At 47.3% G+C, this 123,661-nt stretch overlaps 2 protein-coding genes and 1 long non-coding RNA gene across 5 annotated transcripts; 1 reads left to right on the forward strand and 2 right to left on the reverse strand.

Moving 5' to 3' along the window:
- Positions 1 to 21,923: 21,923 nt before the first annotated feature.
- RWDD3 (RWD domain containing 3) lies at positions 21,924 to 38,127 on the reverse strand. 3 transcript variants are annotated; one of them, XM_075321046.1, is made up of 4 exons: positions 38,032 to 38,127; positions 34,129 to 34,598; positions 27,099 to 27,214; positions 21,924 to 23,798 (listed from the first exon to the last, which is right to left on the reverse strand). In XM_075321046.1, the coding sequence occupies exons 1-4, from the start codon at positions 38,114 to 38,116 to the stop codon at positions 23,687 to 23,689; spliced, it is 783 nt and encodes a 260-aa protein (XP_075177161.1). In that variant the 5' UTR covers positions 38,117 to 38,127; the 3' UTR covers positions 21,924 to 23,686. The 3 variants fall into 3 exon arrangements, with proteins under 3 accessions (XP_075177161.1, XP_075177163.1, XP_075177162.1); XM_075321048.1 differs by having other exon boundaries at positions 34,129 to 34,594; positions 38,032 to 38,095; XM_075321047.1 differs by having other exon boundaries at positions 37,946 to 38,037.
- A 13,078-nt stretch (positions 38,128 to 51,205) lies between these two features.
- HCCS (holocytochrome c synthase) lies at positions 51,206 to 70,340 on the reverse strand. The gene is made up of 7 exons (XM_075320078.1): positions 70,234 to 70,340; positions 57,797 to 57,919; positions 54,965 to 55,104; positions 53,604 to 53,752; positions 53,166 to 53,285; positions 51,687 to 51,773; positions 51,206 to 51,599 (listed from the first exon to the last, which is right to left on the reverse strand). Exons 2-7 carry the CDS (start codon positions 57,912 to 57,914, stop codon positions 51,401 to 51,403), a joined length of 813 nt encoding a protein of 270 aa, XP_075176193.1. The 5' UTR covers positions 57,915 to 57,919; positions 70,234 to 70,340; the 3' UTR covers positions 51,206 to 51,400.
- Positions 70,341 to 70,538: 198 nt separating this feature from the next.
- On the forward strand, positions 70,539 to 113,618 carry LOC142248779 (uncharacterized). Its single transcript, XR_012724942.1, has 3 exons — positions 70,539 to 70,607; positions 85,429 to 85,517; positions 113,378 to 113,618. It is a non-coding gene; the product is annotated as an uncharacterized LOC142248779 (long non-coding RNA).
- The last annotated feature ends 10,043 nt before the right edge of the window (positions 113,619 to 123,661 follow it).

Raw genomic sequence — 123,661 nt, forward strand, 5'->3', positions numbered from 1 at the left:
CTCAGACTGGGTCCCAGCTTCCACAATATTAACCCAGTGTGCCGTCAACGAGATGTAGCGGCCTTGCCCACAAGCACTTGTCCACGTGTCTGTGGTTAGGTGGACCTTGGGTGAAACAGCGTTGTTCAGGGCACGTGTGATGTTTTGTGACACGTGGTTATGCAACGCGGGGACGGCACACCGGGAGAAATAGTGGCGGCTGGGGACCGAGTAACGTGGGACAGCTGCCGCCATCAGGTCGCGGAATGCTTCTGTCTCCACCAGCCTAAAAGGCAACATTTCCAGCGCAAGCAGTCGCGAAATGTTAGCATTTAGAACTGTGGCATGTGGGGTGTTGGCAGTGTATTTGCGCCTGCGTTCAAAGGTTTGCTGAATGGATAACTGAACGCTGCGCTGGGACAAGGACGTGCTTCATTATGGTGTTCTTTCTGCGTAGGCAACTGCAGGTGCAGGAGTGGAGGAGGCTTGTTCGCAGGCAGCATGGACAGGGGATTGGCTCGCATGCACAACCAGCGAAGACGTAGCAGTGACATCAGCAAGCACTGCTCCTCGACTCTGTTGTACTTCCCACAAAGTCGGGTGCTTGGCTGACATGTGCCTGATAATGCTGGTGGTGGTCAGGCTGCTAGTTTTGGTACCCCTGCTGATGCTGGCACGGCAGGTGTTGCAAATGGCCTTTTTAGAATCATCTGGAGCCAACTTAAAAAACTGCCAGACTTGGGAAGACCTAACATTTGTACAGGCACCTTGTGTCGTCGTGTTGTTCCGGGGAACGGTTGCCTGACTTCTGCCTGGGGCCACCACCCTGCTTCTTACTGCCTGTTGTGATGCTACGCCTCCCTCCCCCTGTGCACTGCTGTCCTCGCTCTGCATATCCTCCTGCCAGGTTGGGTCAGTTACTGGATCATCCACCACGTCGTCTTCCTCTTCCGCACCCTGCTCCTCCTGACTTCCTGACAATTGTGTCTCATCATCGTCCACCACTTGTTGAGACACGTTGCCAACTTCGTGAGAACGTGGCTGCTCAAATATTTGGCCATCTGTACAGACGATCTCCTCATGACCCACTTCAATATGAGCTGGCGAGAGGCCAGAATGTGTGAATGGAAACGTGAACAGCTCTTCCGAGTGTCCAAGTGTGGGATCATTAATGTCCGAGGAGGAAGTGTACTCAGCCTGGTGGTAGGAAGGAGGATCAGGTTCAGAAATGTGCGGTGCAGTATCACGGCTACTGACACTTGACCGTGTGGAAGACAGAGTGTTTGTGGTGGTGCCAATCTGACTGGAAGCATTATCTGCTATCCAACTAACAACCTGTTGACACTGGTCTTGGTTCAAGAGCGGTGTACTGCTGCGGTCCCCAAGAATTTGGGACAGGACGTGCGAGCGACTAGATGTGGCCCTTTGTTGTGGCGAAATTAGAGCTTGCCCACGACCTCGGCCTCTGCCTGCACCACCATCACGTCCACTTCCTTGTTCCTTGCCAATGCCCTTGCGCATTTTGCAATGCTGTGCTGACGTGTATTCACTACTTGTGCGTTATATCAAAGTTTGTGGAAATTGCACACAAGTGCACCTGTACGCTGCCACCGACAGGCACACACGTGCGGTTTTAAAAACCAAGCACGGACGCACTAAGAACCTAACAGGTTTTTTTGGGGAGCGACAATTACAGACAAGTCAGACACTATCTGGACTGTTTTAGACTGTGTACACCAGCCCCAGATATGATGAAGGCTGGTATACGATCACCACTAGGAATGGCTATATATACCCTGCCTGCCTGCCTGCCTGTATACTGGTACAATAGTCCTGACAAGGACTCTTCTGGTCACTAGCCTGTATTCAGGCCTGGCTATACCCTGCCTGTATATAGCAACAATAGTCCTGAGAAGGACTCTGCTACTGTACTCCGACCTGGCTATACCCTGCCTGCCTGTATACAACTAGAATAGTCCTGAGAAGGACTTTTGGTCACACTGTTTGCAGCCCTGCAACTGAAAAAGCTATAAAGGGCCGCAAAGCTTTCCCTGAATCAGCGACACTCTCCCTGCACTGACTGTCTGGATAGCTGTGAGCAGAGCACAGCGCGCCGGCCGGTATAAAGGCTCGGTCACGCTGTGCAGGCCGGCCAATCACTGCAATTCCACAACTAACAGGGCTGTGGCATTGCAGTGGTCTGCCAGCCAATCCCTGCATGAGGGCTGGCTCTCAAAAGAGCGCCAACATGCAGGGATGAAGACCACGAGTACAGCACGAGTATCGCGAGATTACTCGGTCCCCGCCGAGCAGCCCGAGTACAGCGATACTCGTGCGAGTACCGAGTAGTTACAAGCATGCTCGCTCATCACTATTCAGCAGTGTTAACCACATAAACCAGCATCGGGACCAATCCAGTATTTCAAGTAGGTGAATTGAATACTTGCAATAAGGAAATTTAGTAAAACAAAAAAATAAAAAAACAGCAAATCCCTAACTTTCAGTTTATGGATTTTCCTCATCTGAAAAAAAAATAAATAAAAAAAGTGTCAGATGTGCAAACACAAAGAAGATATTGCTGGGGAGGACTCACATATTTTGCAGCTTTCTTTTTTTGTCCTTTAAAATTAAAAATGCTATACGGTAGCACGGCTCCGTTCCTGCACATTGACAATAAATGACCCCTCATTTGATCAATGGTTATTACTAGCTGAAGCCTGAGGAACAGTCCCTCATAATCCAGAATGAATGGTGGACGTTTCCGTTTTTCTTGGCTGGATAAGCAGCAGGGCTTCATATTCTAAACACTAATAGGTACAAATGTGCATAGAAATGAGGTTCTCGGTGCAGAAATATATATGTCCATATGTTATACTAACATTGCCAGAAAATAAACTGGAAAGAAAATTTTGCTCACATAAATATCAGCAGAATTTACAGTAATCTGTATTACAAATCTAAAGGGCAATTCCACCTATGACAATCATGTATATTACGCATCTAAGCTGCAATATTTCTTAACTTATAGCATAAAAAGCACTCACAATTAGTGATGAGTGACCCAAACTGTAAAATTTGGGATCCGTGCCAGATACCTTGTATCCGTGCTCCGACTTCAGGGAACGCCGTGTAACTACCCAGAAATAAAGAAAATAGGAAATAAAGCAGGAGCGTTCTACTTACAGAGTCCCCCGCATTGATGTAACACTACTTCCAGGGCCGCTCATTAACCTCATATATATTCACTGCTTCCCCCGCCCACCAGCAGCCCCGGCGTCTCTGATTGGTTGCAGTCACACCGCGCCCCCACCCTGTGTGACAGCATGTCTGTTTGGAATCACGCAAGCTGTCTGGTGTAAAAATAATTAAATACAAAAATTGGCGTAGGGCCCCCCCATATTATGATATCCAGCACAGATAAAACATACGGCTACAGGCTGCAGCCCCTAGCCATGCGCTTAACTTGGCTGTGTATCAAAATTAGAGAAACCACGTGGCTTTTTTAAATTATTTAAATAAATTATTTTAAAAAATTACATGCGGTCACCCCCCCAATCTTGATATCCAGCCATGATAAAGTTGATAGTTGAGAACTAGTATTCTCAGGCTTGGGAAATCCATAGTTATTTGGCCCACTAGCCTAAAAATAGCAACCTGCAGCTGCAAAGAATTCTCACATCTCTAAGGTTCAACAATCCTGGCTCATCCCAATTGCACTGCTGTGGTGGCAATTGGGGTAATATAAGGGGTTAATGACAGCTTACTACTGCCACTAAGCCCTAGATTAGTAATGAGAGGCATCCATGAGTCCCCCCCATTACTAATCTGTATGTGAAAAAAACTAAGCACAAACACCGAAAAAAAATCATTTATTTGAAATAAAATACAAGAAAAAGATAGTCTTTATCCAATTTATTAACCCCAAACACCCAGTTCCAACTTAATCCACATGAGGTCCCACAACAATTCTGGCTCCTCTAGATACTGAAGTCACAGCACATGGGCAGAAAACTGTCTGCACGCTGTGGCTTCAGGCACTGACTGACTGAGCTTTGAGTGGTAATGTCACTTAGTTTATCTGCGGTCACAGCTGCAGGTTCCCATGGTACCCCACCTGTGACTGCAGGTAAAATGACCTCAGGTGACCTCCTTGAACTCAGTGACCTCACCTCAGGTGAACTACTGTCACAGACATGCATCTCCTGGCAGAAAAACACATTTTTTTATCATGAGATGCAGATTTGGTGCTGAAATTTATACACCATATTCCTGCACCAAAACTGCATGTTCTGGCAAAAAAACATCAAAACACAATGCGGTTTTGATGCAATTTTTTGCAAGGAGATGCAGATTTGGTGCAGGACTATGGTGTATAAATTTCAGCATCAAATCTGCATCTCTTGGCAAAAAAAATGCACAAAAACAGTTTTGATGCTTCTTCAGTCAGGAGGTGCAAATTTGATGCAGTAATCTGGTGCAGACATTTTAGCACCAAATTTGCATTTCCTGGCAGAAATCCACACCAAAACAGTGTTGAAACCGTTTTGTTTGTGCATTTCTTGCAAACACCCCAAAACACGTGATTTCCAAATAGCGTGCCTGGTTTGACTTCGTATCTCAAGTCAGGTGGCAAATCTCATTAAAGGGTCAACGGTGATTTCCAGGATTACTTGCTGAATAGATGGTGCAAGAGTTCACATACTCTTCTTCCTTGGAGAGGCAATTTGCACATAATATGATAAAAATTTTCATTTCCCAAGCCAACATGGGGCTCTCAGCAGTCAATGCATAGTATTAGTACAGTCCGACACGGTCTTATCAGTACTGACAGTGATAGTCTATGAAGGAGAAAGCCAAGCACTGTACTCCAATTTCTATAGCACTCCAATGAGTACCTCCGCGCCATTCAAGATGGGAATAATGAGCACCGATTTCAGGAAGACTTAGGGTCCCGGAGGTCAGGCCCCCAGTAAACTATAGGTTGTTCATTATCCTGATATTAACTTGTTTCTTTTTGGGTGGAGGGTGGTGAGAGATAATCATTGCAGACTTATAATCGTCCTATATTAGGATATTCGAGGGGCTGGTGATAAGTCTTTGGCTTTACCCAGAAAGAAATGAGAAAGGATGATGAAACTTTACATTTATTCCACATACTACCCACTGTTGTCAACACACTTCTTACATCAGTATTTCAAGTTCTGTAAGCCTAGCAAAAAGAATGATTTTGGTTATGCCTCAAACCAGACATCCATAGCTGCCATGGCATCAGAAATGGTGTGAAATTTGATACCATTGAGGTGTTTCTTCAGGTTTGGAAACAGATGATTGTTGTAGGGAGCTAGATCTGGTGAATAAGGTGGGTGGTCAACCAGCTGAAAGCCCAGCTCTGCCAGCTTTGCCATGGTCGCTTGTGCAGTGTGAGCAGAGGCATTGTCTTGCAGGACAAAGATTCCTTTGGACAGCTTGCCATACCTTTTGGCCTTCAATTGGTCAAAAAGTTCAATGTAATACCTTGCATTGATGGTGGAACCCTTTTGAAGGTAGTCCACTAACAGCATGCCCTCCTTATCCCAGAACACAGGCGCCATCACCTTAGTGGCTGATTTTTGCACCCTGAACTTCTTTGGACGAGTAGAACCACTGTGCCTCCAGTCTTTTGACTGCTCCTTGTTTTCAGGGTCATACAAATAAAGGCAGGTCTCATCCTTAGTGACCAGTTGATCAAGGAACTTCTTATCAGTCCAGAAACGCTGACAAATGGACCAGGAAGTTTTCACTCGCATGCTTCTCTGATCGGTTATCAAACATTTGGGGACCTACTTTGCAGATTGCTTCCTCATGTCCAAATGTTCATGGATAATGACACAAACACGTTCACTGGAAATCCCCATGATGTCTGCTGTTGCTTTAGCTGAAATTCGTGGATTCTCCAGTATGAGGTTGTGCACAGCATCGACGCTCTCCGGAACAACAACCACTCTCGGTCGTCCAGGACGCTCCTCATCATTGGTGCTGAAGTGGCCCGTTTTAAATTTGCCAACCCAGTTCTTAACTGTGGAATACGAAGGGCATTGATCCCCCAAGGTCTGCGACATATCACCATGAATATCCTTTGCGGACTTTCCTTGCAGAAACAAGAATTTTATCACTCCTTTGCTCTCAGTTGCTGTGAATATCACATTAGACTCCGCCATTTTTGTTTTCCTGCATGCGTAGAACACTGTTGCCATAAGCAACAAACACAAAATTTTGAAAACCTATATTAGACACATAAAGCCTGCTTTACATGTTATGATTTCGCATACGATATTGTATGCGATCGTAACCGCCCCCGTCGTATGTGCGGCACGTTCAATTTTGTTGAATGTGCCGCACAAACGATTAATCCCCGTCACACGTACTTACCCGTCCATACGACCTCGATGTGGGCGGCGAACGTCCACTTCCTGGAGTGGGAGGGACGTTCAGCGTCGTCACATCAACGTCATGCGGCAGCCGGCCAATAGAAGCGGAGGGGCGGAGATGAGCGGGACGTAAACATCCCGCCCACCTTCCGCATTACTGGCCGGGAACTGCAGGCCGCAGGTAAGATCTGTTCATCGTTCCCGGGGTGTCACACACTGCGATGTGTGCTACCCCGGGTATGATGAACAACCTGACGTTCAATTCATGAGGAATGACGAACCGTTCATTCGCAATCGCACGTAGCTGTTACATGCTACAATGTACCTTACGATGCCGGATGTGCGTCACTTACGACGTGACCCCGCCAACACATCGTAAGATATATTGTAGTGTGTAAAGCGGGCTTAAGGCTTTCATGTGGTGTAAAATTTGTTACCATAGAAACAAAAAAGATCACAAAGCCAAAGAGTTATCAGCAGCTCCTCGTACATGCAGGGCCCATGTACAAACCGAAATGCGTCAGTACACAACATATCCCATAATGTTATTCTTTCCAGGCTGTTCTGAGTACTCCAACGTGCATTTTAATAAAATAATAGGATAGTCGCTCTCCACCTTCACACAAGATTGCTTCTTCGTTCCTGTCATCCGCAGAAGATTGACTGGAAGGTTAAAACACTATCTTTGATAGCATAAAAGAAGGACATTCACTTTTATGTTCTTTTTCAACAGCCGACAAGCTGTACTCATATCACCTGCCAGTATAAGGTTATTAAAGTATGCCAGATTAAGCAGAAAATCTATAGTCAGTCCTGGAGTTGTAGCTGTCACCCGCACAGAACTTTCCCATTTGAGAAAAATTGTAAATATGGCTTTTCTTAAACAAACTGACAGTTATTCAGTTACGAAAACAATGTAGGAGGAAACCTGTTAGGAAGCATGAAAGATTAAAGCGGGTATTATTTCAGACACTCACAAATTGATTAAAGGAAACTCACTGACCTGTCTGGCTGACAATTTCCTCAGCATATACTCGATAAAACATATCCCCTATAAAGACGCAATTACATTACCGAAAAGTGTTTGAGAGTCTGCCAAACCGGACCCACCAATCTGCCACGAACAGTATCCTACAGAGCAGGCACCTAAATAGCCGGACCGTATAGAAGCCCATGTCTCCGGAGTTAAAGGGTAACCGTCATTTTAATCTTTATTTCCTAAATCAATAGTACACATGAAAATAAGAAACCTTGTAATACCGTATTTTTCGGATTATAAGATGCACTTTTCCTCCCAAAAATTTAGCTAGAAAAACAAAAGCGCTGATAGGGTCTTACGAAATAAATAAACAAGGTAATATATGATATAATACACTCACCAGATGTGGTCACAACCACCATAGATAGCATGAGATAATGGCGGCTGCCGCGGCCCCACGTGGAGATGTCTTCAAAGCAGGAGGAGAAAAAAAGCTAATCCCGCGCAATCCGCCAGAATAAGATGTGGAAATATTGATAGATTAATAACTCTTTTATTCCATAGGTCTACGCATGTCAAGGTATGAAGACCTCTTCCTCAGGACCAGAATATCAACAATGCATGAACAATGGACTAACACTTTTTCTCCTCCTGCTTTGAAGACCCTCCCAAAAATTTGGGAGGAAAATGAGGGGTGCGTCTTATAGCCCAAATGCAGCTTAGTGGGGGGCAGTGGAAAACGGTCACAGGAGGCAGTCGCAATGCTGCAGGCGGTGCGCCATGCTGCGGGTGGTGCACCATGCTGTGGGCGGTGCGCCATGCTACAGGCGGTGTACTGTGCTGCACTGTGCTGCAGGTGGTGCACTGCAGTGCGCTGTGCTGCAGGCAGTAAGGCAGGGGCCGCCATCCTGAAAATATTGGCAGTGCAGGCTTCAAGTAACAGCGCCCAGAGTTGGCACGTGCGCAGATGGAGCTCTCGGCTCAAGATCTCATCTGCGCACGTGCCGTCTCCCAGAAGCAGTCATATGGAAAATGGCACCCAGAGGTGGCGTGTACGCAGATGTTGTCTCGGTTTGACATTGAGCTGATAGCTCAATCAGCACACGAGCCAACCCCGTGCGCCATTTTTTTTTTAAGCTTGCACCGCCAACCGTTTCTAGATGTTCCTATTGCCTCACAGCACTTGCATCGAGCATCTGGGACACCCGCTGCACCACCCGCAGCATCGCCCTACTCCACCACTGCCCCTGCCTCTTATGAGGCCGCTGCCCCCCCCTCCCATGGTAAGACACCACTGGATTATAAGTTGGACCCGATACTTTTTTTTTAACTTTTTTCTCTAAATTTGGGGGGCATCTTATAAAACAAAAAATACAATATATCTTATCAGAGACAACTGCTTCTTTCTCCTCCTGGCTTGGACTTACACTATCAATTCACAGGTAAAATCTGTGTTCAGTGACGATAGATTTTCTCATTACTGAGACAGATGAAGATAGCTGGCTCTTTTACAATTCTATGGAGAGGTGAGGAGGAGTAGCTGGAGGCAGAAACAGACCTTCTACTGCTAGGTTTGCATCCTAGGTCATGGGTCTTCCAGCAGGACAATGACCCCAAAAACATCAAGAAGCCCCCAGAATTAGATGGAAACAAGGCGCTGGAGAGTTCTGAAGTGGCAGCAATAGGTCCGTATCTTTGGAGAGAACTTAAAATTCTTGTTGGGAGAAGGCGCCTTCAAATATTAGAGAACTGGAGCCAGCTTCCTTCTCAAGAGGAAGGGAGTGCTACGGCTGCCTCTCACTTCCTGTTGATTGCTCATTTGGTCCGAAGGTGAAGAGACAGAAGCCAGCGCTGAATGGAGGCAGGGCTCGAGTGAAGTCACAACTACACATGAACCCAAATAAAGCAAACCACGGCACCTGAGGAACGGCGCCGGTACTGGAGGAGAGTATAGGCATTTTTATTTTACCTGTAGGAAACATGTGAAATTAGAAGGGGTTGTCCTAGTAGTGGACAACCCCTTTAACCACCCACCTGAAAATATTGTTTTGTCATTGGAAGATAGGCCCCTAAAATTAGTTCCAAACATGTGCTAAGAACCACGCATACTGTATAGATAGACAAAACAAAATGCCAAACAAGCATGGCTATGGTAAATGCCATGCAAAATAAATAATTTGGTGACCTCTGAGGAAGCCACGTGTTTGATTATTTTTAAGAAGCGAAACGTACGTTAGGTCTCCTGTCTTCTTTTGCTTTGGATAACCTTTGTCCTCTGACTACCAAACACTGAGTATATGGGTGATGAATATCTGATCATGAACTATTTTTTGTACACCGCACATATTTATACCTAATTGGTTAGCATGCACGGGGGTCTCCGCATTTTCTTCGTCATATGTGATTAATCACAGACAGTTATTTGGTCATATTGTCCGTTTGCTTGAACCTCCATGATGCTAGTTAAGGTTCGCTGCAGTAATGTTTTGGTGTACTTACAATAATTTTTTTTGACCTTTGATCAGATTGTCCTCCTTTTACTCTCTAAGTGGGGTATTAAGTCATTACCATCTGACTGTATTTCTGGTCCATTTATTTTATTGGCGTCCTTTGCCTTATCTATGTATTGCTATATACGGATCACCTACTGTTAACTATGGACATTGGTTGTTCTATGGTTGTGGATTCTCAATTTAATATTGTTATTAATAAAAATTTGTAATTTTCTATTGAACAGTTTACTGATGTGCATTTTTGACTCCACTTTCTCCTGCATTTCATGTAAAGATAGACAGACTGACATAGGTAGTGTGATGCTACCACTAGGGAGCGCTGGAACGCAGTGACGATGTAGAGCTTCAGAGTGCAGTTTAGAGTAAGCCCACTAGAGGTCACTAGCACCAGTGCAGGGAAGTAATAGAGTGGCCGATAAACCAAAGGTCAGTGCCGGGATGTCACGTCTGTACAGAAGCGTAAGCGAAGCCAAAGTCAGGTGAGAGCTGAGGGTCGTCAAAAGCCATAGTCCGAGCACAAATCGGGATCAGAACCCGATAGGCCAAGTACAGAGGAGGGAGCGGAGCGGAGAAAACAAGCGGTGAGAGGGTAGGGAAACAGGGAACTCAAACAAAACGGGACGGCTGGCAGTCAGGGGAAGTAGTACTGAGTAGCGGGACAAGATCAGACCAAACTCACGGGAACCAGGAAGCACAGACTGCAAAGCAGGAACTATTACTGGCGGTGTTCCGAGAGAAACAACTCCAAGATAAACCAGCGTGAGTCCTGGAACGAGGTAGAACAGAATAGGCTCCTCCCAAATGACCTAACCTGCAGAGGATACCGAGAGCAGGACAACAAACACATACATTTCCTACTCCACACTGATGAGGGGCAAATACCCCGAAACAGCTGTCTGTGGATGGAAACCATTTTTGGCGTAGGTGGTCTCCTTGACTGGAGACTGGCCTTCCCGTGGTTGTTTCTTCCCGGTGAAAGACCTGGCTAGTTTCCTGCCAGCATTGAGAAACATGTGATGGTGTCTCCGCAGGCTTTCTTGTTTTGAATATTTCCCAGGGGGCATTGCTCTAGAATCACTACGTTGAGAAACACGTGATGGTGTCTCCGTGGTGTTGGATGTTGATCTCCCGAAGGTCAACCATCCTTGCTTATGTAGTCTTCCACTTGACATTGCTCGCACTAGCCAGTTTCCTACTCCACACTGATGAGGGGCAAATACCCCGAAACAGCTGTCTGTGGATGGATATCATGTTTGGCATAGGCGGTTTCCTTGACTGGAGTCTGCCCTTCCCGTGGTTGTTCCTTCCCAGTGAAAGACCTGGCTAGTTTCCTGCCAGCGTTGAGAAACATGTGATGGTGTCTCCGCGGCATTCTTGTTTTGAACAAACACATACAGTCGCTCTGTGGGAGCAGACCCATGAGTGAGTCATGATAGATAGATAGATAGATAGATAGAAGGATAGATAGAATCCAAAATCAATATATACAGTATAGTAAGTTATTAATTCTTATCGCTGTTGTATTTTTTGTTTCTACTTGTAGACTCCACCTTCAAGCTTCTGAGAAAACGCAAAATTATTATTTTTTTTTTCTTTTATTAAACCACCATACGCTAAAAGCAGAAGATTCGAGGAAGGCATAGCAAATAAGTCTACTAATAAACACAGTCATCTTCAGCAAAGTATTAATTCTATACATGAAGCTAATCTTTGAAATAACCAGGGCCGCCGCTACAGATGGTATGTAAATTTCTGAAATAAATCACTTCTCAAAACTAAATGTAATTTTAATCAAAGATGACACATCTAAGAGTCTATGAGCAGTTCTGAGAACATGAATGGAGCAGACAACAAAGTCTATCCTGTCATGTACACTTAACCTCTGATGTGAATTTCTAATGTTAGCGAGCTTTCAAGTCGCAGAAGAACAAAAACCAAGAGAAATTTACTTTATGTAAAAAGAGACCAGACTGTAAGAATGTTGCTGTAAATTATTTGCTGTGTGTATTCTGCATTTCCACTTCAAAATGTAAACCATGCTGAGCTGAAAGCTCATGTACATGGATGAGCAAAAGGGTAACAATGTTTTTAACGTTTGACTTTCAGGCTCCATATCTCACCACCCACTATAGCTTCAAACATGAGCTTACCTTCATCTTATAGACAATCTTCTTGGCTATCTCACACATAAATTTGACTTGCAACTATTTAGCATATGAATAGTTATGCAGATTCTTATCATGCCACTGCATTGTTACTGTTTTGCTCCTGGTGGTGGAAAAATCTTTTTCTTCCTGTATACTACAAATTACAACCTGTTGTCACATTCCATAATAACTCAGTGTGTTATTAGGTTGATTTCCAAGTGAAAGTCACTGGATCATATTCAAAGCTGTAGTGGATGGTGAAATATGGAACCTGAAAATCAAAAGTTGAAAACATTGTTACCCTTTTGCTCGTCAGTGTATAGCCATATAGTTTTATTCAATTGCCTTAAAGGGAATCTGTAAGCGGGTTCTTGATACATAGGCCCTAATTCATCATTGCCTTTGCACTTGTTTTTTTGTCTAGTATTGTGTCTTTTTTGTTTGCACCCCATTCCCCAATTCGTTATACTATTTTCACCTTTTTTGAAGGTATATTTTACATATGCTCCTTTTTTATTGTTCTGCAAGAGACTGAAAAAAGTAAATGATGAAATGGGGTCTTAATCTGAGAGCAGCATAATGTATGGAAAAACAGATCCTGATTCCAATGCTGTGTCACTTACTGGGCTGCTTGCTCTAGTTTTTATAAAATCACATCCAGAAGTGGTCATGGAGCAATTTAGTTGTGTCAGCTCTTTGCTTCAACAATTATGTGGATGATCAGATCTCCAAAGCGCATAACTACAATATATTATTTATTTATAGAGGGGCAGTGTCACTTTAATTGTAACTTCATTATTAACGCATTTCGCGAAGGCAAAAACCACGTGCCGGGTTTGGGGATGTTTAAGCCATCTTACTGAGTTGGTATATAGAAATACATGGCATAAATATGGCCATATTTATGCGATGTGTTTCTATAGGAAATAAAGGGAATCTGTCAGCAGGTTTTTGCTTTGTAATCTGAAGACAGCATGCTGTATGGGTTAAGACACAGAATGCAGAGATCAAATCTAAAATAAAATCTTTATTTTTTATATAGCACTAACATATTCCACAGCGCTTTATATACATCAGGACCACTGTCCCCTCTTGGGGCTCACAATCTAAAGTCCCCATCTGTATGTCTTTGAAATGTGGGAGGAAACCAGAGAACCCGGAGGAAACCCACGCAAATACGGGGAAAACATAAAAACTCCTTGCAGATGGTGTCCTTGGTGGGATTTGAACCCAGGACCCCAGCGCTGCAAAACTGCTATGCTAACTACTGAGCCACAGTGCCGCCCAAGAGATGTGTCTCTTATAAAGCTCAGTGCTTTCGTTTTCCTGGAATGATTGTTTTAGCACCAGGACCTATTCCGGGTAGTCTGACACACCCCCTCCCTTGATAGGCAGATCACGATCTATAGACATTGTACACAGGGAGCCTGATGTGGGTGAGGTTAGCTTTCTGAGACCTGCTGCATTGCTAAATCTACAAACTTCGATTGTGTCACAACTGCTGCACCCAGTAATCTAAGTGATATAGCGTTGGAATCAGCAACTCTTTTCCTACATTATGCTGCTATCGATGAGCAAAAACCTGGTGACAGATTCCCTTTAACACTGCATCATGTACCGTAATTTGACTTTTCCTCCTGAGCGTTAAATGAGCACTTCAGTGTATTTTTTTTGTATATACTATGAAATCATATTAATTTATTAGCACTATGCTCTTTGCAATAATGTTATACATATAATAGATTTCCTACCAGGAAAGGATTTTGATTAATTTGCCTAATTATCTCCATTCTTGTCAATATGTCTAAAATTACTAAAAAACTAAATTTCTGTCTCTGAACTATACATACATAAATTATTGTTAGGCCTAAGCCACACGGCATGAAAATCGGTGCGAGTGGAGTGCGATAAAAAAAAAAAAAAAATTGCATTCCACTCGGACCAATATTAGCCTGTGTGTCAGCACACATGAGCGATTATTTTCTCAGCCCTAATCGGACCGAGAAAACAATCGCAGCACGCTGCGATTGTAATGTGAGACGCTTTCTCGCGCACCCATTCAAGTGAATGGGGCGAGAGAAAAATCGCACTGCACTCGCAGTACACTGGTGTACCGCCAGTGCAGTGCGAGAATGGCAATAGCTAGCTACGGAGGAGAGAGGAAGATAAATCCCTCCCTCCCCTCCGCAGCACTGGCCCGACCCCTGTTCAGAGTCGGCCCGCCCCCTGCAGCTGAGGTCCGCTTGCACGGTCGGACCTCAGTCTCAAGGACACTCACATTATACTCTGACTCGGCTCTGCTGTGCTGCCAGCGTGAGCCGAGTGTCATGCGAGGGGATCGCAGTAATCCCCGTGTGGCCCCAGCCTTACTAGTATTCTTTATGGTTTGGACCAACTCATCTGACACCCCCTTACAAATCATGGATGAATTAAAGTTGTGAAGGGCCTTAACATTGAGGATCTATTCTCAGGATAGGTCATCGATCTCTGGTTAGGCCGGTTTCCCACATCCGGCATTTCGCCGCCTTGCCGGATCCGTCACACTCCAGTACAGTGCAATACAGTAAAATGGCATCGCGGCAAGCTCCGGTCACATGACAGCATGTGACCGGAGCTTGCCGCGATGCCATTGTACTGTATTGCCTGTACTGTAGTGTGTACGGATCCGGCAAAGCGGCGAAATGCCGGATGTGTGAAACCGACCGGTACCGCTGCTGGCCAGAAGTACTACGTTATTGAGCTAAACAGCACAGTTCTGTCAAGTGTATTGTGGCCACGGATGCCTACTGCATATCCGCCCCATTCAATTCAATAGGGAGTAGATGTGCAGTAGATGGCTGAGGCCACTATACAGTCAACAGAGCTGTCCTGTGGAGCTCCACAACTGTGCAGTTCCGGCTGGCAGCGGCACCGGGGAACAGCTGATCGGCGGAGGTGTCGGGTGAGGTACTCCCACCAAACAGCCATTGATGACTTATCCTGAGAATAGATCCTCAATGTTAAAGTCCCGGACAAACCCCTCTAATAGTTTTTTTTAGCTTTTTAGTCTGTGCTGTTAATTATTATATGATTAAAGAAGGGAATTTTGTTACTTACCGTAAATTCCTTTTCTTCTAGCTCTTATTGGGAGACCCAGACGATTGGGGTATAGCTACTGCCCTCCGGAGGCCACACAAAGCACTACACTAAAAAGTGCAAGGCCCCTCCCCTTCTGGCTATACCCCCCCGTGGTATCACGGGTTCTCCAGTTTTAGTGCCAAAGCAAGAAGGAGGAAGCCAATAACTGGTTTAAACAAATTAACTCCGAATAACGTCGGAGAACTGAAAAACCGTTCAACATGAACAACATGTGTACCCGCAAACAACCAAGAAATCCCGAAGGACAACAGGGCGGGTGCTGGGTCTCCCAATAAGAGCTAGAAGAAAAGGAATTTACGGTAAGTAACAAAATTCCCTTCTTCTTCAGCGCTCTATTGGGAGACCCAGACGATTGGGACGTCCAAAAGCTGTCCCTGGGTGGGTAAAGAGATACCTCATGTTAGAGCTGCAAAACAGCCCTCCCCTACGGGGATGTCACTGCCGCCTGCAGGACTCTTCTACCTAAGCTGGCATCCGCCGAAGCATAGGTATGCACCTGATAATGTTTGGTGAAAGTGTGCAGACTCGACCAGGTAGCTGCCTGGCACACCTGTTGAGCCGAAGCCTGGTGTCGTAGCGCCCAGGACGCACCCACGGCTCTGGTTGAATGGGCTTTCAGCCCTGAGAGAACCGGAAGCCCTGCAGAACGGTAGGCTTCCAGAATTGGTTCTTTGATCCATCGAGCCAGGGTGACTTTAGAAGCCTGCAACCTCTTGCGCGTACCAGCGACAAGGGCATCGGAACGGCGTATGGGCGCCGTGCGGGAAATGTAGATTCTGAGTGCTCTCACCAGATCTAGCAAACGTAAACATTCTCATACCGGTGAACCGGATGAGTGCAAAAGGACGGTAAGGAGATATCCTGATTAAGATGAAACGAGGATACGACCTTAGGGAGAAACTCCGGAATGATGCGCAGCACTACCTTGTCCTGGGGAAAACACCAGGAAGGAAGCCTTGGATGACAGAGCTGCCAGCTCAGACACTCGCCGAAGCGATGTGATCGCAACGAGAAACGCCACCTTCTGTGACAGGCGAGAAAAGGAAACTTCCTTCAGAGGCTCGAAAGGCGGCTTCTGGAGAGCAACTAGAACCCTGTTCAGATCCCATGGATCTAACGGCCGCTTGTACGGGGGTACGATATGACAAACCCCCTGCGGGAACGTGCGCACCTTAGAAAGACGTGCTAGACGCTTCTGAAAAAACACGGATAGTGCTGAGACTTGCCCTTTGAGGGAGTCTAGCGACAAGCCCTTTTCTAACTCCTATTGTAGGAAGGAAAGAAAAGTAGGCAATGCAAATGGCCAGGGAGACACTCCCTGAGTAGAGCACCAGATTAAGAAAATCTTCCACGTTCTGTGGTAGATCTTAGCAGACGTGGGCTTCCTAGCCTGTCTCATGGTGGCAACGACCCCTTGGGATAATCCTGAAGACGCTAGGATCCAGGACACAAAGGCCACACAGTCAGGTTCAGGGCCGCAGAATTCCGATGGAGAAAACGGCCCTTGAGACAGTAAGTCTGGTCGGTCTGGTAGTGACCCCGGTCGGCCGACCGTGAGATGCCACAGATCCGGGTACCACGATCTCCTCGGCCAGTCTGGTGCGACGAGTATGACGCGGCTGCAATCGGATCTGATTTTTGCGCAGTACTCTGGGCAAGAGTGCCAGAGGTGGAAACACATATGTGAGCCGGAACTGCGACCAATCTTGCACTAAGGCGTCTGCCGCCAGAGCTCTGTGATCGCGCGATCGTGCCATAAATGCCGGGACCTTGTTGGTGTGCCGAGACGCCATTAGGTCGACGTCCGGCACCCCCCAGCGGCAACAGATTTCCTGAAACACGTCCGGGTGAAGGGACCATTCCCCCGCGTCCATGCCCTGGCGACTGAGGAAGTCTGCTTCCCAGTTTTCTACGCCCGGGATGTGAACTGCGGATATGGTGGATGCTGTGTCCTCCACCCACATGAGGATTCGCCGGACTTCCTGGAAGGCTGCTGACTGCGTGTCCCTCCTTGGTGGTTGATGTATGCCACCGCTGTGGAGATGTCCGACTGGATTCGGATCTGCTCTCTTTCTAGCCACTTCTGGAAAGCTAATAGGGTAAGATACCCTGCCCCGATTTCCAGAACATCGATCTGAAGGGTGGACTCCTGCTGAGTCCGCGTCCCCTGAGCCATGTGGCGGAGACAAACTGCTCCCCACCCTGACAGACTCGTATCTGTCGTGACCACTGCCCAGGATGGGGGCTATGACAATGAGGTGGGAATAAGCCACTATTGCAGAGAGTCCTCGGCCGTCAGGGAAAGGGAGACTTCCCGTCCAGGGAGGTTGACTGCCCATCCCATTGGCGGAGAATGTCCCATTGCCGTTGGCGCAGATGAAACTGCGCAAAGAGAACTGCCTCGATGGCTGCCACCATCTTCCTTAGGAAGTGCATGAGGCGCCTTAAGGGGTGCGACTGGCCTTGAAGGAGAGACTGCACCTCTGTCTGCAGTGAACGCTGCTGGTTCAGCGGAAGCTTCACTATGGCTGATAGAGTATGAAACTCCATGCCGAGATACGTTAGTGATTGAGTCGGAGACAGATTTGACCTTGCCAAATTGATGATCCACCCGAAAGTCTGGAGAGTCTCCAGCGTAACATTCAGGCTGCGTTGGCATGCCTCGAGGGAGGGTGCTTTGACGAGTAGATCGTCCAAGTACGGGATCACCGGGTGTCCCTGAGAGTGCAAGACCGCTACCACTGCTGCCATGACCTTGGTGAACACCCGTGGGGCTGTCGCCAGACTTAATGGCAGAGCTACGAACTGAAGATGTTCGTCTCCTATCACAAAACGTAGAAAACGTTGGTGCTCCGTAGCAATTGGCACGTGGAGATAGGCATCTTTGATGTCTGTTGAGGCAAGGAAGTCTCCTCGAGACATTGAAGCAATGACGGATCGGAAGGATCCCATCCGGAACCGCCTGGCGTTCGCATGCTCGTTGAGCAGTTTCAGGACCAGAACAGGACGGAAGGAACCGTCCATTTTTGGAGCCACAAAGAGATTGGAGTACAAACCCTCGCCCTCGTTCCTGAGGGGGGACAGGGATCACCACTCCTTCTGCTCTTAGCGCGTCCACCGCCTGCAGCAGGGCATCTGCTCGGTGGAGAGGTGGGGCCGTTCTGAAGAATGGAGTCGGAGGACGAGAACAGAACACTGTCCTGTGCACGTGAGCACAATGTCCGTCACCCACCGGTCTGTGACCTGTGGCAGCTAAATGTCGCCAAAGGCGGGGGAGTCTGCCATCAACCGCGGATGCGGAGAAAGAGAGAGAGAGAGCTGAGAGTCCTGAGGAGACCGCCTTGGTAGCGGTTCCTCCGACTGCCTTCCTTGGGCGAGATTGAGCCCGGCCGGAATCTGAGCCCGTCTGAGGTTTTGTAGCCCCTTTTGCACGAGGACAATTGGGACCTGCCGGAGCTTGGGAAGGACCGAAACCTCGACTGTACTTTTAGGACAGTATTAACAGGGTAAGTCGCAGTGCAGACATTGCGGGGTTACGGACGCCTCTGCGGTACAGATGTCCCTGCTCAAGGTCAGCTGCGCAAGAACAGCTGAAAAGGTTAGGTTGCCAATACGGCTGTGGATGCCGGAGCAACCGACACGCCGATAGCCTCCTAGACAGATTTCAACCAGAGTCCATCTGTCTGTGAATGGCATCTTTAAGTGAAGCCCCATCTCCAGTGCAACTATGGCTCTATATGCAAGCCTGGAGATTGGAGAATCCACCTTTGGACCCTGGGTCCAGCGCTGACCACGTCAGGGGAAAAGGGATAACGTGTATCCTAAAAACGTTTGGAGAAGACGCTTATCTGGTAAGCGTGGTGTTCCTGGACTGCTTCTCTGAAGTCAGCGTGGCCAGAAAAAAACTCAATATCTGCGTGAGATACTGAAAAGGAACTTTTCCTGTTCGTCTCCTATCTCCACTGGGGGAGCTGAGGGAGAAAGATCCAACCTTCCATTGATGGACGGTATAGGATCATTCCGTATGGCGTTACCACCCGGTGTATCCGGATTGAGAGCGATGTCAGTATCAAAGCCCTGAAGAGCTGCCTTTTGGTCAAGTAGATTGCCCATGGGTGCAAGTCTCTATATTATGACTACTCCGTCCCTGTCCATGGACAGGGTTGACAGGAGGTTTCTTTGGCCACAACTAGTAGAGCCCCGGCAGACGAAGTGCTAGAGACCCCGGCAGACGACGTGCTACAGGGGAGCATGCACACAATGGGACGGTGTCATGAACAGCATCCCATGTAGTAAAAACAGCACTGAAATCTGTGTTGCTTTTTTGCCGCTGCCGACTAGCTATCTAGAAGTATATAGCCAAGATTGGTGACCGTACATTGCAATGTATAGCATACAGGCATAAAGTACAAAAGACCACTGCAGCACAAGCAATACAAGCAGCATAGAAGCCTGTGCCCTGGCACCCCTGCTCTTCTGCTGCTGTATACTAGTCATCTAGGGGAATATAGCCCAGAAGAGTGACCCTACAGTGCAATGTATAGCATACAAGCACAAGTACAAATGAACACTGCAGCACATGCAATACAAGCAGCATAGAAGCCTGTGCCCTGGCACCCCAGCTCTTCTGCTGCTGTAGACTAGTCATCTCGGGGAATATGGCCCAGAAGAGTGACCATACAGTGCTATGTATAGCATACAAGCACAAGTACAAATGCACACTGCAGCCCATGCAATACAAGCAGCATAGAAAAAAACCTGTGCCCCAGCACCCTTGGTTTTCTGCTGCTGTAGTCTAGCCATTCCAGGAGAATATAGCTAAGACTAGCGACTGTACAGTGCAATGTATAGCATATAAGCATAAACACAAATGAACACCTCAGTCGTGCAATACAAGCAGCCTAGAAAGCCTGTGCCTTAGCACACCTGCTTTCCTGCTGCTGATGTGTCGCTCCCCAAGCGGGCATATAGCGACCTATGCAGTAAAAAACAACACATGTACACACTGCAGTTATATCGTGGTCAGCACTATGTGTGCCTCTTACCGCCCGCCTATAAGCGGGTGTATGATCGCCACCGTCCTGCCTTGGTGCCGAAAGTCCGAGCTCGGACTGCAGTAATGGCTGCCGGCTTCTTCCCCAGCTCATGTGAGGAGGGGCGGGCCGTGGGCGTGCCCCCAAGGCAGAGCGGGAATCCGGCGTCCGACAGTGTGCAGTGAGAGGGCTGGAGCATGTAAAAAGGCTCCAGCCCTCGGCGCTGCTGATTGCTCAGCGCCTGTCCCCTTCCCTGAGTGACAGGGAGGGGGCGGGAACGAAGCGGCACTAGGCCGCAGAAGCCGGGGACTGGATTTATAAGCGCCGCCGCCGTAAAAGCGCGGTCGGCGCCCAGTCCCCGGCGAACTACAAGTCCCAGCCGCGCCGCCGCTCCCGGAGCGTCCGGCGCGGTAGTTCCCAAAACACAAAGTCACTCAGCAAAGCTGCAGTGACTGTAACCCTTTACTGTCCCCGGCGCACTAGCACACCCAGCAAGTCTGGAGTGTGCTGTGCCTGTGTGTACGGGGACACAGAGTACCTGTAATGGTGCAGGGCCATGTCCCTGAACGGTACTCCAGCTCCGTATCCAGCAGGTTCAAATGGGTCTGTGGATGGAGCCCGGCGTCAGAGCTTTGAGGCCGGCAGGATCCCACTTCCTCAGAGCCCCTCAGGGGGATGTGGAAGGAAAGCAGCATGTGGGCTCCAGCCTCCGTACCAGCAATAGGTACCTCAACCTTACAACACCATCAACGGGTGAGAAGGGAGCATGCTGGGGGCCCTATATGGGCCCTCTTTTCTTCCATCCGAAATAGTCAGCAGCTACTGCTGACTAAAATCTGTGGAGCTATGCGTGGATGTCTGACCTCCTTCGCACAAAGCTTGAAAACTGGAGAACCCGTGATACCACGGGGGGGTATAGCCAGAAGGGGAGGGGCCTTGCACTTTTTAGTGTAGTGCTTTGTGTGGCCTCCGGAGGGCAGTAGCTATACCCCAATCGTCTGGGTCTCCCAATAGAGCGCTGAAGAAGAAATATTTTTAGGATGATATTTACATTTGTAGTCATTAGTATATTGTATTTATGACAGCAATTACATATATTATATAATTACATGCAATTACATGTATATATAATTAAAAAAATATATTTTTGCATTTAATTTGGCCACGTGGCTTTTAGGCATTATAGGTTTATAGGACATAAGAAGCATAAAAGGTAGAGAGGAGTCCTACACATGCTTGGTCCACACATGGCCACTCACATTACGGAGATAGGTAGCAGATCTCAATGCTAGAATTGGCCTAGAAATGGTCGTTCCTAGTGTTGAGTGAGTAGTTAGTGAGTTCTGTCCCCTACTCGCATATTCATTACGAGTAGCGGACACAATATAAGTCAATGGGGAAATACCTGCTATGTAGCGAGTAACCCGAAAGCCGTACTATTCGGGCGAGTAGCGAATAGTACGGCTTTTGGGTTACTCGCTACTTAGCGAGTATTTCCCATTGACTTACATTGTGCCCGCTACTCGTAACGAATATATGAGTAGTGGACAGTACTCGCTAACAGCATAGCGAGTACAATAGTTAACTGGTCGCTCAACACTAGTTATTCCAATTTCCCTTCCCTCCGACGAGTTTTTTTTACTAAATCTGACAGTGTTGATCTATTGAATCTTGAAAATAAGAAATTTAAAAAAAAAAAAAAAGAAAAAACACAAAAAGACCCCACATTTAGTTTTCTAATATTTTATTTTTATTATACTAGCCTCGCCAGGTCAAAAAAAAAAATTCTGTATACGTTGTCAGGCAGCTTTTTTTTTTAAGGGACCGGACTGGGCATTTACTCTTTAGATAGAACCCGGAAGAGAAGACCAACAAAGATCAGATTAGCATCGGAAAAGAAGCTGCGAGGAAAGGGTGAGGGTGCTTATTATTTTTTGGCTACTTGTCCGAAATAGAGCAAAATACTCATAAAAAGACCCATAACTCCATAGGAGCACAATATAATTTCCATGTGTATAGTCCTTAAAAATGACTAGAACATATAAACATTACATAAAAAATAATCATTAATCTCCATGAGCTTCTTCAGTCTCCCGAAATAATCTTTTAGTAATCATTTAAAGAAACAAGTGAGGTGCTGTTGACATCTTGATTCCTTCCACAATTGTCCATAGCATCGGATATGTGGCATGTCTTTTTTTTTTTTTAGCAAGATTGACATTTTAGGAGGGAGACCACATTTATTCCACAAGTTGTATTGTACATGGAAACAATACAGGATGATGAAAGAAGAATGTGCTGGTAATTTATTTTTTGTTTCTTTAGCACAATATATAAAAGCAAATAAAATAAACATTCCAGTAATCAGTTCCTTTCAAAAATTACTAATTGTTTTTCTTGGACTAGTGTCTCTCCTTGTTTTCTTCTCAGTATCAATTCATTATTATATATATATATATATATATATATATATATATATATATATATATATAGATATATATAGATATATATACATATACACACACACACAGACACGGTACAGACCAAAAGTTTGGACACACCTTCTCATCTCTAGAACAACTGTTAAGAGGAGACTTTGTGCAGCAGGCCTTCATGGTAAAATAGCTGCTAGGAAACCACTGCTAAGGACGGGAAACAAGCAGAAGAGGCTTGTTTGGGCTAAAGAACACAAGGAATGGACATTAGACCAGTGGAAATCTGTGCTTTGGTCTGATGAGTCCAAATTTGAGATCTTTGGATCCAACCATCGTGTCTTTGTAGAAAAGGTGAACAGATAGACTCTACATGGCTGGTTCCCACCGTGAAGCATGGAGGAGGAGGTGTGATGGTGCGGTAGTGCTTTGCTGGTGACACTGTTGGGGATTTATTCAAAATTGAAGGCATACAGGACCAGCATGGCTACCACAGCATCTTGCAGCGGCATGCTATTCCATCCGGTTTGCGTTTAGTTGGACCATCATTTATTTTTCAACAGGACAATGACCTCAAACAGACGTCCAGGCTGTGTAAGGGCTATTTGACTAAGAAGGAGAGTGATGGGGTGCTACGCCAGATGACCTGGCCTCCACAGTCACCAGACCTGAACCCAATCGAGATGGTTTGGGGTGAGCTGGATCGCAGAGTGAAGGCAAAAGAGCCAACAAGTGCTGAGCATCTCTGGGAACTCCTTCAAGACTGTTGGAAAACCATTTCCGGTGACTACCTCTTGAAGCTCATCAAGAGAATGCCAAGAGTGTGCAAAGCAGTAATCAAAGCAAAAGGTGGCTACTTTGAAGAACCTAGAATATAAGACATTTTTTCAGTTGTTTCACACTTTTTTGTTAAGTATTTCATTCCACATGTGTTAATTCATAGTTTTGATGTCTTCAATGTGAATCTACAATTTTCAGAGTCATGAATATAAAGAAAACTCTTTGAATGAGAAGGTGTGTCCAAACTTTTGGTCTGTACTGTATATATATAACGGACATTAAAATAGACCAATTACAAACTCATTAAAAATATTGGAAAGTCCGGCCATGTTAAACTCTTTCTCTAATTCACTAATTGATGAATATTCTTTTGCTTCAAATGCTGGAAATCTGTAATATATCAAAATTCAATAGATTTTTACTCATTTAAAAAAATGTGTCATCAGAAATTGATATATCAGGTTTTTATGTTATTTAGCTGTGTTACTATACACATAGAAATGTATACACTCCAGTTGATATTTGGGTCACCAGAGCAGTCTGGTACTATCTACAGCTAATGTGTCGACTTTTCTGCATCAATTGGGACAGATTGAGCAGAGTCATCTCATTACAAATAATGGGTTACCGAGTTCTTACTGTTGTATCTTTGAAGATCCAGATACAACAGAAAGGTAAAGGCTCGTTTAGATGAGCAGATAATTGTGAAGTAGTATTTGTTAGAACATTTATTAACCAGTTATCAGCTTATGTAAATATACCGAAAATCACTAGAATGAGCAAAATGCTTATCTGTCAGCATTTGGGTTGGGTATGCCGGCAGTAAAATGATCATCTTGAAAGTGTAAACAAGACATGTTCTGTCAATAATAATGAAATTCTATGTGCACAGATTTCAATGATGTCTCTCTTATCACGTTCTGTGTTGTTGTTTAATTACAATGCTTGTTTTAGCACCAGAAACCTATCATTGCTCGGCCTACATCACCTAGTGCCTTGCAGTCAGTCACGCCCCCTCCTCTGATAGGCAACTAAAGGGGGTGTTACACGTAGCGATATCGCTGGCGCAAGTATCCGCCCCCGTCGTTTGTGCGTCACGGGCAAATCGCTGCCCGTGGAGTACAAAATTGTTTGAAGTGGTCACACGGGACTTACCTGAATAGCGACGTCGCTGATGCCGGCGATCCACCTCCTTTCTAAAGGGACGGTCCGTGCGGCGTCACAGCGGCATCACTAAGCGGCCACCCAATAGAAGTGGAGGGGCGGAGATGAGCGGGACGTAACATCCCGCCCACCTTCTTCCTTCCGCATTGCCAGCGGCCACAGGTAAGCTGTAGTTCGTCGTTCCCGAGGTGTCACACATAGTGATGTGTGCTGCCTCGGGAACGACGAACAACATGTGTCCTCTACAATCAACAATATTTTAAAAAGGAATGACGTGTCAACGATGGACGATAAGGTGAGTATTTTCCATCGTTAACGGACGTTCCTTGCTGTCACACGCAACGACGTCGCTAACGATGCCGGATGTGCGTCACGGAATCTGTGACCCCGGCGACATATCGTTAGATCCGTCGTGACGCCGTGTGACGCCGACTTTACTCTTTAAAGACATTGTCTACAGAGAGCCTAGCGTGGGAGGGGGCATCTATTTCAGCTCTACTGTATTGGTAAATCTAAAAACTCTGTGTCAGAACTGCTGCACCCAGTAACCTAAGTGATACGTCATTGGATTCAGGGTCTCTTTGTCTACATCATGCTGCTCTCAGATGAGGTAGCAAAAGCCTGCTGACAGATTCCTTTAAAGGGAAGCTTTGATCACAAAATAAATGACCTATTGTTTAAATCATAATTTTGTATCACATGTATTTTTTTTTTAAAAATATACATTTTTTTCCCCATATCACAATCTTTATTGAAATACAAAATTTAGTAATCTTGCATTTTTCACAATGGCCGGTGGTGCTTTTTTAGATTCATACTTTTTAGGAAGGGCTTAGGAGAGAGATTTGGAAGATAGCTAATAACACAGAATCTACCAATCACAATAGTCGATGTCACAGCTTACCTGCTCCCCCTCCCTTCACAATTACCTTTCAAGAACTAAGAATAGGAAGCGCAAAAGGGTCTTACCCGATAAACACATAACAGGTGATAAGGCATTGTGCTCACCTTGTATGGTTGTTAGACACGTAATCAGTTGTTGCAGAGCCCACATGCTCAAAAGCCAGGGAAAATCAGGAACCAAATAAAAGTGGAACTATATCAGTGAATCTCTTGATGAAGCAGTGAGGACACACTTCAAAACGCGTAGAATAAAACCATCTACAATTCAGCAGCTTTGGATTTATGTATTGCCTACAGCAGCGCAGAATAGTTCCACTTTTTTAGTTGGTTCTTCACAATTATCTTTGCACACGCTCATTAGATGCTTCAATACAAAACATAGGGTCAGAGTTTGTTCATGGCAGCTAATGTTCATGTGCATTGCCTGAAAATCACAGGAAATTGGAGTCTACAAAAGCGCCATTGGTCAATGTGAAAATTGCAAGATTTCAATATTTATTTTTAGCACAGATTGTGATATTAAAAAAAATGTAGTCAATTATTTTTCAGAAGTACATTAATACAAAAACCTGATTTAACACTAGAAGTCCCAGGAATTTCAAGCTCCATAGGGTTCCAATGGTAGAAATGTTAAATGACCCCTCTCTGGGACTTCTAGTGTTAAACCATAGGCCATTTTCTGTTGATATCTTCACTTTAAACTGGTTTTTCAAACTAATTAAAAAGATGGACACAGAGAGCCAACCACAGTCTCAATGTTACACATAACAAAACTGGTAAGACCAGTGATTGGCTGCAGCAGTCATGGAGGGAAACGGGATGGGACAGTTGCTGCCACGGTAACATGAAAACAAGGAGGATTGGGGATGTGGCACTGGAACCGCAGAGATAAAATGGACGCGTGTATATTACTAATTGTTTTAATTAAAAAGCTGCACAGTCAGAAATTCAGTTAAAGGGAACCTGTCACCAGATTTGGGGCTTATAAGCTGCGGTCACCACCACTGGGCTCTTATATACAGCATGTTAGAATACTGTATATAAGAGCACAGGCCGCTGTGTAGAACGTAAAAATCACTTTATAATACTCACCTAAATGGTCAGTTCGGTTCAGACTGGTCGAATGGGTGTCTCCGTTCTCCGGTGCCTCCTCTTTTGGCCATCTTTGTCCTCCTTCTTCTGAAGCCTGGGTGCATGACGCGTCCTACGTCATCCACACACACCAGCATTGAGGTCCCACTCATGCGCACTACAATACTTTGATCTGCGCTGCTCAGGGCAGATCAATGTGCGCCTGCGCAGGACCTCAATGCCGGCGAGTGTGGATGACGTAGGACGCGTCATGCACCCAGGCTTCAGAAGAAGGAGGACAAAGATGGCCGAAAGAGGAGGCGCCGACACCGGAGAACGGAGACACCCATCTGACCAGTCTGCACCGCCCCTTAGGTGAGTATTATAAAGTGATTTTTAGGTTCTGCACAGCGGCCTGGGCTCTTATATACAGCATGTTAGAATACTGTATACAAGAGCCCGGTGGTGGTGGCCGCAGCTTATAGGCCCCAAATCTGGTGACAGGTTCCCTTTAACTAGTGAAAGCCAACACAGATCTAGTACTTTACTCACCTTTTATGATCAGGAGGTAATTTAATTTCACACAAAACGCTGATCATTTTTTCTTTACATCTCTTTCCACTTGAATCAACATCAACTTTACAGGTTTTCTGGAGAACCATATATTCCTACAGAAGTAATAAAACAAAGATAGAAAGAAGATACAAGTATTATTCCCATTCACGAGGCTCCATAGGTCACTGGCGGTCGGAGGTGTGTTCCGTGCCTGCCGCTGAAAGTTCTCACAACGATGCTCCATAGGAATCTACGGACATTGTATGACATTACACCATTGGATTACGTCGGAACTTGCAGGATTTATTTTGACGTAATAAATTGGTGAACGAGGGCATATGTAGGAGTCTTTATCAAATGAACATTTTTTTCATGTGTCTGTCTCTTTTTTGTCTCATTTTTTAACTCTAGAATTCCGGGTTAGTAATGGGGGTTTTACAACCCAAAACACGTGTCTGCAAATGGAGTTTCTAGTTTAGCTGTTTATCCTAACTCTGAACTCATGTGGTAAGATTGATTAGGCTGAGACTACATGGGGATTAGAACAATTCCTTGCATGACATTTGGCATACGCTCGCAGCACAGCAGGAGCCAATTGTCATGCGAGTGTCACGTGACTGTGGTCCGATCGTGCAATCAGACCACAGCTGCGGAGGGGAGGGAGGGCCGCCGGTGCAGAGGAGAGGGAGGGATTTATCTCCCGATCTCCTCCATTGCCAGCTGATGGGAGAATCGCACTGCTCTCGCGTTACACTGGTGTAATGCGAGAGCACAGCGATGTTTCACTTGCCCCATAGACTTGAATGGGTGCGAGTGAAACAAGCTCGCATTGCACCCACAGCATGCTATGACTGTTTTCTTGGTCCAATTAGAGCTGAGAAAATAATCGCTCATGGAGCGGGCACACAGAGTAATATTGGTCCGAGTGGAGTGTGAATTTTTTATAGCATTTGACTCACTCCGTATTACTTGCCGTGTGTCCTGGGCCTTAAACGGTTGATAGTGACTTTTAGGATTGCTACATCCAATACGTGGATCAAGTCCTCTTAATTCTGAAGAAGCGACGTGCACCTCTAACGTTATCATCTTAAATGCATCACCTTTTGCCAATTCTCTTGGAGAAATTATTAAGGTTGTGTTCACATGCTGCAAATGAAAACCACATCTGACCTGAGACACAGCGGTCTTTGAACTGCTTCACGTAGCATCACTTAAAGGGGTCGTCCACTACCTTAACATTGATGGCTTATCCTTAGGATAAGTCATCTATTTCTGATTAGCCGGGGTCCTACACCGTACACCCCCGCCGATCAGCTGTTCTCGGTTGCTCAGTCCTGAAGTTGTCCCATCTTCTGATAGAGTCCACGGCCGGGTATTGCACATTCACCTCCCATTCTAATCAATAGGAGGCAGATGTGCAGTACCCGGCTGTAGCTGCTATCACGTGACAGAGCAGCTCCAGGACTGAGCATTTTCTGTTGCCGCCACCATGGACGGCTGATTGGTTGGGATGCAGAGTGTCGAACTCCGGCCAATCAGACACTGATGACCTATCCTAAGGATAAGCCATCAATGTTAAAGTAGTGGACAATCCCTTTAATTCTGCACGGAAACAGCGGTTTTATCTCTAAACCTGTGCTCTTTTCCCAGGAAAATTAAGTGATATTTCAACAAGATGTTCATGGACCGCAGTAGCTCGGACTCGCTGCAGTTTTTGACCACAAGTCCTGTGCCTGTGACCTCTTCCCCCTGCACTGGGGATGTGTACTCAATATGCCCTATAAAGCCTCATTCACACATCCATTTTTTTTCTTGCATGTGAAAATAAAAGGGACTATTCTCATCATTCTTCTGCAACCAGATTTTCACCATTTACTTAATATGGCAGCATTTACCAGCAGTGATTTTCTCGGATGCCAAAAATAAAATTTAAAAAAAAGCTTCTCATATCCATCGTAATGTTAAAAAACAGCACCCATGGTCTGTACACTGATGTCATGTGCACGCGGTCCGTGATTTTCACTGACTCAGACTTGTATTGCGGATGATACTCTAATATTTGGATCAAAAACGGGCGTCTCTGTAGCTTTATTTTTTTTGCACAAAAAAACAGACCTGTGAAAAGCGCATGCACCTATTATACCTATGTTCTATCAACAAAATCACAGACAGAAGTCTCACGTACCGTATTTTTCAGTTTATAAGACGCACTGGATTATAAGATGCTCCCCCAAATTCAGAGCAAAAAAGGATGAGAAAAAAAATGGAGTCCATGTTATAACCCGGTGGCGTCTTACCAGAGGGAGCGGTGTCACAGGAGGAAGGGGCGGTGGGTATCCCACAAGCTGTCGGCTGTGCTGGTGATGGGGCGGCTGTGCTGGGGTGGCTGCGGGCAGTGAGGGCTTCAAAGAAATTGCGCCCAGAGTCAGTGCATGTGCAGTGTGATCTGTCGTCTCACTGACAAGCCGAGATGTCATCTGCACAAGCACCACCTCCCGACGCCGGTTTCCTTAAGTCCGCTGCTGGGAGATCAATGAGGCGGCGTGTGTGCAGATAAGATCTTGAGCAGAGAGCTCCATCTAAGCACGCGCCAACTCCAGGCACCATTATTTAAAGTGCTCACCGCCCACCCCACAGTGCCAGCCCAGCCGCCGCAGCCCCAGCCCAGCCGCCACAGACCCCGCCCAGCCGCCACAGACCCCGCCCAGCCGCCACAGACCCCCGCACAGCCGCCACAGACCCCCGCACAGCCGCCACAGACCCCCGCACAGCCGCCACAGACCCCCGCACAGCCGCCACAGACCCCGCCCAGCCGCCACAGACCCCCGCACAGCCGCCACAGACCCCCGCACAGCCGCCACAGACCCCCGCACAGCCGCCACAGACCCCCGCACAGCCGCCACAGACCCAGCACAGCCGCCACAGACCCAGCACAGCTGCTGCAGCATTTCCCCGATCTCCTGCAACCCCTCTCCACCACCCCTGAGAAGCTACATTCAGATTATAAATTATCAAAATATTCCGTATAAAATCACCATTAAATATTCATAAATATCAAAAAGCCTTTAAAAGAGAAACCGTGAAGGATTCAAAATAAAGGGGATGGTGACCACTTTATGATAAAATAGTGTTTTTATTAAATTAATTAAAAATAACATATTAAATATTCATAGAAAATACAAGACTGGATCAAATTCCCAAAAATATTAGCAGCGGTTTATCAGGTTATAAAGTGCTTAGTGCAAAGACCAACCATGTATAAATATCAATTAATTATATATAGCAAAGTGCAAAATTAATATTAAAGTAATGATTAGTTATATATAAATTAGATATAAGGTATACTGAATAATGCCTAAAAAAATAAATATGAAGTGCTGTAATGTGCAAATCAATTAGGGATTAGTTTACCTTCAAATTGGTCAAAGAGGTCCTGCGTACCGTTATACCACGACGCGCGTTTCAAGCGATCTTTTCCACAGGGGGTGCTCTGCAGTATTTCCCTGATCTCCTGCAACCCCTCTCCACGACCCCTGATAAGCTACATTCAGATTATAAGACGCACCCTCACTTTCCTCCCAAATATTTTCGAGGAGACGTGCATCTTATATTCCGCAGAATATGTGATACGTCTAAGGCTATGGTCCCACAATGAGGTTTTGATTATTTTTTGAGTCAAAAACGCAGCATTTTACAGTTCCAGCAAATTGGATCGGAGTTATAGAAATCTCCTGCCCGTGGCACTTCTTTGTTACTCAGAGTAACCTGACCTGCCGTGCGTGTTTCACATCTGCAATATGGCAATTTCTCCTACGGATACGCTGAGTTTTATGTGCAGATTTTTTTCCATAGACTTTCATTAGAAAATCTACAGGTGAAAAACGCATATGCGTTTTTAGTGTATTTTCACAGCGGAAACTAATCAAAAATGCATGTAATCCATAAGTAAAAAAAAAAAAAAGCATCTTTGTGTGCAGGAGATTTCTGAAACTATGCTAAAAAAAAAAAAAAAAATGCAGCAAAAATGCAACGTGTGAACATAGCCTTAATGTAATGGATGCAGAATTGTAGGTAATATGAATTATTGGGGAATGGATATTGGCTCCTACATGAATATACACAGTATGAGTATTAGGAGTCCACAATAGGGATGATCGAATACCCTATTATTCGCTTTGCTAAATATCCGACGAATATCTTGCCGATATTCGAGTATTGCGAATATTTGACCCCAATGCAAGCCTATGGGAAACCAGAATAATTTCATGTTGGACCCGTCGGTGAGCTGTGGTGACTGAGTAAAGGCTGAAATGGATGGGAAAAGGCAGAAACAGTATGGGCACAGCCTGTAGAAGGTGCCTCACTGCATTTCTGCCCCCTCCCGATTCATCCAAGATGACAGGACGCACACTAACGCGCCGCCCGCATTCACCCTCTTCCTCTTATTTCTGTCGCATGTGCCATGACACATGCGACAGAAAACTCCTCCCCGGGTCCAGCTATGTCACCCCCCGTAACCCCCCTGGTGTTTTCCGGTGTTCCCCCAGTGTTTTTACTTTTTTGCAGCGTTTATCCCCCGCATCCCTCCTCCTTCACAATGAACGCGGCTGTCAGCTCAGCTTCCTGTGTTCAGTGAGAGCTGTGGAGCTGCACTGGCTGCACGCACTCTGCTGCTGTGACCCGGGGAGAGTGGGTGCAGATTCTTTGCACCCACACACGTCACATGGAGGGTCTGCACTCCTAGAAAATGGGGGACACGTTCCCTGAGCGTGCCCCACATATTCTAGAAGGTCCAGAGTCGTCGTGGGACTTCCAAAATGGATTACAGGGATTTATTTTTTTTTACAATAAATTGGTGTAAGAGGGAATGTTTTGGGGAGTGTTTTTTTCAAATATTTTTTTTTTGTCGTCTATTTTTTTTTTCTATTTTTATTACTGACAGTTGGTGATGTCAGGTATCTGACAGATGCCATGACATCACCAACTGCTGGGCTTGATGTCAGGTGACATTACACATCTGGTATCAAACCAATTTATTATCCCGTTTGTCACCGCACCAGGGCAACGGGATGAGCTGGGTCGAAGCGCCAGGACTGGCGCATCTAATGGATGCGCCACTTCTGGGGCAGCTGCGGCCTGCTATTTTTAGGCTGGGAAGGGCCAATAACTATGGACCTTCCCACCCTCAGAATAGCAGACCACAGCTGTCTGCTTGTGAACCAATTTGGGGGGAACCCAATTTTTTTTTTATTTATTTATAAATAATTATAAAAAAAAGAGCCTGGGGGGCCTCCAAATTGGATACCCAACCAAAGTAAAGCTGCCAGCTGTGGTCTACAGGCTGCAGCCATCTGCTTTACCCTAGCTGGCTATCAAAAACGTGGGGGACCCCACGTCGCTTTTTTTTTTTTTTTAATTATTTATTTTTTGGGCTAAATGCAAGGCTAGGCACCCTTTAGTGCAACATGAAAGTCACTAAAGAGTGCCAGCTTAGAATATGCAGGGAGGTGGAACATTACATACGTGTTTGACATCGGTCTGCCTGTCTATCTATCCTTTTTTATCCATCTATCTATCCCTATCTATCCCATAGAGGGATAGATGGATAGAGAGCGGGATAGAGAGCGGGATAGAGAGCGGGATAGAGAGCGGGATAGAGAGCGGGATAGAGAGCGGGATAGAGAGCGGGATAGAGAGCGGGATAGAGAGCGGAATAGATGATATTACAGCTTTTATTTGTGATGTATGTGTTTCCCTCCCAACAGTATGTGTGATGGAGCAGTGACCCTTCGGGAGCTTGGATCTGAGTTCTCGCAGGGTCACTGCCGGTCAGTGACGTCACTCTGAGTTGTGCTTTATGGCAGCACTGAAGTTCTTGCAAGCGGTAATGTGTTGACATCACCGACCGTGAGAAATTAGCTGGAGTTACCCCTGCAGCATCGCTCACGGAATGAGGCTGCATTGAGCACTCGCTCACAGACGTCGCTGAATTAGTGTGGATTACGCCGGACCTGGATATTTGAGGGGTTAATAAAGTAGTGACAGAGGGGCTTTTTGGTGTTTTATTTCAAATAAAGGATTTTTCGGTGTTGTGATTATTTACTTTACTTACAGATTAGTGATGACGTGTCATAGACGCCTGCCATTACTAATCTTGTACTTAGTGGCACTTATGTGTTGCTATTAACTCCTTATTACCCCGAATTGCCACCGCATCACGGCAATCGGAAAGGGCCGGTGACACGCCGGGACTGTCGCATCTAATGGATGCGACATTCTCAGGGCAGCAGCGGGCTGATATTCTCTGCTGTGAGAGGGGGGCCGTAACCATGGCCCTCGCCCACCCCAGCCTGAGAATACTGGCCCGCTGCTGTGTGCTTACCTCGGCTGGTATCATTTGGGGGGAACCGCATGTCGTTGTTTTAAATAATTTATTTATTTTACTACACGATATAGACCCGCCCACCAGCGGTTGTGATTGGTTGCAGTAAGACAGCTGTTACTCAGTGTGGGGGCGAGTCTGACTGCAACCAATCATAGGAGCCGGTGGGTGGGGGAAGCAGGGAATACGAGATGGAATAATGTGTGGCCGGCATTTTCAAAAGCTGGAGAACCCGCCACAGTGTGACAGCCGTGCAGCGCCGCGCCGGTGATCGGTGAGTAAGAAAAAGAGAGAGGGAGAGACTGACTGACCATAATGGCCGCTGGCTTATATAGCCCCTATGACGCCGTGTGGCCAAGCCAATCACAGTAACACCACAACAAAGATGGCTGCTGCGTTACAGTGAGGGCAAGCAACGTCAGATGTGTTTATTGGCTGGAAAAAGGCGCCAGGAAGTCCAGAAATGAAAATGAAAGTATCGGAGCAAACACCATATTAGCTGTCAGATACCGAATACCTCGAACACCCCATTATCCGTCGGATAGTCAATAGTGGCGAATACATTCGCTCATCCCTAGTCCATAATTAATGGCTCTATATAACATTGTACAGGTGAAGATATAAGGCACTTTCTTCCCCACTCACCTGGATGTTTCTTCTGTCCCCCTGCAGCAGGATCAGTATTATCTTACCAGTGAACATTAGTTTCCCGGTCAGTTCTAAATCTGACGTCCATTTTTCTACAGTTCTGACATATTTGTTCTTCGCTCTCATGTGATCTAAATGTAGAAGCGTCGTCCACGTCCCGTCGTCAGTCATCGCGGACGGAAGACGTTTCTCATCTCGGATGGAATTCCCAATTACACTGGTAAAATTCTGCTGCGTCCACAAGACCAAGTCATGAATCATGGGCTGAGAGCGCCGCTCCCCGGCCTGCTCCAGTAGTCTGTCTCTGAGCTCCTCACACTGGGCCCTGGTGAGGTCTCCGGAGCTGACGGAGATATTCGGGAGACCGGACGGATACGTAACGGGCAGATCAAATACAAGACGCAGCCGGACGTCAGGCTCCGATGTCCTCCGCACCTTGGTCTGTATCATTACTGTTATGCTGCTATCTACAAAACATGGACACCCAATCAGCCACAGTCAGAGGAAAATGCATTCACCAAAAGCTTTATCTTTGCTTAAGGGGCGACCAGACTCAAATATTAACAGTTATATAAAAAAAAATTATAACCTCTATTCTGTGATTATTTTTTTTGTTGTCCATCCCTCAATATGTTTATTTCTTAAAGGGGTTATCCACTACTAGGCCAAGCCCTTCTGATTCCCCTTGTTTCCCCCAGTTACAATTAAAGACCATGTACTCACCTGTTGTGCTGGAGCTGTTCCAGCGCTGTCCATTCAAGGCTCACATGACGTTATGACGTCACGGGAGCCCTGTGTCCAATCACTGCCGGCTTCTCACTCCCCACCTTCGGACCAAATGAGTAATCGACAGGAAGTGAATGACAGCCACAGTGTGCACTTCCTGTTGATTAGCTCATTTGGTCTGACGGCTGGGAGAAAGAAGTCGGCAGTGTTTGGACACGGGGCTCGCGTGACATCATAATGTCACGTGAGCCCCGCACCGACAATGCTGGAACAGCTCCAGAATAGGAGGTGAGTACAGGGTCTTTTATTTTAACTGGACGGAAACAAGGGGAATCAGAAGGGGTTTACCTAGTAGTGGATGACCCCTTTAGGAAATAAACTTTTTGAGGGCTAGGAGAATTGGTCAGAGGAAAAGGTGCATGGTGCGGTACATAGACTTTTCTTGAAGAATTATGTCCATCTTCATAGAGCACGCTTGTAAAAACAAGTACTTCTGCAATATACTGCTTATCAAAATTTGCAGCCGTTCTTCACATAATAAAGGCAACCTGACAGCAGGGTTTACCCCTATGGACTAAGTACAGCGCTGCAATTGTCATTAAATGCTTGTTTCAAGTAACCCCAATAATCAGGGAAAGTTGCTTGTATAAATGTAAGATCAGTATTTTAATCTTTTAATCTTTTGTTCCTGCATTGTATTGCATGTATGCATTGTATACAGCTCCGTCCTAGGGGCATTACTCTACATTTATCAACATTAAACCTCATTTGCAAAGTATCTGCCCATTCTGACATCTTATCCAGATCGTCTTGTAATATTTCACATGTACACACGATGTATGCCATACACTTGTATATATGTACACACGATGTATGCCGTACACTTGTATATATGTACACACGATGTATGCCGTACACTTGTATATATGTACACACGATGTATGCCGTACACTTGTATATATGTACACACGATGTATGCCGTACACTTGTATATATGTACACATGATGCATGCCGTACACTTGTATATATGTACACACGATGCATGCCGTACACTTGTATATATGTACACACGATGTATGCTGTACACTTGTATATATGTACACACGATGCATGCCGTACACTTGTATATATGTACACACGATGTATGCTGTACACTTGTATATATGTACACACGATGTATGCCGTACACTTGTATATATGTACACACGATGTATGCTCTACACTTGTATATATGTACACACGATGTATGCTCTACACTTGTATATATGTACACACGATGTATGCTCTACACTTGTATATATGTACACACGATGTATGCTGTACACTTGTATATATGTACACACGATGTATGCCGTACACTTGTATATATGTACACACGATGTATGCCGTACACTTGTATATATGTACACACGATGCATGCCGTACACTTGTATATATGTACACATGATGTATGCTGTACACTTGTACATATGTACACACGATGTATGCTCTACACTTGTATATATGTACACACGATGTATGCTCTACACTTGTATATATGTACACACGATGCATGCCGTACACTTGTATATATGTACACATGATGTATGCTCTACACTTGTATATATGTACACACGATGTATGCCATACACTTGTATATATGTACACACGATGCATGCCGTACACTTGTATATATGTACACATGATGTATGTACACATGATGTATGCCGTACACTTGTATATATGTACACATGATGTATGCTCTACACTTGTATATATGTACACACGATGTATGTCATACACTTGTATATATGTACACACGATGCATGCCGTACACTTGTATATATGTACACATGATGTATGTCATACACTTGTATATATGTACACACGATGTATGCCATACACTTGTATATATGTACACACGATGCATGCCGTACACTTGTATATATGTACACATGATGTATGTCGTGCACTTGTATATATGTACACATGATGTATGCTCTACACTTGTATATATGTACACACGATGTATGTCATACACTTGTATATATGTACACACGATGTATGCCGTACACTTGTATATATGTACACATGATGTATGCCATACACTTGTATATATGTACACATGATGTATGCTGTACACTTGTATATATGTACACACGATGTATGCCATACACTTGTATATATGTACACATGATGTATGCTGTACACTTGTATATATGTACACACGATGTATGCCATACACTTGTATATATGTACACACGATGCATGCCGTACACTTGTATATATGTACACATGATGTATGCTGTACACTTGTATATATGTACACATGATGTATGCCATACACTTGTATATATGTACACACGATGCATGCCGTACACTTGTATATATGTACACATGATGTATGTACACATGATGTATGCCGTACACTTGTATATATGTACACATGATGTATGCTGTACACTTGTATATATGTACACACGATGTATGCCATACACTTGTATATATGTACACATGATGTATGTACACATGATGTATGCCATACACTTGTATATATGTACACATGATGTATGTACACACGATGTATGCCATACACTTGTATATATGTACACATGATGTATGTACACACGATGTATGCCATACACTTGTATATATGTACACATGATGTATGTACACATGATGTATGCCATACACTTGTATATATGTACACATGATGTATGCTCTACACTTGTATATATGTACACACGATGTATGCTCTACACTTGTATATATGTACACACGATGTATGCTGTACACTTGTATATATGTACGCTGTGCACTTGTATATATGTACACATGATGTATGCTGTACACTTGTATATATGTACGCTGTGCACTTGTATATATGTACACATGATGTATGTCATGCACTTGTATATATGTACACATGATGTATGCTCTACACTTGTATATATGTACACACGATGTATGTCATACACTTGTATATATGTATACATGTACACGTGTGCCATACACTTGTATATACTTGTATATATAATGTACACATTATGTACACCATACAGTTGTATATATGTATACATGCACGCACAAGCTAATGCACACTATTACCTACAAACAGCACGTTCTCTTGTATCCTACAATGTATGAATGGATCTCTCTGGATCACTGGCAGGTAAGAGATCTAGTGCGGTCACCTGAAGATGAGAGGACTTCACATTCCCCCGGATCACAGTATATGGCAGCCAGCACCGAGCTCTCCTCCTGTGCTGCCTCTGACATCTCTGCACACAGCCTCACACTCAGGACTTCCCGCACTTCCCTTTCCGCCTCCAGTCTAATCACTGCTGTCATTCCGGCATTACCCACTAGAGGGCAGCATTTCCCCAAGATTGGACCTTGTTGAGCCTTTGTACGCCCAATGCTCAGTATAAGGCCTTATTCACATTTCTGATCAGTATTTCATCAGTTATTTGCCAAAATTTAGCAGACAAGGAGAAAAAAAGACGCTGTATAGTATATCCATAACAAATGCCATAAAATACGCTTTATGGCATTTCTTATGGATATACTATGCATTTCTTTTGTGAGACAACCCTTTTAATGCCCCCAAAAAATGGATAGCTGATCAATGTTGTACATGGAAGAGGAGGGTCCCCACTGATTATTATGGGGTCTGTCTGTTTCTAGATGTCAGTCTTTACAACAGTACAAAGCTCTCCGTGCTGCGCTTTTTCTTCCGTTCTATTATTTACATAAGTTATACAATACATCCATTATGGACATTAATTCTCTTTGCGGTCTTCGTTCCTTTTGCTGCTGCGTTCATTCAGTTTTAAAAACGCAGCATAAAGGCTATGTGTGATGAAGCCCACGGGTCACAATCACACGCCTCGTTCTGTTTCACGTCTGTCAAAAACGCTTTTTCTCTCGTTTCATCCATTTTTGAAAACAGAAGAAGGTACGGTGGACTATATGCGGTGGACTGTGTACGGTGGACTATATGCGGTGGACTGTGTACGGTGGACTATATGCGGTGGACTGTGTGCGGAGGACTGTGTACGGTCGACTGCATGGTGGACTGTGTGCGGTGGACTGTGTATGATGGATGGCGGTGGACTGTGTGCGGTTGACTGTGTATGATGGACGGTTTGCGGTGGACCGCGGATGATGGATGGATGGTGGTGGACTGTGTGCGGTGGACTGGGTATAGTGGACGGTTTGCGGTGGACTGTGTATGATGGATGGCGGTGGATTGTGTGCGGTGGACTGTGTATGATGGGCAGTGTGTGGTGAACTGTGTGCTGTGGGCTATATGCAGTGGACTGTGTACGGTCGACTGTATGGTGGACGGAGTGCAATGGACTGTGTTTGATGGATGGTTGGCGGTGAACTGTGTATGATGGATGGCGGTGGACTGTGTATGATGGACGGTTTGCGGTGGACTGTGTATGATGGACGGTTTGCAGTGGACTGTGTATGATGGACGGTTTGCAGTGGACTGACTGCGGTGGACTGTGCATGATGCGTGGTTTGCGGTAGACTGTGTGTGGTGGACTGTGTATGATGGGCGGCGTGCAGTGGACTGACTGCGGTGGACTATTTGCATTGGACTGTGTATGATGGATGGTTTGCAGTGTACTGTGTACAATAGACTGCATGGTGCACAGTGCGCGGTGGACTGTGTATGGCGGACTGTGCGCGGTGGTGGTGGACTGTGTATGATGCACGGTGTGCGGTGGACTGATTGTGGTGGACTGTGTATGATGGGCGCTTTGCAGTGGACTGTGTGCAATGGACTGTATGGTGTGCTGTAGTCTGTGTATGGCAGACTGTGTGTGCTGGTTTGTTGATGTCAGGACAAGGACATACTAATCTGCAGCCCCTCCATTACTTGCTGGAGAGGGTACGTGGCTGTCAGACCTGCTCCGTATGCTGCAGAGGAGCCTCACAATGCTGCCGCACTTACATGTTTTTTTTGTTGACCAATGCGCTCTTCACCCTCTCAGAATATTCACATTTACCTCTGTTCACACGCTGCAGATTTTGCTACAGCATTTCTGTAACTGAAAACCTCAGCTCAATTGCTTTAGCAGACACACATTTTCTGCAGGTATTAAAGGTGGAGTCACACATAGCGACGACGACAATGACGTCGCTGCTAAGTCACCATTTTCTGTGATGTAGCATCGACGTCTCATCGCTGTCGCTGTGTGTGACATCCAGCAACGACCTGGCCCCTGCTGTGAGGTCGCCGGTTGTTGCTGAATGTCCTGCTTCATTTTATGGACGTTGCTCTCCCGCTGTGAAGCACAGATCGCTGTGTGTGACAGCGAGAGAGCGACCAACTGAAGCGAGCAGGGAGACGGCGTCTGGTAGCCTGTGGTAAGCTGTAACCACGGTAAACATCGGGTAACCAAGAAGCCCTTTCCTTGGTTACCCGATATTTACCTTAGTTACTGCTTCCTGCACACGTAGCTGGAGTACACATCAGGTAATTAACCCGATGTGTCCTCTGGCTAGGAGTGCAGGGAACAGGGAGCCGGCACTGGCAGCGTGAGAGCGGCGAACGCTAGTAACTAAGGTAAATATCAGGTAACCAAGAGACGTGCTTTCCTTGGTTACCCAATATTTACCTTAGTTACGCTTCCACGCGTCGCTGCTGGCTGGGGGCTGGTCACTGGTCGCTGGTGAGATCTGCCTGTTTGACAGCTCACCAGCGACCATGTAACGATGCAGCAGCGATCCTGATAAGGTCAGATCGCTGGTCGTGATCGCTGCTGCGTCGCTATGTGTGACACCACTGGTAGTCAGTGCAGTGCAGGCGGATACCGGCTCCCAGCAGCGGTGTACTGTCTGACACTGATTGTGCTCGTCTGTAGCAGTCATGGCCCCTTTTCTCGGGTGCTCTGCGTTTTATACCTTTATGGCACATAACATGTTACATTGTGGGGCCTGTACTCATATATATAGGGTGTGCTCACACAAGTGTATGACTTGCATGAGGATTGCATCGCACTACCCAGACCAGCTGGCGTCTCTCATGGCAGGAGTTGGTCAGTTTTAGGGTGGAAACACATCTATGCGAGTAAAATCGGTCCGACTGGGCTGAAAAAAACTCGGCTGATTTTAGTTCACGTTAGGTGCGAGTGCAACGCAAGTGCGATGCTATTTCTGAATAAATTAATGATTTTACTAGCGTGTGTAATGCGTGTGTAATGCGTATTTTTTACTATGTCATCTGCCATTCAGCGCTGCTACATGGCCGCTGACAGCAGACACAGACAGCCATGTAGCAGAGCTGAATGGCAGATGACAGCAGACACAGACAGAGCCGCACTGTCAGAATGAACTCGGGTGAACTTAACCCGACTTCATTGTCATGCTGCGGCTCTGTCTGTGCCGCGTCCTGATTAGCGGTCACCAGTGAAGGACTCACCGGTGACCACTAATCCCCCGAGTGACTGAAGTTAGCAGCCCTCTCTCATACTCATCGATCCCCGGTGCCGCGCTGCACGGCGTTCACACTGCTCCGGCGGCTTTTACTATTTTGAAAAAGCCGGCCGCTCATTAAACAATCTCGTATTCCCTGCTTTCCCCGCCCACAGGCGCCTATGATTGGTTACAGTGAGACACGCCCCCACGCTGAGTGACAGGTGTCTCACTGCACCCAATCACAGCAGCCGGTGGGCGGGTCTATACTGTGCAGTGAAATAAATAAATAATTAAAAAAAATGGCGTGCGGTCCCCCCCAATTTTAATACCAGCCAGATAAAGCCATACGGCTGAAGGCTGGTATTCTCAGGATGGGGAGCTCCACGTTATGGGGAGCCCCCCAGCCTAACAATATCAGCCAGCAGCCGCCCAGAATTGCCACATACATTATATGCGACAGTTCTGGGACTGTACCCGGCTCTTCCCGATTTGCCCTGGTGCGTTGGCAAATCGGGGTAATAAGGAGTTAATCGCAGCCCATAGCTGCCACTAAATCCTAGATTAATCATGTCAGGCGTCTATGAGACACCCTCCATGATTAATCTGTAAGTTACAGTAAATAAACACACACACACACACATGAAAAAATCCTTTATTAGAAATAAAAAACACAAACACATTCCCTCATTACCAATTTAATAAGCCCCAAAAAGCCCTCCATATCCGGCATAATCCACGGACCTCCAGCGTCACTTCCAGCTTTGCTGCATGGAGGTGACCGGAGCTGCAGAATACACAGCCGCTCCGGTCACCTCCAAGCAGCAACTGAGGTGAGTAGCGCGATTAGCTGAGCTGTCACTGAGGTTACCTGCGGCCACCGCTGGATCCAGTGACAGCGGGTAACCTCAGTGACAGCTCAGCCGATCGCGCTACTCACCTCAGTTGCTGCTTGGAGGTGACCGGAGCGGCGGTGTCTTCTGCAGCTCCTGTCACCTCCATGCAGCAAAGCTGGAAGCGACGCTGGAGGTCCGTGGATTACGCCGGATATGGAGGGCTTTTTGGGGCTTATTAAATTGGTAATGAGGGAATGTTTTTGTGTTTTTTATTTCTAATAAAGGATTTTTTCATGTGTGTGTGTGTGTTTATTTACTGTAACTTACAGATTAATCATGGAGGGTGTCTCATAGACGCCTGACATGATTAATCTAGGATTTAGTGGCAGCTATGGGCTGCCATTAACTCCTTATTACCCCGATTTGCCAACGCACCAGGGCAAATCGGGAAGAGCCGGGTACAGTCCCAGAACTGTCGCATATAATGTATGCGGCAATTCTGGGCGGCTGCTGGCTGATATTGTTAGGCTGGGGGGCTCCCCATAACGTGGAGCTCCCCATCCTAAGAATACCAGCCTTCAGCCGTATGGCTTTATCTGGCTGGTATTAAAATTGGGGGGGACCGCACGCCATTTTTTTTAATTATTTATTTATTTATTTCACTGCACAGTATAGACCCGCCCACCGGCTGCTGTGATTGGGTGCAGTGTGACACCTGTCACTCAGTGTGGGGGGCGTGTCTCACTGCAACCAATCATAGGCGCCTGTGGGCGGGGAAAGCAGGGAATACGAGATTGTTTAATGAGCGGCCGGCTTTTTCAAAATAGTAAAAGCCACCGGAGCAGTGTGAACGCCGTGCAGAGCCGCGCCGGAGATCGGGGAACGGTGAGTATGAGAGAGGGGGGGAAAATGACCGACAGACTGTGAGAGAGGGACAGAGATAGTGACGGACCGACAGAGAGAGAATAGAGACCGAGAGGGAGAGACCGACTGACAGAGAATAGTGATTGACAGACATTGGGAGACATCGCTCGTTTCCAGTGTTTTAGGAAACATGCGAGAAATGTATTTAGAAAATCGGATGTCACTAGGATGGTGTGAGTGCCGTCCCGTGACATCCGATTTTTTACACGCTCCCATAGACTTGCATTGGAGAAACTCGCAGTAGAAACTCGCAAAAAAGCAGCATGCTGCGATTTTTTTCTCAGTCCGATTCGGACTGAGAAAAAAATCGCAGATGAGAGCTGAATCATTCACCAACATGTGTCCGATTCCAATGCGAGATTTTCTCGCATTGCTCTACTGCGAGAAACTCGCAAGTGAGAAGCAGCCCTTTTAGAGATACATGCAGCCGCCTGGATCTGTCAGGAGTGTGCGGCCGTGCTAGGTGATGCGATACTTGTGCGAGTCATACGCTTGTGTGAGCGTACCCTTAGTATTACACTTTTAGGCCGTGTCCGCATGAGTTGGATTTCGCCATATGGAATCTGCAGTAAAATCAGCAACATTTTTTTGTTGTGGATTTAATGCATTGTAAGGGCAGAGTCACACTTGTGTATCACTTCTGATGCAAGAGCATTGGGTGCGATCTGCTAATGACCCTCAGCTCCTGCTCTGCTGCGAGCATCATGAGACTGTGAGCCATTCCTAAGATCGGATCACAGCTGCGGAAGAGAGGGAGGGGTTAATCTCCCCATCTCCTCCATTGTCAGCCTGTGAGTATATCGCACTGCACTTTGATGACATCCGAGTGCAGTCCAATGTTTCTCTCACACCCATAGACTCGTATGGGTGCGAGTGATAGGAGACTCACAGTAAGGGCTGCTTCTCACTTGCGAGTTTCTCGCAGTAGAGCAATGCGAGAAAATCTCGCATTGGAATCGGACACATGTTAGTGAATGATTCAGCTCTCATCTGCGATTTTTTTCTCAGTCCGAATCGGACTGAGAAAAAAATCGCAGCATGCTGCTTTTTTGCGAGTTTCTACTGCGAGTTTCTCCAATGCAAGTCTATGGGAGCGTGTAAAAAATCGGATGTCACGGGACGGCACTCACACCATCCTAGTGGCATCCGATTTTCTAAATACATTTCTCGCATGTTTCCTAAAACACTGGAAACGAGCGATGTCTCCCAATGTCTGTCAATCACTATTCTCTGTCAGTCGGTCTCTCCCTCTCGGTCTCTATTCTCTCTCTGTCGGTCCGTCACTATCTCTGTCCCTCTCTCACAGTCTGTCGGTCATTTTCCCCCCCTCTCTCATACTCACCGTTCCCCGATCCCCCGGCGCGGCGCTGCACGGCTTTCTCATTGCTGCGGCGGCTTTTACTATTTTGAAAAAGCCGGCCGCTCATTAACCAATCTCGTATTCCCTGCTTTCCCCGCCCACAGGCGCCTATGATTGGTTGCAGTGAGACACGCCCCCACGCTGAGTGACAGGTGTCTCACTGCACCCAATCACAGCAGCCGGTGGGCGGGTCTATACTGTGCAGTGAAATAAATAAATAATTTAAAAAAATGGCGTGCGGTCCCCCCCAATTTTAATACCAGCCAGATAAAGCCATACGGCTGAAGGCTGGTATTCTCAGGATGGGGAGCTCCACGTTATGGGGAGCCCCCCAGCCTAACAATATCAGTCAGCAGCCGCCCAGAATTGCCGCATACATTATATGCGACAGTTCTGGGACTGTACCTGGCTCTTCCCGATTTGCCCTGGTGCGTTGGCAAATCGGGGTAATAAGGAGTTAATGGCAGCCCATAGCTGCCACTAAATCCTAGATTAATCATGTCTGGCGTCTCCCCGAGATACCTTCCATGATTAATCTGTAAGTTACAGTAAATAAACACACACACACCCGAAAAAATCCTTTATTAGAAATAAAAAACACAAACACATGCCCTCATTACCAATTTAATAAGCCCCAAAAAGCCCTCCATATCCGGCGTACTCCACAGACCTCCAGCGTCGCTTCCAGCATGAAGGTGACAGGAGCTGCAGAAGACACCGCCGCTCCGGTCACCTCCAAGCAGCAACTGAGGTGAGTAGCGCGATCGGCTGAGCTGTCACTGTTGGAGGATGCAGCGGTGGCCGCGATTAACCTCAGTGACAGCTCAGCTGATCGCGCTACTCACCTCAGTTGCTGCTTGGAGGTGACCGGAGCGGCAGTGTCTGCTGCAGCTCCTGTCACCTCCATGCTGGAAGCGACGCTGGAGGTCCGTGGAGTACGCCGGATATGGAGGGCTTTTTGGGGCTTATTAAATTGGTAATGAGGGAATGTGTTTGTGTTTTTTATTTCTAATAAAGGATTTTTTCATGTGTGTGTGTGTTTATTTACTGTAACTTACAGATTAATCATGGAGGGTGTCTCATAGACGCCTGACATGATTAATCTAGGATTTAGTGGCAGCTATGGGCTGCCATTAACTCCTTATTACCCCGATTTGCCAACGCACCAGGGCAAATCGGGAAGAGCCGGGTACAGTCCCAGAACTGTCGCATATAATGTATGCGGCAATTCTGGGCGGCTGCTGACTGATATTGTTAGGCTGGGGGGCTCCCCATAACGTGGAGCTCCCCATCCTGAGAATACCAGCCTTCAGCCGTATGGCTTTATCTGGCTGGTATTAAAATTGGGGGGGACCGCACGCCATTTTTTTTAATTATTTATTTATTTCACTGCACAGTATAGACCCGCCCACCGGCTGCTGTGATTGGGTGCAGTGAGACACCTGTCACTCAGCGTGAGGGCGTGTCTCACTGCAACCAATCATAGGCGCCTGTGGGCGGGGAAAGCAGGGAATACGAGATTGTTTAATGAGCGGCCGGCTTTTTCAAAATAGTAAAAGCCGCCGGAGCAGTGTGAACGCCGTGCAGCGCGGCGCCGGGGATCGGTGAGTATGAGAGAGGGCTGCTAACTTCAGTCACTCAGGAGATTAGCGGTCACCGGTGAGCCCTTCACTGGTGACCGCTAATCGGGACGCGGCACAGACAGAGCCGCAGCATGACAATGAAGTCGGGTTAAGTTCACCCGAGTTCATTCTGATTGTGCGGCTCTGTCTGTGTCTGCTGTCATCTGCCATTCAGCTCTGCTACATGGCTGTCTGTGTCTGCTGTCAGCGGCCATGTAGCAGAGCTGAATGGCAGATGACATAGTAAAAAATACGCATTACACACGCATTACACACGCTAGTAAAATCATTAATTTATTCAGAAATAGCATCGCACTTGCGTTGCACTCGCACCTAACGTGAACTAAAATCAGCCGAGTATTTTTCAGCCCAGTCGGACCGATTTTACTCGCATAGGTGTGTTTCCACCTTAAGGGCTCTTTTCCACTTGTGTATCGCTTCCGATATGAGAGCATCAGAAGCGATATGCTAATGATCCCCTGCTGCAGATGTCAGCCGAGTGTCATGCGACTGTGATGCGATTTGCGATTAGGTCACAGCCTCTGAGGAGGGAACATTTTCTCCCCATCTCCTCCGCTGCCTGTCTCTGCGTGCACCACACTGGAGTCGCATAACATGCGAGTGCAGTGCGATGATTCACACGCTCCCATAGGCATGTATGGGGGTGCGTGAGCCGAGACTCGCTGCAAAATGCAGCGATTGCACCAAGAACACAATTCGTGTCAAGAAATAACTGGAAAGAGGAAACTGCCTCATTGATTAACACTGATGCGAGTGCAATTTTTTATCGGACTGCACTCACACATGAAAATCACAGAAGGAAACGAGCCCTCAATCTCTGCATGCTGCGATTTTTACCTCAGTCCGTTTAGGGCAGAGGAAAATACCTCACAGATCTGAGCAGCAGCATTGTCTAAAATGGGTCTGATTGCAACGCCAGATTTTCTGACATTGCACTCGCGCAAGTCATATGCCACTGTGACTCCGGCCTAAAATCCGCAGTGAAACCCACAGAAATCTACTGACATACTGTAACGTGTGTGCCGCATGTCATGGTCAGGCAGATTTTAATTCCGCAGTGATTTGTCTAAATCTATTTGGATGACGCTGTTACAAAAGAAAAACATTTTCCTGTGACAAATCCGGAAAAAGAAAAAAAAAAACCTATAGGGTTTACACCCTGTACTCTGTGTGATCATTCCCTTGTCCTTTAAAAAACAAAAAAATTGTGAAAAATAATTCAAAAAGCATGACTATTCTGGTGTTATTACAGATATAACCCCTCAATGGAACATATGGGGCAGATTTGGGGCACCAGGACCTATATTTCCTTATAGCCTCTGTCATGAGACATTTTTTGGACCAATGTAGGCGCCTACCATTGACGTGAAACATTGAAGTCTGAGAAACAAACAGAGAAGTCCATGTTAGGCTCGGTTCGCACACTGCGTCTTTTTGACGCTGCGTTTTTGTGCGTTTTTGGCCGCTAAAAACGCACAAAAACGCACCTGCGTTTTTGCCGCGATTTGGTCCGTTTTTGGCTGCGTTTTGCTGCGTTTTTGATCTCTGCGTTTTGCTGCGTTTTTCAAATGCATTGCATGGGCGGAAAACACAGAAAAACGCAGGAAAGAACTGACATGTCCATTTTTTTTTTTAACTCAAAAACGCAGGTAAAAAAAACAGATGTGTGCGGACAGCGAAAATGAAAACTCATAGACTTTGCTGGGGAAGCAAAGTCCTGCAGTTTTGAGGCCAAAAACGCACCCGAAAAACGCGCAAAAACGCCGCGAAAAATGCACTGTGCGCACATAGCCTTAAAGGGAATGTCCACCACGTAGATACGGATGATGTGTCCTTAGGATACATCATCAGGTCAGTGGGAGACCAAAACCTGCCCAATCAAGCTATGAGCTGTTTGTAGGGAGCATTCTCCTATTCACGTCAATGGGAGCAGAGCTGTATTACCGGAGAATGGCACCGTACATCCAGCAGCTGTGGTGTGGGGTTGGATCTCGGACCCCCCATTGATCTTCTATTGATAACCCATGCATAGCCAAGTAGCAGAAAACACATTAGGACTTGTGTAAAAGAAACTTTACATCTTACCAGACTTAATACTGCTGGATAATTTCCAGGCAGTACCAATGTTCTGAATTTTCACATGGCCATAATAAATCGAAAAGCCAGAATCTCACCCGTGGTTGTAGCCTTGTATGTGTTACTCTGAAACACTGCGAAATTTGAGGGAAAACAAACTTTTAAATAAAGGTGGGGACTACATGGTCAAGACCTGCCCCAATACCCATGACTGACTGTCCACCTTATGTGTGCGCATGGGAAGAGACCCATCAGTCAAGGAGAAGCCTCTCCAGCTTTCTTTGACTGATGGGTCTCTCCCCATGTGCACACATATAAGGTGGACGGTCAGTCATAGCTATTGGAGCAGGTCCCAGCCGTGTGGTCCCCAACATTATTTATAGGCATGTCACAGTTTCAGAATATCGTCTTTTGGACCGGTCTTCTCATCATTGGCCGTCATTTTAAAAGAGGATCCTGCGGTTGCTTCATGCTGCCCAAACCAACAAGAAGAAGAAGAATCAGAGAGCGGCTCTTATCACAGACCTGTATGCTTCTCTGTGAAACGGTGTGGCAGGAAACAATGTGCCTACCAGGACTAGTCACAGAGGTTTGCTCCCGGCACCACTCACCTAGATTGACAGGTTTCTCCTTATCTATAGATATGGACCTGTAAATCAAGGTCAGCAAAGAGAGGAGAGGAGATGGTGGGAAATTACCCCAGACCCAGAAAGCGGTGTAACATTATCTTTGAAACACTGCAGGATTTGAGATTGAAGCATACACGGCTGCGATAATACAGCTGGTCTCTTTTTATGCTTCCCGTTATTCAGGAATCAGTGGACAGGTTTCCTTTAAAATGCCAACCAGGGATGAAGTGACGAATCCAAGAGGAGAGTTCCTAACTACTTCTCCCAAATGTTACACTGCAGTAGACCTTTGGAGAGATATATACGAGAGACATTATATTTATATATATATATATATATATATATATATACATATATATACAGTTAGGTCCAGAAATATTTGGACAGTGACACAATTTTGGCGAGTTGGGCTCTGCATGCCACCACATTGGATTTGAAATGAAACCTCTACAACAGAATTCAAGTGCAGATTGTAACGTTTAATTTGAAGGTTTGAACAAAAATATCTGATAGAAATTGTAGGAATTGTACATGTTTCTTTACAAACACTCCACATTTTAGGAGGTCAAAAGTAATTGGACAAATAAACCAAACCCAAACCAAATAATTTTATTTTCAATATTTTGTTGCGAATCCTTTGGAGGCAATCACTGCCTTAAGTCTGGAACCCATGGACATCACCAAACGCTGGGTTTCCTCCTTCTTAATGCTTTGCCAGTCCTTTACAGCCGCAGCCTTCAGGTCTTGCTTGTTTGTGGGTCTTTCCGTCTTAAGTCTGGATTTGAGCAAGTGAAATGCATGCTCAATTGGGTTAAGATCTGGTGATTGACTTGGCCATTGCAGAATGTTCCACTTTTTTGCACTCATGAACTCCTGGGTAGCTTTGGCTGTATGCTTGGGGTCATTGTCCATCTGTACTATGAAGCGCCGTCCGATCAACTTTGCGGCATTTGGCTGAATCTGAGCTGAAAGTATATCCCGGTACACTTCAGAATTCATCCGGCTACTCTTGTCTGCTGTTATGTCATCAATAAACACAAGTGACCCAGTGCCATTGAAAGCCATGCATGCCCATGCCATCACGTTGCCTCCACCATGTTTTACAGAGGATGTGGTGTGCCTTGGATCATGTGCCGTTCCCTTTCTTCTCCAAACTTTTTCTTCCCATCATTCTGGTACAGGTTGATCTTTGTCTCATCTGTCCATAGAATACTTTTCCAGAACTGAGCTGGCTTCATGAGGTGTTTTTCAGCAAATTTAACTCTGTCCTGTCTATTTTTGGAATTGATGAATGGTTTGCATCTAGATGTGAACCCTTTGTATTTACTTTCATGGAGTCTTCTCTTTACTGTTGACTTAGAGACAGATACACCTACTTCACTGAGAGTGTTCTGGACTTCAGTTGATGTTGTGAACGGGTTCTTCTTCACCAAAGAAAGTATGCAGCGATCATCCACCACTGTTGTCATCCATGGACGCTCAGGCCTTTTTGAGTTCCCAAGCTCACCAGTCAATTCCTTTTTTCTCAGAATGTACCCGACTGTTGATTTTGCTACTCCAAGCATGTCTGCTATCTCTCTGATGGATTTTTTCCTTTTTTTCAGCCTCAGGATGTTCTGCTTCACCTCAATTGAGAGTTCCTTAGACCGCATGTTGTCTGGTCACAGCAACAGCTTCCAAATGCAAAACTACACACCTGGAATCAACCCCAGACCTTTTAACTACTTCATTGATTACAGGTTAATGAGGGAGACGCCTTCAGAGTTAATTGCAGCCCTTAGAGTCCCTTGTCCAATTACTTTTGGTCCCTTTAAAAAGAGGAGGCTATGCATTACAGAGCTATGATTCCTAAACCCTTTCTCCGATTTGGATGTGAAAACTCTCATATTGCAGCTGGGAGTGTGCACTTTCAGCCCATATAATATATATAATTGTATTTCTGAACATGTTTTTGTAAACAGCTAAAATAACAAAACTTGTGTCACTGTCCAAATATTTCTGGACCTAACTGTATATATATACATATATATATGTATATATATATATATATATATATATATATATATATACACATACATATATATATATATATATATATATATATATCTATATATATATATATATATATATATATATATATATATATATATATATGCGGCATGGTGGCTCAGTGGTTGACATGGATGAGGCGGGGTGAGTGTTTGATGGTCTTCCAATGAAACTCCTCCCTACAGTCACACAGGGACAAGGAGCCCCTATTATAATGGCTGATACGGGTCCCAGCAGTCATAAGAAGGGAGACAAACTGTTGGCACATATCCCGTGCCCTTTAATAGGTTGATAGCTGCCATTTAACTGGTAGGGAATAATTAATGACTAATTGTACAGTCCCCGCGCAGCTGTATCCAGCACTATAGATGCCGGTTTCAGGCTAATGCTGCAGTATATACATGATTGTACGGACACGCTGCTGGTTTTTAATATATTTTCTTATATTTTTAAGAACAAATGAAAACAGCATTTTTTTAAAGATTTTTTTTTCTATGTACATAACGTTAAATACTGGACAAAATGTATAATGGCGATGGCAGTCTGGCAATGGATCACTGCAATAAAAGCTGTAAAGTACAGTTTTTAGAGGTCTGACAAGCAAGTCCTTAGATAGATTAGGATGTCCAGCGCCACCAGGCCACCTTCATCCTGTCCCAGACGGCAGTCATGGAGTCAAAAGCCGGGCGGACGTCCAAGATTGTGAACTGATAGTTTTTATCGACTTCTCCTCCATCATAATAGTCGATGACGTACCGGACCTCCTGCCCGCAGCGATTTACAATCCAATCGTGACGGTCAAAGGGAAGTTCATAGCTGTGGAAAACAAAAAGGATATGTGCAAATCAGAACTGCTCCGTGATACATGGAAAACAATCAACGGAAGGAGTCAAAATACCATACCCCATCCACGAGCGGATACGCGCTCGCGGGGAAAACTCTTTTGCTTTTCCACCAAAACGAACAAGACTTGGGCCACAGGGACACTCTCTGCAATGAAAGAGAAGAGATTAGTGGGAAATACTGATGAGGGTAATTCTTATCTTCAGTCTTCAAGAAGGATTTGTGTGTACTCACCGTAAATCTCTGAGTCTTGATTGGGGGACACAGGTCCGTGACATCTTCTTTCGACGACTGTCTCGAAAGCCTTCAGATCACCATCGACACGCTTTCTCGCCTAGGATGGCTGTGCCGATTGTTTAGCCATCCCAGGCGAGAAAGTATATTGATGGTGAGCCAAAGGCTTTCGAGACAGTTGTTGAAAGAAGAACCCACGGTCCTGTGTCCCCCAATGAAACGAGAAAGGAGGGTGCTCCCCTCATGATTGACAGCTTGGATCAGTGACGTGGACAACACCACTGGTATGACCCGTGGCCTCTCATTGCTCTGCCTCGGATGTATGGCAGCAACAAGTGTCTGGCAGCCTCGGAGCAACACTTGAAAACGCACGCGCCTTGCCTAAGACCCCTTTCACATTGCGCTTTTACTTACGTTCAGTGGTCCCGTCGGGGCATCCGTCCGAATCACCCCTCCCCCACCCTGCAAAGCGTGTTTCGAATGCATGCGCCAATAGGGCCATTGACTATAATGGAGCAGACTCCGGTAGCGTGTTCTCGGTCTTGCACCATTTTCGGGCATATACGTTTTCTGCAGGTAGACACCCGAACATAGTCGACTATGTACATGCCCGGAAATGGAGCAAGACAGAGCACACGCTACCGGAGTCTGCTCCATTATAGTCAATGGCCCTGTCGGCGCATGCGTCCGAAGCACGCTTTGCAGGGTAGGGCAGGGGCGGTTCGGACGGATGCCCTGACGGGACCACTGAACGTAAGTAAAAGCACAATGTGAAAGTCACCCAAGAAACCAGTCACCTCTGTTGCACAGTAGAGGTGGCCAATAACCTCGGTAACGAGCAGAAAACTAAAAGAAAAAAAAGAAAAACTTCTTCAGGACGTAGAAGATTTTTAATAAGATGCTCGCTTTTATGAGCACTTTCAAATTTGACCCAATTTTAAAAGTTGAAAAAAAAACTTATCTTTTTAGGACGCGCACAAATATTTATACCACCCGTAATAATTCTGTATTGTCTAGGTGCGATAGGTACCCATTACATACACAGAAAATTAGTCTGGTTTCCTTTTAGGAGAGTTCACTTTTACTCTGTGCTTATAACGTGTAAGTAGATGTCAGTGGGCCACTTTCACCGTAACCCCCCAAGGCAGATAGAGTGATACAATCCCAATCCTATCGTAATAAGATGTACCAGCAGAAAGAGCGAGAGAGAAGCTCAGTGATACAACAAACTATAATGAGAAAAGTGTAGAATAAAAGTAATAATGACTATGTGTAAATGATCCCACGACACACAGGCGTTCTTACCTGGCATGGAGAGCTTCCCACTTCAGGATCTCGGACCAGGCCTGTTCATTGTTCTGATTGTGAATCTTGATTATATTATTCATATCTTCAGGTTTAAGGTCATCGTCCTTCCATTTCCACCTTAAAGACATAAGGTTCATTAATCATTTTAAAATAATATTTATTTACATCTTGTATCGACCGCTGCGCTATACAATTTTCTTCATTGTTTTTTTGGTTTTAAAGGGGAATCTGCCAGCAGGTTTTTGCTATGTAATCTGAGAGCAGCATGATGAAGTGAGAGGTGCCAGATCTCCAGCCTTTCCTCACCCTTAGAGCCCTTAGAGAATCAACTGGTATGAATGAGCTGGTACTTGATCTGTGGTACTGCAACGGCCAGCCGGAGACCCTGCGCTGTGGAGCTGTGGCCATAAAACATGGAGGTCCCGAGCTACTTACCCCTTCCTGAGCATTGCATTCCAAAACATTTGCTCTGATGGATACACCCAATTTTTCTCGGTGTTGGAGCGAGGAATAGTAGATTCTTCTCTGTTCAATGAAAGGGAGAAAGGCTGATCTGGCGCTGGAGTCTGGTTCGGAGGTGGCATCTAAAGAAAAATATATATGTTTACTCACTGTCGCTTCATTCTTTATTTAAAAGGGTTGTCCAGTACTTGACAATTCAGGACCCTAAATAAAACAGTGAACTCTCCCCTCCCGCAGCGGTGCCGCTGTTCGCAGAGAGTGATGTGACTTCTTATCCCGGGCCGGCTGCACCCAAAGAGCGGCCGCTCGCCACCTGCAACCTTGAATATTTTATTTTATTGTGCGGAAAACTTGAATGGTCAACATGATCTCTAGGTCAGTACAAAAATAGCGATGTCAAACTTCTATATATTTTTTTGGGAAGGGGGTGAAAAAGATTGTGAAATTTTGTTAAAGGAAAAAAATTGGTTTGTGTCACCATCTTCAGACACTCAGAATTTTGTATTTCCATCAATTAAGCTGTGTGATGCCTCGCTTTTGCGTGGAGAGTTGGTGCTTTTATTGGTACATGCAATGTTGTGATCCTTTTCACTGTATCTTTTTGGGGGGGGGTTCACATGTCCAGTAATCATCCGTTAGACCGGATCAGTTTTCAAAAAAGATGCAAACACAACTTTGTCTGTATGGAAGAAAAATTGGTTTTTTTTTTGCAGGATCCGTTTTTTGTCCATGGAAAATGGGTCCGTTAACTGACTGCTATTTAGCCGTCCATTTTTCTTTCATTTGTAAAGGATCCGTTTTTTTTCTTACTGGATCCGCTTCAAATGGAAGATAAATAGCGATCTGTTAACGGATCCATTTTCCATAGACTCCAATGTTAAAAAAAACAGATCCTGCAAAAATCAATTTTTTCAAAACGGACAAGAAAGTTGTATTTGCAGAACTTTTTGGCCCACGGATTGCTGCTGGATCCATTCTAAGGGATGATTACTGGACATGTGAACATAGCCTAAGATGACAACCATGGGGTGGCCTCAGCTGCCTATCTGTCCCATGAGTTCACAATGCATGGAGAAGGGAGGCAATGTCAGAAATCAACTTCGAACTAAGACTGTTAAACAGCAAGAATCAGAGCTAGCTCTAGTCGCTGATGTCAGCGGTGTATCGTATCAGTCCTCTGCATGGGGTGTGTGTGGACCTCACATAGGATGTACTAATACGTCCTAGGTCACAAAGGGGTTAACCAGTCAACACCACCATAATATTCAATTGGGAAACACTTAATCTGGAAGACATTTTCCATCAGAAATACCTTTCATACAATCCCATCTTACCATATTGCTGGGGTCAATGTCCTCTTTACCGCTCGCTCTCATTGGACACTGGACATATTCATAGGCTCTCTCCTGATGACCGGGACCTGAGCAGTTCTCCGCAGTCTGTGAAACGTCTTTGTGCATCGGACATCCTGTCGCTTTAATGACATACAGATGACTGAATTAGAATGTGCACAGAGCATTAAATTCCCAATCATTAACGATGACCTTGAAAAGATGGCAGCGTAGGAAGTGAAAGGACAATCTGCATTTAGACACTAAGGGGTACTTTGCACGCTGCGACATTACTAGTCGATGCTTGCGATGCCGAGCGCGATAGTACCTGCCCCCGTCGCACATGCGATCTCTTGTGATAGCTGCCGTAGCGAACATTATCGCTACGGCAGCTTCACATGCACTCACCTGTCCTGCGACGTCGCTCTGGCTGGCGACCCGCCTCCTTCCTAAGGGGGCAGGTCGTGCGGCGTCACAGCAAGGTCACATGGCAGGCGACCAATAGAAGCGGAGGGGCGGAGATGAGGGGGACGTAAACATCCCGCCCACCTCCTTCCTTCCTCATAGCCGGTGGAGGCAGGTAAGGAGATGTTCCTCGCTACTGCGGCTTCATACACAGCGATGTGTGCTTCCGCAGGAACGATGAACAACATCGTATCTCATATTGGTGCAACATTATGGAAATGCCCGACACTACACAGATCACCGATTTACGACGTTTTTGCAATCGTTTATTGGTGCATCTAGGCTTTACACGTTGAGACATCGTTACCGGCACCGGATGTGCGTCACTTTCGATTTCACCCTGACGGTATCGCAGTAGCGATGTCACAACGTGCAAAGTACCCCTAAGTTATCATCATCATCCACAATAATGCTACTGTCCTATGGTAAGGATTTTCCAGAATAAAAGAAAAGATTATTGCAGATCTCACCCAATCCTGCTCCTCAGGGAGACCAGTCACAATCCATAAAGCAATGAACAGGGCCAGAAATCAGTTCGCACTCTTGCAAAAAAAATGATTAAATTGTCCCTGGTCATGCCCATGTAGTACTTCCGCCCTAACAAGGACAGCACCCAAGTGTGGAGTATGTCACCAAAATATTTTTTTCTCAGGGCCCATTTGATGCGTTTCTTCCTTTAGTGTAAAGGGTTCATCAGGGGAGATGCATAAATGTCATACTGCAGTGGCAGAATAAGGGCGCGCTCACACATCCGGCTTTTCGACGGTTTGACGGATCCGGCGCATGCCAGTACAGTGTATACAGTACAGTGGCAGCGCAACAAGCGCCGGTCACATGCTGTCATGTGACCGGAGCATGTGACCCGGAAGTTGCGGTGCTGCCACTGTACTGTATCATACTGTACTGGCGTGCGCCGCATCCGTCAAACCGGCGAAAAGCCGGATGTGTGAGCGCGCTCTAAGCATAAAGCATTTATGCATCTCGTCGGATTAATCCTTTACACTAAGGAAGAAACGCGTCAGGAGGGCCCTTTAAGAAAATTATTTTGGGGACAGACTCCACACTTGGGTGCTGCCCTTGTTAGGACAGAAGTACTACATGGGGCATGACAAGGGACAATTTAATAATATTTTTCCAAGGGTGCTGACTGACGTCCGGCCCTGTGAGATCTGCAATAATCTTTTCTTTTATTCTGCACTTTGCTTTTTGAGCACTGGCACTATGTGTGTTGTTTGTTAAATGATTTAAATACTATTTATATTAAAAGTTATATTTTAGTCTTTTGCTTTAGGGTACTTCTCTACATTGACTACTATACATCTCTAGCCCATATTATTAACATATTGGGGTATCAGCTTTTATATAAGGATTTTCCACCAGCAAACAAGCAGTGTGTTCACTATGCTGCCAAAGCTAATGTCATAAAGAATATACAGAAATGCTGGATACTTATAGGGAATGTTCACACAGGTAGAAATGCTGCAGATTTTTTTTGTCCAGATGTTGCAGGTAGAAGACTCACAATATATTACAAGCGGATGAGACTTTATCCAAACGTATCAACACATTGTGGAAAAGAACAGGGAGGATATAAAATCTGGATTTCCAAGTGTCCTTTGCTGGTGCCTGTATAACGCTTCGGATTCCTGCAGACAACCATATTTTTTGGTCCCATCGGTCACAATACGATCCGGCAAATGATTGGATCACAATCAGACCAATGTAATTCTATGGAAAAGTCCGATTCTTTTACTTGGACAGAGTCTGTCCAAAAAAAAAATAGAAAAAAAAAAAAAGTCAACATGCACGATTTCCCTCAGTAAACAGGATCGCACTCGGCCCAGCATGTTAATGGACTGGTGGAAAAAAAATTTAAAAAAATAAATAAATAAAAAAAACTGCACTCAGATGGCATCCATGTGTGATTCGTTTTTTTTCCCCCACCTTATCCACAGCCGGAAAAAAAAAAAAAAAAAAAAAAAAAGAAAAACGAAAAACGGATCCCACTCAGATTATCACATTGGACCCATTTTCTCAGATGAGAGAAAACACGGTGATGTGACTCTAGCCTTCCTATGACACCGCAGCTGTCCTATCCAGAGGTCATTACAGGAGGCTGGGTCACACAGATCGGCAGGAGACCAGACAAGGAGTAAAGGGATCAGCACTATTTAGGATGGAAGTCCTGCTGCAGACGCCCCTGCAGATTCCAGCAGACATTTTCTGCACCAAATCCATCCTTTGTGAACACAACTTTACTGCAATATTTTACACAAAAAGCAGATGAACAATCTTAAAATAATCTGGCAACAAATCAAATCTTCCATGAATAGAACTTCAATCAGAATATTAGAGAAAATTCACAAATACCTTCCATCTTTTTTTGATGCATTGGACATCCTGCAGGGGGCGACGTGGCCGAGTCTGCACTCACTGATACAGCAGGGGAAGGGTGCGGAGAAGATTGGGCTGATGTAGATGTGCCCATTTTTCCTGATGATAAAAAGAAATAAATACACGTACACTTACTATATGTTACATGGCATTGGACAGTTCAGAAATCTGTAAATGAAAGACAATTCAGTGTCCATTAGACATATGGAGAGCGATTTATTTTTTTCCACGTTAATGAGGAATGGGACTCCTGATAGGCGGAAACTTTTCAACAGCCATCCTGCTATTATTACCGGCATGATTGCAATGTAGGGTAACAAAAAAAAAAAAAAAAAAAAAGCTAAAATAAAATAATAATAATATATATAATATATATTTATATATATCTATATAGATAATTGCCTTATTCTGTCTGTCTGTCATGCTCCAAAATTGTGTCCTTACGGTGACACAAAGCTGATTGGCCGCTGGGCTCGCCATGGCCCCGCCCCCCCACACCGATTGGCCGCTCGCCCAGGCTGCGCCCCCACACGGATTGGCCAGCCGCTCGCCCAGGCTCCGCCCCCCCACAGATTGGCCTCTCGCCCCGGCACCCTGCAGGCATTGGCAATTCGGCCACGCCACGCCCCGCCCCCCTCACGCAATGCACGCTAGCTCTGGCCCCGCCCCCTCCCTCCCCCCGCGCATTCCCCGAACTGACACGGCTGTCACGGAGGTGAGTACTGTACTCCCCCCCCCCCCCGCGCATTCCCCGAACTGACACGGCTGTCACGGAGGTGAGTACTGTACTCCCCCCCACCCGGCCCCCGCTCGCACGGGAGTGGTGTGGATACGTTGGTAACCATGCTCACATGGTTACAAGCGCATCAAGGTCCTGCTGCGGCGGAAGATCCACACGCACACACATAACAGCACACACACAAACATACACACACATCAGATCACACTCACTCTCACACTCACTCTCACACTCACTCTCACACACACCTCACACACACCTCACACACACCTCACACACACCTCACACACACCTCACACACACCTCACACACACCTCACACACACCTCACACACACCTCACACACACCTCACAGCATCCGGCGATATCGCTTGCTTCTCGGCCTCGATACTGTGCTGTTGTGACCTTCCAGGACCTGACAGAGGATCACATGGCCAGAGGCATGTGGTATCTCCGGATGTTGTGAGTGTGAGCGCGTATGTGCGATATCGTCAGTGTCTGTGTGTGTGAGTGTATGCGATCGGGTGTGTGTGAGTGGATGCGATCGGGTGTGTGTGAGTGGATGCGATCGGGTGTGTGTGAGTGGATGCGATCGGGTGTGTGTGAGTGGATGCGATCGGGTGTGTGTGAGTGGATGCGATCGGGTGTGTGTGAGTGGATGCGATCGGGTGTGTGTGAGTGGATGCGATCGGGTGTGTGTGAGTGGATGCGATCGGGTGTGTGAGTGTCGGCAGAGGAGCACGGCGTGCTGGAGGAGGCTGGGAGCAGAGAGGCTGATCATGGGGAAGGCTGGGAGGGGGAGGCTGATGCTGGGGGAGACTGGGAGGGGGAGGCTGATGCTGGGGGAGACTGGGAGGGGAAAGCTGATGCTGAAGGAGGCTGGGAGGAAGGAGGCTGGGAGGAGAGAGGCTGATCCTGGGGAAGGCTGGGAAGGGGAGGCTGATGCTGAGGGAGGCTGGAAGGAGAGAGGCTGATGCTGGGGGAGGCTGGAAGGAGAGAGGCTGAGGCTGGGAGGAGAGAGGCTGATGCTGGGGAAGGCTGATGCTGAGGGAGGCTGGGAGGGGAAAGCTGATGCTGGGGAAGGCTGGGAGGACGGAGGCTGGGAGGAGAGAGGCTGATCCTGGGGAAGGCTGGGAGAGGGAGGCTGATGCTGGGGGAGGCTGGAAGGAGAGAGGCTGATGCTGGGGGAGGCTGGAAGAAGAGAGGCTGATGCTGGGGGAGGCTGGGAGGAGAGAGGCTGATGCTGGGGAAGGCTGGGAGGAGAGAGGCTGATGCTGGGGACAGAGAGGAGAGGCTGATGATGGGAGGAGAGAGGCTGATGCTGGGATGAGAGAGGCTGATGCTGGGAGGAGAGAGGCTGATGCTGGGGGAGGCTGGGAGGGGGAGGCTGATGCTGGGGGAGGCTGGGACGAGGGAGGCTGATGCTGGTGGAGGCTGATGCTTGGGGAGGCTGATGCTGGGGGAGGCTGGAAGGAGAGAGGCTAATGCTGGTGGAGGCTGATGCTTGGGGAGGCTGATGCTGGGGGAGACTGGGAGGGGAAGGCTGATGCTGAGGGAGGCTGGGAGGGGGAGGCTGGGAGGAAGGAGGCTGGGAGGAGAGAGGCTGATCCTGGGGAAGGCTGGGAACGGGAGGCTGATGCTGAGGGAGGCTGGAAGGAGAGAGGCTGATGCTGGGGGAGGCTGGAAGGAGAGAGGCTAATGCTGGTGGAGGCTGATGCTTGGGGAGGCTGATGCTGGGGGAGACTGGGAGCGGAAGGCTGATGCTGAGGGAGGCTGGGAGGGGGAGGCTGGGAGGAAGGAGGCTGGGAGGAGAGAGGCTGATCCTGGGGAAGGCTGGGAAGGGGAGGCTGATGCTGAGGGAGGCTGGAAGGAGAGAGGCTGATGCTGGGGGAGGCTGGAAGGAGAGAGGCTGAGGCTGGGAGGAGAGAGGCTGATGCTGGGGAAGGCTGATGCTGAGGGAGGCTGGGAGGGGAAAGCTGATGCTGGGGAAGGCTGGGAGGACGGAGGCTGGGAGGAGAGAGGCTGATCCTGGGAAAGGCTGGGAGAGGGAGGCTGATGCTGGAGGAGGCTGGAAGGAGAGAGGCTGATGCTGGCGGAGGCTGATGCTGGGGGAGGCTGGAAGGAGAGAGGCTGATGCTGGCGGAGGCTGATGCTGGGGGAGGCTGGAAGGAGAGAGGCTGATGCTGGTGGAGGCTGATGCTTGGGGAGGCTGGGAGAGGGAGGCTGATGCTGAGGGAGGCTGGGAGGAGGGAGGCTGGGAGAGGTAGGCTGAGAGAAGAGAGGCTGATGCACACACACACACACACACACACACGCGCGCACACTGCACAACACACCACACTGGGAACCACAAACAACTGCCCTACACAGACACCCACACACACAGACAACGCTGCACACACACAACACCCAACAAACAAACACCGCGGCACACACAAATATACGCACATACCGCACAACACACACATTGCACAAAACATACCTCCCCCCAAAACACACCACACACACACAAACCGCGCAACACACACACAACGCTACAGACACACAGCGCTCCACAAACAACGCAACACACGCAACACACATACAACACCGCTCTCACCCCCCGTCACACCCAGACAACACCCAGAACATGTACAGCGCCTACACAAACACTTGGTAACTACACACAACAACATCTATATATATATATATATATATATATAGAACAAAAATCATACATGAACTACACAATACGTAAATTCTAGAATACCCGATGCGTAGAATCGGGCCACCTTCTAGTATATATATATATATATATAATGTGTAAATATATATATATATATATATATATATATATATATATATATATATATACATACATACATATATAGTTTATATATACGGTATATATAATATATATATATATATACTTATTGCACATACATACATATATATATACATACAGACTTTATCTTATAAATTCCCCCCCCCCTCCCCCGCACACCATGCCAGTCCTCTAGCTGCTTGTGCTACTATGAGCAGCCTTCTTGCTTCCACAGCTGCAGCGTCACCAGAACTGTCTCCCATTGAGCACATCAGAGATATCATTAGTAAGCAATCGCAAAGGGAGCTGCCAGCAGCGGACCTTGATGATTTGCACAAGTGCATTCAGCGCAGCAGAACATTCCTCAGACAGCCATTAATAACCTCCATGATAGCAGCTGAGGTATTAAATGCAGGGATTCCTGCATGTGGCATGCATACTCCATACTGAATAAATTGAGATTTTTTTCCCCCACTATTTGCATATCAGTAATACATTACACTAATACATCTATCCATCCTGTGATTTAAATATTTCCACCTCTTCTTCTTTGTGTTGTAAATCTAATGTTTAAAGTCTTTATATAGGGCGTCTTCACACGTCCATGTTTCCAGTACGTGTGGTGTCCGTTTTCACTCGTGGAGACACGTCCACATGCATGCTCATTAAAATATCTGTTGATCTTTACATCTTCATGTTTTCACATGGATTGTGTGTACCTGTGATTCCTACGGGAACATGTCCATTTTCCCCGGCAACACAGATCACACAGACCCATACAAGTCAATGGGTCTGTGAAAAAAAACCCCTATGTACAGCACAGGGATGACATCCATGACATGTTTCATAATTAAATGCATCCAAGAAATTATTGATTTTATGTGTTAAAAATATGCAAAGATAATAGCTGGATGGATGGAAAGATAGTACATATATCAAATAAATAAATCATTTAATCATAAAAAAGACATGGGGTCCACCCCTATTTTTGATCACCATCAAAGATAAAGCAGACAGCTGGGGGCTGGTATTATCAGGATGAGAAGGTCCATGGTTAATTGGCCCTTCCCAGTCTAAAAATACCAGCCCACAGCCACATTTTGGAGCTTCGCCTCGACGCTTCCTGATGCCCTGGTGCAGTAGAAATCGGGATAATATATGGGGTTAATGTTAGGTATTTAATGTCAGTTGGTATTTTAATTTATTTATTTTTTTTATTTGTTTAATAAAGTGGGAATGTTTGTTTCAATAAAGTGTACGTGCATTTTTTTTTTTTTTAATTACTCAGTAATGGGGATATGTGATAGACATGTTTTTGGATGCTCCACTTCTGGGGCGGCTACGGGCTGCTATTTTTAGGCTGGGTAGGGCCCAATAACCATGGCTCTTCCCAGCCTTATAATATCACTAGAAGGTGGCCCGATTCTACGCATCGGGTATTCTAGAATTTACGTATTGTGTAGTTCATGTATGATTTTTGTTTATATATATATATATATATATATATATATATATATAGATGTTGTTATGTGTAGTTACCAAGTGTTTGTGTAGGCGCTGTACATGTTCTGGGTGTTGTCTGGGTGTGACGGGGGGTGAGAGCGGTGTTGTATGTGTGTTGCGTGTGTTGCGTTGTTTGTGGAGCGCTGTGTGTCTGTAGCGTTGTGTGTGTGTTGCGCGGTTTGTGTGTGTGTGGTGTGTTTTGGGGGAGGTATGTTTTGTGCAATGTGTGTGTTGTGCGGTATGTGCGTATATTTGTGTGTGCCGCGGTGTTTGTGTGTTGGGTGTTGTGTGTGTGCAGCGTTGTCTGTGTGTGTGGGTGTCTGTGTAGGGCAGTTGTTTGTGGTTCCCTGTGTGTGTGTGTGGTGTGTTGTGCAGTGCGCGCGCGCGTGTGTGTGTGTGTGTGTGTGTGTGTGTGTGTGTGTGCATCAGCCTCTCTTCTCTCAGCCTACCTCTCCCAGCCTCCCTCAGCATCAGCCTCCCTCTCCCAGCCTCCCCAAGCATCAGCCTCCACCAGCATCAGCCTCCACCAGCATCAGCCTCCACCAGCATCAGCCTCTCTCCTTCCAGCCTCCCCCAGCATCAGCCTCCGCCAGCATCAGCCTCTCTCCTTCCAGCCTCCTCCAGCATCAGCCTCCCTCTCCCAGCCTTTCCCAGGATCAGCCTCTCTCTTCCCAGCCTCCGTCCTCCCAGCCTTCCCCAGCATCAGCTTTCCCTTCCCAGCCTCCCTCAGCATCAGCCTTCCCCAGCATCAGCCTCTCTCCTCCCAGCCTCCCCCAGCATCAGCCTCTCTCCTTCCAGCCTCCCTCAGCATCAGCCTCCCCTTCCCAGCCTTCCCCAGGATCAGCCTCTCTCCTCCCAGCCTCCTTCCTCCCAGCCTCCCCCTCCCAGCCTCCCTCAGCATCAGCCTTCCGCTCCCAGTCTCCCCCAGCATCAGCCTCCCCAAGCATCAGCCTCCACCAGCATCAGCCTCTCTCCTTCCAGCCTCCCCCAGCATCAGCCTCTCTCCTTCCAGCCTCCCTCAGCATCAGCCTCCCGTTCCCAGCCTTCCCCAGGCTCAGCCTCTCTCCTCCCAGCCTCCTTCCTCCCAGCCTCCCCCTCCCAGCCTCCCCAAGCATCAGCCTCCACCAGCATTAGCCTCTCTCCTTCCAGCCTCCCCCAGCATCAGCCTCCCCAAGCATCAGCCTCCACCAGCATCAGCCTCCCTCGTCCCAGCCTCCCCCAGCATCAGCCTCCCCCTCCCAGCCTCCCCCAGCATCAGCCTCTCTCCTCCCAGCATCAGCCTCTGTCATCGCAGCATCTGCCTCTCTCCTCCCAGCATCAGCCTCTCCTCTCTGTCCCCAGCATCAGCCTCTCTCCTCCCAGCCTTCCCCAGCATCAGCCTCTCTCCTCCCAGCCTCCCCCAGCATCAGCCTCCCCCAGCATCAGCCTCTCTCCTCCCAGCCTCCCCCAGCATCAGCCTCCACCAGCATCAGCCTCCACCAGCATCAGCCTCCCCCAGCATCAGCCTCTCTCCTTCCAGCCTCCCCCAGCATCAGCCTCTCTCCTTCCAGCCTCCCCCAGCATCAGCCTCTCTCCTTCCAGCCTCCCCCAGCATCAGCCTCTCTCCTTCCAGCCTCCCCCAGCATCAGCCTCCCTCTCCCAGCCTTCCCCAGGATCAGCCTCTCTCCTCCCAGCCTCCGTCCTCCCAGCCTTCCCCAGCATCAGCTTTCCCCTCCCAGCCTCCCTCAGCATCAGCCTTCCCCAGCATCAGCCTCTCTCCTCCCAGCCTCAGCCTCTCTCCTCCCAGCCTCCCCCAGCATCAGCCTCTCTCCTTCCAGCCTCCCTCAGCATCAGCCTCCCCTTCCCAGCCTTCCCCAGGATCAGCCTCTCTCCTCCCAGCCTCCTTCCTCCCAGCCTCCTTCAGCATCAGCCTTCCCCTCCCAGTCTCCCCCAGCATCAGCCTCCCCCTCCCAGCCTTCCCCATGATCAGCCTCTCTGCTCCCAGCCTCCTCCAGCACGCCGTGCTCCTCTGCCTACACTCACACACCCGATCGCATCCACTCACACACACCCGATCGCATCCACTCACACACACCCGATCGCATCCACTCACACACACCCGATCGCATCCACTCACACACACCCGATCGCATCCACTCACACACACCCGATCGCATCCACTCACACACACAGACACTGACGATATCGCACATACGCGCTCACACTCACAACATCCGGAGATACCACATGCCTCTGGCCATGTGATCCTCCGTCAGGTCCTGGAAGGTCACAACAGCACAGTATCGAGGCCGAGAAGCAAGCGATATCGCCGGATGCTGTGAGTGTGTGGATGCGATGTGAGGTGTGTGTGAGGTGTGTGTGAGGTGTGTGTGAGGTGTGTGTGAGAGTGAGTGTGAGAGTGAGTGTGAGAGTGAGTGTGATCTGATGTATGTGTATGTTTGTGTGTGTGCTGTTATGTGTGTGCGTGTGGATCTTCCGCCGCAGCAGGACTTTGATGCGCTTGTAACCATGCGAGCATGGTTACCAACGTATCCACACCACTCCCGTGCGAGCGGGGGCCGGGGGGGTGGGGGTGGGGGGGGTTGTGGGGAGTACAGTACTCACCTCCGTGACAGCCGTGTCAGTTCGGGGAATGCGCGGGGGGGGGGGGGGGGGGTGTACAGTACTCACCTCCGTGACAGCCGTGTCAGTTCGGGGAATGCGCGGGGGGAGGGAGGGGGCGGGGCCAGAGCTAGCGTGCATTGCGTGAGGGGGCGGGGCGGGGCGTGGCCGAATTGCCAATGCCTGCAGGGTGCCGGGGCGAGAGGCCAATCTGTGGGGGGGGGGCGGAGCCTGGGCGAGCGGCTGGCCAATCCGTGTGGGGGCGCAGCCTGGGCGAGCGGCCAATCGGTGTGGGGGGGCGGGGCCATGGCGAGCCCAGCGGCCAATCAGCTTTGTGTCACCGTAAGGACACAATTTTGGAGCATGACAGACAGACAGATAGACAGACAGACAGACAGACAGAATAAGGTAATTATCTATATAGATAATATCCTCTCACAGAATTTTTTCTTCATTATTTATTTGGCTAATAGCTACACAATCAATCTATACAAATCTTTAACACACAAAAAAACATTTCAGTGTCATGTGTTTTTTCCAGTATGTTTCACACGGATGTCACATGGATGTCACACACGAATGGTCAAAACGGTACATGACACGTGCGTTTTTTTGTGCGCGTGTGTGAAGTGGGCCAAAAATGGGATCCACCATAGACAAATTAATTCAATTGATGTCAAAGCTCACCTTCTGCCCCTCACGGCACATAGACCTCTGCACAGGTCTCAGGGTATATCCACAAAACTGTGCAATACAAATCAAACAACATCTTCAGAATACAGGATTCTCTCGTTCATGTGACTGCTCATCTCTCAACACAGCTTAAGCAAGATGGCTGTCCCCATTCCCATAACCGCATTCTAGCTCATAAATGGGACCTCAATCAAGGCAGTGGCTAACAGCAAGGACATCATGACTAGTCTCCACTGCTCCACTGCACAGATGACTATCGATCAGCAACACAATGCAGTTTTATAGCTTGACTTTCTCATTCTCAGTAAACAGGCAATCTTCTACAAAGGTATTTACAAGCCCTATAGAAACATACTAGTAATTAACCACAACTCTGCAGACAGGTTCTCCGTAAAATGGACAATTTAAAGCTGCACCAATAGTATTTGTGCATGACATGAATTGAACCTCTTTCAGTTTAGTCAATTATTATTATTTTTATGCACATTAGCTCCAATGTCTCCAGAATTATTGGCATAGACGAGTTGTGAAATCTTGTGGCTTTTCCTGTAAACTGGGTACAGACTGGAACTATGCAAATACATAACCTTGTACACAAGGGAAGTTGGTGAAGACAGGTCCATTTATAACTTCCAGCAGCAGTGATGAAATAAGGGGTTCTACCCTTCTTCTTCTTCTTATGTGGGTAAGTTCAGAGTGTTTGTTAAATTAAACTTTTCAATTTGATTATTAGCATTTGCACCATATTCTCCAGATCTTTTTCCTTTTGTCTTTTATTGTCAAAGCCACCAGTCACCACTGCAGTCTAGGAGCGGGGGGCCAAACATGTGACGAATTTGAGGTTTTTTCCTACAGAGCCAAGCACAGCACTGAGGTTGGTCAAGACCTCCTGGGTGGGCAGCTCCTGATCCGGCCACCTATAACCTAACAGCATTTGTCGCTGCAGAGGTGAGGCAACCTCATACTGAAACATTGGGAGGGTCCACAATTCAGGCCATAATTGCAATGATGCTACAGCCCCAAGCTCAAGCAAAACCACATCAATCAGCAACCAAGAGGTCAGGAGCGGTGTATTTCTTCTTAAAGGACATCAAAGACCTGTTCACCAAGTAGGTTTGGATAAATGCTTCATCGCAATGGCACCCACTCATGTCAGCTCCATATATATTGAATAGAATGGAAGGGATGATAGGAGACCAGCACTCCATCCATTTAACTGCAGGTGAGGTTACACATAGGTTAGGGACCCCAAAAATAGAGATTACCTTGGCGTTGGTTTTGGGGCCCTTTTGCATTGATCAATACAATGGCTAAACATCTCTTATATTCCTATTATTCATAGCAGTTATGCATATTTCATTTTTCATTTTTTCATATAGTTCATTGTATTTTTCAGTCTAGTATTCCCATAGCAGTTCTGATTTTCATCATTCCCCTATACATTGTGACTAGTGTGCAACTCTTTATCCTATTGTATAGTTATATGTTTTTGAGTCTTGCACCTTGTACACACCATTGGTATTCCAGACGTACACTCTTTAATCAGCACTCCATCCAAACATATTATCCAAACCCCTTTAAATTTTAAATTACTGTGGAGGTTAATTATACGATAGAAAAGATATGCTGTCTGTAAGGTGTCCGCTCTTGCGCCCTCTGCAATATCTGGTTCTGTGTGGTGCCCGATCCCACGCCCTCTGAGGTGCCCGGTCCTGCGCCCTGTGAGGTGCCCGGTCCTGCGCTCTGTGAGGTGCCCGGTCCTGCGCCCTGTGAGGTGCCCGGTCCTGTGCCCTGTGAGGTGCCCGGTCCTGTGCCCTGTGAGGTGCCCGGTCTTGTGAAGTGTCTGGTTCTGTGCCCTGTGAGGTGCCCAGTCTTGTGAAGTGTCTGGTTCTGTGCCCTGTGAGGTGCCCGGTCTTGTGAAGTGTCTGGTTCTGTGCCCTGTGAGGTGCCCGGTCCTGCGCCCTGTGAGGTGCCTGGTCCCACGCCCTCTGAGGTGCCCGGTCCTGCGCCCTGTGAGGTGCCCGGTCCTGCGCCCTGTGAGGTGCCCGGTCCTGCGCCCTGTGAGGTGCCCGGTCCTGCGCCCTGTGAGGTGCCCGGTCCTGCGCCCTGTGAGGTGCCCGGTCTTGTGAAGTGTCTGGTTCTGTGCCCTGTGAGGTGCCCGGTCTTGTGAAGTGTCTGGTTCTGTGCCTTGTGAGGTGCCCGGTCTTGTGAAGTGTCTGGTTCTGTGCCCTGTGAGGTGCCCGGTCTTGTGAAGTGTCTGGTTCTGTGCCCTGTGAGGTGCCCGGTCCTGCGCCCTGTGAGGTACCCGGTCTTGTGAAGTGTCTGGTTCTGTTCCCTGTGAGTTGCCCGGTCTTGTGAAGTGTCTGGTTCTGTGCCCTGTGAGGTGCCCGGTCCTGGGCCGTGTGAGGTGCCCGGTCCTGGGCCCTGTGAGGTGCCCGGTCCTGGGCCCTGTGAGGTGCCCGGTCCTCCGCCCTGTGAGGTGCCCGGTCCTCCGCCCTGTGAGGTGCCCGGTCCTCCGCCCTGTGAGGTGCCCGGTCCTCCGCCCTGTGAGGTGCCCGGTCCTGCGCCCTGTGAGGTGCCCGGTGAGGTGCCCGGTCTTGTGACGTGTCTGGTTCTCTGCCCTGTGAGGTGCCCGGTCCTTCGCCCTGTGAGGTTCTCTGTGAGGTGCCCGGTCCTGCGCCCTGTGAGGTTCTCTGTGAGGTGCCCGGTCTAGTGAAGTGTCTGGTTCTGTGCCGTTCAATCCTGTGTCTTCTGAGGTGTCTGGTCCTTTGCCCTGTGTCCTGTGTCCTGCGCCCTGTGAGGTGCCCGGTCCTGTGCCCTGTGAGGTGCCCGGTCCTGTGCCCTGTGAGGTGCCCGGTCTTGTGAAGTGTCTGGTTCTGTGCCCTGTGAGGTGCCCAGTCTTGTGAATTGTCTGGTTCTGTGCCCTGTGAGGTGCCCGGTCTTGTGAAGTGTCTGGTTCTGTGCCCTGTGAGGTGCCCGGTCTTGTGAAGTGTCTGGTTCTGTGCCCTGTGAGGTGCCCGGTCTTGTGAAGTGTCTGGTTCTGTGCCCTGTGAGGTGCCCGGTCCTGCGCCCTGTGAGGTGCCTGGTCCCACGCCCTCTGAGGTGCCCGGTCCTGCGCCCTGTGAGGTGCCCGGTCCTGCGCCCTGTGAGGTCCCCGGTCCTGCGCCCTGTGAGGTGCCTGGTCTTGTGAAGTGTCTGGTTCTGTGCCCTGTGAGGTGCCCGGTCTTGTGAAGTGTCTGGTTCCGTGCCCTGTGAGGTGCCCGGTCTTGTGAAGTGTCTGGTTCTGTGCCCTGTGAGGTGCCCGGTCTTGTGAAGTGTCTGGTTCTGTGCCCTGTGAGGTGCCCGGTCTTGTGAAGTGTCTGGTTCTGTGCCCTGTGAGGTGCCCGGTCTTGTGAAGTGTCTGGTTCTGTGCCCTGTGAGGTGCCCGGTCCTGCGCCCTGTGAGGTACCCGGTCTTGTGAAGTGTCTGGTTCTGTGCCCTGTGAGTTGCCCGGTCTTGTGAAGTGTCTGGTTCTGTGCCCTGTGAGGTGCCCGGTCCTGCGCCCTGTGAGGTGCCCGGTCCTGGGCCCTGTGAGGTGCCCGGTCCTGGGCCCTGTGAGGTGCCCGGTCCTGGGCCCTGTGAGGTGCCCGGTCCTGCGCCCTGTGAGGTGCCCTGTGAGGTGCCCGGTCCTGCGCCCTGTGAGGTGCCCGGTCCTGCGCCCTGTGAGGTGCCCGGTCCTGCGCCCTGTGAGGTGCCCTGTGAGGTGCCCGGTCCTGCGCCCTGTGAGGTGCCCTGTGAGGTGCCCGGTCTTGTGACGTGTCTGGTTCTGTGCCCTGTGAGGTGCCCGGTCCTTCGCCCTGTGAGGTTCTCTGTGAGGTGCCCGGTCTAGTGAAGTGTCTGGTTCTGTGCCGTTCAATCCCGTGTCTTCTGAGGTGTCTGGTCCTTTGCCCTGTGCCCTGTGTCCTGTGTCCTGTGTCCTGTACACTGCAGAGGTCACGGTCACAGCTCAGTACTCGGCCTCCATACAGTGAGCTAAGCTCACCCCGCCATACTGGGGGCTCCACACTATCTCCCTCCTACCTCACACTGCTCTTACCGGATACCGGAGAGATGTCCTCTTCCTAGATCCTCCGGCTCGTCGGCACGAGGAGAGGTCGCCGGAAAATGACGTCACGATGAATTGCGCATGCGGTGTGTCAGGCTGTGGCTGTTGCCTAGGTAACAGGCGTGCGCACACGTCATTGGGGACTATAGGCGGTCATGTACATGTCATGATCAGGTGGCTCGTAGAGCCAAAATTCCCTGCGGCGCGGTGCATGCTGGGAGCTGTAGTTTGATAACGGCTTGGTGCGGGCTGAAGTGTGCCCGGTGTGCGGCTGCGCAGAATGCGGGCACTTCGTAGACTAGCCTCCACATACAGAGGACTTCTGCCAGTGAGAGCCCAGCAGGCAATATTGCGGAATACACAGTGTGAGCCTCCACAGTGCGGACCCTGCAGTTCTGGGCCGGGCTTTGTGCTGTTCTGCTCAAAATGTCGGAGACTGAAAAAAATGTTTTTGACAGTGTACGGCTTCTGTGATATTGGATCTTCATCAAATGTTGCTATGGTTACTGAGGGGCAGCCTCACACTGTTATTGACAGATGGGAAGACTCAATATTTACAGCGAGGTCTCTTATTTCCATGGCTTCTGCCCTTCACCCTGTGCGCTGGCTGCCAGCCCGAGCCTGACTAATGGGCACGGCACAGTCTCCCCTCATCAGCGCTCAGAGCACCGGACCGACCCTGACTGACGGGCACGGCACAGTCTCCCCTCAGCAGCGCTCAGAGCGCCGGACCGACCCTGACTGACGGGCACGGCACAGTCTCCCCTCATCAGCGCTCAGAGCGCCGGACCGACCCTGACTGACGGACACGGCACAGTCTCCCCTCATCAGCGCTCAGAGCACCGGACCGACCCTGACTGACGGGCACGGCACAGTCTCCCCTCATCAGCGCTCAGAGCACCGGACCGACCCTGACTGACGGGCACGGCACAGTCTCCCCTCAGCAGCGCTCAGAGCGCCGGACCGACCCTGACTGACGGGCACGGCACAGTCTCCCCTCATCAGCGCTCAGAGCGCCGGACCGACCCTGACTGACGGACACGGCACAGTCTCCCCTCATCAGCGCTCAGAGCACCGGACCGACCCTGACTGACGGGCACGGCACAGTCTCCCCTCATCAGCGCTCAGAGCACCGGACCGACCCTGACTGACGGGCACGGCACAGTCTCCCCTCAGCAGCGCTCAGAGCGCCGGACCGACCCTGACTGACGGGCACGGCACAGTCTCCCCTCATCAGCGCTCAGAGCACCGGACCGACCCTGACTGACGGGCACGGCACAGTCTCCCCTCATCAGCGCTCAGAGCACCGGACCGACCCTGACTGACGGGCACGGCACAGTCTCCCCTCAGCAGCGCTCAGAGCGCCGGACCGACCCTGACTGACGGGCACGGCACAGTCTCCCCTCATCAGCGCTCAGAGCGCCGGACCGACCCTGACTGACGGACACGGCACAGTCTCCCCTCATCAGCGCTCAGAGCACCGGACCGACCCTGACTGACGGGCACGGCACAGTCTCCCCTCATCAGCGCTCAGAGCGCCGGACCGACCCTGACTGACGAGCACGGCACAGTCTCCCCTCATCAGCGCTCAGAGCGCCGGACCGACCCTGACTGACGGGCACGGCACAGTCTCCCCTCAGCAGCGCTCAGAGCACCGGACCGACCCTGACTGACGGGCACGGCACAGTCTCCCCTCAGCAGCGCTCAGAGCACCGGACCGACCCTGACTGACGGGCACGGCACAGTCTCCCCTCATCAGCGCTCAGAGCACCGGACCAACCCTGACTGACGGGCACGGCACAGTCTCCCCTCATCAGCGCTCAGAGCACCGGACCAACCCTGACTGACGAGCACGGCACAGTCTCCCCTCATCAGCGCTCAGAGCGCCGGACCGACCCTGACTGACGGGCACGGCACAGTCTCCCCTCATCAGCGCTCAGAGCGCCGGACCGACCCTGACTGACGGGCACGGCACAGTCTCCCCTCATCAGCGCTCAGAGCGCCGGACCGACCCTGACTGACGGGCACGGCACAGTCTCCCCTCATCAGCGCTCAGAGCACCGGACCAACCCTGACTGACGGGCACGGCACAGTCTCCCCTCAGCAGCGCTCAGAGCACCGGACCGACCCTGACTGACGAACACAGCACAGTCTCCCCTCATCAGCGCTCAGAGCACCGGACCGACCCTGACTGACGGGCACGGCACAGTCTCCCCTCAGCAGCGCTCAGAGCACCGGACCGACCCTGACTGACGGGCACGGCACAGTCTCCCCTCAGCAGCGTTCAGAGCGCCGGACCGACCCTGACTGACGAACACAGCACAGTCTCCCCTCATCAGCGCTCAGAGCGCCGGACCGACCCTGACTGACGAACACAGCACAGTCTCCCCTCATCAGCGCTCAGAGCACCGGACCGACCCTGACTGACGGGCACGGCACAGTCTCCCCTCAGCAGCGCTCAGAGCACCGGACCGACCCTGACTGACGGGCACGGCACAGTCTCCCCTCAGCAGCGCTCAGAGCGCCGGACCGACCCTGACTGACGAACACAGCACAGTCTCCCCTCATCAGCGCTCAGAGCGCCGGACCGACCCTGACTGACGAACACAGCACAGTCTCCCCTCATCAGCGCTCAGAGCGCCGGATCGACCCTGACTGACGGGCACAGCACAGTCTCCCCTCATCAGCGCTCAGAGCGCCGGACCGACCCTGACTGACGGGCACGGCACAGTCTCCCCTCATCAGTGCTCAGAGCACCGGACCGACCCTGACTGACGGGCACGGCACAGTCTCCCCTCATCAGCGCTCGGAGCACCGGACCGACCCTGACTGATGGGCACGGCACAGACTCCCCTCAGCAGCGCTCAGAGCACCGGACCGACCCTGACTGACGGGCACGGCACAGTCTCCCCTCATCAGTGCTCAGAGCACCGGACCGACCCTGACTGACGGGCACGGCAGTGTCTCCCCTCATCAGCGCTCAGAGCACCGGACCGACCCTGACTGACGGGCACGGCACAGTCTCCCCTCATCAGCGCTCAGAGCACCGGACCGACCCTGACTGACGGGCACGGCACAGTCTCCCCTCAGCAGCGCTCAGAGCACCGGACCGACCCTGACTGACGGGCACGGCACAGTCTCCCCTCAGCAGCGCTCAGACCACCGGACCGACCCTGACTGACGGGCACGGCAGTGTCTCCCCTCATCAGCGCTCGGAGTTTATCACTTTCTGTGTTTTTGATGCTTTTTGAGGATTGAGATCTGGGAGTTTCCTGGTTATCGCCCAAAATGTCAGTGTATAGTTCACTAACGAAGCTGAAGTTGGTTTGTTATTTGTCCAGTTTCTTATTTGGCTAGTATTTTCTGTTTTTTACAGGTTTCTCAACAAAAATGAAACATCTCAAGTATATAATAACACGCAGTCAAGTGTCCTGTGTATAATACCATGCAGTCATGTGCCCTGTATATAATACCATGCAGTCATGTGCCCTGTATATAATACCATGCAGTCATGTGTCCTGTATATAATACCACGCAGTCATGTGCCCTGTATATAATACCACGCAGTCATGTGCCCTGTATATAATACCATGCAGTCATGTGCCCTGTATATAATACCACGCAGTCATGTGCCCTGTATATAATACCACGCAGTCATGTGCCCTGTACATAATACCATGCAGTCATGTGTCCTGTATATAATACCATGCAGTCATGTGCCCTGTATATAATACCACGCAGTCATGTGCCCTGTATAGAATACCATGCAGTCATGTGTTGTTAGGGCCAGGTGGACGGGCAGACCCAGGAGGTGGATCCACTGGGCTGAACACCTCAACGAGGGCAAGGTGCCCGGTAGCCGGAGCACTAGCAGGACAGTCCGTTTAGAGGAGTGGAGTAAAGAAGTCCCTGGGACCACGGGGTCTCTGATGGTAGTCCGGGTGACGGAGCTCAGGTTCGGAGGCCGAGATATCGTCAGGCAGAGTCCGGAACCAATGGAGCGAGAAGACGGGTCACCACAGGGATCGGAGATGGCAGGAGCTGACGGGATGGCAGGCCGTCACCGTTCGGGGTCGGGTATCGTCAGGACCGGTTGGCGAGGCAGGATCAGCTCTACGAGAGAGATAGGTGAGTATATCACAGACACAAGGAGACCTGACTCCTAGCTTAGAAAGCACAAAGAACAGGCCCCGCCCACTTGGAAAGGATCCCCCTATATACCCAGTACCTGATCCTTCAATATCCTGTTGGAGGACACTGGCCCTTTAAGAAAGGGTCAATGACCGCGCGCGCGCCCTAATGCACATGCGCGAGGCCTGGGTGCCAGAAGCCAGGGCAGGGAGCGGTGAACAGGAGGCAGGGGAGCCGGCCTGGAGCAGAGCTGCCGACGGGCGCCGGGAGCGGGGACCGAGCCGCCTGGGGAGCGCAGGTGATGGGGGCTGGAGGCTGTGGAGCGGGGGACGCCTGATAGAGGAGCCGGGGAGCGAGGCAGGGAAGCCGGGGAGCGTGGCAGGTGAGCCGGGGAGCGAGGCAGGGGAGCCGGGGAGCAAGGCAGGGGACCCGGGGAGGGTGACAGTACCCCCCTCCCCACGCCCCCCTCCCCGCAACCGGGACAGGAAGGCACGAATCAGAGGAGTACCCACATTCTCCCGAGGTTCCCAGGACCTATCCTCAGGACCATACCCTGCCCAGTCCACCAGGAAGAACTGTCGGCCTCGTACGGTTTTCATGGCCACGATATCCCTTACCGCATAGATGTCATCATCAGCAATAGGAGGAGGAGCAGAACTGGCAGCAGCGGAGAAGGGACCAAGGACAACCGGCTTGAGCAGGGAGACGTGGAAGGAGTTGGGTATTCTCATTGTGGCCGGGAGCTGCAGCTTGTAGGAGACCTCATTTATTTTGCTGATGACCTTAAACGGCCCGATGTAGCGAGGACCCAGCTTGTATGATGGTAGCTTCAATCGGACGTACTTGGAAGCAAGCCAGACCAGATCTCCTGGAGAGAAACACGGGGGATCCAGACGCCTCTTGTCTGCGTGTCTCTTCATCCGCAGGGAAGCACGTCCAAGGGACGTCTTGACAGAGTCCCAAATTGTAGAAAAGTCACGGACTACAGCATCAGCAGCAGGGACATCCGAGGAAGAGGATACAGGTAATGGGACGGAAGGCTGAAGACCGTAAACGACATGGAAGGGAGAGCTGGAGGAGGACTAACTGACGTGGTGGTTATGGGAGAATTCAGCCCAAGGAAGAAGCGTGGACCAGTCGTCGTGATGGGCGTTGACGTAGTGACGTAAGAAGGATGTCAAGATCTGATTGACTCGTTCCACTTGGCCATTCGACTGAGGATGGTAGGCTGAAGAAAAGTCCAGAGTCACTCCCAGATGTTTGCAGAGAGCCCTCCAGAAGCGGGAGGTAAACTGAGTTCCTCTGTCGGACACAATGTGTGATGGAAAGCCATGCAACCGGAAGATGTGCTGTATGTAAGCGTCAGCGAGTTCCTGGGCAGAGGGCAGTCCAGCCATAGGGACGAAATGAGCCATTTTGGAGAACCAATCCACCACGACCCATATGACTGTGTGTCCGGAGGACAGGGGCAAGTCCGTAATAAAGTCCATCGCAATGTGTTGCCACGGAACAGAGGGTATAGGCAGAGGCAGAAGACGACCATATGGCAGGTGTTCCTGGCACAAGAGGAGCAGGCTGAGACAAAAGAAGCGACGTCCGTGCGAAGGGATGGCCACCAGTAGTGACGTACGATTGTACTCCATGTTTTCTTCTGACCAGCATGGCCGGCTATTTTCGAGGCATGGCCCCAGTGCAACACTTTTCTCCTGTCAGTCACAGAGACATAGGTCTTCCCAGGTGGTATCTGGGCCAGGGTGACAGGAGCCACCGGAATGATCTTCCTAGGACAGATGATGGGCTGGGATGTCTCCTCCTCCTGCTCCATGGGCATGAATGACCTGGACAAGGCATCTGCTCTTACATTCTTGTTCGCGGGTCGAAAATGGAGCTGAAAAATCGAACCTGGCAAAGAACAAGGACCACCTGGCCTGCCGTGGGTTCAGTCGCTGAGCGGACCGCAGGTATTCCAGGTTCTTGTGGTCCGTGTAATTGATCACGGGGTACACTGCTCCCTCCAGAAGGTAGCGCCATTCCTCCAGAGCCAGTTTGACTGCCAATGGCTCTCGGTCACCGATGGTGTAGTTGCGTTCAGGCGCTGAGAAGCTCTTGGAGAAGAAACCGCAAGTAACCATTTTCCCGGAGGAGGACTTCTGCATCAGCACTGCTCCGGCTCCCGAGGAGGAGGCATCCACCTCCAAGGTAAACTGTCGGTTTAACTCAGGACGGTGGAGCACAGGGGAAGAAGCAAATGCCTGTTTCAGGGAGCCAAACGCGGCGTCGGCCGCAGGTGACCAGTCCTTTGGATTAGCCCCCTTCTTGGTCAAGGCGGAGAGAGGTGCAGTCAGAGCAGAGAAGTGAGGGATGAACTGACGATAATAGTTTGCGAATCCCAGAAAGCGTTGGATTGCCTTCAGTCCGGAAGGAGGGGGCCAGTTGAGAATGGAAGAGACCTTCTCCGGGTCCATCTGCAGACCGGTATCGGAGATTACGTAACCCAAGAAGGGAAGAGAAGACTGCTCGAATACACACTTTTCGTACTTGGCGTACAGGCGATTCTCTCTCAGTCTTTGTAGTACCAGCTGCACGTTCTCTCTGTGGGTCTGGAGGTCCGGAGAGAAGACCAGGATATCGTCAAGATACACCACCACACAGACGTAGAGAAGGTCCCGGAACACGTCGTTCACCAATTCCTGAAACACTGCTGGTGCGTTACAGAGGCCGAAGGGCATCACGCAGTATTCATAGTGCCCATCGCGAGTATTGAATGCGGTCTTCCATTCGTCCCCAGAGCGGATGCGGACCAGGTTGTAGGCACCCCGAAGATCCAACTTGGTAAACACACGAGCTCCTCTAAGCCGATCAAACAATTCGGGGATGAGCGGCAGGGAGTATTTATTTTTCACGGTGATTTGGTTCAATCCCCGGTAGTCAATGCATGGGCGTAGATCGCCCTCTTTCTTCTTAACGAAGAAGAAGCCTGCTCCAGCAGGAGAGGAGGACCTCCGAATGAATCCCCTTGCTAGGTTCTCCGTGATGTAGGCAGACATGGCCCTAGTTTCAGCAGGAGACAGCGGATATAGCCGTCCTCGAGGTGGTGTAGTTCCCGGGAGTAGGTCGATGGCACAGTCATAAGGATGATGTGGCGGAAGTACCTCTGATTCCTTTTTATAAAAGACGTCCGCGAAGGACCAATAGGCCGAGGGCAGTCCCGGTAGGGAGTCCGGAACCGGAGGTCGTCGGATGGGCTGTATAGTCTTTAGACAATTCTCGTGGCAAGAGGAGCCCCTTCGGGGGATTTCACCAGTACCCCAGCTGACTGATGGTTCGTGTGTCCGTAACCAGGGGAGTCCCAGCAGGATTTGATGGGACATGTGTGGGAGGACGTAGAGAGCGATGTTCTTGGTGTGCAGGGCACCGATACGTAGTTCCACCGGCTTGGTGATCCACGAGATGGTGTCAGAGAGGGGTCTCCCATCTACAGAGGCAATCACGAGGGGTTTGTCGAGTGGAGTAACAGGCACCTGGTACTTGTCCACCGTGGCCTGCTGGATGAAATTGCCTGCTGCCCCGGAATCGAGGTACGCCTCGGCCGTGAACCGCGTCTCTCCCGTTGTCACTTGAACAGTCCACGTAACCGGGTCTGAGAGAGTCCCAGCACCTAGGGTGGCCTCTCCTACCAACCCTAGGCTTTGGAGTTTCCCGGCCTCTCTGGACAGGAGCGTAGAAGGTGTGTGCCCTCTCCGCAGTAGAAGCAGAGACCCTTGGCGAGCCGTTCTGCTCGGCGTTGTTCGGACTGCCGCAAACGGTCAATCTGCATGGGCTCGTGGACAGAGACACCAGACGACGTTGACTGAAGTACGGCGGGCTTCTGCGGAGGAGAGGAATGCCGTATCGGACGTCTCTCACGGGACACCTCTTTGGATCGTTCCTGGAATCTGAGGTCCACGCGGGTGGCTAGTGCGATCAGGGCATCCAGGGTGGAAGGAACATCGCGGCCTGCCAGCTCGTCCTTAATACGGCTGGAGAGTCCTTCCCAGAAGGCGGCGGTGAGGGCTTCATTGTTCCACCCCAATTCTGAGGCCAAAGTGCGGAAGCGGATGGCATACTGCCCTACCGTCGTAGTCCCCTGACGTAGCCTGAGAAGTGATGAGGCGGATGCAGCGGCACGTCCAGGTTCGTCAAAGGTGTTTCTGAATGCCTGCAGGAAGTCCTGGATGTTGGTAGTCACAGGGTCCTCCTTTTCCCACAAGGGGTTCATCCAGGCCAGTGCCTCACCCTCTAGATGTGACATCACAAACGCCACCTTGGCTTGGTCGGAGGCAAACAAGTGCGGAAGCAGCTTGAAATGAAGGGAGCACTGGTTTAGGAATCCCCTGCAGGTCTTGGGATCTCCGGTGTACCGGGGTGGTGAAGCCAAACGAAGTCTGGAAGCATCCGAGGAGGCTGCCTCGGGAGCTGTGGCCGTGGAATGTACAGTGGAAACCTGAGATGCCAAGGATGTGGCCGTCGCTTGTAGCGTGTTCAGGCGGGTATCCACAGAAGACATGAAGTTCAGCATGCGGGTCTGGGTCTCGCGCTGGCGTGTGAGTTCCTACTGCAAGGCCGCTAGTGCTTCGGCGGGATCCATGGCCTGTTCTTACTGTTAGGGCCAGGTGGACGGGCAGACCCAGGAGGTGGATCCACTGGGCTGAACACCTCAACGAGGGCAAGGTGCCCGGTAGCCGGAGCACTAGCAGGACAGTCCATTTAGAGGAGTGGAGTAAAGAAGTCCCTGGGACCACGGGGTCTCTGAGGGTAGTCCGGGTGACGGAGCTCGGGTTCGGAGGCCGAGATGTCGTCAGGCAGAGTCCGGAACCAATGGAGCGAGAAGACGGGTCACCACAGGGATCGGAGATGGCAGGAGCTGACGGGATGGCAGGCCGTCACCGTTCGGGGTTCGGGTATCGTCAGGACCGGTTGGCGAGGCAGGATCGGCTCTACGAGAGAGATAGGTGAGTATATCACAGACACAAGGAGACCTGACTCCTAGCTTAGAAAACACGAAGAACAGGCCCCGCCCATTTGGAAAGGATCCCCCTATATACCCAGTACCTGATCCTTCAATATCCTGTTGGAGGACACTGGCCCTTTAAGAAAGGGTCAATGACCGCGCGCACGCCCTAATGCGCATGCGCGAGGCCCGGGTGCCAGAAGCCAGGGCAGGGAGCGGTGAACAGGAGGCAGGGGAGCCGGCCTGGAGCAGAGCTGCCGACGGGCGCCGGGAGCGGGGACCGAGCCGCCTGGGGAGCGCAGGTGATGGGGGCTGGAGGCTGTGGAGCTGGGGACGCCTGATAGAGGAGCTGGGGAGCGAGGCAGGGAAGCCGGGGAGCGTGGCAGGTGAGCCGGGGAGCGAGGCAGGGGAGCCGGGAAGCAAGGCAGGGGACCCGGGGAGCGTGACATGTGTCCTGTATATAATACCACGCAGTCATGTGTCCTGTATATAATACCACGCAGTCATGTGTCCTGTATATAATACCACGCAGTCATGTGTCCTCTATATAATACCATGCAGTCATGTGCCCTGTATATAATACCACGCAGTCATGTGCCCTGTATATAATACCATGCAGTCATGTGTCGTGTATATAATACCACGCAGTCATGTGCCCTGTATATAATACCACGCAGTCATGTGCCCTGTATATAATACCACGCAGTCATGTCCCCTGTATATAATACCATGCAGTCATGTGCCCTGTATATAATACCATGCAGTCATGTGTCCTGTATATAATACCATGCAGTCATGTGCCCTGTATATAATACCATGCAGTCATGTGCCCTGTATATAATACCATGCAGTCATGTGCCCTGTATATAATACCATGCAGTCATGTGCCCTGTATATAATACCATGCAGTCATGTGCCCTGTATATAATACCATGCAGTCATGTGCCCTGTATATAATACCATGCAGTCATGTGCCCTGTATATAATACCATGCAGTCATGTGCCCTGTATATAATACCATGCAGTCATGTGCCCTGTATATAATACCATGCAGTCATGTGCCCTGTATATAATACCATGCAGTCATGTATCCTGTATATAATACCATGCAGTCATGTGCCCTGTATATAATACCATGCAGTCATGTGCCTTGTATATAATACCATGCAGTCATGTGCCTTGTATATAATACCATGCAGTCATGTGCCCTGTATATAATACCATGCAGTCATGTGCCTTGTATATAATACCATGCAGTCATGTGCCCTGTATATAATACCATGCAGTCATGTGCCCTGTATATAATACCATGCAGTCATGTTCCCTGTATATAATACCATGCAGTCTTTGTGCTGTTACGAGGGGGACACGGGGAAGCGAGCCAAGATGGGAAATGGACAGCTTCCGCCGGTCAAGGTCCACTGTGCGGTGTAAGGGACCGCCGCTATGGTCAGGAAAGAGTGAGCGGGTTGCTACTAGTGATCGTCTGGAATGTCACAGACGATCTATGTACACCGATCTGCCCTAACCCGTGAGGGTTGTATGGCACAGATCTCACGGCTCGGTGTACCTGTTGCACGGGGAAGCACAGAGGTGCCCACGCACGTGTGCCAGTGGAAGTCACGAGAATATGGCACGAGGGTAGCACAGAGGTGCCCACGCACGTGTGCTTTCAATAACCAGGTGAGTCCAATGGAGACTTGAGGAGCTCACCTGGGACAGGAACACGGCCTGTTGACGGGGGTACTGCCGGAGCAGCAAGGCAGGAACACGGCCTGCAAACGAGGTACTGCCGGAGCAGCAAGGGCCAAGCCCACAAGAGACAGTAATGCCTGAGCAGTGGCGTGGCAGCACGCTGCCAGACATCCAAACATAGAAGGACGGTCGCGCACCGCCATGATGGCAGGGGGAGCTTTTAAGGAGGTGTAGCTCCACCCAAGGGCGGGCGCGAGACGGGCGTGACTCAATCAGGGTTCGTGACGTCCTGGCCCAGCCAGTCAGGATTCAGCACATCACCAGCCTCGTCATGGGGCCGTGTGATATCAGTGAGCGAATCAGAAGACGTCACGTGGAGCACATGCTCATCCTCCTGCCTCTGGGTCATAAAGGCGGGATCCCCGGTTTCACAATGTGCAGAGACATGGGAAGTCTTGCTGCTTCCCTGAGCATCTATTCTTTGCACACTGCGCAACTTCCCAGAGCCTCCATGATGCTGAGCAGGAGAGCTCGTGGCAGGCAAGGGATGGGAGACCGCTCCATTCCCTGCAAGGGGAGAACCACTAGGTGTCACCCTTCTGCTGTGTCTCAGAGAAGGCAACTCCTGCAGACTGCACAGTCTCCCAGACCTTTGGTGCTGCTGAGCAGTAGGGCTCGTGGCCGACAAGGAATGGGGGACCACCTCATTCCTTGCAACAAGAGAGCCACGACGTGTAACATTACCCCCCCGTCTAGGGCCCCTCCCTCGCCTGCGCCTGAAGGCCGCCACCAAACCTGGGGCGCGGACATGCTCCTCCAATTCCCAGGACCTATGCTCCGGGCCACGATCGACCCACTCCACGAGGAAGTACCTCTTGCCCTGTACAATTTTTGTTCTTACTAGCTTCGCTACTTCAGGGTCGTCGGATGAGAAGCCAACCTGGGACAGCAGAGACCCCGAGGTTTTAGGTCGTACGGGTTTCAGGAGAGATACATGAAAAGTATTAGAAATAGCCCAGCGCGGAGGGAGCTGGAGTCGATATGTTACCGTGGTTACCTGCTCTATTACTGTAAACGGGCCAAGGTACCTAGGAGCAAACTCGGCTGTCTGTACCGGAAGGTTAATATGTTTAGAAGACAGCCACACTAGGTCACCAGGTGCGAAAGATGGCACAGGATATGGAAGACCCGCAGGCCTCCGCCTGAACGGTATATTATACGCACACGACGTACGGACTCCCATATTCTTCTGTACATCCTGAGCTACCGCCGGCCCCCAATAATGCCTGACCGCAGGGTCTCTGGTCCTGTCGACCCTGAAGTGACCCCTGCTTTTGGAAGCACGATCCCATGACAGCACATCATTCCGTGGGTCAGGGGGAATGAGGGTCTTACCAGGTGGCCCCTGGTCTAGGGAAACGGAAGTGACCCTCCTCACGCTGACCGGAGATGGAACAAGACACTGTGTTTCTTCCGATGGTTTCGAACATCGGGTGTCTACATGTCCCCTCTGCCCACAGGTAAAGCAATCGACCGACGGCCGAGAACCTGTGGTAGAGGAGACCACTGTGGAGATTTCCATGGGCTCCACAGAATCGTCAATAGAGCTGGCTGGGAGACCGGTCTGGTGGGGAAGGGAAGTCAGAGGCTCTGTAGACCAGGAAGACGTGGGTGCCGAAGAGACCTCGAGCCTCCGCTCCGCGTGGCGGATGTCTATGCGAGAGGCAAGCCGAATCAAGGCCTCTAAGGTGGTCGGCACGTCACGCGTGGCCAGCGCGTCTTTGACGAACCCTGCCAGACCCTCCCAGAACACAGGTACCAGGACTTTATCTGGCCAGTCCAGCTCTGCGGCGAGTATCCTGAATTGTACTGCAAAGTCCCCGACTGAAGTGGACCTTTGCCGAAGGCGTAGGAGCCGCAGCGCGGAGTCGTGGGTGACTTGAGGCCCGAGGAACACCTTTCTCATGGCCTCAAGATAAACTGGAAGGTGATTCACCACCCGATCTCCGCGCTCCCACAACGGCGTGGACCACTTTAGCGCTTTCCCTGTGAGCAGGGACTGGACGAAGGCTACCTTCGCCTTCTCAGTAGCGTAATCAGTCGCGGACAACTCCAAGTAGGTGGTAACCTGGTTTATGAAACCACGGCACTCAGAGCTGTCCCCGCTGAAGCGCTCTGGGAGCGCAAGGCGAGGCGACCTTCCGCACAATTCCACCGCTTGAGTAGCCGCCTGGGTGGCGACTGTTGCTAGAGCAGCCTTATTGGGGGAAGACCGCTCCACTGCTGCCATTCGTGACTCCAACTGCTGCACAGAACGCAGCAACTGCTGCTGCTCTTCCGCCATAGCCAGACCTTTGGCGCGACCGTAATGTTACGAGGGGGACCCGGGGAAGCGTGCCAAGATGGGAAATGGACAGCTTCCGCCGGTCAAGGTCCACTGTGCGGTGTAAGGGACCGCCGCTATGGTCAGGAAAGAGTGAGCGGGTTGCTACTAGTGATCGTCTGGAATGTCACAGACGATCTATGTACACCGATCTGCCCTAACCTGTGAGGGTTGTATGGCACAGATCTCACGGCTCGGTGTACCTGTTGCACGGGGAAGCACAGAGGTGCCCACGCACGTGTGCCAGTGGAAGTCACGAGAATATGGCACGAGGGTAGCACAGAGATGCCCACGCACGTGTGCTTTCAATAACCAGGTGAGTCCAATGGAGACTTGAGGAGCTCACCTGGGACAGGAACACGGCCTGTTGACGGGGGTACTGCCGGAGCAGCAAGGCAGGAACACGGCCTGCAAACGAGGTACTGCCGGAGCAGCAAGGGCCAAGCCCACAAGAGACAGTAATGCCTGAGCAGTGGCGTGGCAGCACGCTGCCAGACATCCAAACATAGAAGGACGGTCGCGCACCACCATGATGGCAGGGGGAGCTTTTAAGGAGGTGTAGCTCCACCCAAGGGCGGGCGCGAGATGGGCGTGACTCAATCAGGGTTCGTGACGTCCTGGCCCAGCCAGTCAGGATTCAGCACATCACCAGCCTCGTCATGGGGCCGTGTGATATCAGTGAGCGAATCAGAAGACGTCACGTGGAGCACATGCTCATCCTCCTGCCTCTGGGTCATAAAGGCGGGATCCCCGGTTTCACAATGTGCAGAGACATGGGAAGTCTTGCTGCTTCCCTGAGCATCTATTCTTTGCACACTGCGCAACTTCCCAGAGCCTCCATGATGCTGAGCAGGAGAGCTCGTGGCAGGCAAGGGATGGGAGACCGCTCCATTCCCTGCAAGGGGAGAACCACTAGGTGTCACCCTTCTGCTGTGTCTCAGAGAAGGCAACTCCTGCAGTCTCCCAGACCTTTGGTGCTGCTGAGCAGTAGGGCTCGTGGCCGACAAGGAATGGGGGACCACCTCATTCCTTGCAACAAGAGAGCCACGATGTGTAATAATGTGCCCTGTATATAATACCATGCAGTCATGTGCCCTGTATATAATACCATGCAGTCATGTGCCCTGTATATAATACCATGCAGTCATGTGCCCTGTATATAATACCATGCAGTCATGTGCCCTGTATATAATACCATGCAGTCATGTGCCCTGTATATAATACCATGCAGTCATGTGCCCTGTATATAATACCATGCAGTCATGTGCCCTGTATATAATACCATGCAGTCATGTGCCCTGTATATAATACCATGCAGTCATGTGTCCTGTATATAATACCACGCAGTCATGTGCCCTGTATATAATACCATGCAGTCATGTGCCCTGTATATAATACCATGCAGTCATGTGCCCTGTATATAATACCATGCAGTCATGTTCCCTGTATATAATACCATGCAGTCATGTGTCCAGTATATAATACCACGCAGTCATGTGCCCTGTATATAATACCATGCAGTCATGTTCCCTGTATATAATACCATGCAGTCATGTGCCCTGTATATAATACCATGCAGTCATGTGCCCTGTATATAATCCCATGCAGTCATGTGCCCTGTATATAATACCATGCAGTCATGTGCCCTGTATATAATACCATGCAGTCATGTGCCCTGTTGTGAATACACTTAAAAACACCTAAAAGAATTATAAGACTGGCACAAAAATGGGCATCAAAGTGGGCACTGAGGTATGTTATTGAAGAGGTTAAATGGCTTTGGGCCACACATTTCACACTACAATTACATACCTAGTGATGCCCCACATCAAATTATTGTCACTCCAGCCTGGCCCAAATGGGTTCTTGGCATCAGAACTGGCATCAAAGTGGGAAAATCGCCAATTTTCAGTTTGTGCAGGTCGGGAATAGATGGGACGGGGTCGGAAATGTGAGGTCAAATGTGTCTTTTTTGTAATCTCTGCAGATGAGTTGTTCCTGGAAGAAGTTCTGTCAGTCTGGACCAGATGGAAAAGATGGGAAAAGTGAACAATTCCATCCGAAAGAACGTCAGCTGTAAGTCACCATCTATAACTGCACTGTGATCTCTTGTATGTGCTGCAGCACCGATATCTACCACTGTATAGTCACCATATAGCGGTAATATCAGTGTCATCTGCTGAGGTTCCCCTATACCCTAGGATTAGGCTGTGCTACTGTAGTAATTATGGTTACCTGGTTAGGGGCCCACTCTGATGTGTCACCCCCCTGAGCTGAACCCCCAGCTACCTCTATATTCTAATCATGAATCGTGGTATCTGTTAAAGGGGCCCACTGGGAATCTTTCCCCCAGGGCCCACGAAAACCTGGAGCCGACCCTGCATCTGGCATTTGCCAGAATTGCTAGATGGCCAGTCCGACCCTGATTACAGCTCCTGTCATTGTGCACCTTTGCTACTGCATCTGACATTGTGCCTCTTGCCCCTTTGCTACTACACATTGCATTGTATCCCTCGCTCCTCTGCTACTGCGCCTGGCAATGTGCCCCTCTGCTACATGCGTATGGTAGGGTTTCCCTCGCCCCTGTACTACTTGCAAAAGGCAGCATGCCCCTCTCCTACTCTGCCTGGCAGCGAGCCTCTCTGTTGTGGCACCTAGCAGCACGCCACTCTGCTGCAATGCCTGACAGCTCCCCCACTGCCCCTTTGCTACATGCCCCTTACCCCTCTCCTACTACGCCTGGCAGCACGCCTCTCTCCTGTGGTGGCTGTTAGTGTGCCCATCTGCTGTGGTGCTTCTTGAACCCTTTTCTGCGACTTGCGCCTGGCAGTGGTCCTTTTTCCTCTGCTGCTTGAGCCTAGCAGTGCAGCCCACACCCCTCTGCTCCTGCGACGTACCACAGGTCCAGAGCTGCATCTATAGAGTAACTGATGGCTGGAGGAGCGAGCTTGAGGCTAGAGAGGCCGAATCAACCCTAATAGAAAAAACTGTCTACTGCGACTCTCTTGTTAGGACCCGTCTGAGGCCGTCGGCTCAAAAAGGCTTCATAGGACAGACTTGACACTAGCCCTTCTATCCTACAGGTTCCAAAGGAACCCCGGCCTTCACTTTTACACCCCTGTACAGAGAGACTTACCACAGGCAATGGGTTGCATCTACAGAGGAGCTGCTGGCCGGAGGAGCGAGCTTGAGGCTAGTGATAGATTCAACAATAAGTTAACCCTAGAACGCATACCTGGGGCCTCGCAGGCCTACTAGGTACTTGTTTTCTATGGTAGATTTCTATGATTGCGCATTCTAGGGTTTAATATAGCAAACGAAAAGGCAACAGTATTCATCTGCCCGGGTCACAGAAACTGATGGACTAACAGGATACAGCAGCCCTCCTATATGAAGATGAAGGCAGCACAGGGGCAAAATACTGATGAGACAACCACTCACAGCCTACCAATTCATGGAGGGGTGATTGCTCAGTATTAAAATTGCACAGGCATTATGCTTGTATATGGGGCGGGTAATTTAGTGCACAGTGCGCCTGGCTTACAGCCTATTACTGAAGCCCCCACTATTAGATCAGATGGACTACCCAGCACTCTATCATTGTGTAGCGCCCAGTGGGCAGGAGTTGTCAGGCACGGGGTCTCATACCTGAGTTACTCGTCACCGGGTCGGTGTGGTGGTCTTTGATGTCGCGTTGGCCTGCCGGGATTCGTGCCCCAAGGTGTACACCAATAAGGAGGGAAGATGATGGGGATTGTAGTAGGAAAATTATCGTGATGCCACCTGTGGTAAGCGGCCAGAGATTAGCCGCAGCTGCTGTCACTGTCCTCCGAGGCGGATGATAATAGCAGCCGAAGATAGTGTCGCTCCCCACAGGTGGAGCGATCCCCGGGGAGGATGATGAGGGGAGTAGTGATGGCGTAGGGCTTTTGTGCCGAGGTATGGGGCGGAGCTGGCTATAAGAGTCCGAGTCACATGCTGCGGTTCCAGGTGTCTTTATTCACTCTTTGTGCAGCTCTCCCATGTAGTACTGGTCACTCGCTGTGATGTGCTCCGTCGAACCTGGTTCCTTCGGAGGTCAGTTTGATGTGATGCTCGGTGGGCCCCTTTCTCCTTGCGCTCTGTTTCCCATGGCTTAAAGCTACTTGGGGACCCCGGTCTGTCTCGAGTAGTATTCTTGCCCCTATTTGCAGGTGCCGCGGTTCCACAATCGGGCCTGGTTCCATCCAAGGCCCCGGATCCTACATGACACTGTGCTTTCGGGCTCTGTGTGGCCAGGGAAGCTCGAAACCTTCCCGTCCCAGCAGATTCTGGAAATCCAACTTGAAGTGTGATCTACCCTAGGGCCTTGCACACTGAGTGGCGCCGGTTCCGACGAAACTACTAAGCTCACACATCGGCAACCGCAAGAACAACTCCTGTGTCCCACTGGAGCTCCGGCAAGATATGTCCACTCCTTTCCTCTCCTGCTGGAGAACTCCTCCTTTAATAGTTGTGTTGGCTCCTCACTCCCCCTTGTGGCTGCTCCTCCCCTGGGTCCCTGTCACTAGTGGGTGGTGCCTCCCATGTTTGAAGGCTACCTTAAGACCCTACCCTAGCCCAGTCCCCATTGGGGAGGGCAATCTGGTGGTGTATTTGAGTGTGTAAGTGTTGAAACCGGTAACGACCTCTTCCAGATCCAGGTTAAGCACTACATCTTAAATCAGGTGCAGTACTCTGTGGCGACTGAAGACTCAGGGGCGCCACATTTGCACTCCACCAGGACAGACACCCTAGTTTACAAGACCAACATAGATGGGATTGGCTGTAATCGAGAATCATGTACATAAAAATATAAATAAATGAGGTATTGGTTAATATTTTGGCCAAAATACGCAAGCTCACGACCCAACGTCAAGGGTCCTCATTGTTTTGTGAGTCCCTATACTAAAATTATAAGCAAAGCCACAGAAAAATTAAAATTTCCCAAAATTTCATTAGTTCAATATAGCAAAAAATGGGCAACAGTATTTCCCTTCCCAGGTCACAGAATGTAATGCAGTAACCGGATGGAGCAGCCCTCCTTGATAAAGATGGAGGTAACACAGGTGCAAAACACTGATGAGACCACCACTCACAACCTGCCAAATCATGGAGGGGTGATTGCTCAGTATTAACATTGCACACAGAGAAGGCCTGTATAGGGGGCTGGTCACACACATGACGTGCACAGTGCCTGGCTTACAGCCTATTAGTGACGCTCATAGTATTAGATTAGGCGGGCTGCCCAGCACTCCATCAGTGCACCCCACAATCACAGACACCCTAGTTTACAAGGCCAACATAGCTGGGCTTGGCTGCATCCTGCATCAAAAGAGATATAATGTGTAAAAATATATAATAAATTTATGTGGCATGGGTCAATATTTTGGCCAAAATATACAAGCTCGCAACCCACGTCAAGGGTCCTCATTATCTTGCGAGTCCCTACCTAACATTAAATGCAAAGCCACAGAAAAAGGAATTAAAATTACCCGAAAGTTCATAAGTTCAATATAGCAAGAAAAAACCCTAAATCTTTCTGTGGCTTTGCTTTTAATTCGCCCTTAAAGGGGTTTCCCCATGAATAAAATTAAATGTAATCAATTGAACAGGATCACAGCTGATTCTTTTTGTGAGGTAAAATATTTCCCTACTTGGTTTTAAAAAATATTTTATCTCAAAGAAAGAATAATTTGCCATCCTGTGCTGTAATGTCTGCATACTTTTTTAAGTCCTCCCCTGCCTTGGAGTATGATCAGACCATGTCCCTGTACGGTCAGACACGGCCATTACACAGTACATAGCAGGGGCACATATATAAGATATCTCCGCACAGGAACATTTTTTTTTTATTACATCCAATTCTGGAAATTATTATTATTCCAAGATTTATTGATTACAATTTATGTTAAAAATAAGTTTGCTCATGGGAAAACCCCTTTAACTAGCTAAAGCTTTTTTCCCGCCTAAATGTTGGGATCTGTCTAAGGACATCAGCTCAAAAAGGCTTCCTGGGATAGACTTGGAGCAAAATACTCCATTAATGCTGGTCCCAAAGAAACCCCGGCCTACACCCTTGAGCCTCAATACAAAGACAGTTTCATAGCTTTAACCCCTTAACGACCGCGGGCCGTAAAATTACGTCCTAAATGACATAATCTTACTGCCCGCGGTCCTCCGGCGGCAGCATGCCGCGATCGGCACACATCTCAGCTGATTTTCACAGCTGAGATGTGTGCCTGCTAGGCACGAGCAGAATCGTTATCTGCTCGTGCCGATTAACCCCTTATAATGGCGCTGTCAATACATGACAGCGCCATTATAAGCGCAATCGCGGTAAAGTTTTACTTACCGCCGAAACCGGAAGTCACGTGACGCGATCACGTGACTCCCGATAGTTGTCATGGTAGTACAGGGTCATGTGATGACTCCTGTACTACACATGAATTGGTTTCACTTTCGCTGTGCCCGGGGCACAGCAAAAGAGAAAGACAGCGTATCTGCTGTTTACAGCCTTCCAGCTGTGATCAGCAGATACTGCAGAGCGATCGGAATGCTGATCGCAATAGCCCCCTAGGGGGACTAGTAAAAAAAAAAAAAAAAAAGTAAAAAAATAAGTTTTAAAAAATTAAAAAAAAACAAAAAAACCTAAAAGTTCAAATCACCCCCCATTCGCCCCATTAAAAATTAAAGGGTTAAAAAAATAAAAAATATACACACATTTGGTATCGCCGCGTTCAGAAACGCCCGATCTATCAAAATATAAAATCAATTAATCTGATCAGTAAACGGCGTAGCGGCAAAAAAATTCCAAACGCCAAAACGACGTTTTTTTGTCGCCACAACTTTTGCGCAAAATGCAATAAGAGGCGATCAAAACGTAGCATCTGCGCAAAAATGGTACCGTTAAAAACGTCAGCTCGAGACGCAAAAAATAAGCCGTCATTGAGCCTAAGATCCCGAAAAATGAGAACGCTACGGGTCACGGAATATGGCGTAAAACGTGCGCCACTTTTTTCGGACAAATTTCCGATTTTTTTTTAACCCCTTATATAAAAGTAAACCTATACATGTTTGGTGTCTACGAACTCGCACTGACCTGAGGCATCACACCCACACATCAGTTTTACCATATAGTGAACACAGTGAATAAAATATCTCAAAAACCATAGTGCTATCGCACTTTTTTTGCAATTTTTCAGCATTTGGAATTTTTTTGCCATTTTCTAGTACACAATATGGTAAAACTGATGGTTTCATTTAAAAGTACAGCTCGTTCCGCAAAAAATGAGCCCTCACATGACCATATTGACTGAAAAATAAAAAAGTTACGTCTCTCAGAAAAAGAATGGCGAAAAAAAAAAACGGAAAGCGAAAAATCGGCCGGTCGTGAAAGGGTTAAGGTTGAAAGACCTAAGTCCATCAAGTTCATCCTAAAAGCTAATGTGTTGATCCAGAGGAAGGCAAAAACCCCATGAGGCAGATACTAATTGCCCCATATTAGGGGAAAAATTCCTTCCCGACTCCACATACGGCAATCAGACTAGTTCCCTGGATCAACGTCCCATAACAAAATCTAGTAACAATAACCTGCAATATTCTATTATTCACAAAAGGCACATTTATGCCATCCATGAACTTTTTTCTTTCAGCCGGGGTAGAAATGGAGGTGTCTGTTCGATACCTCTCCATCACTAACACCTGGGGTTGATGCCAGTTGTCAATTTACAGCTGATATCGCCCCCAAAAGTATTAATCCGATTGCCACCAAACAAGGGCAATCAGGCAAAGCCGGACAAAGCGCCAGAATTGGTGCATCTAATGCATGTGCCACTTCTGAAGTGGCTGGGGGCTGCTATTTTTAGGCTGGGAAGGGCCAAATAACCCTGTACCTTCCAAGCTTGATAATACCAACCCCCCGCTGTCTGCTTTGCCTTGGCTAGTTAATTGGTTGCACTGCAGCCTTTCAACAAACTTTATTAGCAAATTAACAGCATTCAAACTCGGACACAGACTTTTTTTTAAAAGTCTGTGTTGGAGTTCGAGCCCTGAACACCCAGTGTCTGGTATGAACCCCAAACTTTCCAGTTCAGGTTCGTTCATCTCCATTCATAACACAATATATTATAACTGACATGCAGACACTTAAGGGCACTTTACACGCTGCGATATCGCTATCGATATCGCTAGCAAGCGTACCCGTCCCCGTCGGTTGTGCGACACGGGCAAATCGCTGCCTGTGGCGCACAACATCGCTTACACCTGTCACACGGACTTTCCTTCCTTGCGACGTCGCTGTGGCCGGCAAACCACCTCCTGTCCAAGGGGGCGGTTCTCACACTGACGTCACACGGCAGCCGTCCAATAGAAGCGAAGGTGTGGAGATGAGCGGGCGGAATATCCCGCCCACCTCCTTCCTTCCTCATTGCCGGTGGAGGCAGGTAAGGAGATGTTCGTCGTTCCTGCGGTGTCACACATAGCGATGTGTGATGCCGCAGGAATGACGAACAACCAGTGGCATGTACCACCAACAATATTATGAAAAGGAGCGACGTGTCAACGATCAACGATTTTTGACGTTTTTGCGATCGTTGATCGTCGCTCCTAGCTGTCACATGCTGCGATGTCGCTAACGTCGCCGTATGTGCGTCACAAACTCCGTGACCCCGACGATATATCGTTAGCGATGTCGCAGCGTGTAAAGCACCCTTTAGCTAATATAGTATTAGAACTTGTGAAGTATTTTAATACGGTACCTTGCAATTTAGTATAAGATATAACATATCTGTTGATAATAACACTCAAGGGTAGTTCACTTCAGTACTTAAGACAATGTCTCCAACAACAGACAAGGAGAATGGACTAGACAAGATGAGATAAAAGTTCCCTCGCACTCCTAGACCTGAAGTGCTGAGATAAAGTCCAACGACACCGCCTCTTTATATCCAGAGACGTTCCCGTTCTTAAAATCAGGTATTCAGAGCACCACCGGCGCGGACTCTACTAACTCCACAGTGATCGTGACAAGGTCCCACTCGACCTCCACAGGTCTGACCCTGCGTCCACTTTTGAAACGTGGAGGTTTCAGTCACTCAGTGTTATTAATAGAAAATCACATATAACAATACCCATATAGGCATATAAGACAACACGAAATATTATCTATATGGGATCAGGGGTGTGTACCTGGGGTGTCATGTATAATACCCTCACTTGTCTTCAGTCCACAGATGACTGTTGACCACACCTAGCTGGACTCCCTTATACACACTCAGGATTTTATAGGTAATCCGTATACATTCACTCAAGTTTCCATTCAAGGAGCCTCATTGTAACATAAAACAGATATTTTATGGCGTTTTTAGTTTTACAATTTTAAAAGACGGACAAATGGAAATGATACAAATTACCAGGAGACAAAATCCAATAAAGTACAGAAGGCAAAATCCAACAAGGTACCGGAATAAAATATACAAAAATTCATCTTATTTTGGGTTCCTTAATTAGTATTATGTTTTCTTGGTTTACATAGGTGACATCACCCATTATTTGTCTGCAGGTTATATAATATATACACCTGTTGTACTGTAATAACATAAGGGTACGTGCTCCCGATCAGGACCCGCTGCGTCCTGGACTCAGCATGTCCTGACCTGGGGGGCAGAGAGTCTCCTCTGTAGGAGAACGCAGGAGACTGGAGCTGCCCGTGCCCATAATCAGGGTTCAGGGCGCTGCGGTCTCGCTTGTGTTCTCCCTATGGACACTTGTGACTCCGCAGCAAACAATTGACATGCTGCGGCTCAGGAAAGCCACATTGCTGGTGAGTTATTACTGTGGGTCACACACAGACAGTGGTCACGGGAGTTCTAGAAATCCCTTCCGCTTTGCTTGTACAGTTCAACATAGCGTTTTGGAGCACATTCGATCCAAAACGCTGCTAACCCTCATCGTGAGCACGCAGCCTAAGAGTTCACTCCTCAAGCAGTTTGCACCAGAAATTTTACAAGGGGAACTATTTACTTTAAAAGGGATTTTCCGTAGTGGACAATCATTTTAATATATTTTATAATAAAATGTAATTTTTGTCTTAAAGGGGATGTCCAGGCTTGAGGTTAACGACAGACTTTTGAATCCTAACAGGAACTGCACTGTGCGCTGTGAGGATTCGCCTGTGCCGGTAGCGGGCAGTCATGTGACCACAAGTATGTGACTTGCATACATGCATTCAGGTGCTGACACCTAGAGCAACTGCAGACTATTACCTCAAGCCTGGACAACCCCTTTAACAAACCTGAATTAAAATTCGGAAAAATAAATATTTACACACAGATTTTTCACAGGACTTATCACCAGAAAGCTCATAAAAAAAATCGCTAATTATTTTGCAGATTTTATACTGCACCCTGTACATGAGTCTCCCAAGGAGCTGAAGATACAGGAAGAAGTCACAAGAGACCCTGATTCCAACGATGTGTCACTTACTGAGCTGTTTGCTGTCAATGTTTTCTCTGCTGCAGCTCTAGCAGTTATACAGAGATCATGAATATGCTGGACTACCTGCAGCACGCCAAGTAGTCCTGAAATGATAATCTCCTGCTGATTACACAGTGATTTTATCAAAACTACACTAAGCAGCACAGTAAGTGACACATCGCTGGAATCAGGATCTCTGCCCGTACGTTATGCGGATTAGGTGGCAAACACCTCCTGACAGATTCCCTTTAAAAGATGAGTCAAATTCATTAAGAGCAAATTAATTCGGTGCATCTTATTCCAACGGGCGCTTCATGAAGGTTGGTATAGAAAAACACCAGCCTTGATGAAAACGCCACCAAAGGGTTACATGACATCAGCAGATACAGAGCAGGGGAGGGGTATACGTCACCAGGTGCACATCATGGTCCTGGGTCGTCCTCCATTGGCTTTTTTTTTCATTCTGATGATAATGTAGTGTTCTTATCCTGTTTCTCTCCAAAATGGCAATAAGGGTGCAGGGCTCCACGGTTTATAATCCAAAGGCTCCACGGTTTATAATCCAAAGGCGTGTTCTTGTCCTTTGTCCTATATAAGAATGTAATATTGTTGCAGGGCTCCAGGTTTATATTCCCAGAGCTCCACTTACGTCTTTCTGGCTGCCATAGTTCGGCTCTATCGTCCGGCCTCTATAGGAAAAAGTGAGAAATGGCTGTAAAGCTCCCAGGAGCAGTTTGTTTAGAGCCTTTGATCATTGTGACATCACAAAGTGATGACATATACAAGTGGGCGGGGCACCTTTATTAGTCATCGCATGTGGTCAGATGCAATTTGCATATTCTATGACGTTGGATGGAATCTGCATATTTCATGATGCCATAAACCTCTGATGTCACCACAATGAGAACAGACATGAACACTCCATTCGGGGCCCGGCCGTCATCATCATCATCTGAACCATTCATGATTGCGGCGCACAGATGTCGGGGTTCAGGTTTCTTGTCTAGTTACAAAGCAGAGGACTTAGTGCTATAAAAAGCGAATGTACGCTCAATGGTTCCCTGAATTCACAGCTCTGGAGCCGGAGGATCAGCCACTAAGGATTCTGGGAAAATTCAGTGACAGGTGTTAAACTAAATGAAAAATCTGAATTTTTAGAAATCCGGGAGAGACCCCTGGAGATGTAATGAAGGCCGCGTCTTGTGTTATACAGCCTTGTACGAAAAACATAAAATATATAAATGGTACCTCCAATAAACTATATTATGTGTGTAGTGTCTCACAAGTCTCCTTTTGGTGATTTTGGTTCTGCGGTCATGCTTTGCACAGTACATCTCCTCTCTTATCCGTTATATACAGCCACTTACTACAGTACATCACTCCTGTCATCTATATACTGCCCCATCCTACAGTGCATGGTTCCTCTCATCTATATACAGCCCCATCCTGCAGTACATGGCTCCTCTCATCTATATACTGCCCCATCCTACAGTGCATGGCTCCTCTCATCTATATACTGCCCCATCCTACAGTACATGGCTCCTCTCATCTATGTAGACTCCTCCTCTAATACATGGCTCCTCTCATCTATATACAGCCTCCTCTTCTAGTACATGGCTCCTCTCATCTATATATAGCCTTATCCTGCAGTAAATGTCTCCTCTCATCTACCATAAATTCAGCCTTATCCTGCAGTACATACCGTAACTCCTCTCATCTATATACAGTCTCCTCTTGTAGTACATGGCTCCTCTCATCTACATACAGTCTGATAATGCAGTACATGGCTCCTCTCATCTATATACAGCCTCCTCCTCTAGTACATGGCTCCCCTGCCTAAACCTCCCCCTCGTGCAGGACAGCGCCGCTTTCAGTTCCTCTTCAGAGCAGTTGAGCGCTGTGATACAGGAGGCTCTGCCCCCTCCTGCGACATCATCGTTCTAGCTACTGTATTGTCCCATGGGGCAGGTGGTTAACCTACTCGTTGCCGGGCCATTTCGAGTCAGATTAGGCGTTGTCACGGGGTAGCCTTGCCCGGTTCTGTTGCCCCGAGGCGAACAGTAAATGGTGGGGGAAGAGGGGTATTGGGAAAAGTTTGTCGTGATGCCACCTGTGGTATGCGGTCAGGGAATAGCCGCCGCTGCAGGGTTCCTTGCCGCAGCAGGTGTTATTGCAGCCGGAATGGTGTCACTCCCCACAGGTGAAGTGGGCCCCGGGTGGATGAAGAGGGTTGTAATGGCCGTTGGCGCCTAAGCGCTGAGCGGTGGCGCCCGTAAGGACAAGCCAACACAGTCTCTGCGGGCTCAGGGTGTAGTTTACTCACAACTTCAGCTGCCAGCCCGGTCACACTGGTCACTGCCATGATGGGCTCAGGTCAATCCCAGATCCGGTAAAGGGGTCACCACCGCTGTTTTGAGAGTGAAGAAGTGAGGGGCCTGTTTCTAAGGTGTCCCCCTCCGCAGTTAAGTACCCTGTCTGAGCTCCCGCTCCAAGCCCCCGGGCCCAGTAAAGTCCAAGTTGTCCAGAGATGTGTTGCCAGAACTATGGTCCCGACCAGATCTGATTGTGTGAGTGTGTTGTGCCTATATCTACCCCAGGTGAACCCTGTCCCCCAGGTGGCTGGTTTCAGTAACTGGGGAAGTCCCATGTATCGTGATGGCCATCCCCCCCCCCGCCTACCCTGAGCCATCCCACCCTGTGAGAAGGCTCCTATGCTGTTTGCAGTGTGTGGATGTGGAACCCCCCCCCACCTGAGATAGATACTGCACCTTATTGAGGTGCAATACCCTGTGGCGACCCGAGCCTCAGGGGTGCCACACTACGACCGAGCTCCTGCGCTGTTACTTTACTTTCCAGTAGTAAAGATGGCGGAGCATATGGACAGGACAGTTAGCGGGAAAAGTGAAGAAAACCTTCTCTATGATCTGCTGATAATCACAGAGTGGCCTCTGGACCCGATGAGCAGGTGAGCGGCTGATACCAGAGAGTTGTGATCAGTCAGCAGCTGTTCCCAGTGCGGACAACACATCGGAGGACAGGATGCGGAGCGATGAAATCCCAGCAATCTGGAAGTTACCATGCTGAAGATGGTTTCTTATTCGGCTATTATTTATTTTCTGTTTTTTTTACAGGTTCCTCAAAAATAAAACATTTTAAGTATATAATACCACGTAGTCATGTGCCCTGTATATAATACCACGTAGTCATGTGCCCTGTATATAATACCACGCAGTCATGTGCCCTGTATATAATACCACACAGTCATGTGTCCTGTATATAATCCCATGCAGTCATGTGCCCTGTATATAATACCACGCAGTCATGTGCCCTGTATATAATACCACGTAGTCATGTGCCCTGTATATAATACCATGCAGTCATGTGCCCTGTATATAATACCACGTAGTCATGTGCCCTGTATATAATCCCATGCAGTCATGTGCCCTGTATATAATACCACGCAGTCATGTGTCCTGTATATAATACCATGCAGTCATGTGCCCTGTATATAATACCATGCAGTCATGTTCCCTGTATATAATACCATGCAGTCATGTGTCCTGTATATAATACCATGCAGTCATGTGCCCTGTATATAATACCACGTAGTCATGTGCCCTGTATATAATACCACGTAGTCATGTGCCCTGTATATAATCCCATGCAGTCATGTGCCCTGTATATAATACCACGCAGTCATGTGTCCTGTATATAATACCATGCAGTCATGTGCCCTGTATATAATACCATGCAGTCATGTGCCCTGTATATAATACCACGCAGTCATGTGTCCTGTATATAATACCATGCAGTCATGTGTCCTGTATATAATACCATGCAGTCATGTGCCCTGTATAGAATACCACGCAGCCATGTGCCCTGTATATAATACCATGCAGTCATGTGTCCTGTATATAATACCATGCAGTCATGTGCCCTGTATATAATACCATGCAGTCATGTGTCCTGTATATAATACCATGCAGTCATGTGCCCTGTATATAATACCATGCAGTCATGTGTCCTGTATATAATACCATGCAGTCATGTGCCCTGTATATAATACCATGCAGTCATGTGCCCTGTATATAATACCATGCAGTCATGTGCCCTGTATATAATACCATGCAGTCATATGCCCTGTATATAATACCATGCAGTCATGTGCCCTGTATATAATACCATGCAGTCATGTGCCCTGTATATAATACCATGCAGTCATGTGTCCTGTATATAATACCATGCAGTCATGTGTCCTGTATATAATACCACGCAGTCATGTGTCCTGTATATAATACCACGCAGTCATGTGCCCTGTATATAATACCACGCAGTCATGTCCCCTGTATATAATACCACGCAGTCATGTCCCCTGTATATAATACCACGCAGTCATGTGCCCTGTATATAATACCACGCAGTCATGTGTCCTGTATATAATACCATGCAGTCATGTGTCCTGTATATAATACCATGCAGTCATGTGCCCTGTATATAATACCATGCAGTCATGTGTCCTGTATATAATACCATGCAGTCATGTGCCCTGTATAGAATACCATGCAGTCATGTGCCCTGTATATAATACCATGCAGTCATGTGCCCTGTATATAATACCATGCAGTCATGTGCCCTGTATATAATACCATGCAGTCATGTGTCCTGTATATAATACCATGCAGTCATGTGCCCTGTATATAATACCACGCAGTCATGTGCCCTGTATATAATACCATGCAGTCATGTGTCCTGTATATAATACCATGCAGTCATGTGTCCTGTATATAATACCATGCAGTCATGTGCCCTGTATATAATACCATGCAGTCATATGCCCTGTATATAATACCATGCAGTCATGTGCCCTGTATATAATACCATGCAGTCATGTGCCCTGTATATAATACCATGCAGTCATGTGTCCTGTATATAATACCATGCAGTCATGTGCCCTGTATATAATACCACGCAGTCATGTGCCCTGTATATAATACCACGCAGTCATGTGCCCTGTATATAATACCATGCAGTCATGTGCCCTGTATATAATACCACGCAGTCATGTGCCCTGTATATAATACCACGCAGTCATGTGTCCTGTATATAATACCATGCAGTCATGTGTCCTGTATATAATACCATGCAGTCATGTGCCCTGTATATAATACCATGCAGTCATGTGTCCTGTATATAATACCATGCAGTCATGTGTCCTGTATATAATACCATGCAGTCATGTGCCCTGTATATAATACCATGCAGTCATGTGTCCTGTATATAATACCACGCAGTCATGTGCCCTGTATATAATACCACGCAGTCATGTCCCCTGTATATAATACCACGCAGTCATGTGCCCTGTATATAATACCACGCAGTCATGTGTCCTGTATATAATACCATGCAGTCATGTGTCCTGTATATAATACCATGCAGTCATGTGCCCTGTATATAATACCATGCAGTCATGTGTCCTGTATATAATACCATGCAGTCATGTGCCCTGTATAGAATACCATGCAGTCATGTGCCCTGTATATAATACCATGCAGTCATGTGCCCTGTATATAATACCATGCAGTCATGTGCCCTGTATATAATACCACGCAGTCATGTGCCCTGTATATAATACCACGCAGTCATGTGCCCTGTATATAATACCACGCAGTCATGTGCCCTGTATATAATACCACGCAGTCATGTGCCCTGTATATAATACCACGCAGTCATGTGCCCTGTATATAATACCACGCAGTCATGTGCCCTGTATATAATACCAGGCAGTCATGTGCCCTGTATATAATACCATGCAGTCATGTGTCCTGTATATAATACCATGCAGTCATGTGTCCTGTATATAATACCACGCAGTCATGTGCCCTGTATATAATACCACGCAGTCATGTGCCCTGTATATAATACCACGCAGTCATGTGCCCTGTATATAATACCACGCAGTCATGTGCCCTGTATATAATACCACGCAGTCATGTGCCCTGTATATAATACCATGCAGTCATGTGCCCTGTATATAATACCATGCAGTCATATGCCCTGTATATAATACCATGCAGTCATGTGCCCTGTATATAATACCATGCAGTCATGTGCCCTGTATATAATACCATGCAGTCATGTGTCCTGTATATAATACCATGCAGTCATGTGCCCTGTATATAATACCATGCAGTCATGTGCCCTGTATATAATACCACGCAGTCATGTGCCCTGTATATAATACCACGCAGTCATGTGCCCTGTATATAATACCATGCAGTCATGTGCCCTGTATATAATACCACGCAGTCATGTGTCCTGTATATAATACCACGCAGTCATGTGTCCTGTATATAATACCATGCAGTCATGTGCCCTGTATATAATACCATGCAGTCATGTGCCCTGTATATAATACCATGCAGTCATGTGTCCTGTATATAATACCACGCAGTCATGTGTCCTGTATATAATACCACGCAGTCATGTGCCCTGTATATAATACCATGCAGTCATGTGCCCTGTATATAATACCATGCAGTCATGTGTCCTGTATATAATACCATGCAGTCATGTGCCCTGTATATAATACCATGCAGTCATGTGCCCTGTATATAATACCATGCAGTCATGTGTCCTGTATATAATACCACGCAGTCATGTCCCCTGTATATAATACCACGCAGTCATGTGCCCTGTATATAATACCATGCAGTCATGTGTCCTGTATATAATACCATGCAGTCATGTGTCCTGTATATAATACCATGCAGTCATGTGTCCTGTATATAATACCATGCAGTCATGTGTCCTGTATATAATACCATGCAGTCATGTGTCCTGTATATAATACCATGCAGTCATGTGCCCTGTATATAATACCACGCAGTCATGTCCCCTGTATATAATACCACGCAGTCATGTCCCCTGTATATAATACCACGCAGTCATGTCCCCTGTATATAATACCACGCAGTCATGTGCCCTGTATATAATACCATGCAGTCATGTGCCCTGTATATAATACCATGCAGTCATGTGCCCTGTATATAATACCATGCAGTCATGTGTCCTGTATATAATACCATGCAGTCATGTGCACTGTATATAATACCATGCAGTCATGTGTCCTGTATATAATACCATGCAGTCATGTGCCCTGTATATAATACCATGCAGTCATGTGCCCTGTATATAATACCATGCAGTCATGTGCCGTGTATAATACCATGCAGTCATGTGCCCTGTATATAATACCATGCAGTCATGTGCCCTGTATATAATACCACGCAGTCATGTGTCCTGTATATAATACCACGCAGTCATGTGTCCTGTATATAATACCATGCAGTCATGTGCCCTGTATATAATACCACGCAGTCATGTGCCCTGTATATAATACCATGCAGTCATGTGTCCTGTATATAATACCATGCAGTCATGTGTCCTGTATATAATACCATGCAGTCATGTGCCCTGTATATAATACCATGCAGTCATATGCCCTGTATATAATACCATGCAGTCATGTGCCCTGTATATAATACCATGCAGTCATGTGCCCTGTATATAATACCATGCAGTCATGTGTCCTGTATATAATACCATGCAGTCATGTGCCCTGTATATAATACCATGCAGTCATGTGCCCTGTATATAATACCATGCAGTCATGTGCCCTGTATATAATACCATGCAGTCATGTGCCCTGTATATAATACCACGCAGTCATGTGTCCTGTATATAATACCATGCAGTCATGTGTCCTGTATATAATACCATGCAGTCATGTGCCCTGTATATAATACCATGCAGTCATGTGCCCTGTATATAATACCATGCAGTCATGTGCCCTGTATATAATACCATGCAGTCATGTGCCCTGTATATAATACCACGCAGTCATGTGTCCTGTATATAATACCATGCAGTCATGTGTCCTGTATATAATACCATGCAGTCATGTGCCCTGTATATAATACCATGCAGTCATGTGTCCTGTATATAATACCATGCAGTCATGTGTCCTGTATATAATACCATGCAGTCATGTGCCCTGTATATAATACCATGCAGTCATGTGTCCTGTATATAATACCATGCAGTCATGTGCCCTGTATATAATACCACGCAGTCATGTCCCCTGTATATAATACCACGCAGTCATGTGCCCTGTATATAATACCACGCAGTCATGTGTCCTGTATATAATACCATGCAGTCATGTGTCCTGTATATAATACCATGCAGTCATGTGCCCTGTATATAATACCATGCAGTCATGTGTCCTGTATATAATACCATGCAGTCATGTGCCCTGTATAGAATACCATGCAGTCATGTGCCCTGTATATAATACCATGCAGTCATGTGTCCTGTATATAATACCATGCAGTCATGTGCCCTGTATATAATACCATGCAGTCATGTGCCCTGTATATAATACCACGCAGTCATGTGCCCTGTATATAATACCACGCAGTCATGTGCCCTGTATATAATACCACGCAGTCATGTGCCCTGTATATAATACCACGCAGTCATGTGCCCTGTATATAATACCACGCAGTCATGTGCCCTGTATATAATACCAGGCAGTCATGTGCCCTGTATATAATACCATGCAGTCATGTGTCCTGTATATAATACCATGCAGTCATGTGTCCTGTATATAATACCATGCAGTCATGTGCCCTGTATATAATACCACGCAGTCATGTGCCCTGTATATAATACCACGCAGTCATGTGCCCTGTATATAATACCACGCAGTCATGTGCCCTGTATATAATACCACGCAGTCATGTGCCCTGTATATAATACCATGCAGTCATGTGCCCTGTATATAATACCATGCAGTCATATGCCCTGTATATAATACCATGCAGTCATGTGCCCTGTATATAATACCATGCAGTCATGTGCCCTGTATATAATACCATGCAGTCATGTGCCCTGTATATAATACCATGCAGTCATGTGCCCTGTATATAATACCATGCAGTCATGTGCCCTGTATATAATACCATGCAGTCATGTGCCCTGTATATAATACCATGCAGTCATGTGCACTGTGTATAATACCATGCAGTCATGTGCCCTGTATATAATACCATGCAGTCATGTGCCCTGTATATAATACCATGCAGTCATGTGCACTGTGTATAATACCATGCAGTCATGTGCCCTGTATATAATACCATGCAGTCATGTTCCCTGTATATAATACCATGCAGTCATGTGCCCTGTATATAATACCACGCAGTCATGTGCACTGTGTATAATACCACGCAGTCATGTGCCCTGTATATAATACCATGCAGTCATGTGCCCTGTATATAATACCACGCAGTCATGTGCACTGTGTTTAATACCATGCAGTCATGTGCCCTGTATATAATACCATGCAGTCATGTGCCCTGTATATAATACCACGCAGTCATGTGCCCTGTATATAATACCATGCAGTCAAGTGCCCTGTATATAATACCCTGCAGTCATGTGCCCTGTATATAATACCATGCAGTCATGTGCCCTGTATATAATACCATGCAGTCATGTGCCCTGTATATAATCCCATGCAGTCATGTGCCCTGTATATAATACCATGCAGTCATGTGCCCTGTATATAATACCATGCAGTCATGTGCCCTGTATATAATACCACGCAGTCATGTGCCCTGTATATAATACCATGCAGTCAAGTGCCTTGTTGTGAATACACTATAAACATCAAAAAAAAATTATGACTGGCACAAAAATGGGCATCAAAGTGGGCACTGAGGTATGTTATTGAAGGGGTTAAATGGCTTTGGGCCACACATTTCACACTACAATTGCATACCTAGTGATGCCCCACATCAAATTCATGCTATTCCATCTTGGCCCAAATAGGTTCTGGGCATCAGAACTGGTATTAAAGTGGGAAAATCGCCAATTTTTGTCAGATTTGAATAAGTAGCAGGTGTTTTTGAGGGGGTCAAATGGCCTTGGGCCACTGTTATCTCACCATAAATACATAGCTAGTGATGCCCCTCATCAAAGTCAAGTCACTTTAGCCTGGCCCAAATGGGTTCTGGGCGTCAAAACTGGCATCAAAGTGGGAAAATGTTCACAGATTTGAATAAGTAAGAGTCTTCCACTCTTGACACACCGAGGGCAATACCGCAGATTCAGGATCCAGGATGTGGGGCACCTGAAACAATGGATACAGGAGGCCTGTGGTAGTATGTCTTCTGCGGTATTGCTCTTGGTGTGTGAAGAGTGGGAAAAGAGAATCGCGTTGACAATTCAGCACAATGGGCAGCACTTAGAGCACATCCTTTAGTGGGTTACTGTCGTTGCTCCATGTCACAAACATGTCAATAACTCGATAACAAATAAAGCTACATTAAAAATGAGCACACCATTGTTTTTTTTGTGAAATTTTCTGTGTTTGATGTGTCACATGGCCCCCTTCCCATTGAAAAAAGTAAAGTTTTTTCAAAATGGCAGCTTTGCAGATGGCCGCAATGGGCGTCACCCAGCCTCAAATGTTTCACCCCTCCCATGTACTGATATGCCACAAGCGGTAAGGTGATATCAGCAACCACTTCCATTTTATCAGGGTGTATCCATACTTATGGCCCACCCTGTATATTAAATCCTACACTTGCCCTGCATCTACTCGCAGGCTGCCCCTGATGTCAATACGTCTATCGGGCCCGTAGCTGCAGAGCAAGTGCGGAACAGGGAGCTAGTGGGTCTCAGCTCTTCAGTGGTGTTCAACCATGTATCCTGAGGAAATAGCGATGGCCCCACCACTCACAGGCCTAGTCGCACATAGGTAAGCCTGACCATGAATTCCCACACTTCCTCTCAGTTCCGGAGCACTTCCAATGTTCTCGTATTAGATAATTATGACCAGATCATACTATTATGAATCGATCAACTACAGAACAAGTATGATGCGAAGATCCCAGGTTTTTAGATACCTTCAACTTAGATCGGCTCTCCAATCACAATTCCAAATTCATGGCACAATGGCTCCCATATCCACTTTTCCCCTGATAGTTAATCCTACTGTAAAACCAAAACCCACGAGGTCTCCTACCTAGTCTGTACATGTACACATATATACTCTAGGTCACTAGAATCATTTCTCTGCGGGTAAAGGACAATTAGTAGCTTTTTATTCCAACTATCAGTGATGGTGAATGGGAGGAGATTTTGCTATATCACCTATATGTATCACCCTCAGCGAATAACAGAATGGTTTAACTATATATCAGTCACCAAGTCTATGCATCCCCATTAAGATTGTACCCTGAAGGCAGACTTCTGGCATATGGTTTGGACTTGTCCAGTCATCCTTTCGGTTTATCCTATCTGATATCCATCCATGTTCCTGTGGATCCTAAAATTTGTTTATTTGGGACATTTGAGTAAGGCCCCTTTCACACGTCAGTGATTCTGGTACGTTTGTGCTTTTTTTTAAACGTACCAGAATCACTGACATACGCAGACCCATTATAATGAATGGGTCTGCTCACACGTCAGTGATTTGTCACTGCACGTGTCTCCGTGCGGCGTACCCGCGTGTGCGTGATTGTTGCACGGAGACATGTCCATTTTTTTCTGGCATCACTGATGTTCCACGGACCACGCAGTGGTGTGGTCCGTGAAACACGTGCCAGAAAAAAACGTGCTTTTAAAATAAAAAACATTTTAACTCACCCGGCGTCCAGCGATGTCCTCTGCAGCCCGTGCAGCTTGTTGCTTCTGAGCCGGCTGATTACTGTCGCGCATATTCATTATGCGCGACACAGCCGACCCGGAAGCAGCTGCTGCGGGGTCACCGCCGGCCGGATGCTGCGTCGCGGGAGCGATCAGCACCATGGACAGCGGGAGCGGGCGCAGGTGAGTGAATCTCTAAGTGCAATCACGGGCCACGGAGAACGGAGCCCGGATTGCACTTAGACAACCCACGTGTGCCGTGATTTTCGGCACACGCAGGGACATGTGCGTGTTTTACACGCCTGTGAAAAACGTCTGTGTTTTTCACTGACGTGTGAAACGGGCCTAAGAAACATGGAGTCACCACCCTAGAATCCTTCTCAGACCCGCAACACACATCCGTTTTTTTGTACGTGTGCGGTACGTATTTGCACGTACCGGAGACACGTACACACGGAGACCCATGTTATTCAATGGTAGATGGCACACGCACGTAAAATCACACGGAACGTGTGTCCGTGTCGTAAGTACGTGTGTGCGCTTTTCTACACGGACGCCATGTCCGTTTTTGGCCGGCAGCACGCAGGCACGGACCCGCTTTAGTGTGCCTGCACGGACCGCACACAGAGTATGTCCGTGTCCGTTTTTCATCACGAAATCTGAAACACTTGTTTCCAATCTATCAGGTCAATTGAGAGCAAACAACAACAACAGGATCTCATGATGAATGATTAAAATCGTTAATTGGGTAAGAATGAGGGCCTTTAAAAACGGACAGCACACGGACAGCACACGTACGTATTTTATGTCAATACGGACATTCCACACGCACACACGGCTCGCATACGCCATCACACGGATGCCATACGTACCGGAGAAACGCCCCAAAAATACGGAACACGGACCCGAAAAACAGACCGTGTCATACGGACTTTTTTTTGCGGAAGTGTATTTTAGGCCTCAGAGAAACTTTATTCCTTGCCAGGAAACTGATCGCTATGAGATGGATGTGTAAAGGCTACTTTACACACTGCGATATCGGTCCCGATATCGCTAGTGTGGGTACCCGCCCCCATCTGTTGTGCGACACGGGCAAATCGCTGCCCGTGTCGCACAACAGCCGTCACACATACATACCTGTCCGGCGACGTCGCTGTGACGGACGAACCGCCTCCTTTCTAAGGGGGCGGTCCGTGCGGCGTCACAGCGACGTCACTGAACCGCCGCCCAATAGCAGCGGAGGGGCGGAGCTGAGCGGTACGTAACACCCCGCCCACCTCCTTCCTTCCTCATAGCGGCCGGGAGGCAGGTAAGGGGAGCTTCCTCGTTCCTGCGGCGTCACACGCAGCGATGTGTGCTGCCGCAGGAACGAGGAACAACCTCGTTACTGCTGCAGTAACGAGATTTGAGAATGGACCCCCATGTCACCGATTAGCGATTTTGCACGTTTTTGCAACGATGCAAAATCGCTTATCGGTGTCACATGCAACGGCATCGCTAATGCGGCCGGATGTGCGTCACCAATTCCGTGACCCCAACGACTCCGCATTAGCGATGTCGCAGCGTGTAAAGCCCGCTTAAGTCTCATCCAACATGAAGGTCCAGGGTAGATTTAGTTAACACAATAATCCCATATATTTGCCAAACCCATCGATGTCAACAATCTCTTCCGAATTATCAGTCTTTATTAGAAGGTCATGAGATATATTCCGTTTCGAGATGTCGGTAAGGGTCGGATGTTTGGCAGAATAAGGTTCTGTTGTTGAGGTTATATTACTTTGTGTATATTTTTGTTTCCTTTGCAGATCACATGTGGAATGATAGAATGGTCCTATGTCTACTGAATATATAATGGGCAATGAGTGATTTACTGTTAGTGTATATGTTTGCATACCCGGTAATACTCCTCTGTATGTCTTCTATGTAACAATTCATGCTGCTCAAACTCACTTGAATGAATGTATCTTTTGGCCTGTATGTCTATCTGTTAAGTAACAGTTATCAATAAAACACATTTTTTAAAAAGTTAGATATTTTCTTTTAGTGCAGATGGTCTTTTGAAGGATAAGCTTTAGTTCTACTGTTTTACCTGTTTTGTGTCACCAAGTGGCGCTACATCTCCATGTTAACCTTAAGAGAGCGCTAGAAGCATTGGACGTAAGCTGTAAAATCGCAGCATCACAATGATGCATATAGTAATAAGCATATCTGCTGAAATTCGAACTTGGAAGTTTGCTTGAATTTGGCCAGGAAATTTCTTTTGATGCAAATCCATTGTGTTTTATTATGCTCCCGAGTCCCTGTTGACCATGTTGGCGCATAATAAAGGTTGAGTTCTGAAAAAAAAGAAAATGTATACTGAACTCATCAGTCACCTGTGGTGGCACCTCAGCTCCCGTCTTGTCATCCAAACACTTCAAGCGGCTTCAGCGGCTTCTTTTCTTCAGGTGTCGCGAAGGCCATCCTCTTCCAGATGTTCAGTCTTCACATGTAGCGATGTTACCTGAGGCCTAGGCAGTGCTGGGGGCACTGGTGAAGACTGAAGGTTCAGAAGGAGATGTCCATCACCACACTAAGGGGTACTTTGCACGTTGCGACATCGCTAGCATCGGCTAGCAATGTCGAGCGCGATAATACCCACCCCCGTCGCACATGTGATAACTTGTGATAGCTGCCGTAGTGAACATTATCGCTACAGCAGCTTCACACGCACTTACCTGCCCTGCGACGTCGCTCTGGCCGGCGACCTGCCTCCTTCCTAAGGGGGCGGGTCGTGCGGAGTCACAGCGACATCACAAGGCAGGCGGCCAATAGAATCGGAGGGGCGGAGATGAACGGGACGTAAACATCCTGCCCACCTCCTTCCTTCCGCATAGCCGGTGGAGGCAGGTAAGGAGATGTTCCTCGCTCCTGCGGCTTCACACACAGCGATGTGTGCTGCCGCAGGAACGAGGAACAACATCATATCTCCTATTAGTGCGACATTCTGAAAATGACCGACGCTACACAGATCACTGATTTTCGACGCTTTTGCGATCGTTATCAGCGCATCTAGGCTTTACACGTTGCAACGTCGTTACCGGCGCCGGATGTGCGTCACTTTCGATTTGACCCCGACGATATCGCAGTAGTGATGTCACAACGTGCAAAGTACCCCTTAGGGTGCGTGTCCACGATCAGTTTTTGCAGCGTTTTGGACGCAGCATGTTTCAGCTGCGTCCAAAATGCTGCGTTGTACAGTACAAGCACAGTGGACAGGATTTCTAGAAATCCCGTGCCCAACTGCCCACTGTGCTTCTTTTTTCCATAGCAAACACTGAACTGCGGTGCGTCTTTCCAGATCGCAGCATGTCAGTTGTTTGCTGCGGAATCGCATGCGTCCTCCATAGGGAGAACACAAGCGAGAGACCGCAGCACACCGAATCCTGATCATTGGTACGAGCAGCTGCGATCTCCTGTGTTCACCTGCGGAGGAGACATGTGGCCCCGCCGGTCAGGACTCACTGCGTTCTGAATGCAGCAAGTCCTGATCGTGGGCACATACCCTTAAATACACCAGAGCCTCTGGGAGAGATTGGGTGACTGGATGGGCATATCAATGGTGCAGCCCAAGAGGTGAGGGGGCCACTACCACCTCCAAAGCAAGCAGAATTGTGCATTATGAGGAGCTATTACACTGTAAGAGGCTCATATATATATATTCTTGCACAGGGGCCTCTTCTGTCTGTGTCCGCCAGGCTTGGGTAGGTAAGTGGTAAGGAGAGAATACATTTCGCCCAAAGTAAATCACAAAAATAATTTGTGGATTCAGGCAAATCTGAGGTTTTTTGTAAGATTTAAGGAAACTTTAATTAACCTCAAATTGATTTGCTCATCTCTAGCTACAAAGCCACATAATGAATGTGGATGTGGTCATGTTATCATCCTCAAGCTGCTCTGATTGCAACATGCAAGTCTTCAAAAATGTAGCCGGTTCGGATTGTGACGATCAGTATATCACAAAGCGACTACTTACCGGTTCCCTAAAGAGTCACTAGCACTGCACGAATAGTTTTCACCGAGGACAAAATGACCTCATCCAGCTTCCGACCGATATGAACAAAACCCCGGCCGCCCAGCCAACAGCTCGAGCCACTGGATAACTGTAGGCGAGCGAGGATTTCTCTAAATAGGGATAGAGTTATTTCACCTTAAAGAATGTTTTCATTTTTATTTCATACATCAATTGTACACATGAAAATAAGCAACTTTGCAATTTATGTTATCAGACAAATTTGCAATTTTCTGAAGACTTTCCAATAACTGAGATATTAGATGCCAGTTGTTACTGATGAGATTCTATGTAACTATGAAGGAACTAGGAGAGAAGCTGAAATCCAGGACCTCCAAGGTGGTGTTTTCAGAAATACTACCGGTGCCACAAGCTTCACTAGAAAGACAGTGGGAGCTTAAGGAGTTAAGTGGTTTAGAAATTAGGGTTTGGGTTCATGGAGAACTGGGCCAACTTCTTTGTCAGGTACAGACTCTAAAATGGGATGGGCTGCACCTCACTGGGGAGTGGGCTGTTGAGCTTGGGGGGGGGGGGGGAATGGTCAAACGAAAGGAGGAGCTTTTGAACTAGGATCTGGGGTGAGGAAGGGTAGTTGTGCAAAAAAAGCGGGTAGTTAGAGTAGAAAGAGAGAGTGAGTCAGTAGGGGTCAATGAAGATTTAGGGGGGCAGGAACATGCAAGGAAATTAGGGAGGCGAGGAGCAAGAAATGTGTTAATAGTATTAAATGTCTGCTGGCAAATGTAAGTAGCCTTGCAAACAAAATGAATGGATTGGAGACTCTTATGTAAGCCATAAATTATGATATGGTGGTGTCACGTGTGACAGACAGTCCCGTGGTCTCTGGCTATAGAAGGTCACAGTGTTTGGCTGGGCAGAATGCCCCCTGACTTTCCATTGTTCCTGCTATCAGTATTCATTGGTATAGTACAAAATTTCAGGGTAACAGATGGAATAAAGAAAAGGCCACTCCGAAAGTACATATAAATCAAGGAACGGGATAGGAGTATTAAAGGGCCATACATGATAGTAAGAGTAAATATAAAGACTCCTTGTGATAAAAAATAACAAGTTTATTTCAAATTCACAATAGATAAGGAGACGACATTATAGTAATTGGAAAAAGTGCATGAGTGCAGGAAAATGGTTCCAGAGAAAGTTCCCAGACCATGGGCCCCTGCCATAATAGATACAATTCACTGGGTCAGCAGTATTCCCTTAGCGTTTATAGAATTAATTAATTAGAAATACATAAATATATTGCCGATTACCCATCAGAAAAAGTGCAAAATTCTAGGCAAATGCCGAGGCAGGGGTCCAGTGCAGGAGAAGGAAGCCCCAACGCGTTTTGCTGCGTTAGCTTCTTCGGGGGGCAGTGTGTCCCCTGAAGAAGCTAACGCAGCGAAACACATTGGGGCTTCCTTCTCCTGCACTGGACCCCTGCCTCGGCATTTGCCTAGAATTTTGCACTTTTTCTGATGGGTAAGCGGCAATATATTTATGTATTTCTAATGAATTAATTCTTTAAACGCTAAGGGAATACTGCTGACCCAGTGAATTGTATCTATTATGGCAGGGGCCCATGGTCTGGGAACTTCCTCTGGAACCATTTTCCTGCACTTATGCACTTTTTCCAATTACTATAATGTCGTCTCCTTATCTATTGTGAATTTGAAATAAACTTATTTTTTATCACAAGGAGTCTTTATATTTACTCTTACTATCATGTATGGCCCTTTAATACTCCTACCCCATACTTGATTTATATATTCATTGGTATAGGTAGCTTTCCTGCTGGATTAATTTCTCCCTCTTTTGGACCTAGCAGGAGCTCAACTTCCACACAGCTGCTGATCATCAGTATTTTCTTGGTGATTAAATACTCCTTCCTTCCTTCCTTTGGACTGATGCTGGTGATATTATTCAGTTAATTCAAGCCTTGTTTGCAAGCAGGTGGCTTGTATTCCTGTATTGTATTATTGCTGATAACTTTGCTGAACTTCTACCTAAGTATCTGTAGATAAGTACTTCATGCTTTTTTCTCCATACGTCCTCCTTGTATCGTCGATAGTGTTTAGTGAGGTTGACGAAGAGCTCATCCCATCCGTTCCTCATTTAGGGCCCAGCACTAGGGAGACTTAGGGTCAGGTATCTGGCTCAGGGCATAGGTGCAGAACATATCTAGGCTGGTGAGGGACCCCAGGGACCGGCAGTAGGTTTAGTCAGGGGTCACCATCTTCCCTTTCCCTAGACACAGGGTTTCCCTTCCCTTTCGCTTGGTACTTCCCCATACCTAGAGTGACAGGTGAGTATTACGGAAACCTCGCTTGATGAAAGTCACGTCTCGGTGACAAACATACAGGGATACACTTCAATTAAAAAAGACAGGAAAGACAAAAATGGTGGAGGGGTGTGTATATTTGCTATGTCATATAATATGTGCTGCTCCAACCACAAGGCAGCATGAATCAGAGACTGGTTCCTACATTACAAACATGTATGTTTTAACCAGAAAATCTGCAGTGTTTCTAAAAAAACATAGTTGAAAGAGAGGTTAAGAATGAGGCAAGCAGTCCAAGAGGAAGGTCCTCAAAAGCATGTCTTACACTGGTCAGCTAGACAGACAGGTGTCACACAGAGTTTTGTTCAAAACTTGCCGAGTGTCATGGCAGCATCAGATGAGGATATCTCTGGTGTTTCTGAGTAAGGCCGGAGTCACACTTGTGAGTGACTTTGCTGCAGAGACACAAGTATTCTCCGGAGGCAGAACACAGCAAGATACCGCAACTGTCCAAGCCGGGATCATGGGCACGAGAAGCTGTGGTCTCTTGCGAGGAGATTTGCGGTCCCACAGGTCAGGACCTGCCGCGTCCAGGACGCAGCTGGTCCTAATCGTGTGCACATACCCTAATAGCCACCATGACAACAGGTCAGTCCCTATGTGTGTACAGGAAGAGACCGTTCAGTGTAAGAGCAGGTGGAGAGAACCCAACAAGGACCTACCTCTTGGACTAGTCACCTTCTCTGCTCTTCTCTAAAATGCTGTTTCTAATGTAGGGACCCCCACTTAGATTTATGTTACTTGTAATCGGGTAGTAAGTAAGCAAATTATTGAAACCTTCAAAGGAAGATATAGAGTAGGACAATGCTAGGACATTACTGACCATTTTCTAAAATGTTAGCATGTGAGGTATAGCAGTATTGCCCAATATGACAGCATCATCTGCAAAATAGCACAATTTATTGTCCGCTTTATTTCAGGTCATTTTTCACAATTCCCCATCCTCTACATCACAAACTAAAAGCCACTCGGATTTAAAGAGAAACTTTTATTGCATTCATTATTCAAAATAGCATAATAAATCTGAAAGGGACCCGTACGGCCCAGACGTGGTGCAACAAACTAGACAAAAATAACATTTAAACCTTTCAAAATGTCATAATCCGTTTCATCCAAGCAACTGAGCGATTGGACGGTAAGAGATTAAGAAAATAAAATCTGTTTATTTATTGCCCTCCTAGAATTAGGAAAAATAAATCAAGAGTTATTATTTTGTGTGCAGACACAAAAATATCAAGTTTTCCGTTAACTGGTGCAGCCTCTCCTTCACTGCTTATGTAATAGGTGGAACGAAAACATCAAACCATCAAAAAAGATGAATCTACATTTTTTTTTTTTCAGCAAAAAGCACAATGGATCATAAAATACGATCAATAAAACTGAATCCTCCGGAGCCTGGTCATAACACAACAGAGAAGCTTCAATAGATGTGATGGAAAAATGTCCTAATGACCCCCCCCCGTGTAAATGAAGGTGAACGTCATTAACTATGCAAAGCAATATTAATTATTTAGGATCAGCAGAATCGACTATTTAACATGCTAGGATTATCCTCTACTCTACGAAAACCATTTAACTGGTGAAGTGCATAAAAAAAACACACTATCAAAAAAACCTGAGTGAATAGTTCAGAATACCTGCTGGAAACGCCAAGGTAAGCAATTTGTTCCTAAGTATCTTTTCAATAGGTTCATACATTATCTGATGCGATATCTGTCTGTGCCGCATGAAATATTCACAGCGTGAGACAATGCAATTAGTATGCAAGGCACCCGACTGCTTAAACACCTTCAATGTGTACAACGCAGTCAAAATGCCCCGGATCACTTTTTACAACATCTGTCAGTGCCTAATGATCAAGTTTCAGTTAAAAAAAAAATAATAAAATAAATCTAGATATCTACATATAAACACCAACGCCCCCTGCTCCCACTGTAAGAATACTGTAATTGGGTTAATCTCCCTTTACAGGTTTGGAAATTTGCAAAAATGTAGTTTTTATGGGAAATCTGACCAGAAAGTCTTTTAAGTCATGTTCCAACAAGATAAAAAAAACTCCTACTCTTTTAGTTTGTTGTGGTTTGACCCAAAATACACAATAGCAATCTGTTCTGATTTTTTGCATTTTTTGCTGCATTTTGGCTTTATTGTGTGTTTTTGGACAGATTTAATACTGGGGGGGGGTGCAATTTTATTTTCAGCGGAGTAATAAAAAGCAATGGTAGGTCATCCGTCCGTGTAAATCGCTTGAGCCCAGCAACAAGCTTGAAGTAATCATCTGTAAACAGTTTATGGATCAGTTCAGTATCATTGATTAAAATTCAACAATCTTGAAGGTATATAGACACACAACGTCTTTAAGATGTTGGAAGATCTGACAAGGTTTTCCCAGACGAAGCCCCATCAGTAAAAAAAGTGACAGTCTTTTCTAAAGCGGCTTTGTTGGTGGTTTTGATGCCGTTTTTTTTTTTTCTAAAGGACCCACAATTAGAGATGAGTGGACCGAGGATGTTTGGGTTCTTGAGGTTCTTTCAGACTTTAGTTAAAAAAGTTTGTTTCATGACCTAGCCTTCACCTGAACTTGTTCCTGGCCCCCAAGCCCTATATAAGTCAATAGGGACCCAAACTAACAGGCTTGACTCAAGTAACGAGCATAATGGAAGTAAATGATTGGGCACTTTTGGCTCTCCACCCACAGCCAGCCATACACAGAGAACTTCCGAGAGGAAAGACGAGAGTTTTTTTGTATCGTTTGTTTTTTTCTTTTTTAAACAACATCCGAAAACGTTGTTTTAATCTCCAGTGAGAGCCATTCAGAGACTACAAGTGGCTCGTACTGGGTCAATAACCGAGCGTTCCCGATCACCCCGATACCATATTTAGTTGCTAGTATACGTAAAGCACCCAAACTCAAAACACAGACATTTTTTTCTCCTTTTTAAAAGACCATGTTCGGGTTTGAACCCCGAACACCCAGTGTTCTGTACAAACATAGACCTTTACAGTTCAGGTTCGCTCATATCTACCTACAAAAAGATATCTTGAATATTAATTGATCTTATTCAGCTGGTCCTGAAACAGTTTTTGCTTTTTTTCTTACTGAAAACATGCTGGGATTCTACATGTTAACGGGAACCTGTCACTGGATGTTTATAATACTCACCTAACGGTCGGTGCGGAGCAGACTGGTCAAATGGGCGTCTCCGTTCTCTGGGTTCGCGCCTCCTCTTTCGGTCATCTTTGTCCTCCTTCTGAAGCTAGTGTGGCTGACGCATTCTACGTCATACACACTAGCCGGCATTGAGGTCCTGTGCAGGTGCACTTTGATCTGCCCTGAGTAGGGCAGATCAAAGTTTTGTAGTGCGCCTGCGCGGGACCTCAATGCCGGTTACTGTAGATGACGTAGAACGCGTCATCCACACTAGCTTCAGAAGGAGGACAAAGATGGCCGAAAGAGGAGGCGTGGACCCAGAGAACGGAGACGCCCATCCGACCAGTCTGCTCCGCACCGACCGTTAGGTGAATATTATAAACATCCGGTGACAGGTTCCCTTTAAAATCCAAGTGCGTTATTTACATACCCTTTTCAGGCCACCAAAAACCGCATTATAAAATAAAACATCTATTTCAATGTCTTTAATCAATAAATGCCCCATGACAGATAGATCTGTCATGGAGTGGACAGGGGTTTGTTGAGCGCTCCACACATGATGGATGCTGGGTATATTACATAGCCAGCATCTCTGTCTAACAGCCGCGGTCAGAAATGAGCACAGTCGTTGGCTGTTAGCCATTTAAACGCCACTGTCAATATCGCCATCAGCGGCATTTAAATGGTGCGGCTGCCGGTGGTGCTCACACACACAGTCTTCCATCAGCTCCCTCCTTGATGTGATTGCGAGGAACCGATGGGTTTGGCAGTCAGGGGCTTTCTGAAGGCTTCTGTCGCTACCATCTTGGTCCTCCTTTGAATCTCAGCTATATGCTGAGCTTCAAAGGATACCGAGATTGTCACCATAGTGTGGCATTGCAGTACATAGTATATGCAATTGAACGTTCAGAGTCAAGTCATCCGATGGGACTAAAAAAATAAGAGTAAAATAATAATAAAAAAAAAATCACCCCAGTTTTCCCCCCATTAAAAAAAGCAAAAATATAACTTGTATCGCCGTGTACGTAAAAGACCAGTGTATCAATATATAAAATTAACCCGACTGGTAAATGCTGTAATGAGAAAAAAAAAAAAGCCCAGAACTGCATTTTTTTTCTGCACTTCTTCCTTAAAAAAAATAAAAAAAAAAATATATATATATACAATAAAAAGCGAACAAAGTATTGTATTTAACCCTAAATGGTATGAATAAAAATGTAAGGTGGTCAAAGAAAATACATGCGCTCACAGAGCTCCATTGATGGCAAAATAAAATGCATTATGGATCTTGGAAAATGATGACAGAAACCAATTTTTTTATCTTTTTCTTTTTATACAAACTTCTGAATTTTTTTTCACCACTTCAAAAAAAATCCATGCAAGTTTGGGATCGCTGTAATAGTACTGACGTGGAGAATCATGTTATTAAATTATCATTTCCATACAATGAACAATAGAAAAACAAAACCCAAAAATTATGGCAAAATTATATTTTCTGTGCAAAAAAAACAACAAAAAAAACGTAGCAGAAAAATGTTATGCTACGGTGGAACATGCCTTCAAGGTAAGCAAGTATTCAGTTGCTATTGAATATTTAAACATGTTAAATAATTAAATATTCAATATATTTAAATATTTTACATAGTTAAGTATGTGAGAAGGGTCGGGAGGTGTAATCACAGTGAAAAGCGAGTGCGGACATTTGGCAAGAAATAGATTTTAAACTACTAGATTTACATTTAGTTGTCCTAAGCTTTTATATTCACATTTTGTCAAGTATTTTGCAGGATCTGAAAGCCACATTTGAGACGTAAACAATGCTTTCTTAAGTCTTCATTGCACAAAATTAAAAAAAACATTAAAGATAAAGTGAAATTATTTTTAACATAAAATGTTAAATGTAATTCAAATAAATAAAAATCCAATTACTACACATCCTTACTGTTATCTGAGCTCCATGCAACCCTATGGTAATTTAAGCGCCACATGAATCTATGGCAATATACTCTCCATACAATTTATATGATGATTCAACCTTCAGACAACCCTATAGTGATCCATACTATGATGATCTGTACTCCATAGAATCGAATGTGGATCTAACTTCCATACAATTACATGATGATCCCAAGCAATATACAACCCTATGGCGAACTTTACTCCATACAATTAAATGGCAATCTAACCTCCATTGAATTATATATTGATGCTGAGCTTCATACACCCCAGTGAGATCTCAGAACCATACAGTCCAATGGTGATATAAGCTCCATCAACTACATGATTATCCCAAACAACATACAACCCTGTAGCGATCCAAGTTCCACACCAACCTAAAGGTGATCTAAGCCTTCTATAGGGAACTAGATTTCCTATAACCATATGGTGAACAAAGCTTCATTCAACCCTATTGTGATCTACGCTCCCTACAATCCTAAGGTGAACTAAGTTCCATAAAACCTAATTGTGAGCTAAGCTCTCTACAGCCCTATTGGGATCTAAACTCCCTGTAATCCTAAGGTGAACTAAGCTCCCTACAATCCTAAAGTGAAGTAAGCTCCCTACAATCCGAAGTTGAACATACAACCATAACCATGTGATCTAAGCTCCGTACAATCCTAAGGTGAATCAAACTTCATACAACCCCAGTGTTATCTAAGCTCCCTATAACCCTATTGTGATCTAAGCTCCCTGCAATCCTAAGGTGAACTAAGCTCCATACAACCCTATTGTGAGCTAAGCATCATACAACTTTATTGTGATGTAAGCCCCCTCAACCCTAAGGTGAACCAGGCTCCATACAACCCCAGTGTGATCTAAACTCCCTACAACCCTATTGTGATCTAAGCTCCCTGCAATCCTAAGGTGATTTAAGCTCCATAGAACCCTATTGTGATCTAAGTGCCCTATAGCCCTATAAGCTCCCAGTAAACCTAAGGTGAACTAAGCTCCATACAACCCTATTGTGATCTAAGCTCCCTACAATCCTAAGGTGAACTAAGCTCCATTCAACCCCAGTGTGATTTATGCTCCCTACAGCCCTATTGTGATCCAAGGTCCCTACAATCCTAAGGTGAACTAAGCTCCATACAACCATATTGAGATCTAAGCTCCCTACTGCCTTATTGTGATCTAAGCTCCCTGTAATCCTAAGGTGAACTAAGCTTCCTACAACCCTATTGTGATTCAAGTTTAGAATTCTATGGTGAAATCCATAAAACCCTATAGTGAATTAAGCTCAACACGACCATACAGTGATCTAGGCTTCATACAATTCCATGGCGATTTAAGCTCCATACTACCCTTTGGTTTTGTGAAGACTGCTGGAGAGTACTGTCCCTTACCTAAAGGATTAAAATGTAGTGCAAAATTATTTATTTTATTTTTTTTAATTTATTTAATTTCCAGTGAAACCTCATTTTCAAATGCTTCATCCCATTCACTAAAGAATAGACCATTTTCTCGATTATCTGGTTTTTACAATAGTGCAGTACACTTGAATAAACTTTGTCCTGCAACAGTGAAAATGCCCATAATAAGGAATATATTTTTCTCCCACATATTAGTCCAGCAGTTACAGAAAATTATCTCTTTAGAATGTAATAGGAAGATAATAACTAAAGATTATAGAGACGTAAAAATGCTCAAGGATAAAGATCATGGAGCAACTGCACCACTATATCTCTATATACTGAATGTGTGAGATAAGGGGATGACTCAATATTTTCACATGATCAGAACAATTTTGTTATAAAATCGTAACTCTCCTTCCAAATATAAGTATATTGTAGGCTATGTTCACACAGTTTGTTTTTTTTAACTGATCTACTTCAAAATCCTCCTCAAAAAATAGTTGAGAAAACCCTATTCATTTATATGGGAAATCCACTTTACTATTTTTACAAGGAGTTTTTGGAGCATTTTTTTTCCTCCCGAAAAGAGGTGTTGTAAAAGTCTTGATGGAGGAAAAAAAAAAAAAAAAAAAAGCGTATGTCACTTTTTTTTAATGGACACCGATGAGGTCTGTTCCAGATTGGACACCGTAAAATCAAAAATGCTGAAAAAAAAAAGCTTAATGAAATCCTCCTCACGGGGAGCAGGAGAAGAAACTGAGCGGAAACTCTCCAATTCCTCAGAAAACTCTTTGTGCACATAGCCTTACAGTTCTATGAACTTTCGTTTAATGTGAAGGAAAACTACTGTATACTATTCAGAGATGCCTTTTGCCTGCAATACATTGTGAGGCGCAGGGGCGCAACGATTGTGGTCACAGGAGTCGCCACCACGCCTGGGGGACTACAGCGCCTGCTTCAGCTGCATGTGAATATCAGGGTGCACATCCAACTGAAATGCATTGCAGCACAGAGACCCATTGGGTCCCTGCACTGCAATACAAGCTGCCAAACAGTGGCTGGCTGCTGAGATCGGCGTCCCTGTGACTGATGGCGGCGAATGACAGTGACGTGATGTATTACTATTGCACAGATGCTGAAGTCAGGTGTTGGCCACTGAGTGCTGGGTATAGAGAAGGACAGCACGCGACATGGGAGCCAGGATGTTTTTTTTCTTGCGTTAGAGACAGAATGGAGACATGTTTACCAGGATGGGGCGTAGGATGAAGCCATATATACCAGGATGGGGGACACATTTACCAGAATGCGGCCAGGATGGGGCCTAAGATGAGAGACATATATACCAGGATGGGCCCAGGATGGGGGACATGTATATCAGGATGAGGCCTAGGGTGGGAGACATATATACCAGGGTGGGGGACATATTTACCAGGATGGGGCCTAAGATGGGAGACATGTATACCAGGATGGGGGACATGTATACTAGGATGAGGTCTAGGATGGGGCCATATATACCAGGATGGGGGACATATTTACCAGAATGGGCCCAGGATAGAGCCTAAAGGGGACTTTACACGCTACGATATCGTTAATGTTTTATCGTCGGGGTCACATTGTTAGTGACGCACATCCGGTGTCATTAACGATATTGCAGCGTGTGACACTGACCAGCGACCTTAAGCGACCTCAAAAATGGTGAAAATCGTTCACCATGGAGAGGTCGTCCCAAAACCAAAAATCAGTAATGGTTGATTATCGTTGTGGTTCGTCGCTCCTGCGGCAGCACACATCGCTATGTGTGACACCACAGGAGCGAGGAACGTCTCCATACCTGCCGCCGGCCGCAATGCGGAAGGAAGAAGGTGGGTGGGATGTTACGTCCCGCTCATCTCCGCCCTTCGCTTTGATTGGCCGGTCGCTTAGTGACGTCGCGGTGACGTCGCTGTGATGCTGAACGTCCCTCCCCCTTGAGGGAGGGATTGTTCGGCAGTCACAGCGCCGACGCCGACCGGGTAAGTGCGTGTGACGCTGCCGTAGTGATAATGTTCGCTGCGGCAGCGATCACACGAAATTGCATGCACGACGGGGGCGGGTGCTTTTGCGTACGATATCGCTAGCAATTGCTAGCAATATCGTAGCATGTAAAGCCCGCTTAAGACGGGAGACATATATACCAGGATGGGCGACATGTATACCAGGATGGGCCCAGGATGGGGGACATGTATACTAGGATGAGGTCAAGGATGGGAGACATATATACCAGGATGGGGGACATAATTTCCAGGAAGGAGCCCAAGATGGGGCACATTAGAACAGGATGGGGGACATCACTACATAATGGGAGGAAGGGCAACCATGTCTTTATAGGATTTATAGGATTTAAAATGCAAGGGCAGGGGGGGCCTATCGAACTCTAAGTACGCCACTGGTGAGACGCCTTGTACTCCTCCTCCTGTCTTCAGATTCCTGAGCACCGTTGACACCAGTAAGGTTTGTTGCTTCATAGGTGTATGAAAAAAGGTAAAGATGGGTAATCAATCACAAATCGGTGTCATATCAAATGCTTCTGATTCTCCGATGCAACCTGTATCTATGAAATTGTAGCACTATGTATGGATGTATGGATTGCTTTATGTCAACCAATGATTACAATGAAAAGATATTTACCCTCTTCATCCCATTTCTGAAATTGTAGGAGAAATTAGCAGTAAAGATTTAGAAAATCAAGTAAAAGGAAACGCAGAAACAGGTGTTAATCATGACTTTGTTACTTTTAGCTCCGATGCATAGAGGTGGCATTCATGAAGAATTGCTGAAGACAGCATTAGGAATTGAGTCCAAGCACATTTGTATGCGTCGCTGGGAGCCAGCTGGCAGAAATTTACTCCAGCAAAGAAAAAATCATGCAAATTGGTGCCCACACTGCGACCCTATGAAAATGTTAAAATAAACAATGTAAATAAAAAAAGACTCGGACGTCAATACTTGTATAAGCAATTCTCAAGGTATCAAACTGTATTTTTAAAAAAAATAAAAAAAAATAATAATAATTAAAAAAAAAATACATTTAACCCCTTAAGGTATTAAACTGTATTTAAAAAAAAATTAAAAATAATAATAATAATAATAATTAAAAAAAAATCATTTTAACCCCTCAAGGTATCAAACTGTATTTAAAAATTAAATAATAATAATAATAATAATAATAATAATAATAATAATAATAAAAAAATAATTCCTTTTAACCCCTTCAAAATCCTGTTCCAGTGAACTATACGCAGCAGGAACCAGCAGAATAAACTGAACTAAAAAGAAAGAAATAAAACAGTCAACCAGAAAACAATATATTCTGCCATCTAGGGCATACCATCTAGTTCTCTTTTGTGGACAAAGTGTAAAGTGATCGTTCACCATTTAACCATCACCTGTATATTCGAGAATTGTATATACGTCTAGCACCTATGAAGTGTTCCCTTTACAAATAAAAAAAAGTAGCCAAAAAAATAAAAAAATAAATTAAGCAGCACTCCAATGATATTTCCAGACAGTATTAAATACAACTGTCCGGAAATATCCTTTGGACTGCGGCTTTATTTTTTGCTACTTTCTACATTTATATTTAGAACATTCATGCTGTGGTCCACCAGGCTTCATCTACCGGAGTTCTCTTCATACTATTCTTTTATAAGGAGGAGAAATTCAGATAACAGACAAGGAGCATAAGGCTATGTGCCCACGGGAGAAAGTAACCGCGGATTTTCTAGATTTTCCAGATGAATCCATGGGTTTACGCAAGTACAGACACTCCCCATGTTATCCTATGGGATTTGGGGAGTGCTGTATCAATGCTGCGTTATGTGCGGCTGCGGAACATGCTGTGCATTTCCACGGAAAAATCCGCGGTTACTTTCTCCCGTGGACACACAGCCTTATTCATGCGGAATTCCCGCTCCTCCACTATGGAGATACAGGGCCGGAATTCCGCACGAAATCCACACCGTTTCCGCAGGTTTACCGCAACAACTCAGCAGAAATACCGCATCAATGGATAGCTGCGGATTCCGGGGAGTTGCTGCGTGAACCTGCGGTAATACCTGCAGAAAAGTCCGCAGGTACGATCTCCCGTGGGCACATAGCCTTAGCATAAAATTTCCATTGGCTACACTATGTGGCGCCATCAACATTTTAGAAAGCTTGTTTATAGTGCATGTAGACAATAAGTTTATCAAGACAGCCCTGTATTCTGCTAAGGCTTGGTTCACACTCCTTTTACAGTACACGTTCACCATATGCACCATGAAAGCGCCAAACACTTACATCTATTGTATCCATAGGCTGAATTCATCCGATAGAGGCCAGAAGGGTGTTTTCTCGGCCTCCATTAAGCTGGTATACCATTTTTTTTTTAAATATATGTGAAGGCATTCCACAAAAGTATATATTTTTTTTTTACCACGCATGATTTATGCTACTGTATAGCTAAACTGTGGCATATGTCATAGGAAAATGCCACATGTGAAAATAGCCAACATGGAATTTGGATTTTCCCCATGCTTGTTCTTTTTAGTCAAGATGGGAATCTGTCGCCAGTTTTTATAATCCAAGGACAGCATGATTTAAGGGCTGAGACCCTGATTCCAGTGATGTGTCACTTACTATGCTGCTGTTTGTCATTTTCATACAATCACTGTTTTCTCTGCTGCAAATCCAGCAATGCTCGAAATGCTGAGCCCTGTATAACCACTGATTGCAGTTTTCAGCCTATGTAAATTGTACACAGAAAGCTGCCAATTAGTGGTGGAGTTGGCTATATACGCAACAAAATATGGTACGAGACAATTAGTCCTCTAGTGATAATCTAGTGATGAAAAAACACTGATTTTATTGAAACAACAAGCATAATCAGCCCAATCAGTGCCACATCACTGAAACCAGGGTATCTGTCCCTACATTGTACAGCTCTCAGATTAAATATCAAAAATCTGTTGGCAGATTTCCTTTAAAGAGGACCAACCACCAGGATTTTCCTATGTAAATTAAAGCCAGTGCTATACTGGCGCTATCATGCTGAGTCTATACATACATTTAGTTGTGAGATCGGATGTATACTTTCTGAAATAC

Source organism: Anomaloglossus baeobatrachus, chromosome 8 (genome assembly GCF_048569485.1).
Source record: "Anomaloglossus baeobatrachus isolate aAnoBae1 chromosome 8, aAnoBae1.hap1, whole genome shotgun sequence".
NCBI lineage: Eukaryota > Metazoa > Chordata > Amphibia > Anura > Aromobatidae > Anomaloglossus > Anomaloglossus baeobatrachus.

Excerpts from the sequence above, each read along its gene's own strand:
- HCCS (XM_075320078.1), bottom strand. The coding sequence starts at position 57,914 with ATGGGCACATCTACATCAGCCCAATCTTCTCCGCACCCTTCCCCTGCT. Across the intron at positions 53,286-53,603 it reads AATGCAATGCTCAGGAAGGG|GTGGAAATGGAAGGACGATG; the intron begins GTAAGTAGCTCG and ends TATGTCTTTAAG. Across the intron at positions 51,774-53,165 it reads TGGGAAGCTCTCCATGCCAG|AGAGTGTCCCTGTGGCCCAA; the intron begins GTAAGAACGCCT and ends CTTTCATTGCAG.
- RWDD3 (XM_075321046.1), bottom strand. The coding sequence starts at position 38,116 with ATGTCAGAGGCAGCACAGGAGGAGAGCTCGGTGCTGGCTGCCATATAC. Across the intron at positions 34,599-38,031 it reads TGAAGTCCTCTCATCTTCAG|ATAGCAGCATAACAGTAATG; the intron begins GTGACCGCACTA and ends CATGTTTTGTAG. Across the intron at positions 27,215-34,128 it reads GGGACAGAAGAAACATCCAG|GAATATATGGTTCTCCAGAA; the intron begins GTGAGTGGGGAA and ends TTACTTCTGTAG.